The sequence below is a fragment of the Salminus brasiliensis genome, chromosome 3 (genome assembly GCF_030463535.1).
Source record: "Salminus brasiliensis chromosome 3, fSalBra1.hap2, whole genome shotgun sequence".
In the NCBI taxonomy this organism is placed as follows: Eukaryota; Metazoa; Chordata; class Actinopteri; order Characiformes; family Bryconidae; genus Salminus; species Salminus brasiliensis.
Window position 1 is genome coordinate 8317790 of NC_132880.1, and position 144179 is coordinate 8461968.

Consider the following 144179-nt stretch of genomic DNA (forward strand, 5'->3'; position numbering starts at 1 on the left):
TGAACTCCAGAGGGTTTGCCCCGGGGCTTTAAAAACATAGGGATGTCAATCCGTGCATGTCTAAAGCACTATCACAGGCTGTGAGGATATATATATATATATATATATATATATATGTATATATATATATATATATAAAGAGAAAGGCAGACAGAAATACAGCGAGCGTTTAAATGGTAAATAGTCTAAATGTCTGGCGTTTGAAGAGCAGAGAAATATGCTGAAGCAGATGCTGCTACGGTTCAGATGGAAGCAGTGAGGGGCGGACGCGTGCGGTGTGAAAAACTGTCCGTGTGAAGGAAAGAGAAAAATTATGCGATGGAAAACACTTTCTGTTGACACACAGGTTGACTATCTGACCAAATAGTCTTGACCACTGCCCAGGAGAACCAATAACCAATGCTAATGTTTAAAGGGCCCATATCATGGAACAAAGTGCAATGCAATGTAATGGCACCATTTCGTCCCATCAATACAGTTTCCATACATGTATGAAAACCGAGCTGCAAACAAAAGCCTGTTTTTGAGATCAGTTATTTTTTTGTGATATCACAAAAACCCACGTAACCAACGTAAAGCAGTCATGGCTCGCCTGTTCAAGCTGATGTTTTTCAGCCGATAATGTCAGCCATCAGAACAGAGGTCATGTACATTTACAGTCATATTAAGAGGTTTAGGTGCCTTGCTTATACCGAATGCACTACGCTTTCTGTTGACACACAGGCTGCCATTCTACCACAATAATCTGAATGAATGATAGTCTTTAACCCCTCAAAATGCCTATGGCTTACCAGCAGGCAAAAAGTGTTATTACAAACATCTATTACCGAAGAATATCCCCACCAGTTTGTACAGAAGGTTTATTACTCAGTAACTACAGGGCCTTTTGTAGTGCATAATAAGCCTTGCTGTGTTAAATGGTTAAAGGGCACATATCATGGAAAAATACTAAAGTGTAAATAAAGCAACCACTCTATCAAAACATGCCAATCACCTCAAATAGCCATTTTAATAGCCAATTTCCAAATTCCCTGTTTTTGTGATGTAACCAACACATTACTACTCTCTGTTCAGCCTAAAGCAGTGCAGCCAAGCTAGGGGTTTTCAGGAACACGTTTTTTAGAACAGCCAATGTCTACATATACAGTCATGTGAAAAGGTTTAAGTGTTCCAGTCGGATTTTAGTCCTTTTTTGTTGACAGAGTGTAAATGAGAACAACTATTAAGCCCAAGTGAATGAATGCTAGTGTTTAAAGGGCCCATATCAAAAAGTGCATTTCAGTGTACTGTAAGCACTGTTTCCTCTTTGCACACCTACCATGAAAATTAAGATTATTAGATCATTACGATTGTGAAAATTAAACTTTTATAGTCTCTTTCTGATGGTAGATGCACTACTTTGACACTACTTTGCACTACTTTGACACCCAGAGCTACTTGTAGGTACTGTAATGATGTTTGATGATGGAGACTTTTTTACACATGCCGTGGTCTGCTCTTGAGCTGAACTTTCCAGGGTGTCAGGGTTTTTTTTTTAATCCCTTACCAGACTCTTTATGAAAGCCTCAAATAACTCTTTGGATCTGGCCATGGTGAGATACCACTTCACCAATCAAAATCAAACCAAACTAAATGTCTGAGGTTTAAGTAAGAATCCTCTCTTACCATGTCCTAATTATCTTCAGCTAATGTGCTGCACCTGATGCTAACTTTTTCCCTTGCATTTGTATAAATTACATTTCATTCAGTTGTATATGTTTAGTTATATTACCATCTCTCAATATTGTTCAAATGAAGATTAAATATTCTATTCAGTTCATTTTTTCTATGAATTAATAAGGACAACCCCCCCCCCCTTCAGAGAACACATTTTAATGCACAGTTTTTCTGTTTATTCTAAAATTATAGAAAAATGTAAAAGTTAGAAAATTGTATATAAGCAGAAATTGCCATATTGAGGTTTGTTCCCTCTAGAGAACGTCTTATTATATTTTCAACAATGTCAAATCATGTCGTATGACTGCATTGGCCTTAATAGCAAAGCCTCACTTCTGACCATTTGTGCCATGTAACACCAACACATTTGGTAAAATCATCATTAATAGATTTCAGGGAGAAACATGCACTGAAAATGTCGGACATGCTACACTGAATTGCAGCCGTTCCTTCACTTTAGAGAGAGCAGAGAGAGGACACAAATTGTAAGCAAATACAACAACAAAACGGTGCCGCTCCTTTTGGCTCTTTCTTGACGCGAAGGGAATGTGAAACGTGAGAATGTTGGGGGGGGGAATGGGGTGCTTTATTAGTATGTGAGAAAATGAATGTAAGTGAAGCCAAAGAACGTGGCGAAAAAGGAGTAGGTGTGTGTGTGTGTATATGTGTGTGTCTGTGTGTAGTGTGCTTGTTCTCGGACTTGGGCCTGTCCTCTCTGTGTCCTCTCGCGGCGCCCCAGAGTCACGCATCACTCATCTTGTCACATTGAACTCCAGATGCTCCTACCCAGGAGAACCATCCAGGCCCTCTCATCCCTCTTCATTCCCTGCAACAATTTAGTAATGAAATATTGATTTTTAGTTAGATTCATATTGATGCTATTAGCTTTGCATTGATAAATCACCCCGCCGGTGGTTGGAGCAAGTGTTTGCCATGCCCAGAGCTGGGTGAGATTACAGTCAAGTCATTGATGTGTTAATTTGATGGATATCTTTGATTTCTGTGTCGTTTTTTTTTTCTTCTGCTTCTTCTTCTTCTTCCTCTCCTCCCTCCCTCCTTTCTTCAAACAGTGTTTCATAACAATGTATTAGCAGAAATCTCACAGAGCTGAATTTATGGCACTCCATTTCTTCCAGAGTGCCAATAGCCTCTCTCTCTCTCTCTCTCTCTCTCTCTCTCTCTCTTTCTCTCTCTCTCTCTATCTCTCTCACCCCCTATTTCTTATTTTCTTTCTTCATCTCATTCGGCCCCTCTCTCACTCTCTTTGTGGCCATCTCTCTATTTTTACAGCAAGGTGATATTGTATTTTTCGCGTCTTATCACCCACGCAGTAGCGAATTGTCAGCCCACTAACACACCGATTATTGTCTTAAGAGAGAGGCACTGTACAGAAAGCAAAAAAAAATAAAAAATAAAAAATAAAAAAATCAGTCACAATCTGCTCATGGATAGCTGGTCAATATCCAGTGCAGACAGTATTGACCCTTAGACCACACTTAACCGGAGATTCCATTTACAGTAGATTTAATGAATATGAATGAATGTGTGGAATTGTGTGGGCTTTCATATACGTAGGCTACTTTAAACCACAGTTCAAATGAATCTCGAAAATGAAAATGAACTATGAATAACTAAGAAAATCATATAACTTTCCCTGGGTAATACATTAAGATACTGTTTTGTGGTACAGTAAGACACTTAATGACATCTGTAGTGCTGTATAATACTGCAATAATAGAATACAGGATATTATAATACTATACTATGTTATAATTTTATAGCATACTATGATAGTAGTTTTACCTTTATTACACACTGGAGGTCAACAACTCCTCAATCTCTCAGACGCCTCACACTGATGTTTAGCAGCAGCTGTTTGACTGAGTTTGGAGGGATTGGTTATTTCTTCTTGAGTGAATAAGCACAAAAATATGACTCCATCTGCCAGCAAGGTAATGTAAGATGCCTCACCACTCCAATCCAGTGATGGAGTGGGGCGAGGAGTGAGATAGTTCAGATGATGTTGTGAGCAAAACCAACACAAAATTAAGATGCCGTTGAGAACTTGTGGGACATGTGGAGAAGAAAAGTCAAGCAACTATTGGAGGTCTGTGAAAAGCAGTGAAGAATGTGTTGGAAGCAGTGTATTTAGAATTTGATCAAATATGTGAAAATACTATTTATAAACGCTATTTGTTTTTTTATTCTGTAATGCTGTTGTGGTAAAGTTGAGAAACATGCTTGTTAAGTTTAGAGGTAGGATATTATCCTTATTTGGTAAAGTTTAGAGACACAACATTATGTTGTGTAGTAACGTTTGTAAATAAAATAATATGTGTATAGTATACTTGTATGTAGATGCTTACAAATAATGTAATGACTGATACATTTTTGTGATGAGATAATGATTGTGTAGTAAAATTTAGAAATGAGATATTGCATGTAATAACATTACAATTACAATAACAATAATTATGTTAAGTAAAGTTTACTAAACTTTACTAAACGTTTCTGCTGTATGGTCTGTTTTAAAGTTGAAATAATGCTTATGTAGTAAAGTTTCAAGATAAAACATAATAATTGTGTTATACTGTTTAGAAATAGATCATGCATGTATAGTAAAGTTTCGTTATGTGATAATGCTAGTATTGTAAATTGTACAGATAAGACATTATCTGATAAGACAAGCTTATGCAGTTTAAGTTTATAAATTAGATAATGATTGTATGGTAAAGTTTAGAGATACAATAAACTTGTACAATAAAGTTTGTACAATAAAGTTTAGAAATAAGATAATGCTTGTATAATAAAGGTTGGATATATAACATAATGTTTGCATAGTAAAGTTTAGAGATAAGACATAATGCTTGTGTAGTAAAGTTTAAATGTAAACCATTATACTGGTGTAGTACGAGTTTAGAAATAAGATAATGCTTGTATAGTAAAGGTTAAAGGTACACAATACCACTTGCATTGTAAAGTTTTGTCATTTGTAAATATAAGACATAATGCTTGTGTAAAAAATTCAATGTTAAATAGATAAATAATAAGCTTTGGCTCTACATGGAGAGATAGTTAGATTTTTGATCGTATTTTTGTTTCCTGCAAAATAGCATTTCTGGTTTTCTTTTTCATCCCATGAACCAGTTCATGGCCCTGATTACAGTAGACCTTTTTCATTAAATTACAATTACTGTAGTATGCTCACATCTCTTTATTTTATGGCCGGCATGCAGGAAATGTTATGTTTGCTACGTCATTGCTGCTGTGACATTTTGTTGGAATTAATCAGAAATTATTACAGCGATACATGGGAAAGTGCTCTCTCGTTACATGGGCTTAGGAACAACTGGATGTCCTCGCTCAGTGAGGCTCTTCTCTGTTCCCCTTTGACCCACTCAGGCAACAGCAAGTTCACAGTCTCCCAGGCACCAGTTTATGGGATTGATCCAAACCCAAAATGGCTCCATGTCTGGCATTTTCAAAGCCAGTTTCAAATCCGGTGGCTTCATGCCTGTCCCAACCTAAGAAAGATTAATACATCTATAGTGGATCGTACACCTCATTATGTGGCACCACAGTTCAGAGCTTAAAGTCTTTATACTGATTCACTGACCAGCAAGATGGCATTGGTTCAAGGAAGGGCAGGCCTTTGCGAGATGGTGCCTAGAGTCTGGATGACTGTCATGTTGATGTCAGATACATCTGTGAACTGAGAAAACTGACCGTCTGTATTAAAAGTTAAATAAAACAGCATAACCAATTATTTTTTAAATAAAAAAAAAGTGTAGTGTATTTTTTGTGTGTAGAACACAAAATTGTTGAACCCACTACTAGTTCTATCTTAATATATATTTCTGGTTCATGTAGTGCACAGATAATCCACCAGCTTTAAAAACATGTATCTGATTGTATTTTTTTATTTGGGGTAATGAGTTATTATTTATTTCATTTATGATATAATATTTTATTATTAACATTTATTTCATCATTGTTTTAGGTAATTCATTACATTTCACATTGATATTGCAGAGGTTTCAAAAAACTCCAATATGATACACTTGGCTGTAATAGGTTAAATTAGTAATAGTTATAAGGTAATAGACCATTTCCCCTGCAGTCTTAATAAAGCATCTGTGACATGCTTTGGTCAAAATACCAAATGAAAGAGAGATCCACCAGCTACACAAATTTGTGGATTTAAGTTTATTCTTATTTGTCCCTGTTTGCGCTACTATCATTTACTTCACCTTGAGTTCACTCCTTTAATCTCCTACTACAGTTGCTGTCCACTGCAAGCTCATAAAAGACCAGAAGATGTGTTACCATATTTACAGAGCTTTGCAGTGCTGAAGCGACGCTGTCAGTGTAAAACCTCTCTCCCTAGAAAAGACTGAGTGGCTTGCCTTGCTGTTGTGTTGATATCAGACACAGGCTCTTCATCAGAAGAGTAATAGACCTGTGAAGCTAACCAGGAGGCCCAAGGCTGTTTGTTAGCTCCTAACAAGGTGAGCTGGCTTCCACTGAACAGCACACACCAGCACTGCAAGATTTATTATGGATCTCTGTGTCTGCCGGGCAAGTGCTTCTCAGTATGGAGGGGCCCTGGTGTTATTGGAAACTTTGGACCGTTATTACCCCCAATGTTTCCATGAAATTTCACAGACAGTGGATATGGATGAATGAAGGCACTGACAGATGTGTGTAGGAATAGATAACACTCTAAATCTACAGCACTCAATAAATGAAGCTTTGCTGTCTGAAATTTCATATTTATTCCGAGGCCAAGCAGATGGATATTTTTGGGCGGTGTTCAAATAGGGCTGAATTGAGCTATTAAGGGCCATCAGATAATAAGGGACTACAGCAGTTTCTGTATAATTTCTGCTGCATTTGTAACATATGGCCGATAACCATAAAAAAACAGGCTCTCTATGCTTTCAAACGAACAGTAAATTCAAAGAACATTTATAGTACAAGTGAATGCGTAGGTGCTGAAGCAGACAGTAAATGAGGACAATTTGAGAACAATCAAATGTTGTGGGTTCCTTGAACTTTTTAGAGTTTGCGTATTTATGAATATTTTCCCAATTTTCCTCTTCAATTTGACATAGGCAATTACCCAACCCACTCGTTAGTACTCTCCCCCTATCACATGTGGGGCAGTGGTGGCTCAACGGTTAGAGCTCTGGGCTATTGATGACAGAGCTGTGGGTTTGATACCCAGGCTCGCGCAAGCCCTTGAACAAGGCCCTTCACCCTCTCTGCTCCCCGGGCGCCACAGCTCCCGGCACTTGTGCTCACAGTCACCGTGTGTGTTTCACTAGTATGTAAAAGTGGAGGGCAAATTCCATTGTTGTGCGACACAAATGGTGAATATTTTTGTCTTGTCTTGTCTTAATGCTCCTGACACTGGGAGGCTGAAGGCTGAAGACGATTGACATATGACATATACTTCACACATGTGAAACCAGCCACCACCATATTTTCAAACTGCTGCTGATGCAACAGCACAGGGTTGACAGAAAGTGCCAGGTGCCCAGCTCTGATGCATAAGCTAGTAGACACACTGAAGTGATGTGAGGAGAGACAGAGCCATTTACCCACACGGAGAGAGCAAGGCCAATTGTGCTCTCTTGGGCTTCGGCTGCTGATGGCAGGCAGAATGAGAGCTAGCTTCTTCTTAAAGCTAGTTGAAGACTTGTTGATGTTTGACATGTACTGTAAAGCATTACACAGTTCTCACAAGAGGTCTTGTGCAGCTCCATTATGGTTAAATAAAGCAGTGACTGGTGTTCTGAGCCAGTATGGCATTGACAAAGGTGCAGTTCTCCCTATTACAAGGCAGTGTACCATTACCTTGATTTTAAAGCTGTTATTTTAAGGTACAATTACTACATAATGTTAATTTAATTCCAGTTGACCAACACCAAAGCCAATGATAAAGGAACTGGGCAAAGTGAATAAATGAAAAAACTGATTGCTGTCAACGTAGGGCCTATAATACTGATATGATGTCACATAGTACTTTAATATGTACATCACTGAATGAGGCATTACTGTGTGTAAATAGACATACTGATATTAAGTGTTCAAACAACATGAAGGGCAATATTCATAAGACTACATAATACCTTTCATGACACCAATCTTTTCCTACATGATCATGTATATAGGTCAACAAGCCAGTTTTCTCAACTTTAAGGTCATTTTGCCCCAGAAAATGACATTTATAGCTTGCCATGAATAGCTTATATAGACATTGTGCAGCCCTACAGTAAACTATTAGCTTACATAGCAACAAGAGAAAAGTATAGGCCTAAGGCCCAAGTGCGACTTGGAAGTGAGCAAGCCATCTTCTTCTTCTCCAAGTACAAATTCTCCCTTGTTCTGGGCTCTGATCCCTCGGTCAATACATGCAGCCGGTGTCATCCAGCGGTCATCCTCAGTGCGGGAGGGGCCATTGGTATTGGGTGGTCGGGGTGAGGTGGGGGGACACTTTCAGCGGCGCTAATCGCTGTGCTCACTGTCAATCGCCTGCCAATATTAGCGCCCCGGCCCTCATCCGTCAGCGCAGGCCCTGATGGCTCCCTCGTTAGCGCCGATCACCTGCCCTGAGCCACGGCGCCATCCATCACTCACCCTGCGCCCATTCTTTTGCTGCGAGGGCCTAATAGCCACCGCTCGATTGTCTTCTTTTACCCAGAGCGCTATGAAGGTAGCTGAGCGGAGGGGTGACAGAGAGATAGAGAGAGAGAGAGAGAGAGAGAGAGAGAGAGAGAGAGGAAATAGAGGAGGGAGAGTGGGCATGCGAGAGGGTGACGGGCAGAAGCTCAAACATTTCAGGCACGCCGCGCTGGAGTAATGAGCCATGGCGGCTGGATCTACCTGCACTTGCTTTGATAAAGGCGAGTTGACGCGCTGGGGCCACATGTATGTGGCCTAGACACATGTCCATCCATCACAGGGGTGCACTGGAGAAGAGAGGAAAATGACGGAGAATGTGGAGAGAGAATGGAGCAGCCTAGAGGGAAGGCAATGGTGTGAAAACGACAGCTAGTCTCATAGTCATCATCAGGAGCATGTAAGATAGTGGCCTCTGAAATAGGCCACAGGAGGCCAGAAGGCTTCTAATCTCAATTTTCTGACCTTAACAATCTTCCAAATGAATGAAAGATAGCTGTCTGTAGGCTATTCCTCCCAAATGGTCATCTCTACTCCAGTAGGGTTTGGTGTTTCTCCAGCAAACATATCTACTGAACCTGGCAATTAGTATATATTTTGAAGTAGATCCATTTGAGCAGGGAAATTGCCAAACTATGCTAGACTGTGGCCATTTAGGCATGTGGTCCTCTAGACCATGTCTCTCCAAGATAAGAGAGCTGCTATCCTTATGGAAATGTGTATATGGTTTGCGTGCCACCAGTGGTTGTGTACCATTACTGTTCTGCACCAGTTTTGCAGTAATGCACTAAATATTCAGATTTTTTTTTTATGTCAACATGTGAATGTAGACTGTGGGAATTTAACTTAACTGCTAGCATCACAGTCAGAGCCATAAATCATTCACCCTAGACATCTATGACAGGTGCTATAAAAGGTAGGATTATAGCTAATTATAGAATAGCCACAGTGATTCATACTAAGTAATATTACATAATTATTACTGCTAAATGATAATAGGGAACTGTACAGTTTACTACCAAGTAATACATAGCCTTACTTGTTTTTTAACACTGAAATTTGACTACTATGTTGAGTTTTCAGTAAAATCTGTACAATTATAATTTCTAGGATAAGTGATTTTTTTTTACTGGTTTTGAAAGCTACAGTGAAGAAGGTTAGTTGCCACTTGAAAAATCCTCAAATCCCTACAAAAGTCTCTATGGGAAATTTTATTTGGTAACTGCACCCACCCTTCACCCCTAAAGCTGCAACCAGGCTACTCCTTGTAAAAGGTAGGATTATAGCTTATATAGAAAAGCCATAGTGATTCCTACTGCATTGTATTACATAATTAATACACTCTACATAATAATAGGTAACTGTACAGCTTACTACGAAGCAGTAAGTAGGTTTACTTTTAGAACAGCCTGCAATTTGACTCCAAGACTTTTAGTTTTCAGTAGAGAAATCTCTAGACTTACAATTCCTAGTAAAACTGAGGAAACTGGTTTCTCACTGGTGTTGGAAGCTATGGTAAAGAGGGTTAGTTGCCACTTGACCAAATCCCTACATCAGTTCCTATGGGACTTAATATTTCCTAGCAGCACCCATCCTGCAACAGGTCTAAAATCCTGGCTAGTTGTTGTAAAAGGTAGGATTAAGGTAGGATAATAGCTTATATAGAATAAGCACAGTGATTCCTACTACACTGTATTACTTAAACAACACACTCTTAATGTTAGTAAGTAACTGTATAGTTTACTTACTTTTAGAACAGCCTGAAATGTGACTCAAAGACGTTCAGTAAAGAAATCTGTAGACTTACAATTGCTAGTAAAAGCGAGGTTAACAGGTTAGATGCCACTTGACCAAATCCCTACAACAATCTCTATGGGACTTATATATAATATTTCCTAGCAGCTCCAACCCTTCACCCCCAAAGCTGCAACCAGGCCTAGAATCCTGGCTTCTCCATGTAATGTAAATGTTCTAAACCAATAAACCTCGAACCATTTAAGAACCTTTATTCATAAGAGAGAACAACAGCTAGGCCCAGAGCTGCATCAGGCTGGTGCAGTGCAATACTGTTTCGTTCCAGGAGTGCAGTGGTTGTGTTTGCTGGACGACAGCTCTTGCTCACCAGCCCCAAGATGATTAATTCAAACTTAACAGCAGAGTAGACACTAATATTCATCACCTCACCCGCATAGCGCCGGAACTTAGCCACTCCAGTTTGTCCACGCACACACCAGACTGTGCTCCAACACAGCTGGCAGACAGAAGTGAAGTGAAAGGAAATGAAATGCCAGACGTTGCGAGGTGGGTTTAGCATTACCTTTAGCTGTGTTTGTATATGTGTAAGCTTCTGTTTTGTTCTGCTTTCTAATTAGCATGAATGCTAGCACGTTGCCTTTAGTGACCTACGCTTTTCAGTCTATTCAGCTTCTCTGTTGCACAGCTTTGTTTTCCATTGTGTCATTTAGTTACTGCATCGGAAGCATGGGCCGTTTGAATCCCTGCTGCTGAATGAAGGGATTAGTTCACATCTAAATTTTACCTTTTATAAATTAGTATCTTTTATTGTGTGATCAAGCTCGCCTCTGTAGCGGCAAATAAGACTTTAACATGCAGACCCATGTGTTGCTATAGAAATCCATTATAGCAACACAATCCTTCTGCTCAGCCGACAGAGAAAGGGCCTATTTGCTCCTATTGTTCTTTGCATTGTTGTTAGCTTTCTGTTCAAACAAAGGAGACAGTTTACGCTGTAAATGATCTATTCACTGATGCTTCCACTCATAACTCTTCTCGTAAACACTCCTTTATGCCGGGGAATGCTCTCATATGTTCACAGACAAAGCCAAATCCACAGAAAAATAACTCAAGAAATATGCATTTGCAGAAAGCCCCCCCCTCGCTTTTTGTCACTGGGGAACAAGAGTTTACAAGCACCCCAACATGGCGGCCTCGGGTATGATTACAAACAAAAGTGCTGACTTCATTTTCACGTTGCCTTTCTCTCAGTAGCCAGACGATCTCATCAGCAGTGTTTCTCTTCAGCATCTGTTATGGATATGATGGCCACCTGTCCCGCAGTCCCTCGAGATGTGGAGACAGGACAGACAATTTACACATGTAAAATGCCAGAATATGGTGTTGTCACCAAAGTCCTCCTCCTGTTGTTCGCAAGAGAGCCGCAAAACCTTTGTGGTGGAGGCAGGGCTTTGCTGATTGCACACAAGTACTTATTTCATTGCTAGCTGTAAGATGTCTACCGCTACTTTTTCATGCATATTTATGTCTTGCTGTAGCACTTGTTCAGTGTTACAGTATATTTTGTCTGTACTGCTTGTTTACTAATTGACTACATTTTATTGCTATTTGTCACAGAGTAAACTTTACTGATTGTCCACTATTTTACAGTATCTTTTTACAGTATTTATTTCATATTTAACTCTCATATTTAACTCTATAAACTATTGTTTATTTATTATCTTATAGTACATGTTCATGAGTATTTAATATTAAACTCTACTGTTTGTTTAGTATCTTACAGTACCTTTTTTATGAGTATTTAATATTAAACTCTACTGTTTGTTTAGTATCTTACAGTACTTTTTTATGAGTATTTAATATTAAACTCTACTGTTTGTTTAGTATCTTACAGTACCTTTTTTATGAGTATTTCATAGTAAACTCTACTGTTTGTTTACTATTTTACAGTACCATTTCATGATAATTTCATAGTAAACTCTATTATACATAAACTATTATACATTTCATGAGCATTTTATAGTCAACTCTACTGTTTGTTTAGTATTTTACAGTGCCTTTTGTATTGTTATTGCATAATAAGCTGTCCTGTTTGTTTACTATTTACAGTATTTCTGTTTCAATGTATTTCATAGTTAACATTATTGCTTGTTCACTATTTTACAGTATCTTTTCATGGGTATTTAACAGTATAGCTTCAGTTTTTTAGTTTATGACTGGCTTAATTACTGTATTACTTTTTAAAAGTAGTTACTCCATGAAATGCTGTACCTGTTATTAGTATTTTATTATTATGTATAAAACTTGTTTAAGTCTTAAGCCCCCTTTTAAAGTATTTCTTGCATAGCATACTTCACTGTAACAAGCAGTTTGTTAGTTCAATTTTTTTTTTACTTTGTATACTTTTTATACTTTGTTGGAACAAAACCAGTCCAATTGCTTGTTATCAGATAATATATATATATTTTAGGCTTTTACAATGTTTATCTCTTGAGTAGTTTCATGTTTCATTTCATTCTATAATCACATTTATTTATTTTTATTTATTTCTAAATGTTTGTACATTTATAACTAACTATGGAACTGGTTCAGTGTTTTGTTTGTTTTTTATGTGACAAGTAATGTAAATGAAACCTTTCTGAAATTGTAGCAAAATTCTTTTTTTTATATTTGTTGATTTCTTTAGTTATTCTGTTTGAAATTAAACCATACATGTATGAAAAATGTAATGGTTAAACATATGACAATAGCTTGTATATTTTGCTAAGTTGTTGCAGTATCTTTTCATACATATAGATAAAAACCTTTAGTAAGTATTTATTTAATAGCTAACTATAACGGCTAATTGTTCAACTCTAATAGCTACAGTTATCTTTACAGCTGCTCATTTTTTTCCTATTGAAGAGAGAACTAAGGAAGACTGGAACAGAAGAGATTTTTGCCTACTTGTTCCTTACCAGTCAAAAACAGCTACATTTCTCTCTGGCTGTCAGAGTCACACTGTAAATCACAGACAAAGAGAACATCACACTGTAGGTGGGTTTGAACCCTCGCCATTTTTTAAAGCACGCCCTGGATGTGGTTAAACATATCTGTAAAATGTCTGATTTTGTGTAAAGTGTTCCCCTGGGCATGAGAGGAAAAAAATCAATTCTCCTCTCTGTTAAATCTCCCCCTTTCCGCATTTTCTGTTCGGTGATTTGTTTTAATGTTGGCAGCTTTGACAAGCTGAAGAAGGTGAAAATGCCAGATGATGTAGAATACAGTGGGCACTTTTTCAAATACGCTCTCACATATTCCTCTCACCTTGAGTGCATGAGGGTGTATTTTTTCAAATGGCCTTTTTTTTGGCTTGTTTGTTTGATGCCTATTGATATTGCCAATAAGAAATCATCAGATAATGTATTACTGCTACAAAGCACTACTCATTCATTCAAAGCTACAAACAAATGTATTATTGAAAGAGAGAAAACCAGCCATTCAGGACAGCTTTTCGTTAGGAAAAAATAATAACGGCATTGAATGCAAGCGTTAACTTTTTATTTAGGAAAGTAGAAGTTAGCATACAATATATTTTCAGCTTTTCAACTTCAGATACTATTTTGAAGGTTACTGGCATACCAACAACGTTTTATTCAATTCCAAAGACTGGAAAGTAGACTACAATACAGAGGGTTCCAAAAGGTTTTTATTTATTTATTTATTTACACCTGGAAACAACAGAAAAAATTTCCAGTCAGCACCAACTGAAGTCACTGGGCCAGTTTTGAAGTCACTGGGCCAGTTTTTGACTTAAAATGGCTCATAAAAAGATGCTGTTTATGTCATTTACATTTCTGCCCATATGTGAAAAGCAGGAGATCAGACCACACATGTCCTTTTACCACTCTTAAGTCTTAAATTACATAAAATATTTCTTCAAATTTGTCTTCTTTTTACCTCCACCATAAGTCACTTCCATTGAAGTCTCTTCCACTGAAGCTGGTGTTCAGACGGCTTTCATTTGGATCTGATCTGCTCATCAAAGACTTTCATGCAAACTTACAGCATCATTGCAGATTGAATGGGGAAGTAGCTCAGTGGTGGAGTGCCTGCTTCACATTAATGAAGATCCTGGGTTCAATCTTCAGAAAACATGTATCTCCAAAATTGGGACTTAACTGGAGAAGGCAGAAGTATGATTAATGTAAAATAAGAGTTTATTTCAAGTCATTTAAATAATTTGCATTGGTCAGATTTTTTACACTGTGTATAGAGCAGCTACAGGGTTCTAACAATGAAGAAAACTAAAAACAGAGATAAGTGGTCTTTATTGGACAGCAGCAAAATGTGGTGATGTTATGGGAGGAGTTGTGGCTCTGTGGTGAGAGCACTTGGTTGTTGATCACAAGGTTGTGGGTTCAATACCCAAGACAGCTAAGCTGCCACTAAGTAGAGCTTTCAAGGCCGTCACTGTCCACTTGCAGCATCATTGCAGCTTGAATGGGGACGTAGCTCAGTGGTGGAGCGCATGCTTCACATTTATGAGGATCCTGGGTTCAATCTTTAGCATCTCAAATTGTTGCTGTCCAATAAAAAAACATGTATCTCCAAAATTGGGACTTTACAGGTGGATGGAGGTCAATGTAAAATAAAAGTTTATTACAAGTAATTTAGAGCATTTCTATTGGTCCATTCTTCTAGAATTATTTAGGCAGTGTACAGAGCAGCAACAGGGTTCAAACCATGGAGAAAACTGAAAACGGACACAAATGGAGATACATGGTTTCCATTGGACAGCAGCGAACAATAAGGAACAGAAGCTTTTTCACTAGGGGTCTCTGATATTTGAACCCCACTGTTTCATTTCCCTCTATGGCAGCTACACATTTGCTCATTTGGACCCAGCTGTCACATACAGCTTATGTACTATCACTCTGCCAAAAAAAGGGGGCCATTTAACTCACGGAAATAGTTGCAGCGTGACAACTAAACATAGGTGTTCGTCTTAAGGCTAAGCGCGAGAGGCGTTCGAGGGGTTTAAGTACCTGTTGATACGCGCAAAAGAAGGACGTGTTAATAGATACTGTTATGTGCAGAGAGGAGTGTGTGGCGTGTTGGCGTTCGGTGAGGCAGATTGCTGTCTGGCTCACCGTAAGGCGGCAATAAAGAGTTAATGACATGCTGTGCCTGCCTCACGCCTCCTCTGCCTCGGCTCGCTATTGTAAAGGCCTCCGCTACACAAAAGCCGCCAAGAGGGATAAGCAGACAGAGACGACGTGGCTGCCAATGAGCAGGAAATGAAACAAAGAGAGGGGGGACGGCCTGATAGCAGTGATTATTACCCAAAATATAATATAAAGATGACAGAGAGCACGAGAGGGAGGAGGGCGGCCATGCCACCCACTTAGCCCTGGCATAATGAAAATGAGAAAGGTGTGAACACAAGCAGCCCATTTACATGACAGTGGATATGCGTGTTGAACATCCTAAATGAACCACTGAACTCTCCGCCTCACCCAGGGTCTCAGCGTAACCATGAGGGGTGGCCGACACCGTTGGTTTTTGCTTTCCATCCAAGGCTAATATCTCAATACTAATCACTGGACACTGGAGCAGTGAATGATGTATAGAAACACAGCAATCACTAAAGTGTTATTATTCCATGTGCTCTACACTTCAGTTTGGCCTCCTGTATTACATGCACTACATATTTTCATACCTTCTACAAAACAGAGGTGTTCATATTTCATACTGATCCACTGTACTATGAATTTTCATAAGAACTACATGTTGCCACCAATAATTCCACATAGCACAGTGTATGTATATTTGTTAAGAGACAGTTAGGGAGTTGCAGGGAAGGAGGTGAGGCTGGGGAAGGTAAGGGTGAAAGAAAGCAGGTGAGGAGACACTGGTGGAGGTGGGGTGGAAGTCAGGGCAGAGAAGAGGAGGTGAGGCCAGAGTGGTGAAAAGTGATGAAAGTGAAGGGGAGGAGGTGCGGGTAGACGGAGGTAAAGGTAAATGGGAAGAAGTCAGGAGTGGAAGGGTTGGTGGAAGTAGGTGAGGAAGAAGGTAAAGGTGGAGGAGAGGGGGTAGGGGTGGAGGGGAGGAGAAGAAGGCTGAGGGGAAGAGGAGATGGCTGAGGGGTGGATTGTTGTCAGGATTGTTGAGGCTGAGGGAAGGAGGTGAGAAGGTAAAGGTGGATGGATGGAGGGAAGGTGGTAAGGGTGGAGGGAAAGCTAAAAGTGAAGGCAAGGAGCTTATAGTACAGGTGGAGAAGGTGAGAGCTAAGGAGAGGCAGAGATAAGCTGAGGGTGGAAGAACAAGGTGAAGGCATAGCGGAGGAGGTGAGGATGGGGAAGAGAGTAAAGACCCCAGTATGTGCTTACAAAGCTAAGCATCGGTTTTTCCTCAGCTAACATTATTAACAACATCGTATCTCACCTCAGCTGAGCTGATACTGCATGATTAATTCACTAAAAATGTATACTTTTTTATTTTATGAAATCTATATTCGTGGAGTTGTGAGTTTCCACCGTGCTGTAGCCCTGTACTAGCTCTACCCTCCTCCAGTGTGCAGAAGTCTTCAGCAGGCTTCAGTAGACGTCTAAGCTTTCTTTTTGGGACTAAAAAGATAAGGAACTCTTAAGCTGTAGGCTTTCCAGTACCCAATATCGAGTATAGAGCTCAGACATCCCACAGTGCCTTATAGAGATTGGAAATGCTAACAGCTAATGTTTATATACACCTTTGTATTGTTCTGATTCCCGTTTAGCATTAACGCTAGCATAGTGCATTGAGAGACCTGTACCTTCCTCAGAACACAGGCATCATCAAGATATTTGATTACTGCGTATCTCTTTATCTATTTTCTACTGTTTTCCAGATACTGTGCAAGATAAGTGGACCGATAAATGGACTGATCAGCTTTACATACTGAAACTGCCCTCCAGAACATAAACATATAAGCCCAGAAAGCCTTTTTTCATTCTTTGGATCCATGCCAGCGAGACACACTTTAGCTACACCTCTTAAAAAGCCAGTTAGTCCGGCAGTAAAGTGTATACAAGCTCTCTGCACTCCCATATAACACGGAATGGCAACACATCTGGCTGATCAATGTGCTTTTGATTCATGAGCATATTTTTCAAATTAACCGGCCAGTGCCGTTAATATCCCCACAACAGATGTGTAACAAGGCCGCAACTCACGGCCGATAGTTGATGTGTCTGAGTTATGGAGATATTACCATGCATTAGCAGCTCTCACTCTACCAAACAAATGAAATCCTCAGTAAGTTGACTTTAAATCAATAATTTTCAATCGGTAGGCGGACGAGTTTTGGGTCGAGCCGAAACAACGTCCTGGTCACTGCAGCAGTTGTATAAATCTTGGAGGTTATGCCTTCGACATGGCTGATGGTACCGTCAGTGGAAGAGACTGCTGCAAAAATGAACCCGGGTGCCATTAAGGGAACATATTACAATATTTTCCCCAACAACAGAACAAGTAAAGTGAAAACATTAGGGATTGACCTGAAAACACAATTTACACATCGTAAAAAAGGAATTGCACTGGGTTTTTTGTTGTTGTTTCAAATTCATTTCTGTATAATTACATGGTCGAGTTGTTAGCTGGTTTGATGCAAAGTGTTCAATTTCAGAGAAACTCTGAAGGTGAGCTATCGGTCTCTAAAAGTATTTTTCTAAATCCTTTCATAGTGGTGGGCTACATGTAGGGTGCTGTAGGGTAATAGAGCGTCCAAAGAAAACCTTTGTAACTATTATGCCATCATTAATAGGCAGAATGTGTAAATACAGGTCCTGTCTACATCTACACTTTAAAAAATAGAGGTGCTTTAAAACGTTCTTTAATCGATGCCATAGAAGAACCACTTTTGGTTCCATAAAGAACCATTTCTGTAATAGATTTCGATTAGATTGATTGATGTAATAGATTTAGATTGATAACATTGTTTGAGTATTTTAAAGGTTCTTCACATTCACCCATCACCTCTATGACAAACATAATTCTTTTATGGCATTATCCAAAGAACCATCTGCATATATATTTCAAAATCGTAGAGTTTTCTCTGCGTTTCAGCCTCCTGTCCTCATGAACACAGTGTTGTAGGTCATTGAAAACAGAGGGTTTTGAAAACATTCTCCAGGGTAGAGATTTTTGACAATGTGTTTTAACCCCTTAACACAGCAAAGCCTAGTCCACACTAAGGTGTATTAGTCAGTAACTACAGGGACTCCTTTACAAACTGGTGGGGCTATTCTTTGGTAATAGAGGTTTGTAACAACACTTTGACATCACAGTGTTCACTTGGTTGGGTTTCCTTTTTCATTACATTACAGAAGGTTCCGAGCTCACATTTGGGGAAAAAAGCTACAAAAAGCTCCACTTCTATACCTGATCTGGAGGGTGCGGGTGCTTCAGAGACAGTGGCTGCACTGCGGTAGTGGTTTAGGATAGTAAATAAATGGTTAGATTCGGGTATTGACTTCTTAAAAATACTGTGGAAGTTGCCTTTAAATCTGGCACTCTGGTAATGGGACATTATCAAATGAGTTTAATGCATTAAATGGGTTTAAAAAAAACAAAAAGTTGGGCTCTTTTGTGGGGCAAAACTAGCCTACAGCTCAGCATACTCTGCTGTTGCACCACAACTTGGTTGTATTTTAGCAACATGCCCTGCACGCAATCAACAGTGGTCTAAACACATAGATGTTTACTATACTCAAATCAATATTTTTTCCTTGAAATGATTTCAAACCTGAAATCTGCGGGTGCTCCCCCCATTTCCCACATCCTGGACATCCTGGGCCATTTCTGTAGAATGGTTGAGGTCCATCCATCCATCGTGAAATGTAAAGGAATGTCAAATAATGTATAAAAACACAGTTACAGATTTTGACACGATAACGACAGTCTATCTTTAGTTCCTAAAGTGATAAAAATGGCAAAATACCTAGGTTCTTGTTTCGTCTTCCTCAATGAAACATTACGGCTCTATTTTAGTGCGGACTTCCTCCCGATCCTGTCATATGCAGACCCTCTCCCCTCAGCCTGACCCCCTTGTGCACGGTGTTCTATTATCTTTTAATATGATAGGCAGATTCTATTTCCTGTCCATCAATCAGCCACTTAAAATGTGCTGTAGTAGAGATTATGATGAGCAAATTACACATATGAGGGATCTCAGCCTCAGAATGGTTATGAGAGCCGTTAAGAGTATAATTAACCTTGTGTTAAGTGGCATTTGCTAATGATTAATGCACAGTATTAAAAGGTAGATTGTTTTCCACAATGAATATCTCCAACTCGCCTGGTTTAAAGGGATAGTTCGACATCTAAAAGATCCTTCTTTGTACTCAAGCAAAGTCATATGAATACAATACAGTCCTTTTCTGCATGCAGGATGATGGTGTTTAGCACGGTACATGAATGCACGTCTGCATAAATAGAAAAAGGAATACGATGTGTTGTTTATTTTATTGATTTTAGCTTTCTGCTATTAACAACTTTATAATATAACCGTATAAGTATAATACATTTAATATTTTCATGTTGCAGCATATTTATTGTTATTATTGTCAACCCTTCGGTATCGTGCCCTCCCCCGGGGCGATTCCAAGCTGCCGTCCACATGCCCAAATAAGGACTTCCACCTCATTTTCGTTCATGTGTTTGGTTCACTTGTATCAGTTCATGATTCAGTTCATTTGGTTCATGTGTTTCACCTGGGACTGGGGGTACTTAAGGAGCCTCAACACCATGGTTCAATGCCGAGAATTGTATCCTTCGAGAGGTTCCCCATTCAACTGAAGGTGTGTTACGGTCAGCTTCGGCTCGGTATGCACGATTCAGGAGCTGGTCACCCTGCTAACCACGTTCTTAGCGAGGCTCGCTCACTCACTGTCAGGATTCCCACATTCCAGCAAGGCGACCTGCACTCGCAGCAGCACGCTGCCATTTCAGGTTAGGTCGGCCCTGCCGTTTTGTCTAGCTGCTGGTTCCCCAGCTCTCCTTGTCTTGTTATTGAGCGCTGGTCTAGTGCCTGATCAGCTCAGCTGTGTTTCGGTTTTGTTCACGTTATTCCCCTCTCATTGCTGCTCATGTTTTTCATACTCTTGGTGTTTGTTTGAAACTTATGTTTGTTTGTTTGAATAAACCCCCTTGCATTATATTCCGTCTCTGCTCATCCCTTTGTGTCTGGTCTAGCACGCTATGACAGTTATTAAAGTTTTAGACTGAAGATTTACACAAATCTGTGCATGCAAAGTTGTCTAGCTTAAATGAAAATAGTCACACATTCCTCCAAACTGCAGTACATATCAGGGTTGGGCAATTCTGGTCCTGCAGGGTCGGGTTCCTGCACAGTTTTGGGCTTTCCCTGCTTAAGTACACCTGATTCCACTCACTTGTCAATTGCCAGGTTTAGTAGTAGGTCTGTTAGAGCAGGGAAATCAGCACACTATGCTGGGCTCCAGCCCCCACTCTCCACCACTGGTATATTATGCTGTAGACTTCTCCATCCATCTATCCTTCTTCTTATACTCTATGTCCTGGTCAGTGTAGTGGTGGATCTGAAACCTACACATAAGCCTACTCAGAATTATTGGGCACAAGGCAGAGAATACCCCCTAGACAGATGCTGCAGAACCATAAAAGTCTTGTTTCATAAATGTTAAATTACATGCAATAATGTAAAAAGTGCCAAATCAGTGGTTTTACTAAGCTCCCAAACTGAATGGAATTAATATATGAATAAAATCATCAGACTGCAAGAAAAACATGAAATGATTATGTTGATGACCAGATATGAATCTTCTTAACCTTACAAATTGGGGTTCTTCAGGGGTTCTTTATTAAGGGCAATAGTTTGATATAGAACAATGACAACTCAAAGAACCATGTCAGTGTTTTAATGGTTACGTGATTATTAAAATACAGGAAAACTCTTCTTTAAATATATTTTGAAAAGTTTGCAGACACTCCTTCTACTAAATGCATTCAGCTACTTTAAGTTGCACATATTGCTGAAACACACAAATACACACACATAGCTTTTATAGTCCCTGTAAAGAACAACTGCCAATAGAATAGGACTCTTAAGCAGATAGGTGTGGGCTAGAGGGGTATAAAGCCTCCCAGCATTGAGCTGTGGAGCAGTGGAACTGTGTTCACTGGAATGATGGTTGGTGCTCCATCCAATACTTTTGGGATGAGGTGAGGTGGTGATCATCCAACTTCCTGACCTCACTAACGCTCTTGACATTGAATGCAGTCAAATCCTCCCAGCAATGCTCCTCCAAAATCTAGTAGAAAGCATTTCCTGGACAGTAGAGACAGTTACTCCAACCAGAGAAGGATAAACCCTTTTTAATGCCCTTGGTTTGGGAAGGAACAATGGATGTGTCTCAATGACTTATTGTCCATATACTGTATATTTAAGTGTGTATTAGTTATGGACGTAGGGTCATCTACAAAGCATCTAGAGGGGACCATCAACATAGAGTGTTACCAAACAGATTAGCAACTTCCAAGTTGTCACTGGTTATTCATGAATGTGTAAAATGTGATGTTTCTGATTCTGAAACACATTTATTTTCAACAATGTTGTGAAAAATAATGCAAAGAAATCCATGGCCAGACTTTTCTGGTAGATCATCCAGGGGTTTGGTCAAGCATTCACAAGCAGTTCCTTCATTTCTGAGCAGTTTACATTGGATTGGGTGTGTGAGTGTGTTTATCTGTGAGCGAGAGGGTTTGTGTTGTCATGTCACGTCTGCCCGACAGGAGCATGTTAGGATTCTTTCTGTCTTCGACTTTGTAGCAACTGCAAGTGAGGCCCTGGCCCCCCTCGCTATTCCTTTATTTCTGCCTTCCTCTGTCTTTCACTCAGTGTGTGTGTATGCATGTGTGTGTGTCTGTGTGTATGTGTGTCTGAGGCCCTGTTCTCTCAGCCAGCCTTTCACAGAGCGAGACGCCTGTCATTCTAATCAGCCTGCTGCCCATCTCCTCTACCACCGGCTGGCTGAGTCACAGCGATTGAGAGAGAAAGAGAAAAGAGAGAGAGAGAGAGAGAGAGAGAGAGAGAGATAAGAGTGCTCTCTGCCAAGTAGCATATGCCCCTGTAACGGTCTGTACTTCACGAGCCCTGTAGCAAACGAGCGATGGCCTTCTCAGCTGTCCCTGGCTGGCAGGCCAGCTATGATCCGTGTCTGTTAAACCCACATCTGACTTACACTGTCAGAGAGCCTGGTGCTGACGCCCCTGAACTGCTCTGATGCTCAGCAGATCGGACATGGCAGCGGTAGCACTGCTCGGCCGAGCTCGGGAGACGCTGGAAGACATGGGCACTGTCCCGTTACAGCTAAATTAGCCTTAGCAGAGGACGATAGCTAATTGTAAGTGCTTTGCAGGTTCATACAAAATAAGTATCTGTGACCTAACCCTCACCCTGGTCCTAAACATCACCCCAACTCTAACCTCAACCCAAAATTCAAACCTAACCTTTATCCTGGTTCTAACCCTCATCTTAACCTTAACATCAACTCAAAATTCAAACCTAAGCCTCATTCTGGTTCTAAACCTCATCCTAACCTTGACCTCAGCTCAAAATTCAAACCTAACCCTCACCCTGGTCCTGAACCTCACCCTAACCTTGACCTCAACTCAAAATTCAAACCTAACCCTCATCCTGGTCCTAAACCTCACCCTAACCTTGACCTCAACCTCAACTCAAAATCCAAACCTAACCCTCACCCTGGTCCTGAACCTCACCCTAACCTTGACCTCAACCTCAACTCAAAATCCAAACCTAACCCTCATCCTAGTCCTGAACCTCACCTTAACTCTAACCTCAGCCCAAAATCCAAACCTAACCCTCACCCTGGTTCTAAACCTCACCCTAACCTTAACATCAACTCCAAATTCAAATCTAAGCCTCATCCTGGTCCTAACCCTAACCTTAACCTCAACTCCAAACCTAACCCCTTATCCTGGTCCTAAACATTACCCTAAGCACAACCTCAGCCCAAGCCTAACCCTAACCCTCAAGCTGAAACCTCAAAACCTCATCCTAACCTTAACCTTGACCTCAACCTGAAATCCAAACCTAATCCTCACCCTAGTTCTAAACCTCACCCTAACTCCAACCTCAACTCAAAATCTAAACCTAATCCTTATCCTGGTCCTAAACCCTAACCCTAACCCTAACAGTGTTGAGTTTCAGCAGACTGTTTGTTAAAATGTGAACATTGCTGTATAGGCAACAGGAGGCTGTAGTGAATAGAGTAGACCAAGATAGATGAACAATGGGACACTGGATAATAATGGATGCCTGGGTTCAATAGATATCAGTGTGACAATGTTGGAATGCAACCTTGTATCTGGACAATTAATAGACAATTATGAAATTTTGGACTATCTGTACTAGAATATTTGCCACAAAATTGTCACATAACATAAAGGGAGACTGGCTTCTCCAACATGTATTAAGAAGGTGACAAAACTGAAGATACAAGGTGTGCTCTGACAGTGACAAATGACACCCTAATTACAGTATTATAATGGACGTAAATGATAACCCTGCCTGTAGTGAATACGCAGGTGCAATCTGATAGCACTGGTCCATCCTAGCAGACATAAACAATGCTCACAAGACCACAGAACCTCCTGAATTTCCTGAAATTCTTATAGATTACAGGCTGGATTGAAAGGCTATAGCCTGGATGGACACATTGGCCTTAAACAACATCCATGAACAGGTTAAGTAGCAATACTAACACCCTGCTTGGTCATGTATGTTGGATATAGCAGGTTTGGATATAGCATTACAATGAGGTCAGTTGGAACAGGACTGCTGAGGGATCTCAGAAGGCTGTTCAGTTATTATTATAGAGACTCAATGTACATTCAAAACAGAAGTGTGGCAATACAATAATAACATTCAATTAATGTGGAGCTGTATAGTACCTCTATTATGATATTGACATCTGTATTAGATATGGTCATAGTACTGTGTTATAGCATCTACAGTGTGGCTGTAGTACCAAAGTAGGCCCAGATTTACAGAGGTTCAAAAGCATGCATCTGAAACACCTCAACCGGCTTCCCATGGTTAGCATCTGTAGCAGTCTCCAGCATAGGCAATACAAGAAAGGGTGCTATTAAATCACTTTGCTTTTTAACCATTTATGGGATTCCCAATTCTTCACCATATACAGTACTGTACAGAGGTTCTAGGCACCTAAGCACATCATTTACAATCATTTCTCTCAGCAATAAGAGAGCTTTTGCTTGTAAAAACACCAGATCTCATTAGAACAGATGCAGGTAAGGGATCTTCTCAGCTAGTGTGGAGAACAATCCTTGATGCCAGGAGATGTTTCTCCTGGATGCCCCTTAGCCAGCACAGCATGGATGTGTTTAATTCCATCACCAGCTTACCTGATTTAACATTATTAAGGACTGATTTACCAAACCAGGTGCTGGGTGAAAACTATAAATAATACTAGACACCCATTAAGAGAGCTTTGGAGATGTTTTAATGAACATAGTGATGTAAAATTACGGGTTTTTTTTTATGAATAGTATTTGTATATATCCAAACATTTGTATTTTACTGAGCAATTAAACACTCCCTACCAAGATAATTCATATTTTCACATTTTGATATTCTGCCTAAACCCAGTGTATCATGAGCAGCCAGTTACCTTGTTGGTGGATGTTGGAACATAAAAATGCATTTATTAAAACTATGAAGACTGAGGTGTGACATGAGGTGTATATTTATATATAAAATGTATAATACATGCTGCACCCGCTTTTATTTCCAGCACACCCTCAGTGACTTCGCTCTGGATCCAGGCCTGTAGCATTGCATAAACTGCAGAAATTGTCCCAGAGAAATCCTATAAAATTCTTGTTGCATAAATACATACTGGATAAAATATAAAAACCCAACATCTCCTAAGTAAATGCAACTACCTCCCTGGATCAAAGCAAATCCAGTTCAGTATCAACGTCCCCAACACTCAGTGGAAGAATGGCAAGAATTCCTGAATGATACACGGAAGGCTGCAGCAGCAGAGGAGGCCTTGAACACATTCAAATCACCACACTGATCTCAACAAGCACTCAAGAAAATATGACAGATATGACTGTCCTTTTTAGGACACACCACATGTTTATAAAACCTGGACGTAACCTTTCCCTTTCTGCTTGTTAACGAAAGTCGCAGAGCAAGGCTGTTGTCACGGGGGTTGACATAACTGTGTGGAAGTTTCTAGAGGCTGTGTCGTCTCAGCCCCCCTCGGAGGGACGAGCCGCTGAAAAGGTGCCTCTGCTTGCTATGGTGCGCCATCTCCTGGTCGTCCGAGGCACCCTGAACCAGCCAATGGTTCTCACTCAATACAATGCCGCCATTTCTGATGATGGCAATGAAAATACATCAGTATTTAAGCACTGTCACTGTCGCTATTACAGTCACACACATTCGAAAATGTACACATGGCCTATGCGCGCTTCCATGAATTAGAGTTATTTAGATATTCTTTATAGAACCATACAGCATTGGTTCACCGGTAAGCTAGACAGTTGCTAATTACTCTCAGTTGTAGGAGGAAAAATGCAGTAAGTTTTTTGAAGCAGTCCATTTCTCCATGACACCTATTGCCGTAATGAGTTTTTTTAATTCCAGCAGGCCTATTTCAGCTAACACCTATGAAATATTTTAAGAGGGTAATGTTTGTTTCATAAACTTCAGCTTTGCCATTTTACGTACGTCACTGGGGGACTTTTTAATCCACACAAGACAAGCGTGTAAAAACTCCAGAGCGATGATAGTCATTACGGCCTTCTGATGTGGACGGCATTCCTGTGTGCAAATTCACCTTCGTAAAGTCATTCTTGGCTCGTTAAAGCCTCTCCCATTAAGAATAATCCTTCAGCGCTTGGCTTAAGGTATCCGTGCTTTGAGGAGGGGAGAGGCGAGCGTTCGCGGCGCTTTGTCGACTTTATGGTAACACTGGAATATATTAAACCCCGGCGCCCTTCTCCATAACTGTTTCCCGCTGTGAGTAATTAGCATTTCTGGGGTGAAAGATTCCAGCGTGATTGTCAAGTGTAATACAAAAACTCAAATTACTCTGCCTTCTTTTTTCAAAGCTGGGTATTTATCTTACAGCTGACAAAAGTCTGCTCCCTGCTGAGGAGGAATAGAGCAAATAAGTTTTGCGACTGGGTGAGAGAATAGCCTTAACAGTCGAGAGCTAAGGTAGCTCATGCTACGGTTGAGAACGTAAACTAAAAACTGGCCTTTGTTGGAACAACTGATTCTCAATTCAATGACTATTGGAAGAAGGTGGTTTCCCTAGCCTTAATGGTAACAATTAGAGATCACCTGATCTCCTGTTGGGCACCTCAACCCTTTAAAAAGGCTATGGGCTGCCGACAGGCCAAAAATGTGATACTACAAACTTCTATTACCAAGGAATAGCCCCACCAGTTTCTACAGAAGTCCCTGTTGTTACTGTATTTTACACCGTAGCGTGTAATAAGCCTTTCTCAGGTCACCTGGAGCATTACGTTGCCTAAAAATACCACTACTAACCATTAGACGCCACTACGAAACCACCAGGAACCAACAGGCAACCTTGAGCGGCTTCTATAATTTCTATTTACTCTCAGCAGGGCTGTAAGAGAACGCAAAATCCTTATTGTCAAGGCGAGCTGCTTCCCTCTAGTTACCCATCCGCTTTGGCCCTTTTATGCGATTAGCATAAAATATGCACAGCGCTACGTGTGACTCTTAAATTTGTTGTGCGTTTAGGGAGCTTTCCTCTCTTCATTTGTCTATTACGAATTTAATGCGAGCTAAAAGGCCTGATCAGAAATTCCACTCCACTTGGTCTGGGATACTTTCCCCATCCCAGGTGCCAATAAAGAAGACCATGCCAATAAAGAAGTCCCCCAAGAAAATTACACCAGAGTTTAAACCTTCAGGCTAATAGCATTGGCACAGACACATTGCCAATATACATTTAGCACCTTCAGGTCTGGATGGGCCAAAGGTGGTCGGCCAGAGTCGTGTCCCTCTTAAAGGTGTCTGGTTGGAAGATTAGGTTGTCCATCATCATTGGGCCTGACCATTTCCCATGAGTGTGCGGGAAACCGAACAGTTGTTGCTATCGAAGGCAAGGTGATTGAATTGTCCTTGCGCTGCTCCGACTTTGAGAACATCCCTTGCGATGTTGTGAGGACACAGTGCGCGCTGTAGATGTTCTCCTTGAGGCTAAAAAAGTCTCAACTGACCAGAAAATAAGATCAAATGTCATGCTGGAGGAATCACAATTTGTGATCGATGAAAGCACTCGAGAAGTTTGTCTCGTTAGGCCAATTTGTTGAACCATTCGAGGATATTGGGTTTAGGATTGTGTTGCCTTTGATTGAAGGGATATCCTCGCCCTGCTCTAATGGAATTGTGGGCCAAGGTGCAACTCTGCTGAAGGCTCAGCTACAACTGCCACGATGTTAACTTAAGAGAACGCGAGCGTGCATGTAGCTCAGCTAAAGAATACAAATCTATCGCTTATGTTTGAAGATGCTCTAGAAATAGCTCTCCTTGCTAATCCTCTCTCGCGCTAGCAGAAAGAGCTCTGGTTGTTCCTTAGAATGTCTGACTGATACCCTAGGCTCCATGTTACCGGATTTACTTTTAACACTTCTTTAAACGTCCTGTTTCTTATTGTTCCGTAGTTTTTTTTTCCTTCTTCTTCTTCTCCAGTCATTGTCCAAAACAGACTCCAGTGGCATTGCAAGCGACGGAAGGATTTCTGCCAAAGCGTAGCATTAGTTTAAGCTGGGTAGGATCCTGCCTGCCACATGCTTTAGTTAAGTATCAGTACAAAAAAAAATGTAAGAAAGGAAGAAAGAAAGAAAATTAATGTGAAGGGGGGAATGTATGAAATGTCATTAATGTTAATGCTAATCACTTTTTGCCTATTAAGCACAAATTAGTGTAGGCGATGTTAAATGTCACTGGATGTCCTGGGAACCATTTGCACTTTTAAGAGCAGGGGCCAAGCGAATAGCTTCTGATTAGCATACTTTAGATCCTCCTAATTCTCTACTATGCCGATATGAGTCACAAGTCATGGCGGGCCATAAAGCCCAGACAGTGAAGACTAAAAGACTGCTAGATGTCTACCAGGACACAAGGCATTTTGTTTGACTTTGAGAGTCCTATTGTTTGTTGTCTGTATGATTTATTTATTTAAATATCCATTTATTTTTATTACATTTTATAGGTGTAATCAGTTTTGATATATGAGGAAATCAATGTTAAAAATGTCTGGTTTTGCAGTGACAGACGAAACAGCTACTGTTAAATTCCTGTAATTACAGTAATATTACAGTTACTCACTTTGTAAATTGTGTCTCTTTTCAATATTATGTTTCCATGTTTTGAGAAGTGTCCCAACATTGAATTTTAATTACACATTTCCTTAACATAATTGATTTATTCCTGTCCTGGTGTTTTAATAATAAAAAATAAAAGAATTTTAATTTTTATATGTGAACAGCTTACACAGATCATTATGAGAACATTCAAAGTTTTTAAAAGGTTCCAGGAAGGTTCGCTTATAACGTTACAGAAATAACATTCTAGGGACGTCCTGAAAATGTGCTGTAATAATGTTATTGGAACATTTTTTTACAGAAACTTCCCAGTTAGATAAACACTAATGTTATAGAAACATTGATAGTTTCCAACAAAATATTAAATACTGGACTGTTAAATACATTGATACATTAACCGACACATGATCACACTGATAGATAATATTGAACAAATTAATGTGACGTTAGGCTTAATATTAATATTAAATATAAAAAATAAAGAATTAGAGCATTTATTTCAACATAGAACAGAATACTTTCTGAATTTACACTGATCAGAAAAATGTTTAAATGATGAACCTTCATTCCGTTCTTTTTAAAGTATGCCTACCAAATGTGAAAATCTCATATTTAGCTGTGAGAAAAAAAAGGTTAAGAATTACTAGAACATTAAATAACTTGATAGATTGAATGTTATAAAAATCAAGTGACAACATTCTGAAAATGTAACCAAACACTGTTAGCTTGGGTAGCGTTTTTTTTTTTTGTTTGTTTGTTTTTTTAAGTTTCCAAACAGCATTAGCCATTCAGCAATTTAATTACACTAACTAGCTGTTAGATCAGACCATAAGGAAAATGACGCTAACTGTGGTTCTCTCATTCTAAACACAATACAGAAAGAACAGCCTTGTCTAACAGTCCTGTTTGTCTTAAAGAGTAACTAAGCAAGTGAGATTCAGTTTTAATAAATAAGTAGTAATCCTCTTACTGTTTACAGTAAAAAAGTAATTGTTATTATTTATTTAAACATAATGGCTCTAATAACATACTTACAATCCATGTAATAACAATATAACTACAGGTGATGTATTCCTTGTTGGGACAGTTTATGTGAGTACACATGTATTAACATTAGTTTTGACTCAACTGTATTTCAATCGCTGTAACTGCATATTCACTCATATGTGCCTATACATGTGTAATAACAATAGAGTAATTTCATTTATTCCTTAATACATCAGTTATGTCGCTATCATGATGCTTTTGAGTCAAAATCTGAAATTGTTAAAGATATACTTGTGTACAAATGCAAAGTGTTGGGATATTAACTGGTCTCACTTTATATAACTGTCTCTAATAATTGTGCAGTTGCACATTCACTAATCCATGTAATAACAATGTAACTACTGGTGTCGTAATCACTGTTATATTTTGATTACAGTAGTACAGCTTGTGTGAGTACACATGTATCAACATTAGTTTTAGTCTCACAAATGTATTTTTAATGACTGTAAAAGTAGATTTACTCATATGTGCTTATACATGTGTAATAACAAGAGGGTGATGTTATTTATTATTTATTGCATCAGTTTGTTTAAAGCTATTGAGATGATTTTGAGTCAAAACAGAAGTCAGTAAACATAGGCCGATTCAGATGTACAGTGTTGGGATATTAACTGATCCCACTTTATATTAAGTGTCTCAAATAACTGTGTAGTTGCACATTAAGTAATCCATATAATAAGAGTGTAATTACCGGTGATGTCATCACTGTTATAACCAGATTACAGTAGCACAGTTTTTACATGTGTAATTACACATGTATCAACATTAGTTTTGACTTCGAATTAGTTTTGAACTGTATCTCAGTAGCTGTAGCAGCATAGTAACAGCATATTCGCTAATATGTGCTTATACATGTGTAATAACATGAGGGTAGTGGGATGTATTTTGAATGAAGAATGATGTTTAAAGCTATTGAGATGCTCTTGGGTCAAAACTGAAGCTGTACTACTGTAACACACCTGTAACCATGAAGATGTTCCCAGTAGTTACATTGTTATTACATGGATTGTTAACGAGATGCTTAGTGTAAAGTGGGACCAGTAAATATCCCAACCCTGGGAACTGGACAGAAATACTGACTGTATAGCTGGTGTAAATCTGCATCACATTTTATGAGTTCATCATCTTTTGATTAAGGTTACAAATAACTTAATGTTTTCCGTATCCAAAGCCAATACAATCTGTGCGTCAGTTTCAGAAACGAGAGGCTCCTCTCCATTCTCTTGGCTGCCGGCCTCATATTTGACAGCAGGCCTGTGAGGTGAAGTGAAGTGAGTGTGTGCGTGTCCCTGATGACTGCGTTCGCTCTCTCAGCTGTTTGGGTGTAAATAATCGTTGATATGCATAAACAGCTCTCTCCATTCATTACTGTCAGCGTAGTGAGAGGCCTGCAGGCAGAGGTCGTCCGCCAGGGGTCCGCTCTCCGCTCTCAACCCCGCGGTACCCGTCACTCCAACCTGCTCCGCTGACGCCCTAAACCCTCCATTAGCAAGGCTCCAGGTCGCGACCTCTCTGTGGCATTTGCAATTCCAGATCGTTTGATTAGCGGCGTATTTACATATTTCAGCCGCGGAAGCTGTTGGGGTGTCGGGAACACTTGAAGTGTTGTAAATTCCTTTGGCCTTTTTGTCGGCACGGCGATCAGGGCCTGGTGTGTGTTCCGTACTTTCCTCCACTCTCCTTCAACAGCAGCGACAGTGTCCTTAGCTACTTCTGACAACTCCCCAGATCTGCTCTGACCTCTATCCTCGTGACGTAGATGGGAGAGAACTGGTGTCCAGTGGAGTGGATCAAACTCCCTCCGAATGGGTTGATGGGTGGTCTCACCCTTTAGACCTCAGCCTATTAAAAAAAATGAGAACTGAACGCTTGAACCAAGTTGACTTGGTGAAGCTTAGCCCTTTCTTTGGAAGGACAAGGAATGTTAACAGCTAGCTAGCGAGCATAATTCAGTAATATTCAGTGTGCTTGTTTAACAAAGTGAAGTCCCAGGGCATGTGTTTAGCTTTCAAAGACCTGTGTATAACCATCTACACTATATATACCAAAAGTATTGGGACACCTGCTCATTCATTGTTCTACTTTCCAGGGAAGAAGGCTTTCTTCTAGATTTTGAAGAATTAAGCGACGAGCTTTAGGATGTGAGGTCAGGATGTTGGATGATCACCACCCCACGTCATCCTCAACTTATCCCAAAAGTATTGGGCGAAGCATCATCATTCCAGAAAACACAGTTCCACTGCCTGGTGCCAATAGTTTATGTTTATCTGCTTCAGAGAATACTGTTTTTTTTTACAGTACTTCTCTACAGGGACTAGACACGCTGTGTGTGCATTTGCACAACTGTGTCAGTAATGAGTGCAACCTAAACTTAGCCAAAGTAGCTATATATATGTGTGTGTGTGTGTGTGTGTGAACATTTCAGAACTTTCTAACAAATCAAAACTCTATTTATTATAAATATAATATAAACATAAATTAAACCTAGAGATGTAAAGAGTAATGAGAAATTGTCTGTTTATTACACTTTAAACTAGCAAAAAATGAATGGAGACAAAAATATCAAAAATAGCATCTTTATATCTATATATGGGCAGTGGTGGCTCAGCGGTTAGAGCGCCGGGCTATCGATAACAGGGTTGTGGGTTTGATTTGGCCCTTGAGCAAGGCCCTTTACCCTCTCTGCTCCCCGGCCGCTGGAGTTGGCTGCCCACCGCTCTGGTTGTGTGTGTACTCACTGCCCCTAGTTCACTAGTGTGTGTGTTCGCTACCACAGATGGGTTAAATGCGGAGGACACGTTTCGCTGTGCAGTGTACACTGTACAGTGACAAATATGTGCACCTTTACCTTATTTTTATGCAAGTAAATATATTCTTCTTGGACAGTGCACTACAAGGTGGTGTGTTGACTAATAGGCACTGGCTGTAACACAAAGATAACCTTGTATAATAGTTGGGAGTTTTATTGTAAAACTAATTTAGTTGGATGTTTTCAGGAATACTTGAAAACTTTAATAGTTAAAAAAAACCTTATATATAAAAACTTATAAAAGTTAATAATGCCGCAAGCATCAATACAAGGAGTCCAAGCACTTATCAGCACTTTTAGGGCTTATGCACCCTTGGTGCAACAACTGGAATTTTTATTTTCTCACTTTCCATTGACATACACCCTCCAAACTAAAAGATTTAGACTACTTAAACAAAATGTCATTATGAGTGTCTGTACTAAATTTGGTCTTAATTTGGCTATGCATCATTGAGTTGTTGCCAACCAAGCCAAAAAAACTGACACTGCAGCTACACTGTGTACAGAAATCCTTATTCCTTATTAAGAGCCTTATTTGCTAATAGAATCCAACAAAAGGCTGAAAGTTTTCTCAATTAAGGTAATTGACTGGAGATACGTCCATTGACTAGTTTGAAAAGTATGGATTGCAAATATTAAGTAACTGTAAAGAAATAGTAGACATTATCTAGTTATCAGGCTTTTAGAGAAGAAACTACAGCACCACCATCAGGGCACCGCGATTGCCCTGAGTAGCAGAAGCCATTGCCTTTTGACCAGGTTTAAGGTTCTTTTTTAGCAGAGAAGACGAAGAAGGTGTAAAAGAAGCAAAAGAAAAACAGGGTTCCAGTGCCCTTAAAAACAGGTAGGACCATGACTGAGTGGCATGAGAGAAAGAAAAATCCTCTTTTTGCTATTTCTGACTCGATGGTTCACATTCTTGTGGGTTAGGAACGTTCAGCACTGTTTTTTAAAAGGTTCCAGGATGGTAAGCCTGTAATGTTACAGAAATAATGTTCCAGGAATATGTGACATAATATGGTTTAGCATCACGATGTTACTCAAACGTTTGTTACTCAACATTCCCAGTTAGACCAACTAACTTTCTCAACATTACAAATGCAATAAATAAAATACAATACAATAAAAACACTGATAAAACTAATAATAATCAAACTGCTAAATCATTTTTAATGAATGAACTTGTCCAGCCGGGCAAATGCGCATTTAGCCAAAAGCTTGACGTGAATAAACCATGTTCCACATAAACATCAGATTAAGACTGTACATACAAACGGAATCACAAAAGACAACAATGTACAGAAGCCACTATTTTTATGATCTATGTAGTGCACTACACAGGCGGTAGGGAGCCATATGAGATTCTAAGTAGCAGCCAAAGCCAATTGGTGCTCAGCTGTGCTTTATTAGCAAAAATGCAAATTCTCGTCTGACCATTCTATTAGGGCAGCATGGCCAGAAATCAAATATGCACCCCATCTTGGACCAGATACGAAAGTGGCTCAGATCTGATTAGAAGAGCTCCAGTTTGTGTTTCAATGCAGACATGAAAAAATAAGATCTGAAAACATCAGCTGTGGGTCACCACAAATCAGGTTTGTGAAATCTTAACCTGGTAATGTGAATGTATCTAGGAATCTGATATGTAGCCCATCCTGGACCACATGTAAAAGTGGCTCAGATCTGATTACAAGAGCTGTGGTTTGTACATCTTACAATCTGGTGATGTGAACATAGCCTTGCATTGACTGTACTGTATTTCATTATAATAATAAAGGTATATAGTAATAAAGTAAAGTTACTCAAATATGTTCCTCACCCTGTACCTTTTGATCTGTGCAACAATTTTGCTACACAACTTTGTCCTATCAGTTCCCGTTCCGGGTTCTACTGTGGGCAATACAGCAGCGATTCCTGCGGAGGCCGCTTTACAAGAACTCCTCATTTGAAGAACTAGTGCACAGGGGTAGTGGTGTAATCCTAAGCTATTTGTCACAGTGCACACATGTAGCGGCAGCTATGCATGCACAAGTGGGGCAGATCAATATTCAGTGCAGTCTCACTGTGAAGGCCTTCACTGTTAATATAACTGAACACGCGTGACATAAAAGGGTCGGGAATAAAGGAGTGGAAGGTCTAAAGCCAGAACAAGCAGTCACAAGCACTGTTTTTAACAGTACCAGGGTGATTACCCTTCCTAAAACAGCCTCTAAGGAACTTCAAAAGTCAGGCACTCTGCATATTGTACAGTGTGTTGTTTGAATGGGGTAATAATGTAGGGTTATACACTGTAACTAAGAATAGGATTGAGCAAGTTTGTTGATTTTTTTAAGAAACTGATACTGTACTCGAATCATTTAAATATGACTAGTTTAAATATATGTTAAAATATGACTTCAACGTAATCTCCATTGGCTGCATAAAATCGCCAATGGCATTTTAGCAATGGGGAGTTTGGAGCCAACATTTACATTTACATTTACGGCATTTAGCTGACGCTCTAATCCAGAGTGACTTACAGGGTTACTTTTATTACATAGGTGGGCCAATAGAGTGTTAGGAGACTTGCCCAAGGACTCTTATTGGTGTAGCGCCGCATAGTCACCCAGACCGGGAATCGAACCCCAGTCTCCAACATGGTGTGATAGCTCAGGGGCAGGTAGTGGTGTTGTCTGTTGCGCCACACCAACATATCTGCTCTTTATGAAAAAGAGGTGCTGTGGACTCAAGCCTTGCCCTCAGAGGCTTAGGATGGAGGCCAAAAAATGCCATTGGCTAATATCACAACAGCACTGCTAACACCATGGTAGTGATGTTAATGCTGCAGTAGTGATGCTGGGCAAGACCAGCAGCCAGTGTGCTAACACTGCGGTAGCAACGCTGGGTGAGGCTGACGGCCGGTGTCATGACACATCCTATCCCCCCGACTGTTCCATTGGTTAAAATCGCTCACGTGATTAAGTGTCCATCTTCACACGGCTGTCATACTTATATGCCAGATTAAAATGTATCGAAAGATATTTACTGATCATTCATACTGATCAAGTTTTTATATTATTAAAGCATTGCTATTTTACTTTATTAATTAAATGTGAATCACATATTTCAGCAAGTTCAGTGATATAATATTGTTGTTGCTACACTGGCATATGAAGCTGATACCATCAAGTAAAGCTAGTTATCGTGCACTAGCTATCCGCTATCGAGCTAACCTTCAAGATCAGCAAGATCAGCAGATAATTGGGATCCAAATATAACAATAAAGTGATGAAAAAAAAAACAACTACCACTAGATAACTAGTAGCATTATAGCTAATAGAGTCAAGGGGTTGGACCAGCTCGGCTGGCTAATGAGTAGCTACATTGACTGGCTAGAGTATCGGGTCTTAAATGGTCCTTCTTTAAGATGACGTCAGAGGGGATAGGATGTGTCACGACACCGGCACAATGCTAATGCCATGCAATCTTGAGTCGACATGCTATCGCTACAGACTTTGACACATATTAATGCAACAGTATGTCTTTGCACCACTTCCCTTTACAATAATATTTTAAGCAAGAAGTTCCAACCTCAGCTTACCTAAGATTACAACTCCTCTCAGCAGCACATGTACTTGCTAGCTTTGTAGTAAAAATCAGGACGAGAAAATGTCTTTTCTAGGCAAACGAGGCATTTCTCCCTCTAAATTGCAGGGTTTTTTTTTTTTGCATACATTATGTCCAAATCTTTGTGGACATCCCTTTATTGCATTGAGCTGTATAGATAATGTTAGAATGGTGTTACTCCATGGATGAGGTGGGATGTTGATAATCCAACATCCTGTCCTTGTTTATGATCTTGTCACTGAATGCAATTAAATCCTCACAGCAATTTTTTGTCCATGTAGTGTACGTCTGATTTTTTGAGAAGTATACTTTGGTCATCAGCTTTGCTTTGTACTTTGTGGGATCGCTTGTTTGTCCTCTATAGACCTTCGACCCAGTGGAAACGTGGCAAGTGGACCTGTTAGATAGCATAATTAAGTACCTCTACTCTAGGTGGTATAAGACTAAGGGGCTAGTTATATATATAAAATATATAATATTATGAAATATAATATATAACATAATATTTAAAATATATAAAATTATGTGTGGACTCACTACGCACTTTGTGAAGAATGCTATGCTAATACTGGAAAGGCTACTTTTTGCTCCTAAAACAGCCTCCATTCTTCATGGCATGGATTCCACAAGGTGATGGAAACCTTCCTTTTGTTTCTGGTCCATGTTGACATGATTGCATCACACGACTTCTGCAGATCAAAACCCTTTCACGCTGCCATTCTCCCATTCTACCACATCCCTGATGCAACACTGAAGAACCCTGAACTCATTGCCATGTTCATGGAATCAGTTTGAGATGACACTTGCTTTGGGTCATGGTGCATTATCATACAGGAAATAGCTCTTATAGAAAGGGTAAACTGTGGCCATGAAGGGATGCACATGGGCAGCAAGAACACTGAAATAGGCTGTGGAATTCAATGATTCAATACAATGATTAATTGGCATTAATAGGTATCCACCACCATCTCCACTAGCCTGGACTGTTTACACAAGTGAGGTTCATGGATTTATGCAGTTGGCCCCAAATTCTGACTCTACCATCAACAAGCCTAAGCAGAACCCAAGATCCATCAGACCAGGCTAAGTTTCTCCAGTCTTTAACTGTCCAGTTTTGGTGAGCCTGTGCTGAGCCACTGCAGCCTCAGCTTTCTGTTCTTGGCTGACAGAAGTGGAACCTGACCTGGTCTTCTGCTGTTGTAGCCCATCAGCCTCAAGGTTGGACGTGTTGTCCCTTCTGAACGTTTCACTTAAGAGAAACAGTGTGATTATCTGGAGTTACTGGAACGTAATCTGTCAGTGTGAACCAGTCTGGCTATTCTCACTTGACTTCAGAACTGATGCTCACTGGGTGCGTTTTCTTTATTGCACCATTTTTAATAAACTCCGATATGCTGAAAATCCCAGAAGGTCAGCAGTTCTAGAAATACTCAAACCAGCCTGTCCGAAAGCAAAAATCTAGCCATGCTCGAAATTAGTGAGTTCACATTTCACCCCATTCTGGTGGCTGATTTTATTTTTCTAAACCTTTAATTTTTTTAATTAAAAAAAAAATAAACTCTGCTACAGTTGAAATATCAGAGGTAAACTTTATTTCGGGAGGTTTAAAACTTAAACAGCGGACAGTGTGTATGAGATGAAATTCATCCAAGGATGGTAACTGACAGTTCTGTGTAATTCTGTTGAATTCTGAAAAGAAATCTGGAGAACAAAACCAAATAAAACTCATACCACAAAAAATCCATACATTCAACTAACTCTACTCAAAAGCACAAAATTAATATAACATAAAAGAGAAAACAATGTTCTATTGTATTTTTTCTTTTAAATCAATCCTTCAACTGATACTAGTTCACTCCTTAAATGAGTTTTAGTATTCCTACGTTTTAGTCTGGCAAATAAACAATGGTCTTGGTTCGTTATTATTATTATTTTTTTTTTACAGGTTTTGAGATAATTTTGGGATGTCTCTTAGATTAACTGTGTCCCACTCTACATCCAACAATGCCTACAGGTTTCGGGAAACCGATGGAGGGCGCACACTATCAGGAATTTCGTCTTTCCGGGTTAAGAACAACCTACTGTGCAGTGTTGCAACCAGGATTCGGGTTTACTTTTAAGGACCACTTAAATAGTGTGGGACCAGAAAAACAAAACAAAAAAAAACATTAGTTCTTACTCTAGGATTCAACATATATTTAATGAAATCAGGAAATTTTAAACCTAAGATAAATGCTCGTTATCGACTGCCGTAAATATATATACGAATGTATTCAAACGTACACAACTGTGTAGAACTAGATAGGTAAATACCTAATTACATTACCCAACATTCATAGAAATATATGGCCATGAGCTTCTTTGCTTTAAGTATTCAACCTCTAAAAATATGGCATTCTAAAGCTTTGTTAAGAGTCCTTATAAAACACGCTACCTCTTAATCTATAGATCTGAATGGAGTCAATAAGCTAAGCATCTCTAATGCAATAATTTAAAGGTGATTCTTAACTGAGAAATCCCAGCTCTGTACATTTATAGCCAAAGTCCTTTAGCAATAACTTGAATATTCAAAAGAAACTCCACCATGGCTTTAAGTCCTAATGTGCCATCAACTTAAATGAGATATTTTTTTTATTCTTTTTGTGGTTTTTGAGGTTTTGGGATACAATACTTAGAAGTAACAGATTTCAAGAAAATAAAAATTAGAGAAAAAACATAAAAACGTCAACTACGCTACATCAAAATCCAAACTGAAAATGCAATATTTTATATTTCCTGACTTTGTTCGTAAGACACCACCACAAAATAGGACAGATCTGCATATCTGCTTTGACCTAATAATAGATTTAGCTTCAGAAACACAGCTAAACGTCTCGAGACGGTCCCCGAGAAGTCTAAGACTAGGGTTAATTAGCTTGAAAAAAAAAAAAAACAACAAAAAAAAAAAACTGGCCCTTCGTTTTTCACGGGACACTGCCCTCGCTGGACTTAGAAACCTTGACATGAAAATTCCTGCCTCTTTTTTTTTTTACATACTGGAGATTGTACACATACCGTAGTCCCTGAACTCATAATACAGAATGTTGTGACATATTACGCTGATAATGCCAAGCGTCTGCCCGAACAAATTCCCTGCATATTATTCCTTACCAGTGCCAAAACCAAATGGCTGCTGGAAAAAAAATGAATGCAGACTTTGGAACTGTATCTAACTGAAGTCCTGAGGAGTAGAACATGGAACACAACACACACACACACACACACACACACACACTCAAACACACAAACACAAGCATACACACAAGCACACAAGCTAAGGCTACCAGTTTCAACTGTCACCCCAGGCATTCGGCAGCAGCATTTCAAGTGTGTAGGGAATCCACCGGCGTTCCTGGGTTTCGGACACAGCTGAGTGACGTGCAGCGCAGACGTTGTCTTCCTCTCAAGTTTGAAGTGAGTTCAGGGTGGGAGCATGTTCTGAACATGTAAATATGCCGTTGCTGTTACGTCTGCAAGGTGGCGGCTTGCCTCATCTGCTTCGGGTGGACCCTCAGGCTGTTGTCCGGGAAAGGTTCAGACTTCAAAACACAGGAAGTAGAACTAAAAAAAACTGAACAAACCTAGGCAACGCTTAAGCGTTGTACGTTCTAAGGAAAGCCGTGTCGTTAAGCAACGCATGTCTTTGAAGAGCTATCTAACAGAGCTTTGGGAGGACACATTCATGAGTAGAGCAGGAGCCTCCTCAGGAGGTCTTAGGAGATCGTTTCTTGGTGGGACGTTCCGGGGCTGGAGGGGTGCTCGGGGTTGTCGGATGGGCCGTGGCGGAGCCTCCTGTCAGGGTACTGGGTGTTGTCAAAGGTGAGCCGGTGCACGGTCTGGACATGGGTCTTCAGGTTGCCTTTCTGGGAGGCGCTGTAGGGACAGTACTGACACCGGAACGGTCTCTCACCTGGAACAAGACACAATGCAAGGGCAGGCCGAGGTCAGCGGGGGGAGAGACACAGTGAGGGAGAGGGAGAGATTGAAGGTGGCTGGTGAGCTGGTTGTCAAAGTGATACTTTTCTTTTTTTGTGTGCGATTGTGGAGAAAACAGAGGCAGGTTGGGAGCGCGGGGAGAGAAGGGGAGGGGAGGTGGAGGGGATGGGATAGGAGGGGCCGTAGCCATGATTGATGGGCTGATGACATGCCATATGGAGACGGTTGACTGTTCCCCCTGAGGGGACGTCAGCCTTTTGTTTTCTGTTTCTGTCAGCTGCTCGTAGAAACACACGAAAACCCACCGACACAAGTAGCGCTGCCTATCTTCTTCCCCTGAGCCGCGGAACGTCATACCGACGGCGGATGTCGAAAGTCTGGGCGCGTGAAGTTTGTAGAGAGAGAAAGAGAGTGAGAGAGAGAGACAGAAAGAGAAAGAGAGAGAGAGAGAGAGACACTAAGGCGAACTTGACAGGCGAACCATACACGTGCCATCTAAGCGTTCTCCCTTACGCCAGTCTCTCTCTCTCTCTCTCTCTCTCACTCTCTCTGCCTCCCTCTCTCTTTCCCGGAGCCTCGGCACAGGTATAATTGTCCGGGTCCCACTTTCGCTGTTTAATTAGACTGATGTACAGCGTCGCCCTCGCGCAATCGCATAAAAATATCCCCCCACACCTGAGCAAAACAAATGAGTCTGCCATTCAATTGCTCCATATTATTATTTTTGAAAAATGAATGAATTATCCACGAGGAAATAATTGTCATTCCGAGAGGCTGGAAAAGGGGGGCATTATCATAAATCACGTCTCGTAAAAAAAAGGGGGAAAAAAAACACGAGACAGACACTATTAATCAAGACTATCTGAGGCTGAGTCTCACTAGCAGCATGATAAGGTCTGAGCCAGAGTGAGCACTTCTCCCAGGGCAGCCGCCCCAGCTCCCCGGGGGAAAATAAAGTGAAATCCCGTCCAAAACACAACCCACTTAATTACATTAAAGGTTATTGTCAGTACATTGTGCCGAGGCTAGGATACATATTTAATCTGACCTTTCCTCTCTGCCTGATTTCGCCCCGGCCGTACCATGCAACACATGCAAAGGGGGTGATTCATTAAAGAAGGCCCCCTCGCTGCGGCAGGGGCACGTCTCTGATTGTTAAGGCCGACGCAGTCCATTTGTCCTCCCGATTGTTCACAGAGCGCTGTTTGGCACGTACGAACTAAAAACCTGCTTAGTTTATATTTATATATTAATTAAGTTCGCTGGGCATAGTTGTGATCATGGCGAGCTCGGGTGATGACCCCACTTACATCACTGCATAACACAGTGGACAAAGATGGTACGAATGAATGAGACCTGTCCAGATGAAAGCACATATGCACATATATGCCTACACACACACATTTAGCCACACACTTCCCAAAACAATCAAACGAAAAATGCAACATACTTGTTAGGGGACTTCTGTAGAGGTTGGACTCCAGTTCCCAGGAGTCCATTGGACTCTAATAACGCTGTGGGAATAAGGCGGCCAGTTAAGAACACAAACATAGAAGAACTAAGTCAGTTGTAAAACTTCCAAAAAAAATTAGACACTTTCACCTAGGCATGTACAGTAATTTGGTGAGTTACTGTGATTTTACCTGTGATTTTAATCCAGTATGAATCTGCAATGTCAATTTCTTTTTTTCAGAAATTTCACCAATTTCCTCCCTAATCAATCCATTGCCAAATCCATCTGAACCGCCACTCTGCTAACGCCAGAGCTAACTGCCAGGTTTGATGCCAATGTTGGCTAGCATCAAACTGAATGATGGGGGAGAGGGAAGGCCATCCTACCCACCCAGAAAGAGCAAGGCTAATTACACTCACTTGGACTCTTAGCCACAGATGACTGCAGACTGCAGTAGACTCTAAGTAATGATGAGTAATATATTTTTGAGGTATCTATAGCCACTCTGCTGTTCGTTGGTTTGGGGTCAACTTTAGGGAAATATCTCCAAAATGGAGCAGTGGAACTGTGTTCTCTGGAATGATGGCGATGCTCCATGCAATACAGGGATGAGATGGGGTGGTGATCATCCATCATCCTGACCTGACTAGCGCTTCTGTCACTAAATGCAGTCAAATCCTCACAGTAATGCTCCAGAATCTGGCAGAAAGACCTAACTGGACAGTAGAGACAGCTACTCCAACAAAAGCAGGATAGGCTCTTATTTTATACCTTGATTTTGGAAGAAACAATGAATAAGCAGGTGTCCCAATACTTATATATACTTATATATATACACTGTGGTATGCACAGTTTTGGGCACCCTGGTCAAAAAAACAACCACTAAATGCTACTGACCCAAAGCAAAACACGATCTTCATGAATGACATCCACCGTTCCTGTTAAACTCCACTTGTTATTTACATCATGAGCTGAGGAAACGTTCTAGCTGAAAATGATCAGGTCTCTACTTATAGCCTTATCCTGCTTTGTTGGCATCAATTACTTTAATGTTCAGAGAGCCAGACAGCTGCCTAATGCTATGCGCGGCTGATGAGGAGTCCTTACAAAGCTTAGTAATTTGCATCCCCTGGCCTTTCCTTAACAATGACTGTGAACAAGCCATATTCCTAACAAGCTAACTAAGGTCTGAGATATGTGAGTTATTGGAGAGCTCAAAGTTCTTGGGGTGCCCAAACTTTTGCATGGTGCTCCTTTCCTTTTTCACCCAAAGATTTTGCTAAAAATGTTGAAACTTTATGCCTTTCGGAACTGATTCATATCTGGGTTTATTTGAGGAAAGTTCGATTTTTGATTGACGTACTTTACCCTACTTTGACTTTACAGAATCCATCAGTTACGCCCCATACATTCAACATTACCAGACCTCCTCTGGTAAAATGAAACCAGCTCAATTAGCTCTAAGGAGTCAATGGTCAGACTGCATTTATATTAATAATCATTACTCGCAGGTTCAACACTATCAGTCTTCTAGTAGGCACCAGCAGAAAACATCATCAGATCTATGCCACTGCTGTGACGTTGTCTTAAGTGAACAGGGTAAGGGTTTAGAAGCAGGGATTCTACACGTAGCAGCCCTTTAAGACTGAGCGCGAGATTCATCCGACATTAGCCTCAGATTAGCATCAGCGGTTAGCGCGGCGGCGGCAGACAGTGAGCTGAAACTACCAATTTAGGCTGACATACAGAGTTAGTGCGTATGCTAATGGAGGCCTGGGGCCCCTGCCCCGTTTCATTTGGACGCTCACGCCGAAAGCGAGCGATCACTGATGACGTTGATTATAACTCCATGCGCGGAGAGAGAGCAGCCTCTCTTTCTGTATAATGCAGCGTTTGGCCTCTGTCACTGGGGGGATCGCGCCGGCCAAGCCCGAGCAACCTTCTCACGTTCTGAGGAAGAACTCCTTAGCCTGCCTGCTCAGCTAAGCGCCTCTTGAGTAACAGTGAAGAGGGGCCGTTTAGCCCAGGTAATTACTGATTGAGCATGACCTTGTTATTTTTTCATGAAAGATGCTGCTTCAGAGTGTATATGCATTTTATTTTACTTTTATTAAAATAAAAATAAATAAATTCAAGCAAAAAAAAAAAAACAACAACTATAAAATGAAAAAAAGGGGAAACATCCTGTTGGTAAAATAAATTTGAAGGGTTCATGCATTTCTGCATGATGTTATTATTTTTTTTAAAATACTTTTTATTTTTATTATTATTATTATTTTTTTTAGTACAATGTACTCCAGGGCTGGGGTCAGAGCAGGGTCAGCCAAACTGTGGCACCCCTGAAGCAAAGAATGTTCAGTGCCTTGAATAAGGGTCTAACGGTGGCAGCTTAGTGTACCTGGGTATCAAACCCACCATCTTATGATCAATAAGGTACTACCACTGCTTTTTAAGGGTAAAACACATGCTGTGCAGTTCTGATACTTTTGTTTTCTGCCATATGAAGTGATTTATGTAATGACCTCTTCTCCTGTTCTGACCGGCTACAGGTGTTTTGCACCTCATGCAAAAATCAGTCTGGACTGAAACTGTATAGAATGTCATATAGCTTGTAACTTTACTACAAATGGGTGTGGCTACCCAACTGTAGACTGAATGGGCTGACTGTATCTCCAAAAAACAGCACATTTACAAGAGAAGGAATTCTTTTTTTTTCCAATTTTCCAATTATTTTTAATAAAATATTCTTGAACATTTGAAGCATTTCTGTCGGCCCATTTATCATGAAATTCTGACACAATGTAAACAACACCTGCCAGATTCACATTACGCCAAAAATGTAAAATGGCAAAAACAGAGATACAAGGTTTTTGCAGGGCAGTGAAAATATGTAAATGTGGTGGGTTTTGTAACGTGAATATGGACTGTATAGACTGAGAATCTAAGCTTGTTTACTATTGTATTATAAAACATATATATGGGCTCTTTAATGCTGAGTGCACTGACTTAACGACATAACGAAATGCCCTCAAATCAAATGCAGCACTTTTTATGAGAAATGTGATGACATATTTAGTATGTTCCGTATCAGACAAGTCTTTCTATATTCGCTAGGCCCAAATATGAAAACTAATAAGAGTATGGAAACGATAAGCGGGTAGGCTTATGCAGTGCCGCCCCAGAACAATGACTTTCCTGTGTGGAAAACTGAAGACTGTAAACTAAAGTTAAGACACAGCAGATGGCGCAGAACTTTGGAACACTTGAGTCTATAAGACCATATGTATTTGAAGCCAAAATGATGTTCTTTTATTTTTTTCTTTATTCATTTCAAGCACAAGCCAACCCTTCGGAGCTCTTGGATGTGGTCATGTCTCTGAGCGTGGATTCTTGCATCCGGACTGCTGTCTACATGCCCTTAAGTCCCGTCCTTTAGTGTTTTTCTTATATTTATATATTTATAATATATATATATTATTTTTTTCAAGAGAGAACTGCTGCCGTGTCGTTCGGAGACTCTTGTTTTCTGCTAAGCTTAATGCCATTATCTCATTACTGACCTTCATGTGGCCTAATTGAAAACGTGTGCGTCCACCATGGGGACGGCTGAGCGTGGCTGGTTGGGCTGGGGCACGGTGACGGACTGTGACACGCTCTCAGTGCGCTTTTGACGGACATCATGTTGGACTGGTAACTGCTGAGCTCATTAGCATGCGCAAATACATCTCCATAAGTGACATCTGATTAATAATGTATACAATTTTTCACAGGTCAGAGTCACACACACAAATGTGTTTGTGGAGACAAAAGAAAAGAAAAAAAAAGAAAAGAAAAAAAGAACAGACTGCCTGGTCCAAGGACAGAGAGATCACTCACACATATATCCAAACACACACACACACATACACACACACAAAACACAAGCTGTTTGGACTGTGTGGGCCTGAGCTTTGCAATGTAGCTGAAACTAAAGGATACTGTCACTGTCATATCTCATAAACCTTTTCTCCAAAATCTCATTGTGTTTATACCGTTTGAAAGTGCCAGCTGTTTTAGTTGTTACACTGCATTGTTATATTGCATGTTATTGATAATGTGGTTACATTGTGTGTAATTGGATGGCATTGTTACATTGTGTGTAATTAGATGGTATTGTTACATTGTGTGTAATTGGATGACATTGTTACATTGTGTGTAATTAGATGACATTGTTACATTGTGTGTAATTGGATGGCATTGTTACATTGTGTGTAACTGGATGACATTGTTACATTGTGTGTAATTGGATGAAATTGTTACATTGTGTGTAATTGGATGACATTGTTACATTGTGTGTAATTAGATGACATTGTTACATTGTGTGTAATTAGATGACATTGTTACATTGTGTGTAATTGGATGACATTGTTACATTGTGTGTAATTGGATGGCATTGTTACATTGTGTGTAATTAGATGGTATTGTTACATTGTGTGTAATTGGATGAAATTGTTACATTGTGTGTAATTGGATGACATTGTTACATTGTGTGTAATTAGATGACATTGTTACATTGAGTGTAGTTAGATGACATTGTTACATTGTGTGTAATTAGATGACATTGTTACATTGTGTGTAAGATGACATTGTTACATTGAGTGTAATTAGATGACATTGTTACATTGTGTGTAATTAGATGACATTGTTACATTGTGTGTAATTAGATGACATTGTTACATTGTGTGTAATTGGATGACATTGTTACATTGTGTGTAATTACATGGCATTGTTACATTGTGTGTAATTGGATGACATTGTTACACTGTGTGTAATTGGATGGCATTGTCACATTGTGTGTAATTAGATGACATTGTTACATTGTGTGTAATTGGATGGCATTGTTACATTGTGTGTAATTGGATGACATTGTTACATTGTGTGTAATTACATGACATTGTTACATTGTGTGTAATTAGATGGCATTGTTACATTGTGTGTAATTAGATGACATTGTTACATTGTGTGTAATTAGATGACATTGTTACATTGTGTGTAATTAGATGGCATTGTTACATTGTGTGTAATTAGAGGACATTGGTACACACTGTATGGAACTGGAAGACGTATGTAACTGGTTGATGTTACATTGGGTGTAATTGGATGACGTTGTTACATTGAGTGTAATTGGATGATATTGTTACATTGGGTGTAACTGGATGACACTGTATGTAGCTGGATGCCATATGTAATTAGATGATGCTATGTTGTATGTAACTGGATTGTGTTGTTACATTGTATGTAATTGGATGACGTTATGTTGTATGTAATTGGGTGATGTTCCACTGTATGTAATTCGATGATGTTACGTTGTTTGTAATTAGATGATGTTATGTTGTATGTAATTAGATGAGATTCCACTGTATGTAATTGGTTGATGTTACATTGTATGTAATTGGATGAGGTTCCACTGTATGTAATTGGTTGATGTTACATTGTATGTAATTGGATGAGGTTCCACTGTATGTAATTGGTTGATGTTACATTGTATGTAATTAGGTGTTGTTCCACTGCATGTAATTGGTTGATGTTACGTTGTTTGTAATTAGATGATGTTACGTTGTATATAATTGGTTCATGTTACATGGTTTGCAATTGGATGATGTTATGTTGTATGTAATTGGATGATGTTATGTTGTATGCAATTGGATGATGTTCCACTGTATGTAATTGGTTGATGTTACATTGTATGTAATTGGATGACGTTATGTCGTATGTAATTGAATGACATTGTGACATTGTATTTAATTGGATGTTGTTATGTTGCATGTAATTGGATGACATCATAATCTGATGTGAAACAGAGTTAGAGAAGTCTAATTCACTTATTCAGTGAGAGTGTTTATGTGTTTCTCCTAAAGTTACTATTTTAACATTAAATATGTATTAGGAATGCTAATAACTTTCTGTGGAAGTCGATGTAAAACGTTTATTCCGAGTGGTTTTGAGGCATTTCTATTGGCCCATTCATCAAGTTTGACACACTGTAAAGATCATTCGCCAGTTTTTTTTCCTGTGCATTCAAATACCGGACGAGTGTACATTTTGGCTTACATTACCATAATATAGCATGACAGATTGGCCCATGTAAAAATAATTCATTATTGACTACATGTGGGCCAAAAATCTGCCTCCATAATAATATATATATTAGCTATGACAGTAACAATATCATTTTGACCTGATTGTCATGCTAGGCTGAAACCCACTGCACTGTGCACCCCTGTATTACTGCATGTCTGTATAAATATTTTACCTGTATGGGACCTCATGTGAGTGCGGTAATGGCTGGGCTGGCTAAAGTTCTTCCCGCACACTGGACACACGTACTCCCCCTGTTGTTGCCCTGACCTCACCATTCCTGCAACACACACACACACACACAACAAGAGAGGGTGAGAGAGAGGACGCAAAGTAAATTTGAAGGGAAAAACATGTATAAAAAACATATGAGAGAGAGAGAAATAGAGAGAGAGAGGCAAACATCATTAGTATGTCTAATGTGTCATTATGTGAGCTACCTTCAGGGCCTGGACGAGGAGCTGTCTGGCTGCATCACGCGGGCCCTCCTGACAGGCTGACGTGTACACAGCCCCACACGGTAGCATAAATTACCGCGAATTAAAAGCCTCGCCCTGTGATGTGCCCTCATCTGCGCTACCGTGTCACATGTGTCAGGTGTGCTACTCTCTCCCTCTCTCTCTCTCTCTCTCCCTCTCTCTCTCTCTCTCTCGCTCTCTATCTCCAGTCTCTCTCTCATTGCCTCTCCTTCACTCTCTCTCTCTCTATCCTCTTCTCTCTCGCTGAGCAGCTGGATGCTCTTTTCCTGCCTGTCGCTCTGGCTCTGTCAAGCCTCATCCGCTCGGGCGATTCGCTAGGACACCCGTGTGGCATTAGACGGGCCCGCCGAGGTAACGGGAACAGGAGTGGAGACTCAGAGAGGCCGGCCTTTTCGCTTCCCCCCTCAGGGCCCAAAAAAAGAGAGAGAAAGAGAGAGAGCAAGAGAGAGAGGGAGAGGGAAAGAGAGAAAGGAAGAGAAGGAGAGAGGTAGAGCGTGCAATGCGAGCCCAAATACTGTCCCCTTGGCTCCTGTCCGTCACCCGACGCCCGGTGGCCCTACCTGCCCTGACCCCGGCGGCCCCGCGTTGTCGTGGCGACGAGCCGTGACTGAGAGTGTTGGTGGCAGAGCGGGTAGCCGGGGCCAGTCTTAGGAGGAAAAAAAAACACACACAACACGAGTCACCGAGTTATTAGCATGCATGAGCTGCGCTAAACAGGAAGAGCGGCGGACGGCGCGGACAAAAGCCGAGCACCGTGTTGGAAAGGTCACTGTATTGTATGTGACTTAAAGGGCTAAAGTGGAGCCTGACGATATCGGGCCGGACAGCTGACAGAGACTTCCTCTGTCTCTCTGCGGTTCAACACCAGAGACCACGGCGGCAGCCCAACAGCGGCCCGGCAAATTGACTTCGAACAGGGGAGCAAGTGGAGTTGGGGGGTGGGGGGGGGGATAGGGGGGAGGTGGATGAGGAAAAAAAAAAAAAGAAAAAAGAAAATAGAGATTCAGTAATCACCATTTTTCAAAGCAGCTGGTGGCTTAATTTGACTCCTCTTGCTCTTTCACTCTCTCTCTCTCTCGCGCGCGCGCGAGCTCTCCCTCTCTATGCTACTTTGCATATTTGCAGCATCCAGGCACTGCGGGCCCTCAGAGATTGCCTGCCATGGCGTTGGAAGCATGTTGTTTAAAGCCAGAAATGCCTCTCAGCGATAGCTGTCTGAAATGTTTTTGCACACTTTGAGAGTTTGCATAAAGATGAAGACATTACTCAATAGTTCCATTAACCTTTCGTGTGCGCGCACGTGCGTGTGTGTGTGTGTGTGTGTGTGTGTGTGTGTAGCTGCATAGCTGTAGAAACTGTGTATGTGCGGAGCTCATGAGTTCATGTTGCATGGGAATACTTCCGCCTCATTTTTTAATTTGAGCTTGGTGGAAATAAATAATTGAGGGATGGTGTCCCGTCTCAACACTGTAAACCTGTAAATCTGTACCCACCCTGGATTAAACCAGTCACAAAACTGCTGTTTATCCGTGACAAGGATGAAAGGATAAAGCAGGGAATTTGACAAAACAATCCGTACATGAGTGACTCTTAGGATTTGATGCCCATTAGTTCCCTAAGACTTATAATAAGCTCCCCTGACACAAAAGACAGTCATCTTTCATGTTTAAGGTGGTAGTAACTTTAGGCACCTGCAGATGGCGCTGCACGAGGATGGTCGGGCTATAAATACATGTGTGGTGTGTGACAGGATTCATAGACTGAGAAGCGAAGTGTCTCGTTCGTTGTGTGGAAAATGGATCTCAAAGCAGGAGTGATTGCATTTGGATGTGCCAAAGGCCATAGTATCAAGTAAGTAGCTGAATTTGCAGGTGAATGCAAGCATATGGTCTTATGGGTCTACCAGCAGCGGCAACAATTCCACTCTACAGGAATGAATCATTCAGCTGTTTTGAACAACAGATCTTTTAGGGAATCAAGCAGATTCCCTTTGAACCAGTTTACCAGGAGGTATTGTTATCTATGGCTGGGTTACATGTTACCCATGTGTCACTGGGTGAAGATACTGAGACAAGCCATAATTTGACTTGAAGTGTAGTAAATGTGTTGGAAATCTTCAAGCTGCTTGATTCATCTATGCAAGGATCCGATGCCCTCTTTATGCAAATGCATGAAGCTGCACCTATTTGTGAACTGTGCATGGCATGAAGCTGCACCTATTTGTGAACTGTGCATGGACTGCAGTCATGATGATAAAGGTGCACGTATTTGTCACTGTACAGTGTGTCCGCTGCATTTAACCCATCTGGTGGTGAACACACACTCACACACACGTGTTAGGGGCAGTGAGTACACACACACACCCAGAGCGGTGGGCAGCCAACTCCAGCGCCCGGGGAGCAGGGCCTTGCTCAAGGGCCCAACAGTGGCAGCTTGCCGAGCCCGGGAATCGAACCCACAACCCTGTTATCGATATCCCGGCGCTCTAACCGCTGAGCCACCACTGCGGCATGTGCGGTTCTATGTATAATGTTGTCATATGTTTTACACTGATCACAGTTATAGTCCAATCACAAGCAGGCAGGTCTGCAGATAAGCAGACAATTATTGCTTCAAAGCCCAAAAGGAAGTCTCTAGATGTAGAAATGACCATATTGAGATTATATTTACACACTCTATATAGTTCTATATAGTTCTGAAAAGAGGTTTATGTCTCTTAATAATAGTAGAACCCATTTTGGTACTATATAGAACCATTTTAAAGGGTTTTTAGAAAAGAAAAGTATTTGGACACCTGCTTGTTTATTGTTTCTTTACTGTCCAGGAAAGGCTTTCTACTAGATTTTAGAGTATCGCTGTGAGGATTTAATTACATCCAGTGACAAGAGGTCAGGATCTTGGAAGCACACCACCCCACCTCACCCCAACTCCCCAACTCATTCCAAAAGTACTGGGTTGAACACCATCATTTCAGTGCACAGCTTAATACGCCTCTAGCCCATGTCTAGCATTAGGCATGGTGCCAATAGGTTCATGTTTAATTGGTCCAAAGAGTCCTATTCTATTGGCAATAATCAATAGAATAGAATAGAATTCGATGTCTTCAAGAATATATAAGAATATTATATTATATTATTTGCTATATCGACCATACCTGACCGAAACCCTACTCCACTTAGACATACCAATGGATTAGCAGCAGTATTCTGTATTCTCTCTCTTACCTGCTTGCTCCATCATGACGTTACTGAAGCCCCAGTGATGGTAAAGGGTGGCCAGGTCATGAGGGCTGCAGCTTTTCAAGAAACTGAAGATGTCCGTAAAAGCCTCCGGACTGTCAGACGTTTGCTGTCTCTTGGATTGGGAGTGAGAAGATGATCCAGCCAGGCCTAGTCTACCCCAAGGGTCATGTCCTGCAGGGGTCTGTGTGTCTTGTGCTTGAGGTTCAGATCGATTGGGGGTCTGCACAGCCTGGGATTTGGGACTCCTCTGCTCTGAGACATTGTGCTTGCTAGACAGCATGAAGCGCAGTCCCTCTTGGGGTAGCAAACTACTTTCCATCACCCTGTTTCCGGTCTTTGGACTTCCGGCCTTTCGGGGACTTGCTGTTGGTCTTGCTGTACTTGTAGAAGTAGCAATGTGTTGGTGGACCTCCATTTTGCTTTTGGTGCTCCTGACCTCATCTATCCGGGACTTGCTGGCCTTGTGTTTAGAGGTATGTGCCGATCCCCCGACCGGCCCAGCCTTGCTTTGTGAGTGGCTGGATTCACAAGTACTGTTTTGAGGCTTGAGTTTCTTTGTCCCTGTGGGCCCGGATTCGGGAGGGCTTGTGCGGAATGTGCGTGTCTGGGGCAGCGGAGGGCAGTCCTTGCCCTCCAGAAACGGAGGTGGTCCAGTGCGCCTCTTGAAATCAAGGATCGACTTGGGTGCCTTGAGGCCATTTTTGGGTGCCCACTTGGGGGCCAGCGTGGCGCTGTCAACTTTATGCGCAATCCTCTGGTGGATCCACAGAACCTCAGGGTACAGCGTAGCATGAGAACAGTATGGGCACTGGTGCCTGACCAGTCTTTTCTGCACTTCACCTTCTTTCGGGTTATCTACTTCCACAGAGAGATTCAACAGACAGGCATCGGCTTTCTCAGAAGTGACATCTTCATGTCCTTTGCTCTTCTCTGCCCCTCTCCCCTCGCTGTTCTTGGAGAGAGTAGTTGTGCTGCTTATTGCCGCCTTTTCCAGGTGGGTAGAGGTGGTGTAGGGCCAGTACGGCTGCTGCAGCAGGGCGTTCCTCAGCCTGGGGAAGCCTTCGTGGCTGGTGGAAGGACTGTTGCTTTGGCTAAACGTGCTGGTTAAGGCCTCACGCCTCTGACCCCAGTCCCTGATAGCTGCGTGTTGGACATGCATGTGGGTCGTCATGGCAGATGGGTCGGAGGTGATGAAGTCACAGTGGTCGCAGGTGTATGGCTTTATGTCTGCAGAAAAAATGCAGAAAAAACAGAGATGAGTATTTACAGATAAAAAAAATACTTAACAATACATACACTTCATACACTTTTAAAATAAAATAAAAATTTAAAATAAATATCCTAAAAAAGGATCATTGGGTGATGCCTTTTGTTTCCATAAAGAACCAAAGCCACCTGTGATTGTGAAAAACCTTTCAAAGGCTTAAGGAATCTTCTCTTGATTAGGAAAAGTTCTTTAAGGAAACAAAAGTGGTTAAAAGTGTCCTAAAGAACCTTGTGTAGCACCTGTTGTTTTAAAAGTAGCCCACCAGAGATCCCAGGTCCACTGGGTAATAGTTTGACTGAAACGCTGAGAACAACACTGGGAAGGTCAGCAATTTCCAGATAACTGCAGTTGAAATAAAACCTCAAGCTACTTCTGTTAAAATCACCCACCACCATGTCTAACAGTAGAGAAAACCCCTGAATGATCTTTTTTGCTTGAAACTGAATGACTTCAACTGAAATTTAATGACTTAAAGTGTCTTAAAGGATCTTGTGTAGCACCTGTAGTTTTAAAAGTAGCCCACCAGAGATGTCCACTGAGTAACAGTTTGACTGAAGCGCTGAGAACAACACTGGGAAGGTCAGCAATTTCCAGATAACTGCAGTTAAAACAAACTTCAAACTTCTGTTAAAATCACCCACCACCATGTTTAACAGTAGAGAAAACCCCTGAATGATCTTTTTTGCTTGAAACTGAATGACTTCAACTGAAATTTAATGTCGCAACAGTAGAGAAAGTGAGACGTTGCTTTTGTTCGTACTTCCATGAAAACTTCACAATAACAGGGTACACAGACCCTGTCTTCGGGTCATTTTTAACCATTTAGGACAAAAGGGGAATGCACAGAAAAAAATAACACTTCTGCACTAGAGACTTCACCAATCTAATGCTTTCATTATGTGGCCAGAAGGTGAGACAAGCCTTTGACCACAAGATGGCAGCACTTCACTGCGGAAAAAACATCTCCTCATGCACCGATGAGGCCTAAGAACTGAAAGCTGAATGCTGTGCTTCCCTTAAGATTGTATTGCCCTTGTTTTTCAGGCATTTGGGGATATTCTTTAGGTACTTTTCCTTTTAGACCCTGTGGTTTTATTTAGTTTGACAGCATTTCTTTGTTATTTCACAGAGAAAAAACATGTGGATTAGATATTTCTACATATTTAGATATAGTTATCAGATTTGTAACAAAATCTTAGGCCTCATTTCACATCAGACAGACAGTCACTTTATTACCTGCTGTTATATGTCACATATGTCCACCGGATACATACTTATTTAGATGCAAATTGCACACAAAAAAGCACTGTAAAGGCAACTATGCTGTAGTGTTGCATTCAAGCAGTCCCTTCAAGCATGTAAGCCACAGAACAGCGGTCGGTGTGAGAACAGTAGCTGCATCCTCCCACACATTCGGCTGGGAGCAGAACATAAGGAAGGCATAAGAGGGAGTAACTGAGCAGGGCCTGGGAACACAGTGTGGACCCACCTTCCCTCATCTGTCAGGGAGATGTTTGTTTACATTCGGGTTGTCTGTGAACCAGCGGTAGCCTTCTCTTACTCGCTCTCTCTCTCTCTTTCTCTCTCTCCGTGCCATCTGGTTTGTATTTGTGGCTTAGAGTGGCCACTGTACGCAGTTTTCTTTCAGCCTCCGAGGTGCTGCTGCTCAGCCAAATCGCAGTGGGAGGTCCTCTCAGAGAAACCATTCACAGGTCTAACCATTATGACCGTTCCCATGCATTAAACACCCCTCTGAAGACTGACCTCAAGCCCTGTGTTAAAGCCTGATTATGACGGGAAAGGACTTGAGCAAATTGAGTTACAGAGAAGGATCATTTGGTGAGCAGGCGTCTGGAAACGTATTCACCCCTAACTTTGTTTGTTGTTTTAACCCCAGACCCCAAAGGCCTATACTTCTGAACCACTTCAGGGGCATTTAGTGCTCAAAATATTTGTTTTTTTGAAATTCGGTGATTTCTTTTGTGTATTCTGGTCAGTTTGTATAGAAATGTGGTTTGATTTTGGAGCTCAGAAAGGCAGTGTTCAGATCAGGCTACTGGAGCTAAGCACTGGAAGCTGGCTGCATCTGAAAAGGCTCACTAAAACAGCCTTTCCCAGATTCTGGGATGAAAAAAAGGGAAGCAGGCACAGTTCAGGAAGTTATGGCAAAATACATGGATGTGTCTGGTGTGGAGTGGCTTTCAACACAAAAAGAAAAAAAGCAAAGATGAAAAAAAGGTTTGGTTATGATCACCACCCCACCTCATCATCTCCAACTCACCTCAAAAGTATTGGATAGGGCACCAACCATCATTCCAGAGAACACAGTTAGTTCCCCTGCTCCACAGCTCCATGATTGGGGGGCTTTATACCCCTCTAGCACTTGCCTGGCATTACCAGTCAAACCAACCAATCGGAGCAGGGCTCTTTTCTTCCTCAAAAGGGTTGTAAAACAGCATCTAAGCATTTTACACTCCAACCAAAGTCACATACGTACTATTTATACCTCAAATAACCACTAACATACCTAATAAACGCATTTCCTGAAACCTTTACATGCCCAAAAGCTTCTACACACTCCTTCTAATTAGTGAGTTGAGCTACTCTGCACCCATTGCTAACACACGTAACCGCCAATAAGGGGTGTAACGATAAAGTCTGTTAAATGCAAAACAGTAGGGTCTTGATAGGATTCACTGTTTGGTTTAGCAACAATACAGAGTACCTAAACATGTGTCTTGTGTTCATATTTTAAGTGTTAATTTTTTGAAATATTAAATCTTGTGTTTTATTACATCCTAGAGGTAATTTCCCCGTAATTCCTTAGAAAAACAGTGCTATTATGAGCAGGAGACAAGTGACAATGTTTGCTTGAATTCATGTGCACTAGAGGCATAACTTCAGGTTTTACAAATGTATACACTATATGGACAAAAGTATTGGGACACTAGATCATTGATTTATTTTATTTTTTTTATCCCAAATAAAGGGTTTAGGGCTGGGCGATATGGTAAAAATACTATATCACCATATGTAAAGACTTTTTTCAAGATATTTTGCAATATTTATCATGATACATGTAATCACAGTCTAATTACATCAGTGGCAACAGATTCATAAAAACTACTAAGTACATTGATTTATACTCAGCATCTGCTGCACTTCATCTAATTAAACCAGTCTAATTACACTGTTTGTAATGAAACCTAAAGTAGATCAGTATTAATTAAGCACTAACAGTATCCTCAATATACTTAGAAAAGCATATTGTGTATCACTATAATACATTTTTATTACGGTATGACAAAATATTGTCATGTTGCCCATTTTTTTTTTAGTTTATCCTGCTTTTATTGGAGTAACTGTCTCTACTGTCCTGCTTTCTATTAGATTTTCGAGTAGCACTGCTGTAAGGATTTGATTGCATTCAGCAACAAGAGTGTTAGTGAGGATGTTGGATGTTGGATGATCACCACCCCACCTCATCATCTCCAACTGATCCCAAAAGTATTGGATAGGGCACCAACCTATCATCATTCCAGAGAACACAGTTAGTTCCCCTGCTCCACAGCTCAATGATTGGGGGGGCTTTATACCCCTCTAGCACTTGCCTGGTCAAACCAGCCAATCAGAGCAGGGCTCTTTTTTCTCAAAAGGGTTGTAAATAGGCTTTAAAAACAGCATCTAAGCATTTAACGCTCCAACCAAAGTCACATACATAGTATTTATACCTTAAATATCCACTAACATACCTAATAAACACATGTCCCAAAACCTTTACATGCCAAAATGATCACTTAGCAAAGTTATGATATTGTTGAAGTGAAAGCAATTTCAGAGTTCTGTTCTTGGGTACTTTTTTGACAAAAAGGCAGTGAAGAAAAGGGAAGAGAGCGGAAAAAAAGGACACGCACACACGAAAAAAAGAAATCTTCAAGGGTTGTCTTCCTGAGACAGGAAATCCTAAAAATAGCATCATGCAAAGAGGGCTTCTGAGCCCACAGTGAAACAAGCAGAAAATCAGACAAATCAGAGGGCTGCTAATGCTCAGCAATAACTGTAAACAGGCCATCCAGCTGCTCGGATTTAAGCCAGGTCGCGGCCTGTTAGCAATATGGCAAAGTAAGATCAGCTGCAGCTGTTTTCATGGGAGTTTGTGCACAAACAGAAGTGGGAAGTAGGACTGAGCACATGAATAAAATAAAATCGGCCTTGTCGCAGCAAATTAAGAAATGTATGCCATAAGCTGAATCCACTGACGTCATCTGAAGTCCCCATTTTTTCAAATTTAACAGACATTTAAGCACCTAATGTGCAGTTAATAACCTGTGATGGTACAAACACCAGTATTCTCTAATGGTACAAAGGTAAGCAGTAAACTGCTGGGGCTGGGGGAAGACCAATTTCCTTTTTTCTGATTTCTAACACACAATTTCTCAACATACTGAAAAAAGACAACATAGTCAATGTGCCATTGCTTTTGCACACACCACATCTAGGCAAATATAAACATAGGCAAATAATTAATTATTATTGTGCATTTTTTAAAGACCAAGAAAGGATCAGAAGCCTGTTCTGCATATGGATTTTTTTTTCAAAAATACAAAATATAAACATAAAATTTCTTTACATCCATATGTAAAAGACAATATGTTACTTTTCCCCCACAAATATTAATTATCCTCACTGTGGTTAGTTTATAGTCTTTTAGTATTTTTTTAGTTTAGTTTTCTTCTACATTCTTTAACATGTAAAACTTTCATGATGAGTTGGTCATTAGAAATTGTTAGAAATTATTTTAAATAACATTTCTTTACATTAACGTGTTAAAGATAAGAATGTTCGATTTATGTTTCTGAAAAATGGCAGAATTGTGTAGTCTGTAGAGGACGTGAGCTTTGAAAATCGTTGCATTTTCGCCCTTTTTTAACTGTTTGACATAATTTGAATCCGCAACATTTCATGATGAGTGGACCAATGGAAATGCATGACAATGACTTTGAATAAATTCTTTTTGCATTGACTTTCACTGAAAGGTTTTAAGAGAGTTTTTTGGAGATTCCCTTTTTTCATTTACCTGTTGGCATAAAAGCAGACTGCATAACTGCACTTTCTACTGCAGTATTTAAACAACATTGGTCATCTGGATTGCACTGTTGACTGATCATAATGTCTAGAACAAGACACTTAACAAAGAAACATATACAGACCATTACAAGTCTTGGTAAAGGAAAGTGTAGGGCTTTCCTTTAGATTAAATTACAAGGAAATAGTAAGTGTGGAGAGTACAGTTTCCTACACCATCAAAAGACTCTTGGAAACTGGAGAAAATCAGAGATGTCTGGTGCAGAAAAGACCGGTTTCAGAGAGTCAACAACTTGATAGGTGACTCACATAACATCTTATAACTCACCTTAATGCAGAGTCTCAGTTTCAACTGTCAAGAGAAGACTAAGATCTGCAGGTCTGAGTCTTTTAGTTGGTCATTGCTAAGATGGCAAAAGAAGAAATGCAGCTATGCAACACTGCCAGTGGACTCTAAAACTGTTGGCTAGTAGTGTACACCATTATGTAACCTAGGCTTTAGAATAAGAAAAATACCAAAATGAATGGCTTTTGGGATGTAGTACAATTTTAACTTGATTTAAGGGGAAAAAAAGTCTGTTCACAGTCTGATCCCTGTTCCTCACCTTTTACTTTGAACCACAGCAGCTCCGGTGTGTCTCTTTCTAGTGGCAGTGCTTTTCTATGGAGGTTATACACTAAAGGCCTTACATGTGCTTTACATAGCTGCATGGCTGTGCAAACAATAGGCTTAAGTCGCCAATCAGAAGGGGTGTCTGCATTCATGCATATATATATACTTACAGACAAAATATATAAAGTAAAAAGTTCCTTAGATCAGATCATACAAGAACAGCAGCAGCAGCAGTGCTATAACTGTATGAGCCACTGCTGCAGTTTCAGCCGTGCTTCAGCATTTCCCCACAAGATGTCTCCCTGCTCCATTATTTAGGGACTGGATCACACAGCCAATGATTAAAGCAAATGTTTTGAAAAGGCTTGCACAGGTAAAGCCTGGGAAAGGTATATTGCATCATAGGGTAGCATTGGTGATGGTTCTTCAGCAACTAGTAACAATATAATTCTTTTGTTTATATGGTCCAAGATTTTTTAACAACATTTCTCTACATTATCTTGTGTTTAAAGATAGGAATGTTTGCCATTTTAGAATAATTTTATTTATTTTTTTTATATATTTTATATATTTTATTCTTATTTTATCATTATTATTTAGTATTTATTTTTTAAATATATATAATTTGAATCTCTCACACTGTTGTCATTTCACACAAACTATATGTCCATTTTTGCAGCTTTTAACTTTTTTGAATAATTGATAATAATTTACATTTCATGATGAATGAACCCATAGAAATGCATAAAAATGACTAATAAAATCTTGCACTGACTTTTACTAAAAGGTTTTTGCATGACAGCGATTATAGATCCATACACAATGATGCTGCTGCTCAGTTTAGCTAGCAAAATCAAACAGAAGGAAATGCCGCTGTACCTCTGTACAGACTGTCTACAGATATTAAGTCTAAGCCTGCCATGTATTATCTATCATAAATCCGTCACCTTAGTGCCATATCTGGTCATCCAGGGAATAAATGCACCAGTGGTGGAGTATATATCCTATGTATATATCCTATTTATTTACACATACATACATCCACTCTCACAGTCCTCCCTTCTGTAGTGTAAACAAGCTTTATCTCCAGCTTTTCCAATTTCTCGTGGCTTTAGACTGCTTACGATACACTTTCTGAATCAATACATACATACAACAAAGCCGCAAGGTCACTGCGATAAAATAAGGCATCAGAAGAAATTCTCTTACCAGTACCTTCAGGTTGTGTTCTCTGACTTTGGTCCTTTAAATCTGCTGTAGAATCCCCAGATTTAGAAAGACTGGGCTGCCTTTTAGCAAAGAGACTCTCTTGCAGCGAAACCCCATTCATGCTGTCTCCCATGCCTCCGTGTCTTATGAGCATGTGTATCACCATCTGTTGCTGAGTTCGAAAGCCTTTTCCACACTCCAAGCACTCTGAGGTCTTGTTCTGGGAATTCTTCCGGCCGTGGCGGGGTGAGGGACGGTACTCAGAATCGCTCAAACTCTCAGCGCTTCCTTCTCCCGTGGATGCCTGCCCGCTGTTTCTCGGCTGGTCAGCATTGTTGCTGGCATTACTTGAACCCTGTGTCCCTGTCCCTCGCCTCTTCTTATTGGGGTTACTTAAGGAGGCATCCAACTGTTTTTTCCGTTTTTCTTGTCTCAGTAGCACATACTCGCCCTTCTCCCTGTCGTAGGCCACGTCGGCATCTGCTAGCCTCTCTTCCCAACCCAAGCCCTTCTCAGAGACCTCCACCACCCTGCCCCTGGTGACCAGCTGCCAAGCCTGGTAACTGCTCACAGGGTCCAACTCTGGGATTCTCTTGCCAAGGCTCCCCTCCGAAAGCTTTTCTGTCTCACCGGCTGCTCTGAGGTTCAGGCACTCTAGGAAGCGTCTCTTGGTAACAGGAGATAAAGGATCTTCACCCTTGTTAACAGGTTGCTCTGCATTGTTGTGGACTCGCTCATGCAGTCGCAGACTCTTGCGGTCATGGAAGAAGTTTCCACACCTGGCGCACAGTTCATACCGGCATACTTCGTTAACCAGCGAAGCTTCGTCCTGTGCCACATCGTTGACGGTAGCAGGCGGCTCAGAGTCACTCTTTGGTTTGGCCTTCGTGCCATGGGTCTTCATGTGGCTGCGCAGGAACCAGGGCTCGCGGAAGCGCCGGCCGCAGATGCGGCAGCCGTGATCAAGCGTGCTCTGGTGCTTCTTCATGTGGGCTTTGAGGAACCAGGCTTGAGTGAATACCTGATCGCACTGGTCGCATGGAAAGTCTCCTTTGCCGAGCTCGTTCTCCTTCTCTGCTTCTTCCATGCTGGGGCCTTCCTCCATGGGGGATTCTTCTTCCACAGGATGGGGCTTGCCGATTCGGCCCTGCAACTGCTCCTCCTGCAAGGCATCGTGGAAGTCCTGCATGTGCTGCTCGAGTTCGGCCTGACTCCGGAGCCTCTTCCTACACAGGGAACATTGCTTGCCTCCCTCGTTGGACGTCCTCTCCTTTTTGACCCCCTTTTTTCTGGCCTTACTGGCTTCCTCGCCATTGACGACCTTATTGCAGGCAGAGGTACTTTCGGTTGGACTGGAGCAACCACCCTGCTCTTCAGGTACCCCTCCTTCCTTATCCCCTTCATCTCCTGCCTCCTCCTCATCGCCCGCTGGGCTCTGACTCACGCCATCCAGCTTGTGGCTACGGATGTGAGCCTTCAGACTGCCTTTCTGGGCTGAGCGATGCTGGCAATGGGGGCACTTGTATGGCTTCTCCCCAGTGTGCTTCCTCATGTGCTGGGACAGGGAGCTTAAGAAGGGGAAAGTCCTGCCACAGAGTTCACAGTTATGGCCTTGACTCTTCTCCTCATCTGCATCGTTACGGGTGGCCTTGGAGAGGGAGTCATTTGTCGTGACTTCTTGCCGCTCGACCTCCATATCAATGCTGAAATGATCCTCTGTGCTGCTATCTGTCACCCAATTTGTTAGATCCTAGTAAATCTGGGTCCACTTTAGTCATATGTCCTGGATCAAAGTTCTCTTCACCAGAAGTGTCATTGGTGACAGATGTCTTGTAGGTACTGTGTCACTTTCCACTTGATTATGGCTGAGGTAGCTTCCGCTATGAATCATTTTACTGACGGGAGACCTCCTTCATTCTGTGACCTGTGGGGAAGTGACGGGAAACAAGAGCAGCATTAGAGGATGAGCCAGCCCAGCAGCTAAATATAAGTTTGTACATATAGATGAGTAAGCATTTCTAATAAAAGTACATAGGGATGGTGCTTATGTGCACTGCTGCTTTTGTGAGCTGAATAGCATGTACGTATATGACTATGTATACAGCCTTTGCAGCATAGTTATGCTGAAACGAACCACCAGAGACCACACCACAGACCTCCTTATATCTGATCTTAACTCAAGCAGCCAGATCAACATTCAGACAGAAGCCAGAGTCACAACACTCAGCAAGCAATATGATTAGAGCCCTGTTGTACTGTAAGTACATATAGGTCGAGTATCTTCTCGATGGGAACACTAGAACACTGTCCATCGTCAGTCAATTGTTTCATTTTCCTCCAAGCTTATCATCTGTGCATTGTAATTGGACATGTACCCTGTGTACTACCCTGGAATCAACTAATATACTATTTAAAGAGAGAGAGAGAGAGAGAGAGAGAGAGAGAGAAAGCAAACATCATTAGTATGTCTAATGTGTAACTTTGTGAGCTACCTTCAGGGCCTGGATGAGGAGCTGTCTGGCTGCATCAGGCAAGCAGTTCTGACAGCCTGATGTGCACAGAGAGACAGACTGAGAGGGCTTCTTGATGCCTCACATCCCTCATAGGGAAACGCGTCTCTTTTCAGAGTGTATTAGAATGAGTCATTTTAACAGCTGGCCTGTGTCTGTTGCGACCCAAACCAGCACCTTGGAAAAATGCTGTTTACAAGCACCTTGATGATCACTGCACCCATTCCGTCAAGGAGGACATGGCATATTTTGAATCTGCAATTACACACCCCGGCCAGGAATCAGGATTTCCTGCCATTTTGTCTCGCTTTCCATCAGTTCCAAACATAGCTTTCTCATTTTCTAGGGAATAGTCTCATACTCTCCAAGCCAAAAACAGAGCTACGAACCTCCCGGGCGGCTAACTGCCTGGCTACACTGTTTGGGTTAAAGACGACCTACGTTTATGAGTGTAATTGCAGTAGCCGTAATTGCAGTTTTATTCAATTGAATAAATACATTTTTATGATGGTCTTTATTATTAAGTTACCTGTTTTTTAACATGCTACTCCTCTCACAGTTTTCAAAACATCGACACCATTATAACTCAAACACATTCGTCTTGATCTCAAATAGGGTGATTGTATTCAGATTTTGGAGAAGTGCAATAGTATTCATACTGTAAGCAGACAAAAAAAATATTGTGGCCAAAACACTCCTATTAAAATGTACTGAAATGTGTCTGTAAACTTATAGCCCAAAAATTACTGGTAATTAAGTTACAAAAATTACAATTTTCAAGCTACAGCCACCAAATTTGACAAATTCATAGAACTAAATATGCCTTTTTATGGTTTATGCTTTGTTGAACTGATCCGGTTTTCGTAAAATGCCACAAATCCCACTTTTTTTTCCCCAAAGAAATGTGATGCAAAAGTTTGCAGACACCGTTCTATTAGCCAAACTTCTGGATGAGCTTTTGGACTAACCATATGTTCGGCAAAATATTTGGCACCTTGCATTTTAGCAAAAAGTTTGTGGACACGGCTCTAATAGCCAATCTTTTGGACCAACCATCTTTGGGGAAATAAATTTGGCACTCCACAATGAAGCCAAAAGTTTGTGGACACGGCTCTAATAGCCAAATGTATTGTATGATCTTTTGGACCAACTATCTTTTGAGAAATAGGTTTGGCACTCCACATTTTAACCAAACGTTGGTGGACACAGCTTTATAAGCTAAATGTACTAAAGGAGCATTTTGACCAACAATCTTTTAAGCAAGTTTGGCACCCAAACACAGCTGAGCTGCAATCACATTTACAGTTTCTGCAGGAATTGAACTCTCTAGTTGTATTTTATGGGGTGTATGGCAGTTGGTGTGTGTAGTGGTTAGTGTATAGTATTTGTGTGATGCACCACTGACCACCTGAATTTCTTATGTGGATTATTAGGCTGAACTTGACCTGACAAGACACCACATTGTGCTCTTATCTCTTATTGTGCTGTTATGCCATATGAATGTGATCACAATCTTAGCAAAAAGGTTCTATATGGTACTGAAAAGATACTTAGAGAAATAGTGGAACCCTGTTTTGGTACTTATATAGACCCATTTTAAATGGTCCTTAAAAGAACAACATACCGTAGGTCTTCATCACAGAAGATCCATTTAACCAAGTGTTCAAATGGTTCTTTGAGTTGGCCTATTTCAACATTTGCTAAAGAACCCTGGAAGAACCCCCTTCTTAAGGTTCATGTTTACTTATACTCTGATCCTTATAAGAAGATACATCTGTGTGTATGTGTGTGTGTGTGAGAGAGAGAGTCTCTTTGTCTTAAGGACAGTGGTGCCAGTCTCATCCCAGACCCAGTTCCCTCTCGTAGTCAGAATGAGCGATGGCCGTCTGCTCACAGACCTAAATTGAGTGTGTGTATGTGTGTGTGTGTGCGCGCGCTCAGGCGTTAAGGGCTGCATTCACTGTGAGCAGAAGAGAAGTCGGTTGGGACGAAGCCTCAGGGCCAACCCTCTCTCTTTCCTAACAATCAATAATCCATTATAAAACAACTGCATTTCACCACACACTCACACAGACACACACACAAACACACATATACATACATACGCACTCACACACACACATATATACACAACTCCACGGACAGAAAAGACAGGCAGAAAAAGTCATATGATTACATAAACTAATGCTGCCTAGTCTAAAGCAGTGAGGGGGTTTGAAGTCAAGTGTCTGGAATACGCTGTCAGAACAGTACGGAAAAAGCCTTTCTGGAAAACTGAATCTTTCCAGTATATCTAAGTGGAGCACGGCCTAAGCAAAAAGGCTTCTGTACAGTACTAATAAGAGGTGTATGTTTCTCAACAATAGCGGAACCCTTTTTGGTACTACATAGAACCATTTTAAAGGGACAAAAGTATTGAGACACCTTCTCATTCATTGTTTCTTCTGAAATCTAGGGTATTAAAACAAAGAGAAGAAGAGGGCTTTCTACAAGATCCTGCTGTGAGGAGACCAGGATGTTGGATAATCACCACCGCACCTCATCCCCAACTCTCGAACTCATCCCAAACATATTGGATGGAGCACCACCATCATTCCAGAGGACACAGTTCTCCACTGCTCCACAGCTCAATGCTGGGGGCTTAAGTTTAATAGCCCTCTAGCCCACGCCTGGTATTAGATATGTTTATCTGCCCCAGATAGCCCTATACAAAAGGCAATATTTACCTACAGGGTCTAGACAAGCTGTGTGTGTGTGAGTGCATTTGCATATCTGTGTCAGCAATGGTTGCAATTTTAAGTAGCTGAAAGTGTTTATTACAAGGAGTGTCCACAAACATTCAAACAAAAACCATATACTGTATAGTAGAACCATATATAGTAGGCCTCCATCACAGAGAAGAACCATTTGACCACCTGTGGTCCAAGTGTCTGGAATACTTAGAACAACAGGGAACGAGCCTTTTTGGAAACGGGAACTTTTTTTTGTACTATGTAGAGCCATTTTAAAGGGTTCTGAGAAGAACCATATATTGAAGACCTCCATCACTGGGAAAAAAAAACAAAAAACATTTGGCCAACTGAAGTCCAGTCAGAACAGCTCGGAAAGAGCCTTTTTAAGGGAAACAGACACTGTATACAAGTGGTGCACATGCTAAGCCAAGCGGCTCTATATAGTATTGAAAAGAGCACGTCTGAAATCAATAGTGGAACCCTTGTTGGTACTATATAGAGCCATTTTAAAGGGTTCCTAAAAGAACCATATATTGTAGACCTCCACTGACCAATTGAAGTCCAGTCAGAACAGCACAGAAAGAGCCTTTATGGAAAACGGTGCACACTCTAAACCCAAAGGTTCTATATAGTATTTTAAAGAGTATGCTCAAATCAATAGTGGAACCCTTGTTGGTACTATATAGAGCCATTTTAAAGGGTTCCTAAAAGAACCATATATTGTAGACCTCCACTGACCAATTGAAGTCCAGTCAGAACAGCACAGAAAGAGCCTTTATGGAAAACGGTGCACACTCTAAACCCAGAGTTTCTATATAGTATTGAAAAGAGTATGCTCAAATCAATAGTGGAACCCTTGTTGGTACTTTATAGAACCATTTTAAAGGGTTCCTAAAAGAACCATATATAGTAGGTACCCATCACAGAGAAGAAGCATTTGACCAACAGTTAAGTGTCTGGAATATTTAAAACAACTGAGAACGAGCCTTTATGGAAAATGGAAACTTACGACCCTTTTTTGTACTATGTAGAGCCATTAGAAAGGGTTCTTAGAAGAACCATATATTGAAGACCTCCATCACCACTGGTACCTGTCTAATGACCATGTTAAAACCAAAATGGACTCTTAACTATTAATATCACCACTATTAACTATCTACACCATGATTATTATATTCTGATTATGATCAGAGCAGTTCAACAGTATAGATGGTTTGGAATTTTGATCAATAATGTATAAATAGTTCTGATCAAAGAAGGACGGGTCGGGTCCCCCTTGTGAGTCTTGGTTCCTCCCAAGGTTTCTTCCTCCAGTTCTGAGGGAGTTTTGTCTTGCCACTGTCGCCGTTGGGGCTCACTGGGGGTCTTTAATCCTTCATGTCTTACGTTATTTCTTCTTTGTCTCTGTCTTTAACTAATTACTAATTATGTAAAGCTGCTTTGTGACGACAACAGTTGTAAAAAGCTATACAAATAAATTTGACTTGACTTGACTTGAAGTCCAGTCAGAACAGCACGGAAAGAGCCTTTTTTAAGGGAAACAGACACTGTATACAAGTGGTGCACACGCTAAGCCAAACGGCTCTTTATAGTATTGAAAAGAGTACGTCTGAAATCAACAGTGGAACCCTTGTTGGTACTTTATAGAGCCATTTTAAAGGGTCCCTACAAGAACCATATATAGTAGGTACCCATCACAGAGAAGAAGCATTTGACCAACAGTTAAGTGTCTGGAATAATCGGTCAGAACATCAGCTATAAGCATGGTGCACACCATAGTGGAACCCTTCTTGGTATTATATAGAGCCATTTAAAGGGTTTATAGAAGAACCATAATTTGTAGGCCTCCAGAGAAAAAAATCGACCAACTGAAGTCCTGTCAGAACAGCATGATAAGAGCCTTTTTAGCAAACGGAAACTTTCCAGTGGACGCTCAGCACTATGTTTCCGTGTTTGTTGTAATGTCCATTTGTTCTGTCCGTGTGCCTTTTATTTATTTTTGACAAACAGTAGTAAATGAAATGATCAGCAGAACCTAAAGATGCTAATCTCTCCCATTCATCATAACATCATGTAGCTGCTGAGTACATGAACAAACAAAACACTGAGTCCCAGTTCCAATGCTACTGGGAGGTTTGGGAGGTGTGTAGAAATACACACACACACACACACACACACACACAAATACACATACACACACATGCAGCACAACAGCAGTGGGGTTATTATTGAAACGTGCTTGTTCTCCGAGGGCTTACCTCAGCTTTGTTGACCTACTTATCCCCAGACAGTTGAGCTCATCTTGGGGCTCTATCAATGCAGGATCAGTGCATTTTTCAAATTGAGCTTCTGTGTGTGCGTATGTGCGTGTGTCTGTGTGTGTGTGTGTGTGTGTGTATGTGTGTGTGTGTGTGTGTGTGTGTGTTTGTGTGTCCTCAACCAAATGCTCTGTTTACCCAGACGCTCGGGGAGAGTTACCCAACTACGAATGTGATGTTCTAGGACAGGCCAGACAACGGAGGAGCAAATTACTGAAGACAAAGCAGATACTGGAGATTTTCCTCCTTGTTGGTGCACTGTGATGTGGGAGGCTGCTCTCGTTTTCTTAATACCTCTAAAATCAACTAGAAATTGCATGATGAACAGTTTCGGTAGTAGCATTTCAATGGCAAAATACATTTTTATTGTAAATAAATTAATATGAAAACAAATAAAATGTGAAACTTCTAAAAATCTATTAAATAGAAATGAAACAGGATAGAATTCAAATGAGGGAAGTGATGGTCTGTTTTAAAGCTGCGGGATAGCTGCAGCCTTATCTACCAACATCTACCAAACGCAAGGAAGAGTTAAGTAGCAGTGCTGACCATTAAACTGACCAGGCAGTGCTGACCATCAAACAACTTCTGAGAGTTCTTTGGCAGCTCAGTCACACTGCACTATGCAGGAATCAGCCATAACATTATAACCACACAGATATTTGTAAAGTCCCCCTTGTGCCACCAGAACAGCTCTGACCCATCTAGGCATGGACTCCAAAAGATTGCTGAAGATGTCCTGTGGTATCTGCCAGCCAGACATTAGCATCAGGTCCTTTAAGCCCTGTAAGTTGTGAGGTGAGGCCTCCATTGGTCACATTAATGAGCCTTGGGCAGCCATGATGTTTTTGCCAGTTCACCAGCTCTCTTTCCTTGGACCACTTTTGGTATATACTGACCACTGCATACCTGGAAACACCGCACAAGACCTGCCTGATGTTTTGGAGATGCTTTGACCAAGTCAGTCATCTAGCCATCACAGTTTGGCTCTTGTCAAAATGGCTCAGACTCTCACACTTAGCTGTTTTTCCTGCGACCAACACATTACCTTCAAAAACTGACTGTTCACTTGCTGCCTAATACGTAGATCGCACCACTATTCTTCACTTTCCCTGTCAGTATTTAGGACACATATAACTTTCTTTGTAAAATGTAATCTTGAGAAATAATGCACTGAAATGTAAATATATTTGAGTATTTGACAATCAAGCAAAAACGAAATTCAAATTATATTTCTGAGCCAATTTGACAGCCATAAAGTGCATTCTGACTAATTCAAAAGACTTCCTCCACTTTTTAAGGTGATACCGCTGGTGTTAAGATGCTTAAAAAAACAATCACAACAATAATTTAAAAAAGATAATTATTCAATTCAATTATTTAATTTAATTATCTCTCAAAAATAGCTGAGAGAAATCGGCAGAATCGTTTTTTGTGTTGAATGACTGAGGTAGACACTCAAAAAAGTAATTAAAAATGACTAATTACTTTTCTCAAACTGTAATAGGATTACTTTTCTTAATACTTCCTGGACAAAAAGGCTCATCTGATTACTGACTCTGTACCAACTGGAAAATATAAGGTAAAAGCTAATCATTCTAATTCTGAAACCCAGGAACTGTTAAAGTGGAGAAGCTTGTGTACTAGAGATGCACCGATCCGATATTAGTATCGGATATCGGTCCAGATATGAACAAAATCAGCTGGATCGGGTATCGGTTAATTAGGCCGATCCATGGAGCCGATCCTTTCACTTTAATTTGTTGGTGTGAGACTGCACTAAATGTTTACATTTTCACAATTTTGATTGCTGATTGTATGTTTGACCAATTTACTTATTTATTCTCAGTTTCAGCTGCTAGATTATATTTTGAATTACTGTTTATGCTAAATATTCCGAATAGTACTAGTAGTAGTAGTTAGTATTACGCTAATAGTACGAAATTTTGGATCTGTAGTTTTCAAAATATAATTCAAATGAAAAACTTAACAACAATTAAATTTAGCAAAGCAAAATTCTTGGTGTAATTGGGATAATTTATATAATTTTATCCAAAACCTTTTTTGGTTTCATATCATTCTTGTGATCTGTACAGAGCAAAATAAAAAGTTGATGACCAAAAAAAAAATAATAATAAAACCCAGAAACTTCAAACAGTCAAACAGTTTGGTTGAAATGGTTGAACCTGTAAATAAAACCTTACAGAGCTGTTTCTGAATGAAATTCTAGTCTGTTCTAGGGGTTCTCCTTTCTTCAGCAAAGGGATCTTTGTCCATCGGAGAGAGGAAACTTCTGGAAAATTGCTGAGGCTGCCACATCAGAGAAGTTACTGAGCTTACAAAGCTAACCAGTAAGTAGTAGTTAGTCTAGTTTTACATAGGGTCTACTTAGATTAGCCCCTTCAAAAGCCAATGTCCCGCCAGCAGGCCGAAAGTGTTATTACATCTAATCTAATATTGGTAAGGAATAGCCCCTGATACTGAGTAATACACCTTACTGTGTTATAAGCCCTGGAGTGTTCAGAAGGGGGTTATGGAGTTACGTTAAGGGCCTAAGAATGTATTTCTTAGCTTCTTCTATAAAGCTACCATTTCAGAGAGAACAAGGTTGTGGAGAGTGGTTACTAAGACTGTATGTAATTAACACTCTATGACGATTCAACTCCCGTTTCAATGACCTCCTCTTTCTAAACATGTAAAACACATTCTGTGCAGCATGCTGTTTCCCCTGGGCTCTCCCATTCCATTTTTGAAACTATCCAGAGGATCTCGAATCCCCTGGCTCACAATCACATTGTGTGTCTCGCACTAGAACTGTCACAATAGCTCATGTCCATACCTCCTCATAGCAGCAGGGGGTAAGGCAGCACCATTGTTGGCGATTGGGGTCTAGCCTATGCTTGGACCATGCCCCGCAACTTGTCTTCACAGCAAAGACAAAGAGGGTCCCCTCACGGTCCTGTCTAAGCTCACTCCTAGCTGGGTCCCCACTGCCCCGCTGCCGTTGGTCAATGGCAGTCTAGATGGGGCCCCGGTGCCACGGAGTTGGGCCTATGTGGACCGTAGCAGGTGGTTGAGGGTAACACTGTCAGGTTAGATTAATGCCCAGTGCGTGTGTTGTTGCTGCTGAGGTGCTTACTAGGGATGGGTGTTCTAACTGTGTTTGCTATTTGAATAGACTAAATATCTACACTTTTTTCTCAATACATATATTTCATTACATGATTACCTAATTCATTACTTAACTACGTCGTAAATGACATTTATACCAAGGTGTAAGCAGTAGATCCTTTAAGTCCTGTAAGTTGTGAGGTGGGGCCTCCATGGATCACGTCAATGAGCCTTGGGCGCCCATGACCCTGTCGCTGGTTCACCGGTTGTCCTTGCTTGGAGCACTTTTTGGTCAGTGCTGACCACTGCATACCAGAAAAACTACCCCACAAGACCTGCCTGATGTTTTGGTGATGCTCTGACCCAGTCAGTCGTCAAGCCATCACAACCTGGCCTTTGTTAAAATGGCTCAAATCCTTATGCTTGCCCATTTTTCCTGCTTCCAACACATCATCTTTAATATAGCTGGCTAATGTATTGTATACTGTCATGAATAAAACTTTATTATTATTATACATTATTTGTTTGCATGATTGTTATTAATGCATTAATTTATTGTCAGTTTTTTCATTGTTTTTTTTTTATCAGCAAAGCTAAGCAGCTACATTTTTATTACAATTTGCAATTCCATTCTTCATTGCTACATTAAAGGAATACATGCATTCAATCAGCCAAGTTAGCTAGGATACTGTTGATGTTAATGCTAACAATGGACTTGTATTAATGACGCTACATTAATGCATAAAAAAAAACATTAGTTATTAAAACAGCATGGCTAGACTTTATTTACACATTTAAGCCCACTGTTCAGCTTTATGGAGATGTATGAATATGACAATATTTTATCGTATCGGGATAAATTTTGTTATTGTGCTACACAATATACTTTTCTGAGCGCACCATGGATATCGTAAGTGCTTAAAGAATAATCAGAAGAAATAATAAAATGTCTTAAATATTGTGACACAGCATTTGTACCATCTCATCCACCCCTATGTTTTAGTGTTAGGGACCATCTATAAATTACCAATTCCTATTATTATTATTATTATTAGTAGTAGTAGCATCTGTATACAGACATCTGGCAAAGCCTCTGAACACATAAGCAGAAATAATAATAATAATAATAATAATCATCATTATCATCATCATCATCAGAAGAAGAAATAATAAAATGTCTTTAAATATTGTGATACAGTATTTGTACCATATCATCCACCCTTATGTTTTAGTGTTAGGGACCATCTATAAATGACCAATTACTATTATTATTATTATTATTATTAGTAGTAGTAGTAGTATCTGTATACAGACATCTGGCAAAGCCTCTGAACACATAAGCAGAAATAATAATAATAATAATAATAATAATAATAATAATAATCATCATCATCATCATCAGAAGAAGAAGAAATAATAAAATGTCTTTAAATATTGTGATACAGTATTTGTACCATATCATCCACCCTTATGTTTTAGTGTTAGGGACCATCTATAAATGACCAATTACTATTATTATTATTATTAGTAGTAGTAGTAGTAGTAGTAGTAGTATCTGTATACTGGCAAAGCCTCTGAACACATCAGCAGAAATAATAATACTATTAATAATAATAATAGTAGCAACACATTTTCTTCTTCTGATTATTATTTTCAGATGGCCCCAAACTCTAAACTAAACCCTGTCCCTGTTTCTGAACTGGAGCTTCTGTGTTGGAGCTAGATTAAAGGAAACAGCTGATTATGCATCTCTTAACAAGAGGGTTTGTAATGGGGGTGCAGTGAGTCGCCACTCACAAACTTGTTTTAAAATGGCAAGCAAAAAGATTCTCGTACTCATTCATACTGATGGGATCATGAGATAACACTTGGAGGGGACAGGAGACAACAGCTGCTATTCAGTTAGCACGCGAAGCCCACTGGTACAGCTTGCACATGGTAAACGGTTCCTTTGTTCACTGCTGTTTGTTACCTCGAGACAGAATGTACAGACCCTAACTTTCAATCTTAATGCTGTTCCTTGCCCCCCTAACCACAAACACACACACACACACACACACACACACCAGAAGACATTTTTGAGTTCTTTTAACTAACACTGATGCTATTGTGCACTACATTGTTTCTGATGCTCTGGAGAAAATTAAGGGATGCATGATCATGCCAGGGTCATGTTACCATTTCCGGTCTTGACAGATGTTACACTGTTTGATGTTACAGCAGGGTTCAAGTAAACCACATCCTGGTTCCTTAGTCCTATCTGTCCCACCTCTGTTCAACAAGGGGGTGGTGGAGAGAAGTGGAGGTTGGGATGTCAAGTTTTTGTACTATTCACTCCCTAGTAGATATTGTCCAAATATTCTAACCAGGTGACAAAACAGCCCATTTTTGTGATGTCATAAAACCCAACCATGCTGTCCATATCGTTGCTGTCCAGTGAAAAACATGTATCTCCATGTTTTTAGTTTTAAACCCTGTAGCTGCTCTGTAGTATAGTTCTGGATGAATAGAACAATTAAAATGTTCAAAATTCCCATAAATAAATTTCCTATTTTACATTAAATTCCAGCCAAAGACCATTTTTGGAGATACATGTTTTTTATTGGACAGCAACGATATGTTGATACGATAAGCCTATTTTGAATTCACAGTTTTTGCGATGTCACAAAAACCAACCATGCTGTCCATATCTGGACATTAAGTTGGACAAACAGCCCATTCTTGTGATGTCATAAAAACCAAATCATGTCCATACATGAACATTAAGTTCACAGATCTCATTTTTGGATTCCAAGTTTTTATGATGTCACAAAACCCAACAATGTTGTCCAAATCTGGAAATTAGATTGGAAAAACAGCCTGTTTTGAGATGTTTTTGTGATGTCATAAAACCCAACTCATTTGCATACTACATATCTTGGCTTGATCAGCCATCATCAGTTTGTCCCATCCATTCTCACTAAAGTTAGAACCAGTGTTCCAACTCAGAGAAGGTGGAGAAGGTACAATGCAGTCCAGCCTATCAGAACAGAGCTCGTTTACATATTGCATATAGCCCTAAAGGAATGGCAACACAGTCAAACAGCCTGTTTAATTCCGAGGGGTTTAACAAGGCTGAAATATGCTTGTTTAAGACGGAACTTGTCATTCTTTTGTGTTTTATGTATCTAAAATAGGAAGTTTGAGGATATGGGTCCTTTAATAACCACTTTCCTATTATCTTTAAAGCGTGAGTAAATTCGTCCAACAATAAGCATTTTATGTTGGACACGTTAACTTCGCACCTGGCTAGTCATTTTGGAGCATTTCTATTGGTCCACACATCAGGAAATTAGGACACAATGTATAGAACAACTGCCAGATTCAGATTATGTTAAAAAGTGAAAAACGGCATGATGCGATGTTTTTTGCATGACAGCCAGAGATGTTCTCTGATTACCGATAATTTTAACTTCGTACAGTTAAACAGTGTTTTATTGGCCGATATGATGGTCAAGTTGTCAAGCATGCTCCACAGTCTCAAACTGAAGAACCTCCAAAAGCTCTTAATTGTGATTGTGAGGTTCCATCCAGCTTTATTAACACACTACAGGCTGTATTAACTATTCATCCAACAATAAGCATTTTATGCCGATTAAGAACACGTTAACTTCGAACCTGACTAGTGCGCCCCCAAGTGGTGGAAAAAGCAGTTCTGCTGCGTCTGTAACGGCGCCTCTACTGATGATGAAGCAGAGAGGATTTCCCCCTCCATTACGTACCGGTATATGGCGACCTTACAAATGTTAGCACTCTCAAAGCTGTTCTGCGATGACGTCTGAAGCAGAAAAGCCTCTGACTGGCTTCTTTAGACCTTGCTTTGATCTTCACTAAGCCCCGCCTCCACGTCCCACATTCGTTTTTTTTTTGTTGTTGTTTTCAAATGAGCTGAGAGGGCGGAGACTCGCTGATATTGAATCTGGATGTAAGCTTATTTACTCTTGTGTTTTATTTATAGGAAAGCAGCAAAGCTGGGGCCTAACGGGAGGACGCTGTTAACGCTAGGCTGAGGAAGTTGGCCGCTTTCCCTCGCTTATGCTCTTTGTTAGTGTTTGGTCTGATGATGGGATGTTTGTGACTCTTACGGTTTCCACGGTAGCTGTTACTCCGGGATACACGCAACCTTCGGCTCGCCCTCTCCCCACCCGTCTTAGCTCTGCACTTCATCTGATACATCTGCAATAGCGACTTTCTCTCTCTCTCTCTCTCTCTCTCTCTCTTTCTCTCGCCCCAGCACCAGCAGTACAGTCTCACTCAGCAAATCCGTTCGAGCTGTCCTAACTCAACCTGCATCTCTAATGCATCCTATACGTCTCCTAACTGAGGGGTTCAATCCTCATAACTCAACGCTAAAACTCTCATCGCTCGCCATATGCTTGAGGACTCCCTCTGCAAAGCTGCAAAGAAGTGTAGAGGATCTACATGTAGCAGCATTTGTGTACAGCCCACTGATAATACACAAACACAACACACACACACACAGATTATCAGTGGAAAGTAGGAAATAACAACACACGCAGGCCCATATCTCTAACATGCAGCCCTAAGCTAGCGCTCCATTCTTTCTCTCTCCCCTCTTTTCTCATGCTGATGAATAGCCATGACCAGTCAGCTGTCCACACGTTTATTCAACCTGACGGCCAGACCAGCTCAGCACAAACGCCCCATGCTCTGGACGCTGCTCCTCTGCTCCGAGCCAGTGTGTGTGTGTGTGTGTGTGTGTGTTTGTGAGAGCTCTCGACCAGTCAGCTCTCCATTAATGTGTATGAGCTCTAAGCCATTGCGGCTGTATGGGCCGTATTTGTGTGACTGTGTGTGTGTGTGTGTGTGTGTATCTTTGTCGTTGTGGATAAGAGAAAGAATGAGCAAGATAAAAAGAAGAGCCACTGCACGTGTGTATGTGTGTGTGTGTGTCAGTGTGTGTGTGGATGTGTGTAAAGGGCTCTGCAGTATCTTATCATTGCTGATCTTATCTTCAAAATGGCAACTTTACAGGAGAAGGAAAAATACGTCTCAACTTTCAATGGAAGTCAATGTAAAAGGATTTTACTCCAAGTCACTTTGGAGCATTTCTATTAGTCCACACATCAGGAAATTAGGACACAATGTATAGAACAACTGCCAGATTCAGATTATGTTAAAAAGTGAAAAACGGCATGATGCGATGTTTTTTGCATGACAGCCAGAGATGTTCTCTGATTACCGATAATTTTAACTTCGTACAGTTAAACAGTGTTTTATTGGCCGATATGATGGTCAAGTTGTCAAGCATGCTCCACAGTCTCAAACTGAAGAACCTCCAAAAGTTCTTAATTGTGATTGTGAGGTTCCATCCAGCTTTATTAACACACTACAGGCTGTATTAACTACCTCAGGGGGGCGCTATACTGCACCTTTAACTGTCTGTTCAAAACAAACTTGAGTTAGTCTTGTTTTATTGCAGTTTTTTGCTCATTGTAGCAGACTCTAACAATCCAAACCGCTAATATTAGTTAACATAGCTGAAGTTTTGCCCAGGTATAAATCAAATTAGTGATAGTCTCATCATTTAAAGCCATGTCGATCCTGACAGTACATTAAGACAATGCTACGTCTGCAGGTAATCACTAAACTAAACTATGGCCTGTTTGCCCCAAGAGTTTGCTATGCTTGGCTAAATAGGAAAACTGTCTGCGAGACCCGGCGAGGTCCAGAATATTGATCCCTGGTGGTTTTAAAAAAACGATGGCATGGGGCTCGCTTCAAGCTGGTGCAGTCCCCAGCGCCTACAAAAGCTATACGCTACTCTACTGCTAAATGTCAAGTAATGTAATTAGTTTCAAGCTTTGTAAAGCCGAGGAAGGAAACATAAAGCAGTGCGAGCACTTGCTGTACTTTCCTCCATGACAAGAAAGTGGAAACGGCTCCTCATTTGCAGCTTCCTCCACAAGGAATTAGCCACACGATGTTTATCGATGTTTAAGAGTCAATGGCCTACCAAAGGAACGTGACGATTATAATTGCATGGCCATATTGGCAATCGGCATCTGAGAATTGTCAAAAGAATGAATGCACCACATTGCTAAAAGAAGACGGCATGGAATTGGGCAAACCCATTTGGAAGAAATTCTCTCGTGAAACAACAAACCAGTGATCAACCATTCAGGGCAAGTGTGAAAGCACCCATAAACCATCAAATCTTCAACAATCTAACCCGTGTGGGAGGGATTTCCCCTTTCCAACCTTGGTTCCGAAAGGTCTTTAGTTCTTCTTTAGGTGTCAATGAAGCTACCTGGCTAATGTAACACCTAATGAAAGCCCATAGCCTGCAGTTAGCACTAGTCCTCAGATTTTCATTCCATGTTTTTTTTAAACTTCAGGATCATGGAGATATTTGTAGTATTTACAACTACTCAAGTAATATTTACAACGTCACATGACGCAGTATGGTTAAGTAACCAAAATCCAACGTCTTGCAAACGTCACATGTCAGTGTCATATTGACGTATAAGATTAGCATCTAGTTGTGGGTTATGTGTTGTTGGTTTTCAGTCATGGTCCTAAGTAACCAAAATTCAACGTCTGTCTAACGTTGGAGCTTGATGTCAACCCAATGTTGATTTTTCACGAGTATATGACTTTGATTTCCAATCAAATATGAACACTTGGAAAAAGTTCATTTCATTTTTAACTAAAATTCAACGCGTTAGCGTTCAACATCTTCCAAACGTTGAATGCTAACGTCATATTGACGTATAAAACCAGCATTTAGTTGTGAGGTATGGTGTCAGAACCCATGTATGCTGAACTTCATAATGTTAACGTCCACTCAATGTGAAACTCTGACGTTTTTAGACGTTCATATGTTGTTGGTTTTGGTTCTAAGTAACCAAAATTCAACGTCTGTCTAATGTTAGAGCTTAATGTCAACCCAATGTTGTTTTTTTGACAAGTATGTGATTTTGATTTCCAACCAAATTTGAACATTGGGTTGACAGCAACCCGAATTTGTTTTTCAACTAAAATACAACGTCTGTCCAACGTTATCGTTCAGCATCTTTCTGATGTCAAATTACCATCTGATGCCTGAGATGACTGTTATATAAGATATACATTAGTGCGCACAAAATTCAGGCCTGGAGGCAGCTGCTACTGTTGTAAGCTATAGGACATACTTTTATCAGTCCTACACCACAGCTGAAACTGCGTAAGTAATTTTTAAACAGATTACAGCATTAAAGCCAAACCCAAAGATAACAGAGAACAACCTCTTGAGTAACTGCTTGAGCTGGTCCAGAGTTAAACCTCAGCCCAGCTGAAGAGGCCCTCCCCAGGATCAGGATGTGAGCGTTAGAGGAGGGAGATTATGCCGCTGCACTGACTTATGCTCCACTGAAGCACATTAACAGATACTCTAAAAGTAGGCCTGCTGGTTCAGGCTCTATTCTCCAGGCAGTTCTAGACCAGTCCTGCCTAAATGCCATGAGGAGGCCTAAGATCAATAACGCAACCTGATCTAAGAATCCTGAATTCAGTTTTAATCTTCTTCACGTGGTGGCTGAGAATCTTGGGCTGGATCTGACCCGGGAACAGCTCTTTGTAAATACAGGCCTTTGGCTGTCCAGTATGGATTATGCAGAGTGCTGTGGAGGAGAGAGAGAGAATATTGCCGGCCAGCGCCACTCCCCAAAGCCTGAGCTGTTACACAACCAATAAGCAAGGATTATTCTATTCGCCGTTCTACGTACACGCTGTCTGATGCATGAGATTTGGGCTTTGCAAATAACCTGGGCTGAGCAGTTCCGACTCTCAGCTTCAGTGGAAATCAAGCATGTGTCTGAGACTGTAATGTTTTAATGTCTGTTATTTGGTCATTACAGGTTTTAGAGTCATTTCAAGTAGGGCTATACTTTATTGATATATTGTTAATTGTTATCACAATGTTGTACTTTCTAATACTGGGCATCATAGAAGGCTACAATATGCAAATAACATTTCAGCTGTGGTAAAATACTTATATACTAATATACACATATGATTACACCAATCACAATTCTGCATTAATGACACAATATATAAAAAGTATTCTTTAAATGTAAATTTAGGCATTAAGGCATTAAGAGTTGAGTGACATGGCACAGGAAGCAGTGTCCAATTTATTTAAATTATATAACAAATAATGGACCTATAGACATTTTTACCATAATAAGTTACCATAATAATAATAATAATAATAATAATAATAATAATTCGAAGAAGAACAAAAATGCTATTCTTTGACATGTAAATATTTTAAATTATTAAATAGATAATTATTATAATATATTCAAACATAATAAAATAATTATATTGTAATCTTTGTCTAATGCAAATTTTACGTATTTTTAATACCATTATTATTCCACAATTTCAAGCCAATAGAACAAGGGTATCATTACAATTAGCCACCCGCGTTTTTGGGTGCTAAACTAGGAAAAAACAACTTCAAGAAGTACTTTGAAAATAACGAATGGATGAGGTTCAAAGTGCAGTCCAAAAGAAACAGGCTGAAACACTCCTTATTTCTTCAGAGCGAATTAGTGGGGCTAAACTACACTACAAAGGATATGCAAATATATGCTTTTTTGTGATCATAAAAACAGTGTCATCTAAAATATTAATTAAAAATGAACTTTACGTGTACATACTATATCAAACTCTTAGATATAAATATACAAACTCGTAGATAAATTATCTTTAACATCGTAATATTTAGAAATTTAAAAAATATATTGCTTATTGCTCTATTCCGACACTATTCTAGCATGTTAGCTGGCGGCTGGCATACTGCCTTTTGGCTAGAGCATCAGACAGAGAAAAAAAAGTTTTAAATACTAAATATTTTGATAATAATTATTTAATAAACTGAAAATGGCATCACTGACATATTACCATAAGGCATTTTCAGATATCCAAGACACTACGTATCGAACGTTGTGAATCACTACACCCATAATTGTGGTCACATGTAGCAATATAATAGAAGCAATAATACTGTTTTGTCCATATTACGCAGACCTAATTCCAAGATTGCGCCAGACTGTGGTTCATAAACTGAAATAAACATCAAATCCTGGGCTTATATCTGGCTAGTAGGAAAGTAGGTTAGCTCGCTGACCGGCAGTCTAATGACTGTCAGTTTTGATTCCAGCTGATACCATCCTGCCCCTGTAATTGGCAAAAGTTGCTTTGAGGAAAATGAGAAGCATGAGGTTTGCCTAGGACCGAAGATGGGCTTACTTAGTGTGAGACTGAGTGTCCATTCGTACTTGGTTGCAAGAGCCACCAGCCATGAGGCTTATGTAATAAAACCTCTGCTGCGTTCCCCATTGATGGCAAGGGATAATGCTGTAACATCGGCATGGCCCCTCCCAGCCATGCATAGACATGTACATACATAATGTAGATTGTTGTTTTTTGACATTACTATAATCATGATATCATTTCTTCTTTTTAAAAAAAGGTAAATAATATACAATTAAAATAAAAATAATAAAATTGCCTAATTTAATATTGTTAAGGTCCTCCTCATGCCACCAAAACAGCTCTGACCCGTGGAGGCATGAACTTCACAAGGCCTCTGAAGGTGTCCTTTGGTTTCTGGCACCAAGTTGATCTTTTAAGTCCTGTCCAGACGGGGCTAGTCTTCACTCCCCACGTGCATCAATGGGCATCTGCCATCACAATTACCAACACATAAACATCGAGAACTGCCTTGCTGGTCACATGCTGGCCAATTCGCATATCTCCCACCCCTTGACAGGTGCCGTTGAGTTGTTTGGCCGCCATGACTAGAGATATGCTTTGTGAGGTGCAAAGGTGGGGCATTCAACCCCAAGAATGCTGTGCCAAATGGTGATGCTGGTAGCATCATGCTTCAGGCTGGATGTTTAGCTGCCAGTGGAACTGATGGACCACCCTAGAATTCTTCAGCATAACAACAAACCATCAGCTGCACGGTTGAAACGTGGACACCGTGCTGTGTATTCCAACAAGACAATGACCTTAGCCACACATAAAAAGGTGGTTTTGGAATGGATAACGCAGGCTAATGTGAAGCTTTAGGAATGGCCTTCCCAAAGACCTGATTTCTACTTTAGGGACCCCCAGACTGTCCAGACTGTCCATATTTTTGCTCTATACTCGAGTGTTGCGAGGTGGGTAGAAGCAAATGTCTACACTGTCCAGGGGCCAGTTTGCAAAACACTGCCTTAAAATGAAATATGCAATCTTCAGGACTCACTTCACTTCATTTCTACCAGTTCTTCACTTCACCAGTCTGGTTTTAATGTAACGGCTGATTGGCGTATTGTTATATGCTGTTTCTACAGACCTACTATAAAACGTATCATTTCCGTATCATTTTCCGTATAGATTTGTTCTTGGCCAGTTTGTTCATCCAGAGGTGTCCCTTAACTGTACGCCCATCTGGAGCCAACACATCTGGACTGAAATATGTACACCGAGTTCTTATGTTCAAGCTTGTTCTCTTTGTTTTGTGGGTAATTGTTGCAAACAAGCGGCAGCTCGCTGATGCTCTGGTTTGGTCGGCGCGGTTTGGGGCAGGGACTATAATCTGGTGGCATTAACTTGCTCTCTAAAAAAAGCTCTCTCAACAGGGATTAGATTATCATGGTAAGGTCAGCTCAGACGCGCTCTCTCTCTCTCTCTCTCTCTCTCTCTCTCTCTCTCGTTCCCTCTCTCTCTCTCTCCCCCCTCTTTTCTCTTACTATCTTTCTCTTACAAGCACACACTAGCAGCATCCATCATGCATACCCTGGACAGAGTTTGTGCAAAACAAAGAGCAGAGAAGGAACCAGTTGTTCTCTTTATTTACAGCCAGCCTCTTCCCAACCCCCTCTCCGGTCTCTATAGAAATGCTCCTGCACTCGACGCCCATATTGATTGCTATATTTACTGGACTCGACCCTGTTTTGTGCTTGTCTCCACTCAGTGTTGGTATGGAGACATACTTTGGACAATTGCGTTTTGGAACAATGCAGTTTGGACAGGAAACTGGAGTCACACCAGGTTAAAATGGAGTTGGGGAACTTGTTGTTGTGATGCCTGTTCATCGACTACCTGCATGTCCCTCCCATTTGTCACTAAGAAACAGATACAGTTGGAACTGCAACTTAAACGATAGGTCTTATATGGATCCAAGCAGAAATAGTTATTACAGATGTCACTACAAGAGTGTTGGAGGAGGGAAATCCCTCTCAATTTGTCAACATTAAAGAGTTCAGATGTAAACAAAGTTGTTTACAATGGTTTGGTGCAAAATGCTTCAGTCTCATAAACTCGGGAGTTGTTCACAGTGATGGTTGTAGGATCCAGATGTCGCAGAAATCGCTGACCACGCAATTGTGGTCAGAAGTAAGTTTTACATTGTCATGGACTGCCAAGGCTGCCATGAAAGTAGCCCCTGCTCCAAAATCTGCAACTTTAAACTCTGTCTGGCCACAATGTCCAGAGTTATGTTTCAAGAGAAGTAAAGGTGAGTCATTCAACCCCAAGAACATCAACCGCATCAACTGTAAAGCATGGTGGTGGTAGTATTATGGCCTGGGGTTGTGTTGCATACCAGAGGAACTGGTACATTGCGCAAGGTGGATGGATAATGAAGAATGAGGACTACCTCAGGATCACCTCAAACCTTCAGCTAGATGGCTGAACAAATGGAGGTTCCCACAGTCAATGGAGCTCCAAAATCAATCAATGGTATTAAAAAAGCGTTTATCCTACTATCCTACTAGTTGGAGTAACTAGATTTTGGTGCTGTGATTGGTGTGAGCATTTGATTGCATTTAGTGACAAGACCATTAGTGAGGTCAGGATGTTGGATAATCACCACCCCACCTCATCCCCAACTCCCCAACCCAACAACTGGATGGAGCACCATCATTCCAGAGAACACAGCTCAATGCTGGGGGGGCTTTAGGCATGGTGCCAATAGGTTCATGTTTATCTACTCCAGAGAATCCTGTTCTATTAGCAATACTTCTCTACAGGGAGTAGGCAAGCTGTGTGCGTATGCATTTGCACATATTGTAAAGTAGCTAAATGCATTCATTAGAGGGGTGTCCACACACATTTGGACAGTTGAGTTTATGTAGAAAAGTCAACAACTAATTAACCAACCAAACTCAGGCATTTCTGCCAAGAAGAGTGGTCAAATATCCAACCAGCATTCTGCCAGAAGCTTATTAATGGCTATCGAAAGCTGTTTTGTTACATTTATACAAATATCGAGTGTGATGTAAGTATATTTTTGAGCCTGTTTGTATTATTTTCACCCATGAAAATTAAAATTATGCATCAAATTCTTGCCTTTCTGCTAATAAAAATCTTATTTTGTGAGTCATTCTTCCCCAGAAAAAAACAATTCAACAGAATCACTGAAAGCCCAATATTACCATGGCATGCATGCAACTTCCAACCACAACTGTAAATTGCCAGATGCCCAAGAAATTGTTTTATAATACTCATAAATAAGGCCTAGGACGGCAAAAAGCACCCAAAAAACTATTTTTCAGCTTTACCACTATTTTCCTATTGATCAAGATAACATAAAAAAACTCAGAAGACACGTTTCCTGGCCATTTTGGATAAACGTCACCCCCTATCAGCACTAGACATCCAAGTTAGCATGTTTCTCCACAATGCACCAGTTCATCAAACCACTCAGACTTTGTAGCAATCAAATTACAGCCAAAAATTTGGAAAACTGGTGGAATTGCCCTTTTATATTCGTATTCACGTTGTGAAGCTGCTATTGCTGGGATAAAGCTGTTAGCAAAAGGAGAGCACACCAGCATTTCTACCGCAGTTTGGGGTTAAGAGCCTTTCTTTAGTCCACCACACCAGCTGTTTATGCTCTTAGATTTGACCCAAATATAGCGGGGGTGATAATGGTGTACACATTGAACACTGAAACTGCAGCAAACAACTCCCCATCCTCTACATGTTCTGGGAGGAGAAAAAAAAAACTTGATTACTACATCTCGTCTTCCAAAAGGTCTGCTGAGGACGCTACCGCACACGCTTTGTATGCAGCAATCCGCTCTTCTGTCTTCAGGGTTTAGTGACCTTGAAGGCAGCCCAAGAGGAACACGCTTCCTCAGTTGCAGACCGCCGTCCTCTGTGAGAAGATCTGTCCTTGGCGAGAGACTTGATCACGGTCATGGAGGCAGGGAGAGGGCCAGCAGCCAGATGCCGTTCTCACGGCCCCGTCCGTATTGTTTCGCTCTCCGTTTATTTATTAATGTCGAGTCACACGGTGGCGTCTCTCGCACTCCAAACACTGTTTATCATAGCAGAACAATGAAGCCAGCTGAGGGAAAACAGTGCAATGATACATGTGCTCCCAATCATAACAAGATGGCATGTCCTTTCGCTCAGGCTAGAGTTACAGAGATGACTTGGGGTGGATTTTAAAAAGGCAAATTTGTTGAGGAACTGGGTTTCCCCCTAGAATCATAGCAAGCATAATGATGAAAAGCAGAGCTCTAGATTCTGGCCTTAGCTTAGGGTGACGAAATGCCATTTTTCCAGTTTCCAGCCCCGGATATGTCCTTTTTTTGGGGTTAAATCAATGTGGTCAGTCGGACGTTACGGGGCTGGAAACTGAAAAGGCAAATTTGTTAAAGAACTGAGTTTATCTATATTATGGATTTTTGTTCAATCATAAAGAGCAGTGTTATTGGTTCTGAGTTTGGCCATAACTTGACCAAATGCCTCTTTTTTGGATATAAAAAATGCATCCGGTCAGGAGTTACAGAGATTACTTGGGGTGGATTGGACTGGGATTCCCCTTAGAATCACAGAAAGGATAATTGTTTAATCATAAAAAAAGTAGAGCTCTCGATTCTAGCTCAGTCAGGAGTTACGGGCATGATTTATGGTGGATATCGAAAAGGCAATTTTGTTAAGAAACTGGGTTTCCCTATATTATAGATTATTGTTGAATCCAACTTTTGTCCAACTTTTGGAAAGTATACCATGTGCTCCGTCAGGAGTTACAGAGATGACTTTAAGATGGATTTTGAAAAGGCAAATTTGTTGAGAAACTGAGTTTTCCTGCAGAATCATGTTAAGAATTGTTGTTTATTCATGAAAAGCGAAGCTGTAGATCTGGGGGTTGGCCTTTAGTTAGGGTGACCAAATGTCTTTCAAATGTTTTTGGAATGTAAAAAAATGCGTCCTGTCAGGAGTTACAGAGTGGGTACCTGGGATTATAGGTTTGGCCATGTCCTCCTTTTGGGATGTGCTTGGTCGGGAGTTACAGAGATGACTTTGAGGTGGAAGTCTAAAAGTTTCAAATCAATAATTAAATCAATCGCACACAATTATAGCCTGCGAGAAACACTGGGAGGACTGAGCAGTGTCCCGTGAGATCAGTGTCCAGTGGATTTTTGTATGGCAACCGACTATTTTTATATATTATTTTTTATATTGGTATGAAAATAAAATACATGTTCTGTAAAAGCCGGTGAATGTAAATCTTTTTCTGTTGTTTTTTTTTTATTATTTAGATTATTCTAGAATTTATTAGTTGTGGTAAATTATGTTTTATTATTAGGTATGTTCATTAACAAAGTTGCATGGTTTTTGAGGTATTCAAATCCCTCCCACCCGCATTCACACACACATTGCCATTGTCCAACTAGCAACGACATCTTACGCCCAAGCGCCCTTTTCTTTATTGAAAACCAAAATATGGTCACCCTATCTACCTTAAGGCATGTACTGCTGCTGTCTCTGATGGTGGAACTGTCTTAGGTTTCCTAAAAGAGCTGGTTTCCTCTAGTGAACCTAGTAAGAAACGGTAATCTAATACCCTTAATGCTATCCCTCTCTCTCTCTCTCTCTCTCTCTCTCTCTCTCTTTCTCTCTGTTCCTGTTTCTGGTCTGTCTCACAAAGGCTCTATCTTTCTAATGCATCACAAGCCGTCTCCCATCTGTTGTGTGTGTGTTTGAGAGTGTGTGTTAATTTTACTATAAAGTCTTTGGCTCTCAGTTAGGACTCTGTGACTTCCTGTTTATGAAGCGAGCAGCGGACTGTGCGACGATGGGTCGGAATTTTGAGCGGGCACTGGAGAGGATGCCTACCGCACATCCTCCAGGGGCGAAGTTTCACTCCTTCAATCTCACCAATAATAATGACACAGGAACAGCAGCGATTGTGGCGTGCTGACATATTGGAGGTTATTAATTAAACGGAACGTCCACAGGCAATTCTGAGCAACAGGCCATTTGAGCGACTGCCTCCCTCGCTTTGTGCTGCCTTTTACAACAAGGCATTTTAAACAGGAGCTGCTGCAGATAAAGAGGATGTTACGACCAAGGACTGAGACACAGTCTTATTATACACCTGTCACTACAGGTTATATGTAGGGAGGCACAAATGTATCAGGACCTTGGTATCCGCACATTTGTATTTGCTGACCTATTTCTTGAACTCCAGAGGTTCTCGCTCTGTTGCTGCACTAAAATATATCAATATATATTTCCTGTAATGCTAATTCAGGTGGATGTAGTCCCAAATTTTGAATTTGTCTAATTTGTGGGCTAATAATTATAACCCTCTGCCTCTGTGTTCGCATGTATCGGAGGAGACATTTGTAAGATCCTTACACTCCTAGTGTTGGGAACATTGCTAGTAGGGGGAGCTACGTATGGGTGGGTTGACTGGCAGTACGAAATTGGTAGAACAATGGAAACATCTGACAAACTAATAAATAAAAAAAAAGTTATGCATTTAGTTAATCAAGAAACATTAGTGCTGACAATTGTTGCTAAGGTCATTTTAAAATAAACAAACAAACTCATTTAGTTTTTCAAAGCACTAATCAAGTTGAAATTAATTCAATTGATCCATTAAAATTGTGTAATTATCCCAAGTCTATCAAGTCCAATAGAACAAATTGGTATGACAACTAGACAAACACTCAAACAAATTTTGCCTGATGGCTGATATGGCATAAATACTGTCACAACTCTTAAAGACTTTCACTATACATATCACAATATTTTAATACACAAATAAAATGTGCTTATGGTACCAAAAATTGCTGTTTCATCGAATTAAACATGACTATTCATGCTCTTCATAATGCAGCATGTAATTGGTAAGTACTGACAATATCCATCATGTGCTCAAGATCATCAATCAATCTTTTTAGTTTCGATAATCACAAAATATCATTATATTGATACTACTACAATTAATATGTCTCCTACATAGTTGTTGTTGGCTGCATAAGCCAATACTCACTGTCTCACCCCAATGATCACTTCGGACTCGGGATTAAACTACCTGCACTTGGCAACACAGTCCAGAGAACTTCATTAGAACTATTAGAAACTATTTAGCACATAATTTATACATTTCAAAATGTAGAAATTCTACATGGAGATTTGTTGGTTTCAATCACACATATAAAAGATGCTTATATGTAAAAACAACAATACTTTGAGGTGGATTATCTTCTATAACTTGTATAACTTATGGCATTGGGCAAATCAATACTAATAAATCAAGTTTAGCAAGCCGTAATTATATATGAGCTATTATACATAAGAAATCAACAGGCTGTAGTAAATTTTGGATAAAGTTGGATCAATAAAACTGTCTTGTTCTGGAATTTAATTGTGTCGATACACTTTCCATTATTCACTTATATTCAATAAATACATTTTTTTTTATTTTGCCATTATAAGGTTCTCTCTGCTGCCCAATTTAGTGGTAACTACCAAAATTAGTCTTGTAACCATGCTGCCCAGCTCAGCAGTGTGTCGTTTTAATGACTTAGCACATGTAGCCATGCCTGTTCACCAAATAAATAAAATAAAATTAGCTTTTCGTTTTATTATAAAAAAAAAACATAGCTTTAAAGGGTTTGCTGAAGATGTAGTAATACTGCCGAGTTATTTAAACTACAGGATGTCTTTTCCAGTTACAAAGAGTGAAAAGCACCAATTACTAATATTACCTTAGCCTTTAGTAATCACTAAAAGCTAAAAGCTGAGTTCAATAAAAAGTTATATAACTAAAAACTAATTAGCTAATATCCCCATTTTTTGAGGCTACTAGTTTACTAGGGAATAAAATACTGGCGTTAACTACTTTAAATAATGAAATAAAAATTTAAATAATCTACAAAGCAGCAGAATAAATTAAATATTGTTACTTAGTGACATTTAAGCGCAAGACACATCAAATAATACAGTCGCAAAGAAGCAGAGGCGCTAATGTTTATGTATACACATTGGCATCGGCCGAAATAAATACTGGGTATGAGTATTTACAAGCCTAATTATGTTAGATTAGGTAAGCAATTATTTAAAGGCAGAACAGAACAATAACTAAGCCTCCTTATAACCAAGCAAATTAGTCCCACTATGTGGGAAGCAATACATTTAAATGGGTCCAACTACAAGGTCCATTTTTACTGTACGAGGAACCAGTAGGTACTCAAACATAATCAAGTAATCTCAACAAGCCCTCATCTTTTGGCACTGACAGTAGGCTTCTAAAAAATTGGGTTGCCTTTGAACAAAGCATGATCAGAAATGGAACACGACGGCCTGTGGCAATGTAGGGGGCCAGCACTTGCAAACGAAGTACCAGAAGCACCAGAAACCCTAGCTGACCACATGTTGAGCCCCCCCCACCCCCACCCCCCCCCACACACACACACACACAAAATGCCTCACAAATAGCAACCACATATGTACGAAAGCCTAGTTACTTTAAAGCACTGCTGTACATACCTTCAAAGCCCTTTGTAGATTGGAAACAAACTGAGCATGGACTGACAGGGACATTTGGGTTGGGTTGGAGACGACCACGATTCCCTCCGGTATCTCGGTGTGCTGAAACCTACAGGGCAGTATCTTTAAGAGATCCTGCACCTCAGGCCCCAAGGGATTTGAGGCCACTCCAGCTGGACGTCTGCTGCCAAAATCAGTGGGATTATGGCATTTAATCTCAGCCTGCCAAAGATGTGAACTAATGCTGCTCATACTCCTTTCCAGGCCAAGGACATCATTCTACAGATGCAGTAGTTGTGGACTAGGTGAAATAGAGGCTAGTGTGCGGCAGGACAGTGGCGGCATTGTGCCTCCTCAAGTTTTCAAGAATGTGAAATGATGAGAACTGAGATGCTGTTAATTCAGAAAACTGCAAATGAGTAGCTTTTTGGTTTTTAGCGATGAGGGCTGAAATCCAGCAAGGGTGAAAGCAAAACACACACAATCCCTACATTCAAACCGGCCTTTGGAACAAGCAAGGGCTTTGATTCTGCCACTGGCAGCAGTTTGTAAAGCAAAGCATATAGTAAGGCCTGAAAGAATACTCAATGGTACTGCACAATGTGGACAAACTGCTTGTGTTTGAGCATATATTTCTAAATAATGTCATTTTTATATAAGGAATACGGCTGATTTAATAATGGACACGGTTATAGACTTGCATTACTTTAAGCAAAATATAACAGATGATTCACAAATACAGAAAACCAGACAACAAAAATGGCACGGCTGATAATTTGCTTTACAGTAATGGTCTCAGTAAAATAAGCACTGTATGCACTTTTAATACTTTTAAAATAACCATTTTTTCTTTTGTGACTACAAAAGAAAAAATATTAATATTACTAATATTACTACTGTTTAATATTTATAGGAATTCTATACCTTTACAAATATGTGTACATGCCAAACACAAATCACAAATCCACGCTAACTGCTAAGAATATACACGTGAAATAACTGTGAGCTAATGCGCTAGTCCTGAGGTAACGCACTAACTGTGAGCTAATGCGCTAGTCCTGTGGTAACAAGCTAACTGCAACTAAAGCACCAGCCCTGAATTACCGCTAAACAGTTAGCATGTTTAGAGGTAACATGCTAAATGCTACTAAAGCACTAGCCCTGAGGTAACGCACTAACTGTGAGCTAATGCGCTAGTCCTGTGGTAACAAGCTAACTGCAACTAAAGCACCAGCCCTGAATTACCGCTAAACAGTTAGCATGTTTAGAGGTAACATGCTAAATGCTACTAAAGCACTAGCCCTGAGGTAACGCACTAACTGTGAGCTAATGCGCTAGTCCTGAGGTAACATGCTAAATGCTACTAAAGCACCAGCCCTGAATTACCGCTAAACAGTTAGCATGTTTAGAGGTAACATGCTAAATGCTACTAAAGCACTAGCCCTGAGGTAACGCACTAACTGTGAGCTAATGCGCTAGTCCTGTGGTAACAAGCTAACTGCAACTAAAGCACCAGCCCTGAATTACCGCTAAACAGTTAGCATGTTTAGAGGTAACATGCTAAATGCTACTAAAGCACTAGCCCTGAGGTAACGCACTAACTGTGAGCTAATGCGCTAGTCCTGTGGTAACAAGCTAACTGCAACTAAAGCACCAGCCCTGAATTACCGCTAAACAGTTAGCATGTTTAGAGGTAACATGCTAAATGCTACTAAAGCACTAGCCCTGAGGTAACGCACTAACTGTGAGCTAATGCGCTAGTCCTGAGGTAACATGCTAAATGCTACTAAAGCACCAGCCCTGAATTACCGCTAAACAGTTAGCATGTTTAGAGGTAACATGCTAAATGCTGCTAAATCACTAGCCCTGAGGTAACGCACTAACTGTGAGCTAATGCGCTAGCCCTGAGGTAACACACTAACTGTGAGCTAATGCGCTAGTCCTGTGGTCACAAGCTAACTGCAACTAAAGCACCAGCCCTGAATTACCGCTAAACAGTTAGCATGTTTAGAGGTAACATGCTAAATGCTACTAAAGCACTAGCCCTGAGGTAACGCACTAACTGTGAGCTAATGCGCTAGTCCTGTGGTCACAAGCTAACTGCAACTAAAAGACCAGCCCTGAATTACCGCTAAACAGTTAGCATGTTTAGAGGTAACATGCTAAATGCTACTAAAGCACTAGTCCTGAGGTAACGCACTAACTGTGAGCTAATGCGCTAGTCCTGTGGTAACATGCTAAATGCTACTAAAGCACCAGCCCTGAATTACCGCTAAACAGTTAGCATGTTTAGAGGTAACATGCTAAATGCTACTCAAGCACTAGCCCTGAGGTAACGCACTAACTGTGAGCTAATGCGCTAGTCCTGTGGTAACAAGCTAACCGCAACTAAAGCACCAGCCCTGAATTACCGCTAAACAGTTAGCATGTTTAGAGGTAACATGCTAAATGCTACTAAAGCACTAGCCCTGAATTACCGCTAAACAGTTAGCATGTTTAGAGATAACATGCTAAATGCTGCTAAATCACTAGCCCTGAGGTAACGCACTAACTGTGAGCTAATGCGCTAGCCCTGAGGTAACACACTAACTGTGAGCTAATGCGCTAGTCCTGTGGTCACAAGCTAACTGCAACTAAAGCACCAGCCCTGAATTACCGCTAAACAGTTAGCATGTTTAGAGGTAACATGCTAAATGCTACTAAAGCACTAGCCCTGAGGTAACGCACTAACTGTGAGCTAATGCGCTAGTCCTGTGGTCACAAGCTAACTGCAACTAAAAGACCAGCCCTGAATTACCGCTAAACAGTTAGCATGTTTAGAGGTAACATGCTAAATGCTACTAAAGCACTAGTCCTGAGGTAACGCACTAACTGTGAGCTAATGCGCTAGTCCTGTGGTAACATGCTAAATGCTACTAAAGCACCAGCCCTGAATTACCGCTAAACAGTTAGCATGTTTAGAGGTAACATGCTAAATGCTACTCAAGCACTAGCCCTGAGGTAACGCACTAACTGTGAGCTAATGCGCTAGTCCTGTGGTAACATGCTAAATGCTACTAAAGCACCAGCCCTGAATTACCGCTAAACAGTTAGCATGTTTAGAGGTAACATGCTAAATGCTACTCAAGCACTAGCCCTGAGGTAACGCACTAACTGTGAGCTAATGCGCTAGTCCTGTGGTAACAAGCTAACCGCAACTAAAGCACCAGCCCTGAATTACCGCTAAACAGTTAGCATGTTTAGAGGTAACATGCTAAATGCTACTAAAGCACTAGCCCTGAATTACCGCTAAACAGTTAGCATGTTTAGAGATAACATGCTAAATGCTGCTAAATCACTAGCCCTGAGGTAACGCACTAACTGTGAGCTAATGCGCTAGCCCTGAGGTAACACACTAACTGTGAGCTAATGCGCTAGTCCTGTGGTCACAAGCTAACTGCAACTAAAGCACCAGCCCTGAATTACCGCTAAACAGTAAGCATGTTTAGAGGTAACATGCTAAATGCTACTAAAGCACTAGCCCTGAGGTAACGCACTAACTGTGAGCTAATGCGCTAGTCCTGTGGTCACAAGCTAACTGCAACTAAAAGACCAGCCCTGAATTACCGCTAAACAGTTAGCATGTTTAGAGGTAACATGCTAAATGCTACTAAAGCACTAGTCCTGAGGTAACGCACTAACTGTGAGCTAATGCGCTAGTCCTGTGGTAACATGCTAAATGCTACTAAAGCACCAGCCCTGAATTACCGCTAAACAGTTAGCATGTTTAGAGGTAACATGCTAAATGCTACTAAAGCACCAGCCCTGAATTACCGCTAAACAGTTAGCATGTTTAGAGGTAACATGCTAAATGCTACTCAAGCACTAGCCCTGAGGTAACGCACTAACTGTGAGCTAAAGCGCTAGTCCTGAGGTAACATGCTAAATGCAACTAAAGCACCACCCTGAATTACCACTAAACAGTTAGCATGTTTAGAGGTAACATGCTAAATGCTACTAAAGCACCAGCCCTGAGGTAACGCACTAACTGTGAGCTAATGCGCTAGTCCTGTGGTAACAAGCTAACTGCAACTAAAGCACCAGCCCTGAATTACCGCTAAACAGTTAGCATGTTTAGAGGTAACATGCTAAATGCTACCAAAGCACTAGCCCTGAAGTAACGCACTAACTGTGAGCTAAAGCGCTAGTCCTGAGGTAACATGCTAAATGCAACTAAAGCACCAGCCCTGAATTACCGCTAAACAGTTAGCATGTTTAGAGGTAACATGCTAAATGCTACTAAAGCACTAGCCCTGAGGTAACACACTAACTGTGAGCTAATGCGCTAGTCCTGTGGTAACAAGCTAACTGCAACTAAAGCACCAGCCCTGAATTACCGCTAAACAGTTAGCATGTTTAGAGGTAACATGCTAAATGCTACTAAAGCACCAGCCCTGAATTACCGCTAAACAGTTAGCATGTTTAGAGATAACATGCTAAATGCTACTAAAGCACTAGCCCTGAGGTAACGCACTAACTGTGAGCTAATGCGCTAGTCCTGTGGTAACAAGCTAATTGCAACTAAAGCACCACCCTGAATTACCACTAAACAGTTAGCATGTTTAGAGATAACATGCTAAATGCTACTAAAGCACCAGCCCTGAATTACCGCTAAACAGTTAGCATGTTTAGAGATAACATGCTAAATGCTACTAAAGCACTAGCCCTGAGGTAACGCACTAACTGTGAGCTAATGCGCTAGTCCTGTGGTAACACTAGGGTGCGAGCTGAAACACTAGCCCTCAGGCAACAATCTAACTGTGTGTTAGTGCACTAACTTGCAGGTAGCTGCAACATGCTAGCTCTAAGGAAAAGCACTACATTTAGTTAATTCACTTAGGCCTGAGCTAAGACGCAAGCCAAAAGCAGACTGTATTCTGAATTGAAAGCCTTGTCTCGATCAGATGTTCTAGAATAACATCCCAACAACAAATTATGTGAATAAAACAGGAAACCCACAGAAGCGCTAAGAAATGAGAACTAATCTACTGGCAACTATTCTCAATATCTGAGGACTAGGACATTAACAGAAGCCAGCTGTGCGCACATGGAGAGAAAGCCTGGTTATGCTTCAGCTGATTTACTATGCCTGTACTCCCGAAGGCTAACCCCCCTTACCTTGAGCGATCTGCCTTCGCACAAGGTTCTGTGTTTCAGAAAGCATCATACTTAACATGGGACTTTTGGCCTTGAATGGCGACTTTATTCCCTTTGAATAAAGGAAATCCCTGGAGTTGGGAGCTAATAATAAACTCTGCGTGCTTTCTCACAGGGCCAGATGTTGGGGAGCGCAGATTTGTTGATATTCCACGTCGCCTTTTTACACTGAGGAATGTATTTAGCCCAGCAAGCCCTCGTCTGACCCAAAGTTGTTGGCCTTGAGCTACTGCTTCTTTACAATTTCAACATTCGGAGACTTCTGCGTGTTTATCTGTGCATACACCAAGGTATGCTGAAAATGTGCCGTGAAATAAAGAGATGAGCCGCTGTGCCAGCGTGTTCTTTTGTGGACAAACCAAACTGTGAATAATTGAAGGGAACAAGTCCTTCACATCCCCAAGGCTCCAATTAGTTCACATCCACATGCAATCAGCTCACTGAGCAAGTGACACAGCAACCACACTGGGATCAGGCATTTAGCAGGTTTTCAGGAAGAACGCAGTAAAAAAAAGGGTGTTTTTAATGTGGTGACAGTACTACCTTTAATTTGTCACCAAGGCCATTTTCAACAGTCATATGCACTGGAAACGGGACCTCAACAGGCTTTCTCACGAGCTTGAACAAGCCGCCAACAAATAATTAGTAAGGCAATGGTCAGCTTATTTGGAAGGGTCACTTAAAGGGAAACTCCTGCCGAAATGAAAACTTTGCTCATTGTTTTATGTGTTGTAATCATGCCTACTCGCTTCCTGTCGTGCTTCTGCAGAAACCAACAGAGATGTTTTGGTTCAAAGACGATGGGAAAAAAAAATTCTGATGACATCACTTGAAGGTGAAAGGAACTTCTGAAAAACTATGACTGCTGCTGGACTTTTGGGGGAAGGGCTGTTTAAAAATGCTCCTGCTTTCAGTCAGGGTAGCTGTGAGGATTGGTTGTACCATGAATGCATGGTTGTATTAGCATAATGCATGCTGGGTAATGTAGTGAGAGAACAATGATGAACAGTACCACTAGTATTCTGTCACCGAGGCCATTTTCAACAGGCATGTGCACGAAAAAACAGGCTTCCACAAGGGCTTCCACTCAGTAGCTCTAACAAGCCTCTGACAATTCAGAATAAACACAGCTGTTTGCTTTTAGTGAGGTGATGGTCAGCTTACAAGGAAGGGTCAGCTAAAGGGACACTCCAGACAAAATGAAAACTTTCCTCATTGTTATATCTGGTGTAATCATGCCTAGTCACTTCCTGTCGTGGGTCTGCAGAAGCCTCTAGAAATGCTTTGGTTTAAAGATTAGGTAAAAAGCCCCTTCTGATGCTGGAGGTGGCTATTTTTGGAGGGGGGGGGTAATCGAAATGGTAATACTTGCAGTCTGGAGAGCAGTCAGGAATTGTTTTTTTGCATGGTTGTATTAGCATAATGCATGCTGGGTAATGTAGTGATAGAGCAATGATTATAAGATGTGAAAACAATTAGGAAACTGAATCTCAATGAGACCACAGATGCAGTGTTGCACTACTGGCACAATGTCACACAACTTGCACATAACATATCTAATGCTAGTTTGAGGTCAGAATGCCCCTTTTAACCCTTCGAACCCTTCCCTTCTACACAGGGTACATTAGAAATCTGTAATTTTTCAATATTTTTATGAATTATAGACGGGAACTAATTAATAGGGTATTGCTTTACCCCTTTGTCCAGATGCTGTGTTAGATATTCTCCGATAACGCTATATGTACTGTTGTCATACCATGTTGTTGCGCAATTGCTACAGAGGTGTGAAGATGCTGGCTAAATGCTAAGTGTGGCGGGTAGTCAATCTGATCGAGTCAATAAACTGTGATGGCAGGGTAAGAGCTATTCGGTCTGACTTTGCCATTGCGAGCCAGTTGATCTGGAAGGAACTGTAATGAATGACATCCCCTGTGAAGTCATGTGAAATGGCTCAAGCAGGCCCATACACTCAGAACAGTAGCAACCTGTTTCAGTTGGAATGCTTAACACAGTGCCTACATGTCTACACACTGCCATGCTTTGGTGTGTGACCTACTGCTGTGCCTGGGCTTATCCATCTATCGCTCTCGCTCTGTCTCTCTCTCTCTCTCTCTTTCTCTCTGTGCACCCACTGCTGCCAACTCCTCCAGCGCCAAGCCCACCACCAGTCACTGGCCTGAGCAAGTGCCCAAAACAGCTGATACTAGATCCAACACGAATACACACACACACACACACACACACACACACACATGAAAATCACTGACAGTATTAACTAAATATGTGTAACATGTGCGGGCAATACATGGATATGTGTGAAATATATGAAGGGTTGTTGCAAAACATATGTATAATAAGGCGTGTAATAAGGGCATGGACCATATATACAATATGTTATGCTTATATGATGATTCATTTTGCTGTTATTAGAGAAAGAAAATGTGTTTTAGAGATAAAATAGGTAATGTTAAGTTTTTCTGGGCATTCTGATTTCATACACTGCAGTTCTATGGCAAGTAGTGCGATCACAGTTATCATATTAGTCCTACTAAGAGACAATACTCAGCGCTGAAAAGGTGACAAGTTCACAAATCAATCCCCTGTAGCGAGGCCTGGTGGCGTCATTTCTAGGAAAAAGCTTCATTGATTTTGACAGGAAAAGTCTGGTGCACCCTAAGACTGAAACACTATGGAATTATTCAATTCTTTGAGTTCAACAACTGTAAAGATACTGATACAAAAACAACTGTACAAGTCCAGGTAAAAAAAGTCTTGTTTTCAAAGTCTTGTTATTATTGGACTGTTGAACCAAATCTCTATTTGAGAGCCACGTCTATTATAAATGATAAAGTCTATCCTACAAAAAATTACGCTTCTACTTAATCCATAACGAGACTGGCAACGTGTTCAAATAACACTCAACATGGCATCTGTTAATGGATGCGGTTAAAGTACTGCTATTCAACAAAATGACCCAAACCCCCTCACCAAATATATTATATCTTGTAAAAATAGAACAGCTCGATTTTTATATTTTGGGTTTTATATGTAATATTTTTCAGTTTTGGGTATTTTGGTCTTCCCCCTTTCACAGACATAGAATCTTGGTCTCATATAACTGGAAACCAGTGCAAAGACGGCCGCCAAGTCAACAGGACCCCGAGTGCTAGGCCCTCGATGGTTGCCACTTGAAATGTAATTTGTACACAGTGGCTAAGGTCTACGACAGTCCATAGAATGATCAGTTTGAGACCATTGCCAAATTCTTTTTGATGCTGTTGTAGGCAGCTACACGCCCTGTCTAGCCCCAAATACTATAAACACATAGATCCTCAATATGTAGATACGAAGGAGCTAAAGTTTGTGAGGGGGGCCACACTTGAAGATCCTCCTTTCAATCAAACGTCCTATAAATGTCCATCTATGACTTCAGTTTCCCGTGACGATGGTTTCGCACCCAACCACCATACTATCCCCTCCCTGTTCCTCAGTCTTCTTTCAGTCCACATCTGTTAATGCAGCCTGAGCTAAAAGCAGAAGTTGCCCCCTTACAGTCACACAAGCTCTTCTCAGAACATTAAAGCCACCCGCCTAATACGGTGTAGGCCCCCTTCTTGATGTCAAAGCAGCTCTGTCCCGTCGAGGCATGGCACCAAGACGTAAGCAGCCGATCCTTTAAGTCCGGTACATTGTGAAGTGGGGCCACCATGGAACACACCAATGAGCCTTGGGTGCCCATGACCCTGTAGCTCGTTCCCCTAATCAGTGGCTCTGACCACTGCATACTAGAAACACGCGATAAGACTACTGGAGGTGTTCTGACCCAGTCATCCAGCCATCACAACTTGGATCGTGCCTATGTTTTCCTGCTTCCGGCACGTCAACTTCAAGAACTGACTGTTCACGTGCCGCCATAATAACGGGAGAGTTAATGCCGCTCACGTCACCTGTCAGTGGTTTTAATGTGATGGGTCAAAATAGGCCAAAACAAATGGATTCTGCTGCATACTGGGAACTGCTCAAATAGATATTGACTGCAGCGCTGTAACAGCAAACAGGCTGGCGTAGGAACATATGAATGTCAGAGTGTATTTGTGTTACTTTGAGGCAGCCGGCCTACTTTTTAGGAAAGCAGGCTTGTGTTAGTGTGTGGTTTTAGAAGGCGCTTCCTTTTCAGTCGTTGTGTCATCCACTGTATGCTTCTATATCACTGACCACGCAGCAGCCTTCTCTCAACACTGGCTTAAAATCAATCAGCCAATCATCTGAAATGGTGTGGGAGGGGGTGATGCTTCAAACTGTAAACTGTACAGAAAGTTGAACCTCAAAAACGCAGGCCGATGTGCACTGAAAATATCACATACTAATTTGCTACTAGCCTGAATTAGCATGTCATTTGATTATCTTAATGTCCTGTTAAGTGCACTGTGCTTATCAATGAACAGGCAATCCTGCACATACAGCGTTTGCATACATGTGAGCAGCAGGTAGTGTAGATAGTGTTGGTAGAAAAATGGCAGAAACAGCTTCTCTAAGACAAAGAAAGACCCCCAACCAACACTACCGACACTACCTGCTGCTCATCTATGCAAACGCTCTATACACTGGGTTGCCTGTTCATTGACAAGCACAATGCACTTAACAGGACATAGCAGATAATTAAATAACATGCTAATTTAGGCTACTGGCAAATTAGCATATGCTACAAATTAACACAATAAACCCTAGGCTTATTATTCAGTTATTAATCCTAATGCAGAACACCCTTTACATATTATTTGGTGACCGTTTAATATAGCACATCATGTGGAGTCCCACAGGGTTCTATTTTAGGGTTGGTGAAATTGATGCTAATTGTGGCAGTAATGTATAATTAATTACGAATGAAGAACTGAAGTATGGGCCTTACAATGGCACAGGGTTCAAGGGGGTAACCTAATGGACCAAATTCGACGTCAGAAGTTTAGCTTTTTAAATTCTGCCCTGGAGCTACGAGGCTAATGTAGCTCTTTAGAATGATAAAGTTTTCTAAGTCAATGAGCAAACCGAACTATACGTCAGCACGATTAGAAGCAAACAATGCTAACATCTGCTGTCACCTAAACCGGGCACCTCAACTCTGCAAATTAAATTCTTCACGCAGAGCCCCCTCCCAGCCCCCCCTCGACTTAATACGAGTGATTAAATCATTTTTCCCCCTCCCTCAGCCCTAATTTCACCCGATACAGGGGCTGTGCTCTGAGCCTGGGCGTGCTCGCTATTGATCGTTGGACTGAGCAGATTACCCTAATAGCTGGATTACCACCCACATGTTGGCCACTCGTGGCCCGAGCTGCTCAGCAGTGGTGCCAGCTCCCTGTCAAATGACCAGAGGAACAGTATGGTCAGGACACACTGTTCAAGAAGTAGCGTGCGCTTGTACTGTAGAATTCAACAAAGGCTTGGCGTATTGGACGTATGACCTGCAAGAATGTTCCTCAGAATCTTCTCATTCTAGAAGAACGGGTCTGTGACTGTATTAAGTATTTTGCCAGATTTGGGGCCCAATGCAACACCATTTCATGGGGGCCCAAAAGTTTAATTCTATTTTTTCATAGACTAAATAAGTCATACCATGTTTATCTTTACAGAAAATGAGACGGTGACAGTCTAAGCCCAGTGTTTGTTAGCAAAATTAGCCTAGTTCTAAAATTAAAAAAAGGAAATGTCAGATATCAAGCACGTCTCGGCTGATGGACTGCTACTGGGGGAAAACGATCAATTACTCGCTGACTAGATTTTTTATTTTTTTTCCCGAACCACTCCTTTAAAGTACATACAAGAGGTTTCCTTTGGATGTAGAACCAATCGACCAAGCGAAGCTCCACTTAAGCTTTCAAAAGTTTCTTTTTGTTGCAGAGGGTTTATATAGAACTACTGCTTTTGCTTAGAAAGCCCTTAAAATGCCCTTTTCTTAAAGGTGTACTTTGAAAAAGGACTGTTTAAGATGTTGTTCACACCTAGTCAGTGCTATCTCAGTCAAAGGCAGATGTACAGCAACACAAGGGAATGCTTTGAGGTTCTTTACCGTACAACAGAAAGCCCTTCTGGATTTGTTTGTATAGCAGCGGCTTGCAGATGAGGCGATATTACAGTTGGCTTTGTGTCGTGAGTCGGGATGACATACAGCGAGCTCTTTATCACACGCCAAGTTATTCAAATGACTCTCAAACTGACACAGTAGCCCTATCACTGACATGGTGACTCACTCTCCCTCTCTGTCTTCACTGCCTCTCTCTCACTCTGTGTGTCCATCCCTCTAACTCAATGCAGGTTCTGAAAGCGCTGCACATTAGTTTAATTTCATAAACGGTTACATAACGGCAAATGTAATCAACAGCTGGGTCACCAATACCGTGGAAAGCTCACATCGACACACGAAGCTGTGGTTTGTCATGTCTGAATGGAGACTGATAGTAATAATTGCTAAACAGGCCTAAATTGCTTTAGGATCACAATAGCATTAAAATATTAAAGTTGCCAATGCAAGCCTTTTTTTTCTTTTTCGGTGCATCCAGATGGGGGTGAGGGGGCTGAAAGCCTATTCAGCCAGTGGAAAAAAAGGAATTCCAGTAATCTGCTGCTGATCCCTCACAATGGCACCCTTGTGCCTTTTGTTTTGGTCAGTCACCACTACTACATCCATTCTCAATGACAAAACTAGCAGTGTTAATGGTCCCCTCGCAAGAAGGCCAGGCTGGAGAAGTTGCTGGTTAGGCTAGCTAGCTGTGCACGGGTCAGCACAAGTTCAAGCTGTGAACTATATAGGCCAATATCTCGTACACTGACCAGGCAAGTGAGCTCAACCATCACACAGGCCTAAACCAGCCAAAACGGTCATCTATAGGTGCTGATATGTTCTTATTCTCTGTAGGCGCTCCCTGCCTGACCCAGATCTAGGTTGTAGACAGCTGTCTAAGCTCTCCCTGGTGAACTGCGGCATTGCTGAATAAAACGCCGCTTTGTGTGAGTGTGTGTGTGTGTGTTGTTTTTTTTTTAAGCGCACAGCATTCCCATCCACAGAGAACCTCAAGCTCTTCCTCTGCTCCAAACTGAAGGTCATACAGCTTCCTGTAACTTCACAGTTAATCACACAGCCATGAGCGCTACTTCTATTACCATCGGGTCGCCTGGGCTCCCTCTTCAGATTAAAACCAGAGGCTGCTGAGCTCTCCGACAGATCATGCGCTTCACATGGCAGAGAGAAGTCCCACACTTCTCCACCACAGATGAGCACGGCTGATTGGCCTTCTCGAAAGGTGTGCAGTGGGCGAAGAGACCTCAGTCAGCTGCTATAAACAATGCCTGGCAGCTGTAAATAAAAGGGAAGTCAACCTGAACTCGAGAGCAGCTCCATGCAAATACCCTAACTGCTGTCTGTAATTGAGGAAGCTACATGAAAAGGGGGTTAAGGTTTAGGGTCTCGGCCTTGTTATGCTAGAAAACAAAGAGTAAGAACCACAGAGATTCTGGTGTGATTTCAGTGTGGACGAGGGGGACATATACTATAATATTGTCTACTGATGTTTGTCCCACCATGAAACTGTACCGAGAACTATCAAACATACACTCTTCATAACTACACGTTAGTTATAGGGGTATCCTTCCTGCATAATTTAAACATTTAGACGTAAACAAAGTCAGTCAGGGTGGTCTGGAGTGAAGTGGAAACCTGTCAGCTCTGATTTCTTTACAGTGGTGATGATAGGAGCCAGGAGGTGCAATGTATGTATTCAGTGGAATACAGGTATGTCAGTTACTATCCTAAACCACCAGTGATGCCACACATTTCAACATGTAGTACTGTGGTATATCATGGTAAAACAGTGGTATATCCAGAAATGCATATACTAGAAGTGTTTTTGAGGGTCTACTTTGCCTAACAACATCCCTGCATGTACCCCTCCACCATGAATGGCTTTTTAAAGTAGGTTTAAGGCCAAAAGCTCTTCTCAGAACTACCGTCTCAGACATCAGGCAACATGGATGGAGTTTCCCATCAAAAATCAGAATGACTTTGTCATTATGAAATTATGAAAATATGGTATCCCTTTAAGAGGTTTTAACAGCCTTAACAAGCAACCTCACATTTTTTAAGCACACATTTCAGCTTGTAGCTCCAGCTCACAAAAAAAGTCCTGCTTGTCGAAAACAGGAGCCCCTCATCACAAAGCGGCGTGCATTAAGCCGGTGTGCTGACGCCATCACATCAGCTCCCTGCTCATGCTCCCCTGAGCCCTGATCCAAGCAAGTCCAGCCCCATGATGCAACCCAATCAAGTCACCGGTCAGTGCGCACCATTCATTATCTGTAAGAACTCTTCCACAGCCTTCCAGGTGTGGTAGCACATCATTAGTATGATCACATGAAACCACCATAAGAACATAGCCAGGGCTTGATAGACCTGAAAGGTCTGATGAAAAAGAGAAAGGAAGAGGGGGGGGGGGGGACAATAGCTGGTCTACTCACAGAAAGAAGAAGGAGGAGGAGGAGGGGAGGGGGGGGGGGGACGGTTGGAGAGCGTTAACACTGAAGTGTAGCAAGTGTGAGATTGAGTTTCGCTGTAGGCTGTGTAGTCTTACCGTGGGCGTTTAGTCTTTAGGTGGCCTAGCCTGCGTAAAGACGCACAGATAAAGGACCAGGGCTCATGGAGGAGTTTTAAGAGGCTCCTTTCTCCTGCTCTCCCCGTCTGAACAATGTTATTATTCGCAATATCCCGTGAGTTCCCCTTCCTAACTCCATGCAAACACCTCGTAGCTTCTCCTCCAGCTCCCTGTAGAAGGCTTTCCGTGCGTCGCTAATGGTAAATGCGAGCTGACAGGCGTCTGGGCTTTAGGAGAGGGAGGAAGATAAAAAAAAAAAACTGAACACAACAACACAAAAAAAAAGTAAGGAGCAAAGCCCCGCCCTGGAGTAGTAACAGACTGCAAAGTAGCCTGACAGTGGCTTAGATTTATCAGCCCTGGCCATCAATAGGCCCTTGATGTCTCCTACTAGTGAACTAGCTGTGTGCGATAGAAGAGACACAATAGGCACTGGGTGCTGTTCCTCAGCTATTCACACGCCCGATCAGCGCACTGGATGTGGGGAAAGCAGACAATGCAGGCTTGCACAACCTGAGCTGACATTTCCTATGACCCTCTTCTTGATAAATGCTCTTATCTTCATAAAAGATCAAAAAAAAACAGCACTGTAAACAATGCAAAATCACGCTAAGTTGAACTAAACCACGCGAGTCCGATTATTAGCTCTTTTTAGGGTGTAATTACAACCATAACTCCCAGTAAAATGACCGTAAATGGCTCTGGAGTCGAAGCCACTGACCTAGGATCAGCGCTCATTGGTCCACGCAGTGTAATAACGGTGCCATGGAAACGGCACACGCTGATCCCAAGCCAGCCCTGCTGTTAGGAGAAGTTTGGGACGTAAATACGAGCTTTTCCGATCAGACAAAACAGGATATTACATATTATATTCAGACAGAAACATCAGACGCTTCTAATGAGCGCTAATTAGGGTCGAGGGGACATTTCTGGAAGGGTTTCGGGCTCCATCAAACTCCGTAACTGAAAGTTAGCTAGCGTGTAAACACGGACACGGACGCTACGGTGAACCCGCAGCTCCTTCCGCTAGCTAAGTCCATCCCTACGCCCGGACAACAGTGCCAGGTCCACCGCGGAGCAGCGGCTCAATCGCTGAAGCCACGCGGGGGAAACTTCCTAAAAATAGCGCATCAGGAAGCTGAGGAGGTTACGGCAGAGGCTCTACAGGCGACAAGCGAGCCTTTGTGATTTGGCATTCCCTCAAATCGCCCCGGGAAACTACTTTGCCACATCGCTCCAGCTCGACCCGGCGGCTCGGGGAACGCTCCGGCCACCCGCCTGCCTCCTCCTCAACGGCGCGAGCCACATTCCCATCACCGACCGCCTGCCTGAGGAGGCTACAAAACCGTCGCCAGTGCCCCCCTCCCCTCCTCCTCCTCCTCCTCCTCAACCTCCTCCTCCTCTGCCTCCCTCCCTCCCTCCTTCCTTCCTTTGCTCTCCTCTCAAAGTAGGCAAGAGTGATCCTTCCAGCGAAGATAAGATATGACGGTGGGAATAGGTGCAATCTCCCAAATGTGAAAAGTGCCCTCGCGCAAGCAGAAATTCGGATCGTTAAACTTACCTCAGGCCACGCAAATGACGTAATGAAGTTGCGAGAGCTGGCGCGAGAGAGGCAACGTTAGCCTGACAACAAACGCAAGGTGACACTCACTCCGTGTGCGGAGGGGGAAGAGGAGGAGGAGGAGGAGGAGGAGGAGAGGGAGGAGAGGGAGGAGAGGGAGGAGGAGGAGGAGGAGGGGTGTTATAGGGAAATGGCAAACCGAGCCGCTTCCATCTCCTCCCGAAAGTCCACTAACGGTCCGGCGAATGAAGAAAGCGCAAAAACAAAAAGAGGGGTCGTCTGGAGTGAACTTCCCCGCAGGGGACGCACCGGGAGCCGGGCGATGGTAGCAGCGATCCGCGCTCAGGGCGACACCTGGAGCTGGAATGGTTCCTCCCGCTCGCCGCTACTAGCTATTGTGTGCTCAGCACAAAGTTGTGATGCGGAAAAGTGTGTGTGTGTGTGTGTGTGTGTGTGTGGATGGAAGGGAGAGCAGCGTGTGCAACTCTTGAGCAAACACAGAGAGAGAGAGAGAGAGAGAGAGAGAGAGAGAGAGAGAGAGAGAGATAGAGAGAGAGAGAGAGAAATAAAGAGAGAGAGAGAGAGAGAGGCAGGGAGGGAGAGAGAGATAGAGAGAGAGAGAGAGAGAGAGAGAGAGAGATAGAGAGAGAGAGATAAAGAGAGAGAGAGAGAGAGATAAAGAGAGAGAGAGAGAGAAATAAAGAGAGAGAGAGAGAGAGGCAGGGAGGGAGAGAGAGATAAAGAGAGAGAGAGAGAGAGATAAAGAGAGAGAGAGAGATAAAGAGAGAGAAAGAGAGAGAGAGAGAGATAAAGAGAGAGAGAGAGAGAGGCAGGGAGGGAGAGAGAGACATCACTACTGATGTGGCTGCTGTTGATGCTTCTTCAGACTGAAAGTCTTAAAGGGAAGTTCTAAAGGGAGTAGATCAGGGAGACGCAGGCCACTCAGCATCTGCTCAGACCTCTCTTCCTTACACAGTACAGTATAGGTAGACCTCTTAAGTGTACATAGCAATTACATGGGTCTACACATCATGCCACCCACCCATCCCCATGTAATTATCCCCGTGTAATAATCACGTTCAAAGAGACACACAGGGAAGAATGCAACGTTTTTGTGGATACGTGACTTCAATGTTCACTCGTTGCCGAGCCCGGTATTTTGTGTTGGTGTTGTTTTGTGTAAAACTCACAAAGGAATCACGTTTGCTCTTGTAGGATTGTTGGCGACGTCTTTACGCATCTTGCAGAACTTGCTAGGGCCGTGTTGGAAGTTGGGATCTCTTGTAAATGAATAAGCGGACGGTGGAATGGCTGAATTCACCCTTCCCAGACTCTGGAATCTGCATCTACAACCTTCTCTCTGAAGGCCTAAGAGAGCTCTTTGGATCTTGCCATGGTGGGAGTTTACCACTCACTCCAACAATCAAGAACAATCATAACTATAATTATAATAATAAACCAAAAAAACCCTTTCAACCTTTAATGGAAGTGAATTTTTTAGGACTATTCCTGTTTGTCCGTTCGTCAAAAACTTTGGGAAACTGTAAAGAACATCTGCCAGATTCAAATAATGTCGAAAGGGAAGAAAATCAAGGGCAAAAATGGAGACAATATGCACCGAACAGCCATAACATTAATACCACCTCCTCGGTCCTATACGCATTGTCCGTTATATCAGCTCCACTTATGCTGCATTCTGTCTGAACTGGGTTGTCAGACTGTCAGTCGGATTTTCTACTCGGAAAGTCGGGAGAGCCAACTCACCAAGTTTGAAAAAATCCAAGATGGCCGCACAGCACATCAGTAGTACCCAACACAATCAGTAGCACCATACTATAGTTCATTAGCTCCTCCATCTATTTGTGTCTATTTGTTGTTTTAATCAACTGGTATCGCTTACGGTGCTAACCTGGAATAAAGCTACCAATGCTAACCTGTCACAGCTGGACTGAGAACAGTCCACTAAGCAGAAATATCCAGCAGAAGGTCTAGAGATGACCAACACAAGCTGTGTTGCATCCTACAAGGTGGACCAACTAGGTGTCTAATAGAGTGGACAGTGAGTGGACAGACACAGTGCTCCTATATGTAAGTGGAGCTGATATAACGGACAGTGAGTGTAGAAAGAAAACCCAGAAGAATAAATGAGGTTCATCAGACCAGGCTACGTTTTCCCAGTCTTCAACTGTCCAGTGTTGGTGAGCCTGTGCTGAGCCACTGCAGCCTCAGCTTTCTGTTCTTGGCTGACAGAAGCAGAACCCGATGTGGTCTCCTGTTGTTGTAGCCCATCCAGCCCAAGGTTGGACGTGCTGTGTGTTCTGCTGATTACCACAACTGAACAGAGCAGTTATCTGAGTTACTGTGGCCTTTCTGTCCACTCCAACCAGTCTGGCCATTCTCTATTGACCTCTGCAACTTCCAGTCACTGGGTGTGTTTTCTTTATTACGCCATTCGAGCGACTGCTGTGCTGAAAATGCCGGCAGATGAGCAGTTGCAGAAATACACAAACCAGCCTGTATTGCACTAACAATCATGCCACACTCAAAAGTACTGAGACCCTGAGGATCAGGATTATATCTGGATGAGGCCAAGCCACATAAAAATGCAAGAGGAGGAGATCTGAGACGCATTTGAGCCCACATGTTATTGCAGTGTAAACACATCTGTCTCACCAAGACGCAATCGACAACCAAAACCCCTCCCAGTACAACCAAAACACCAGTAATAGTTGCTGTGCAGTGAGAAGAATTTGGCAATATTGCGTCCCACACAGGAAACGGATCCCAGTCTGACTAACTGGACTGACTAACCCAGTATAAACACATGTGGCTAAAATGTAATCGAGATACAATCCAGATACCAGTCACATGAAGTGACCGGGCGTAAACTTCCCCACGTTCTGAATTCCTTTGTGCATATATATAAACCATTGTGCGTGCTGGACCTGACACTTGCAGCTGCATGGGCTCTTTTTTTCGAATCTCATCCTGCACCTCACTGGTGGTGGAAAGTACAGTGGCTCCTCAGGTTGTGCTCTAAATTACAGGGGTGATTTGATATGTCTCAGGAGCATCGTTATCGAGTCTTAGCAGGGGCTGTGACAGCTGTCGCTGTGGCTGCTGAGGCTGTGCGCCTCGCCCTGACATTAAACAATACTCCAGCGTGGGCCATGTGTCTGAAGCGGCATGCAACCTGACTCCTTGGTCTCCACTTACCTCGCTGACACTCAATTCCACACCATCATTACCACCCCCCCCCATGATTAGCCACCAAAGCACACTGTACTGGCCTAACATTAGGCATTAATCAACCCATCTGCACGAGGGTCCGTCTGCCCATCAGAACCCCTTATGTTTGTCTGGCTCATATGAGTAATCTTTCTTTTATTCTGATAAACGACCCTTATGTTCCAAAAGCCGGAGAGTTCCAGAAGATGTGAGGCATGCTTGGGTTCTGCACATCTAGCACCGGCATTCTTGTCCAGGCCTTGTGTTTTTTGAGATGTACATAGGAGTCTGAACATGAGGTTGATTGATGTTTTTTTGGTGGGGGAGGGGTAGATCTGAACTCTTCCACCCCTCCCTTCCTCGTGAGCACACACAAAAGCTCAGACGAGTGTGTGTGTGTGTGTGTGCCTCTAGTCTGTGACACAGGAGGACCGTGATGAGTACAAATGATTGCAGTATGCTGCTCCAGTAAATACTGACGCTTGTAAAGAAATGTGGTATCTTTTTTATATGTGTGAGGTCTGTATCTATGGGCATACATCAGGTGTTAGTTAAAAGTTATGGATACATTCTTTCTCTATTGAATCCCAATGCATTCGGTACTTCACCTATTCAACAGTAGCTTTCACACTAACCCAAAAACAAAGCGCTCAAAAAGACAAAGACAAAGAAAAGGACAAAGAAAAGTGGTTACTTTGGTATTGGTTTTGATTCATCTATGAAACCCTCTATCAAAACCCCCTACCGGTTCCTAAATGACTTCTCGCCTTAGACGTTGATGATAATTCCAGGAACAACCTCATATTGAACCTTTACAGTATTGGGAGGTTCTTCAAGTACCAAGGTCCCTCACATTTTGAGAAATATGCAGCGAAAGCCTTGTTCCAGGGACCACCAGCGGGCTGAGGAACACAGAACTGCAACATGTGGCCCTCAATAACAACTTACTGTGTAATTCTCTTGGCCCTGTTTTGACTTTGGGGTCTTTCTTATGCTGATGTGGGGAAGAGTGGGGGAAGTAGTCTGAGAATACTCCGCCTTCAGGTCAGAGTTCAGGGGCTCCATAGCTATGTGTAATGTTTTCCTCTTCACCAAACCAAGTCTTCAAGGTTTGGAGGACACACTCCTAGTAAAAGCCGGTGTTACTTTCAGGCTTTGGGCTTGGGTTGTAGTGTGATCTTGGAGTGTAGTGTGTTTTATCATCATATTTAGACATCACGTTGCTCCGGAAGTCCTTACTGATATAACAGCACCTCGGGAGAATACATTGTAGACGGAAAACAACAGTAATTACAATAATTGACTTTATCTGTAAGCATTATTTAAACTAAGCTACACACTAAACTTCCACCAGTGCTTAATAACCTATTTCTTCAAATAGAGATCAATAGATATTGATTTGTCATGTTTAATAAGTTGTATGTTATACTTCAGTATAACAAGTATATCAACAAGTATACTTTGCAGTCTAAACATCATAAATAGTGTCTTGGTGGGGGCTATGCCAACGTGCTTCCTCCCTGTGACCGGACCATTTATTTTTCCAGCCTGTGGCTGCTTAGGCCGACCTGTTGCTGTGACAGCAGAAAGTTGGGAGTATCTGGTCATATGGGGTGGGGGAGGGGTCAGCGGCAGCATTCTGCTCTGAAGACTAATCTAGCCTTAGACACAAAGGGGGGGCTTGAACTGCCGGGACGGGGCGCAACATATTTTTTTCTGGTTTCAACCACAGGTCTGTAGAGTTCGTCTGTTATGCTATTGATTAGCCGTTGGCTGCTGCACTTTGGTGAAATGCAGGTGCTTCAGGGGAATTCCACTCTCCAGTCTAGTTTTTTAGCTCTGGTTTCGCATTAATAAATCTTGTACATACAGATGTACATAGAGTCTTTCAGAGGGGTTTGATGTTAAATGCACCAATCTAGAGAAATGTACTGACTTAGTGGTGGTGATAGGAATCAGACATCCAAAGCATTTGATGCCTCACTGAAATACATCACAGAAAGTGATTAGACCGACTGTTTAATGCCTGAGAAATTGCTTTACCATAGTTATGAGAAAAGGTTTTGACTTAAACACATTTTGTAAATGTCATTCATGGCGGAGAGGTACATGCAGGGTGTTGTGAGGTGACCCAAAGTCCCAAAGTTTACAATATTTATTATTCAAATATTTATTCAATATTTGGTTTTAGGTAGCAAATATACTGCATACATCTGCCACGATGCCTGGTGCCCATCCAAGCCTCTTTTAAAAAATCTGTGGAATTCTTTATTAAAGCAGCATTATGCAGGAATTAGTGTTTCTTGCTACTGGGCTCCCCACTACACTCTGGAAGTGTAATTTGTGCTGTGACCCACTCCTAAAAGACACACTTTACACATGCATTTCTGAACAAGCTGAGAAATTTAGACCCATCACTGAAAGTGGAAAAAAAAATGTGGACTGATGTAGTAGAGTACAGTATTTTTTACACAAATATGACTCGGATCATGCAGCATTATGCAGTTCTTGCGATTGTTGTCCTGCCTGCTTCTCCAAAGTTGCATAGTGAGAATGATAGATACACTATTCAATCTGTTACAAGTCAGTGGAGCATCAAAATGATTCTGAAATAGTTATTTTAAGGTAAAATTCTACATATCGCTGCTTTAATGTAGGCCTAACCTTGTAATTCCAAATACAGCAGTTTATGTTACCTCCACAGTGACAGACTCTCAATATAAGACAGTCATATAAGTTAGGTCAGAGGATTGAAGCATTTCCTGCTTCAACCACCTGTTCAACAGTGGTTCAACAGCTGGAACAAAGGAGTTTAGGTATTATTATTTAGGAATTCCTAACATTCACAGGAAGATGCCCAAATCTAAATGGACTCTTTGGATATTCTGATAAGCAGATATGGTACAATTCATGGTTTGCAGTTTTACAGTAATTCATTAGGCCCGAAAATGTCCCATATATATATTACAGGTTCAAGGAAGTCCACTGATACTATTCCATCAATAATGTATACTGTTATCATTCGTTGTGTCTTATGTGTGTGTGGGTGTCCAACCTGTTTGAGCCATGCATGTAACTACACCAATAATGCTCATAACACTCGGTAACAAAACCGGGCAAAGCTGCACATACTCTTCTGTTGTCAATTACAGAGCAAATTGCATTTGTGTAGTCCCACACCATCCATCAAAGCACTGGTTCTTTCATCTACCGGTGTCTCTTTGTACCTGTAATTCGTTTTGGGACAGGAGATAGACTTCATTAAATCGGTGAAAGAAGAATGCAGAAGGTCATATTTCCTCATTGCGGCTGTTTCAGGAGCCTCGTCTAATAGATTTGTTTTGTCAGGCCTCGCGAAACACGTGAGTCTGCAGTGTTTAAATGTCATTACTCTCGAGCAGAGCCGGCGCCGGATTTAGCCATGTGTGTTCCAAGGGGGCTTTTATGTCCATGCCCTACTGCATCAGTGCTAGCTTTGCTACTTCCCAGCTGTAACGCTAACCTGATGGAGTTGAGCCCTGTTTGTCAGTATGCGAGCCTGGAGGAGAGCTGTTTCTTTATCATCCTTATGGAGTAGCAGATCCATGATAAGGCAAGCATGCTAATGATCATTGCGTTATCCACTTGCTTACTAAATTCTTTTCTTAGAGAAAAGAAACATTTTTCTTTATAGAAAAAGAAACAGGTGATGCTATCAGTTTCTGCTTCTCTTAAGCTTATGCCATATGTTAGCCTTATGGTTGTTATAGATTTCATAAGCTTGATAGCCCATCCTTTGATAGATGGCCTTTGATAGTTATTACTAAATTGATTCCAAACACTTTGTGTACATCTTTTCAATTGAATTATGAATTAATTATTGTTAATCAATTCATATTCATCTACATACCTTGCTAAGCACTTGCGGTTGATTACTATCACTTCCTCATTCTCTTAAGCATGTGCAACATATTTGTAATATTTGTATTACTGTAATGTTCAACACTTCAACACTTGCTTTAAATTCAAAGCTATATGCTAGTTTTATCACTCTTATAGGTTTACAAAACTTAAGTGCAGCATATTGGTGATTATGGCTAATAGAATAACATTAGCATGTTAATTTCCATTGCTTTACTCCACTGTGTTTACTGTCTTGTTTTCACAGGCATGCTAGCCTTATCCTTATTATAGTTTTATAATTTAATTAATTAATTTCATGCACTTTGTTTACATCTTTATAATTAAATCAGACATATTAAAGGCTAGTTTTATCACTCAAATGAGTTCACAAAACTCGTAAAGAGAAGCACCTTGCTGGTCATGGCTGACGAAATAACATTAGCATGCTAATTTCCGTTGCTTTACTCCTCTGTGTTTACCGTTCTTGTTGTTCTGTTTGTTCTTATTGTTCTGTTATTTATTGTGCTGTCTGGTGTCGACCAAAAAACGGATGGGTTCCCCTACTGAGTCTTGGTTCCTCTCAATGTTTCTTCCTCCCAGTGTCTGGGAGTTTTTCCTTGCCATTTTTCATATATATTTTTTACTCGATCCGTGATAGAACACTTTGTGTGCATCTTAGCAACTGAATTATTCATTAATTATTGCTATTTTTCATTACATAATTCACGCCTACTTAATGAACCGAATACCAATGCTTGATTACAATGTATATCACTCTGTTTACAAATATATTAAGTACTTTCCCCCTAGAGATTTCCTAGAGATAGCCTATGTTAAAAAAAAAGTTTGGTAACGATTAGGTAACGCTACCTATGTCTCATTCTCTGCCACTAATAATTTATTAGCCTGACACTGACTTAAGAGCAGATCTTTGGTAATAAGACCTAACAGAGTACAATTAGCATGCTAACTTTCATCACACTGTCTACTCTTAGCTCACCGAATAGTTGTAGTTTGACCATTGCCCAGTAACTGCCCATAGATGTCCCCTCTTATCAGACTTTTTATGCAATTATCAACTCACATGTTAGAATTGAGCATTGTAGCAAAGGATGTTGTGTTAAACACCATATTTACTGTTCGTTTAACCACCTTCAGTGCTAATGCACGCGTATTAAGGTCAGCATTTAGTGAAGTGGGTGGACGACTCCTTATTACTGTTAATGTTGCATTCATCAAGCGTCATATAGGCCACCCCTCACAGAGACACACAAGTAGGAGGAGGAGAATGGAGAGAGGATGGAGGGACAGAGGGAGGGAGGGCTTGTAGGCAGATGGTCCGGCTGGTGTGGAGTCTTGCTCTGGTGGAAATCCCTGAGTACTTAACCCATCCTCCACTGGGAGAGATGTACCATGACAACAACCCACCCCCTGCCTCCACAACTATACTGGTAGCAACAGCAAGAGCAGAGCACACAGTCCTAACTGTTTTGCTTAAACATTTACCACCCACAGCACAGGTACTAAAAATGGGACGAACATATATTTCAGAGATCAGATGGATGCACTGTATATATCATACAGTATCCGACAGGCTCGCCCATGCTTCTATACTGCCAGATAGACAGGTGTTTACACAGATGAGCTGAATGACTGAAACAGTGAAGAGAAACAGAAGTGTAATGTCTAACATTTGGACTTAGCTTGTCTCTCAGTACAGACTCAATGATGCCCTCTGGTGGTCCTACTGAAGCTCTTTATGGCCATTGACTGTAAATGACCTCTAACTCCCTACTAAACTGCTTTTCCATTGAAAGAGGAAAAACATAAAGTACTTCTATACTCAAAAATGGGCTCAAACAGCAATAAAGAACCATTTAAGAATCAGATCAAGGATTTAGGATTCACTCAAGGTGAAGCTACTTAGGCCTACCAATGTTTGGTCAATTTAGAATTTCATGGCAACTCACTTTACAGACTTTCTGTGTTTTTACGTCACAGACTTGATGAAAAAATGACGGCATGGGAGAACTCCCTTATCCTGCTGTAGTATATACATAATATTGTACGATATATATGTATATATATAGGTATAGATGTATATATATACAGTATATATAACAAATAGTTATATGTTAGTACTTACGGTACATACAGTGGTTTCTTTGTACATGTGCATTCATATATACTGTGTGTATTCATGATCTTGTAGCACTTCTAAGAGTAAACTGAACAATCTTCTGGATAAAAAGCAAAAACAGTGTTATCCTTCGTAATTCAAACCATTATGCAAATTCTCTCGTTCTTGGAAAACTACTCTGTAACATCACAAGAGGGCACTCTAGCTTTATAATCTGACCCCACTGACACTCGTCCCTCTTTAATGTTGTGTAGAATATTACCTTATTTTCTTCACAGGTATCCTCAGTGCAGGAGGAGTGCCCATATCTCAGCACAACCCTTTGCTGCATCTCAGCTGAAGTGCGATAAGGTGATGGGGTATAATAGCATGGATTGGTTCAAAGTGCTTCTCACAGCAGCATGAGAAAACCCTTCCAGGAAGACCACCTTCTGGATTTGTGTTGGTATAAAATATCCTAAGCCTAGGAATGTACATCTAGGTCATTGGTCTAGGAATTTGTACAAAAGATGTTTTGATGGAATGTGACGTGTCATGCAATATGATAATATAAATGAAATGAACACACATCAGAAATAGAAGAATATATTTTGCCTTTTGGGAAATGTGTTGGATTTTCTGGAGCATTATTAAAGGTGTTTTGGAAAGCCAGTGTTTTTCTCCCTACAGTTAAGCTGTTTAGATTTTATCGTGCTTACAGGGTGATAAAACCATGACTCAAAGCACATGACTCATAGTCACAGAACATCTGTAATCTGTGTGTTCATATTAATCATAACTGACAAGTGAATAAGCAAAATTTTTTGTTCTGAAGCTTCAAGTACTGCATGCAGAAAAGAATAATGCATTGGTTTATAGAAAGGTAGGAAATCTAATTCTGACTAAATGTGGCTACAATTATTTGTTAATTATTGAAAGGATTTCATTTCAACAAAATATCATATTGTGTTAAAAAAGGTCCAATAATAACCAATACTACTACTACTAATAACCATCTGTGAAAATGTATTCAGTCATAGTTGAGCCATACATACTAATAATGCTCACAACACATGGAAGCCAATACTGTTAGTGCCTTTTTCCCTTCCATTCATTGTTAGCAACTTTAGCATTATTGACTGAGTCATTCCTTTAACGTGAAACCGGTTGAAAATGAAATATTATTTTTAGTTTATTAATGTGAAGCTCAATAGCATGATTCTACATACTAAACAGAATTTATCTCACTATGTCAGATGCTATTTAGAGCTTTAAAAAAATCATCAAATAAACCATTTGTGGAACAGCTTACAACATTATCCACGATTAGGATTGTTCTTGGCCAATACAGGAACTGCCTTTAGTTATTATTTCCAGTATTATTTGAGAATATATATATAAGTAATATGTAATGTTTGTGATTATACAATGTCCAAATGAATTATACTATTATACTATTCAGCTATTTTAAGGTGGACCCATTGCTGACGCAGATATACACAAATCTTTTCTAGTCCCTGTAGAGAAGTATTGCCAATAGAATAAGACTCTCTGAAGTAGATAAACATGAACCTATGGGCAACATGCCTAATTCCAGGTGTGAGCTAGAGGGGTATAAAGCCCCCAGCACTGAGCTGTGGAGCAGTGGAACTGTGTTCTTTGGAATAATGCTTTGGTCTTCATCCAGAATGTTTGGGACGAGTTGGACAATTGAGAATGAGGTGGGGTGGTGATCATCTAACATCCTGACCTTGCTAATGCTCTTGTCACTGAATGCAATCAAATCCTTAGAGCAATGCTCCGAAATCTAGTACAAAGCCTTCCTTTTGAATTGAGGTGTCCAAACACTTTTGTCACACCTTTCCCCCCTTTATTTTTCTGTTCTTTTGAGTTTTTTATTTCATTACATACAATTTTTATTTGTGCAGAAAAAAAACACAGAACCATTTTTCTGCTTTTCTGTTTTTTTTTTTTTTTAGAAATGTCAATTGCCCAATCCATCCCCCTCTGCCACCCCATCAACCTGTGATGTTCCCACAACACTAGGATGGTGAAGACTACCACACGCTTCTTCCACTACATGTGTAGTCAGCCGCCGCCTTTTTTCTGAGTGATGCTAATGCAGCATCACTGGGTAACCAACACGCTCGAAGGAAAGTGCCGGCTCCCCAGCTCTGATATATCAGCTTACAGGCGCCTGTGCCAGCCAATAGAGTAATAGAGCGCCATCTACCCACCCAGAGAGAGCCAGCCCAATTATGCTCTCTCAGGCTCAGGCTGCTGATGGCAAGCAGCAATATACAACAATAATATATATATATATATATATATATATATATATATATATATATATATATATATAAATGATATTGAATATTAAATGAATTAATTAGCTTATTCCTAAACATATATAAAAATATTTTTTTTCATTATTATTATTACTGTTTTTTTTCTTTTATTCTATTTTTCATACAACTGAAGATGAAGGACGAACACACGTAACCTGTATATTAAAGAATCTTTATTTGATGTTACGTAGGAAAGTAAAGTCGTTAAAAGTATTACAGTTCACAATCTGGAACGTTGGCCACTCTAAAATATTCTTTAGCACCATTCGGGATGTATCCAGCGCTGATGGGGAGTGTAACTGACGTTTATTGTATATTCAGCACTTATTCATGAACAGCACATACAGGAATGAGAAACGATGTCTATGAGAAACAGAACGATACACAATATCACAAAATCACAATATCAGGACATGTTATGAACAGGAGAGCCTGCCGTTCACTGGCTTAATTAGATCCACCTCACTCTTTTCCACTTGCCGTTCTTTAATTTCTTCTTTCTCGGATCCTTCTTTCACTTTTCCTCACCTCCCTCACACCTTCGCTACCTTTGAAGCTCTTAGAAACCCAGATTTCTGCCTTTTCCCTGTTGTGTTATGTATTATGCATGCACAAGTTATCACCGATAAATATTTGAGGAGTACTTCAGTAAATATATGAAACATTTATAACATAAACAATACAACAACATTAACCACCGAGCGTCAAAAAACGCAGCTTCCAAGCCACTGATATAAATGGCCATTGTAAGCATTTCACGACATCAGTGCAATCTAAGGGCATTCTGTCTAAGCCTCTACTGGCTTGATTACTGCTTTCTATTTTGGAGACTCACAATTTTAGTAGCTGTTGGAACTAACTTAATAACCACATATTAAGAATGTGCAATACTGAGGGTTATAAATATGAACCCACTTTTAAGTAGCTCAAAACACAGTCCAACATACTCCACACACAAACACACAAACAGAGATCTTAACACGGAGGAAACAAACTGTACACAGCAGGACACTTTACAACACACAGATATCCACAAATATGCTACACTTACATGAACTACCATGCTTCGGGGGCGTCTCTCACAGTAGTACATGGATTAAAGATGACGATGTGACAGGATATGCTGAATAATGCATCAAAGCCAAAGACACTTACTGTAAATATCACATCGAAAAATGACAGACAGAGAATGGAAGCAAGCTTTGATGAAACAGAGACTGCTATCTATTGACTTAGCTGGCGTAGAACAGTTAGGATCAAATCAATATGGCGGCCAAGTCAACTGCTACCCAATATTTAAAAAAAGAACTGGGCACCAATCTGAGGTCCTGACTGCAGTCCGTGGTTTCCGGAGCTTGGCATCACTGCTAGCGTGCTATGCTAATTCCATTGCATTTGTACTGTGGGGAGAAATATTTGCATTCTGACCTAATCACGTTCCTTTTCCAGATATTGGTCAAGAAATGTCGTGCCATTATATTAAATATTTTAAGCCACCCAATCAAACGAATGGTCTAAAGAGTGTCCTGAAACTGAGTAGGGTGAAGATGAAAAGCAAGGAACCTGACAAAAGTCAACTTGACCACTAGAACCTGGCCACGAGACCATTGACCACCCCAACAGCAGTTTTTGGTGCACCTGATGGTTCTCGCAGTCGCCATGTGTTTGCAGATACCAGGATTGTATCTCTTCTATCTATTTGTGTCTGACAAATGGAGGTGGCCAGTATTAGTTTGTTAGGCTTGTAGCAAGGTGTGAGTCAGTAGAGCAGAAACCCTCTGCTTCCTCGTTCGCTTCCTCGTCCGCTTCCTCCTCGTCCTTTCCCGTCTCTTCCGTCTGGCTCTTTCCTGTTTCAGAAGATGGTGCTCCACCGTTTGGGTGGAGAACGGGATCTGCTTTCTCCCTGGAAATGAAGAGAAGCGCAAGGGCATTGAATTATTACTACTTCTAACTGTGGCATTGTCTTGAGAGGCTCTGCACGAGGAGCATGGCTATGCTAAAGAGGAAATAAGAAGTTGTATGAGGTACGAGGACCATATGTTCTGAGAGTGACAAGAAGCCTCCGAGAGTGCTCTGATGGGAGTAGGAGGAACTTGAGTGGGAGAAAGAAGAAATTACATACAGGCATTACTTTCATCATCTGCCGTGCATGAACGATGAGTGGAAGGCTATTTCCGGCCCGTCCAATCTTTAGCTTTAGGACACGCGAGACACAGGTATAGGCACATGCTAATCATCAAATGTGGAATGATTGTCATCAGGAGAGAAGGAATCCATTAGCAGCTGAGGTAGGTCTAGATAGTATGCAATCTCTTAAGTATCTTGCCAGGGTTTTCAAACTGAGCAAACGGGAAGTGATAAGGCTGGCTGAGCCTAAAGATATCGCTCACATATTGCTCATGTGAAATTAGTAATAACACATGCAAATACTTTTGAATAAGTGCGTAATATCAATGTATATATACACTGTATATGCAAAATGATCCCTGCAGCCCTGTAATTAGTGAATTCAGGTACTTTAGGGGTACCCAGTGCTGACACAGGTGCTCTGGAGGTCTTTATGCCTAATGCTAAATATAAGCTAGATAGGTACAAGGCCCCAACATTGGACAGTAAAGCAGTGGAACTGTGCTCTGTAGAGTGATTCAAGTCTCTGCAATATTCTGGCATGGGTTGGAGAAGCATTTGTGATCCAAAAACATCAGACCTTGAACTCACTAATGCTCTGCACAACAGAGCAAACTCCATATTATGAATAAGCAATGATTGGATCTACAGCAATCTTTTGGACATGCAGTGTATTTACATGTGATCAATGTAAATACACTGGCAACACTGACCAGGACAAAGCTGATAAGAAGGTGGATGGATGAGTGGATTTATGGTGCATCCATCCACCACCATTTATACACTAAAATGAAAAGGAATATGGAGTTGATGGTGTTCTGTAGTAAAGAGGCTGAGACACTTCTGAAGTGGCCTGTATCCACCAACTATAAGCTTGAGGCTGCATAATGATGAAATTATGATGAAATCTCGAATGTATAACTGAAACACACAGCAAGTCTACCATTCTTTAAATTCCCTGTTTCTGACATGATGGAAAAGAGAACGTTACCTTGAAGTTCAAAGCTTTAAGGTGAAAAAAAATTGGAAAGCCCTCCAGTATATCAGAAGGATACTTGAGCCCAGTCTTCCTGAATGAGAATTCTTGAAGCATACTCAAATAAATGCTTTTACCAAAGATACAATGCAGACCTTTTTTATCAATAGAAATAAAGGCAAACGATCAAGGAAAGCATTTTCATCACTAGACATCAGTTTGGAAACAAGTTTCCTTTCATTTTATCGCATGCAGTTTGTGCAGAAAGCCATTACCTATCATGGATCACAAACTGTGTCATGCCATATGCGATATTGTTGCTAAGGCTACATGACATTGTAGCTGTCGCTGTTTGTAGCTAGCGCTAAGAAATATCGTGGCTTACTCTAGGAGACATTGTAGCTAACACTAGGTGATATTGTAGCTTGGAGTAGGTAACATTGTTGCTTGTGCTAGGTGACATTGTAGCTAACACTAAATGACATTGTGGCTCATGCTAAGTGACACTGTAGTTAACACCAGGTGACATTGTTGGTCATGCTAGGTGACACTGTTGTTAACAGTAGGTGACATTGTTACTCGTGCTAGGTGACATTGTAGCTAACACTAGGTGACATTGTTGCTTGTGCTAGGTGACACTGTAACTAAAACTAGGTGACATTATGACTCATGCTAGGTGACACTGTAGTTAACACTAGGTGACATTATAGCTAACACTAGGTGACATTGTGGCTCATGCTAGGTGACACTGTAATTAACACTAGGTGACATTGTGGCTCATGCTAGGTGACACTGTAATTAACACTAGGTGACATTGTAGCTAACACTAGGTGACATTGTGGCTCATGCTAGGTGACACTGTAATTAACACTAGGTGACACTGTAGTTAACACTAGGTGACATTGTAGCTAACACTAGGTGACATTGTGGCTCATGCTAGGTAACACTGTAATTAACACTAGGTAACATTGTGGCTCATGCTAGGTGACACTGTAGTTAACACTAGGTGACATTGTTGCTCGTGCTGGCTAACACTATTGTTGCTTGTGCTAGCTAACACTAACATATTGTAGCTAACACTCGGTAATATTGTAGCTTGCACTAATTGATACTGTAGCTTGTACCTTTGTTATCTTTTATTAATTAGTTGTTTTTTAGCAACATTTTCAACTAATATTTAAACTAAAACTCATTTAATATCAGATATTGTCATTATTATTTTTTATTAGTTGTTTGTGATATAAAAGTCTGTGCATTTAAAGATAGTTTAAGAAGATTAAAAAACTAGTCAAATCTTGTGCACATGACAACAAGTGATGCTCATGCAACTAATTAAAAACTGTGTTTACATGTTGAAAAACTTACATAATTGAAATAGTTTGTACATCATTTTAATAAATAAATTATAATGCATGATGTACATATTTGAATCAGCAGCACTTTTAGTTTCAACTTGGGTCATATCCTGAAGAGCATAGTGAGCAAGCTAGAGGCAACATAGGCAAAAAAAAAAAAAGTTCAGTGAAACAGAATAATAAGGAAGCCCCAAACCTCCTTTGTCCTCTAGCTCGCCCTGGGTGTTAAGGCTCAGCGGATAAGAAATAAGTATTATTCTATAAAGAGATTCATGCATCAGATACTGATGCTAGGTGACATTGTAGCTTGCAGACAGTGACAAGGAAAAAGGTAGAGCACTGTAAAACAGAATAATACAGAAGCCTCAGACCTGCCTGTCCTCAGTGGGTAAGAATAGGTGTTGTTCTATTGAAAATATGCGCTCATGAGACGCTGATGCTAGTCAGCATTGCAGCTTGTGGTTGGTGACATGACATTGTGACCCATGCTAGGTGACGTAGGTCATGCTAGGTGACACTGTAACAATCGGTGGGAGACTTTGTAGCTCATGCAAGGTGACATTGTGGCGTTCGGTGGGAGACTCTGAGACTTATCCTAGGTGGCATCTTGGTTCATGCTGGGTGACAATATAGCTATTGCTGGCTGATATTGTAGTTTGCGGTAAATGACATTGTGATTACCACTAGGTGACACTGTAGCTTACAGTAGGCAACATTGTGGCTCATGCTAGGGCACACTATGACTCATGTGACACTGTGGATCGTGATAGACTTGCAATAGGTGACATTGTGATTTCCGCTAGGTGACACCAACTTACATTAGACAACATTATCCTTGACAGCAAAGGGGGGAGGGTGGGTCACTGTTGCCAAACTGACAGCAAATTGGCAGTCCACTAACATTTTGGTCAATGTTTTCTGGGTGGGCCACCAGTGGTATTAGATAAAATTCTAATTTACTTATTTTTTCCTTTAGCTATTGTTTTTTTGTCAAATTGTCAGTTTCAGCTTTGAACTAAATCATTTTATATAAGACCTAGTCATGGTGACTTTTCTCTCAGTTTTATTTATTTATTTATCTTAGTTTATTTTCTAAAATAAAAGTGCATTTAAAATATGAGAATAATAAAAACTAGTTGGATCTTGTACACATGACAGTTATCTGGGTGGTCCGAAGGTGGACCAGCAGTGGCAAACAGTCAATAGGGTGCAATAGTACGCACCCATTATGTATGCACTTGGTGACACTATGGCATGTTATTTTTTCATATATGTTATATATAAATATATATCTAAATTACATCTAAAAAACATGTTAAATAGATATATTTCTTTTATTTGGAAATTATTTCTTTACATTTGAGTCAACTGAAACCAGCAGCCCTCTTTTTTCACTTGGGTCATGTCCTAAACAGCTTAGTGAGCAAGCTAGAGGCAACAGTGGCAAGGACAAACTCTGTGAAACCGAATAGCAAAGGAGCCCCAAACGTTCTCTAGCTCACCCTGGGTGCTAAGGCTCAGTGGATTAAAGAGTAGGTATAATTCTATTAATAGAGTCAAGCATGAGATAGCAAGTTTGCAGTTAAATGCTATCACAATATGTGTCCTTAGGTAATTAAAGAATCACACTAAATGAATCAGAGCATTAAAAGGTTGAATGACATGAACATTTTTAATTTGCTGTGAATGAAGTGAAAGAAGTCAGTGTTAGATGAAGTGTATAGACATACAGCAGTGCAGCAGAGCTCCAGAGCAGATGTTCTGGTTGGCCACTGCAGATGAGATGTGTGTTAGTGATGGAAATGAGAAGATGATAAGGGATGATAAGGAAACAGTGGTGACGCACAGTTCAGTTTAGTGAGAAGAAAAAAAGGTATTAGGCTTAATGAATAAGCATCTCTGGGATTAGGGTCATGCAGGTGGACAAACCGGCAGTAGGCAATGAGCAAGCGGGGTGGGGGGTTGGGAGGACTTATAGGAGTAGAGATCAGCAAAATCGTGTAATGACTGAAGTGTGTTGTTTCATAGCCTGAGCTGAGTAGCATAATCAATACAGGTTTCATTTCAAAACAGCCAGTATTTGTTCATGCCAAGTAAAGCATTGCTCAGATCTCTAGATCGAGAAAACAAAGATTGGCTATCTGGTAGCTTTGGGAATAGGATAAGATTTAATCAATACTTGACTCGAATCAGAACTAGCACGGTAAGAAAATGGAGAAATACAAAGATTGCTTAGAAAAAAGGGATGTGACTTTTGCTGCCATTTGCATGGCCAAACTTTCAAATATTACAAAAACAGTGAATGTAGTAGTATTTCTTGGAAATTTAGTACACATTTAGGTGATGTACAAATACATATATTGGCAGACAACTCTGGGAATGTCTAGGAATGTCCGGAAATCACTGAATATGTCTGTGCAAGTTGCTTGTACATATTGGCAAAGGAATTAAAAGAATTCCACTTATTTAGCAAAAATTCTGTAAATGAAACCATAAGACGGTTGAATGGTTTGGTTTTGGTGAGAGGAACCAGCTGTTCATAGTATTTAATGCAGTCAAGTTAATGTTAATAAGCAAAATCATATTAATTACAATTGGATTCGCCATGATGAGTGATTTCGCAACAGCAGCTTCCGAATAACGTTAGCAAGTGAAACTGGGCATCAAATTCAGGACATATAACACATATCTGTGACTTTACTGTTTAATGTAGCCAGCCTGCTAATCACTACGTTAACTCCTCAGCTAAGAGTTGCTATCACACAAATCATCCCCTCCTTTTATTTGTTTACTGGTCATTCCCATCTGCAGAGTAGGACTATTCTCCATCGCCTGACCATGGATCGCTGTGGCGTTAATATCCTGTGTCTTGACAAGGAAGCAGTTAGACAGTTGTGCCACTGTAGAGGTGTCAACCCATGTACGTTTTTGTGTCCAAGAAAGAACAGAAAGGTAAAATTATGTAGAATTGTGTTTTTATATAGTGTCATTTGACAGCTCTAGGGTGGCACAGTGGTCTAACTGGTTGCCCATCAAGTGTGAGGAGAAGTTCTACTCTCAGGGAGGGCCCAGCGCTCTGTTATCAAAAGTAAGCTCATGTAAGGTCTAATGAGAAGTTCTAACCTGCAGCTGGGAATATACAGTAAACACAGACTTAACCCCTTAGGGCAGAAAGGCTTATTACACATTAAGGTGTATTACTCAGTAACTACAGGGACATCTGTACAAACTGGAGGGGCTATTCTTTGGTCATAGAAGGTACAATACACAATAACGGTGAGCCCTAGGCTGTTTAAAATCTTACCACATATACCACATAACATATTTTCAGCTGCAGCTCATTTGCTAATGTTTTTGAGGCTCAACTCAGTTTGAAGAATTTTGACTTAACTTAAAACTTAAAAATGCTCTGTAATTACTTTATCAGTGCAAATTGGTTTGGTAGTTTTGGATAGCAAATACGATTAGTAACTTAGATATTAATAAGGTTATATTTGTATTCACACCAAATGACCCTAGCTGATGTTTTTAAGTTTAATAACTGGAGTTAACCCTCAAAATCCCCTAAAAAGGGAATCTTTAACAACCTAATTTTTAAACTTTAATGTATATTATTTAATGTAATAATTTATTTCAAACACCATTTCAACTGTAAATAATGTATGGATATATTCTTCAAGAAAGCCTATCAGTCTTTCAGTTATGAGCTTTTAATATCACAGAAACACCTAAAATTGGCTAAAAAGGGCTTTGGGGTAATCCTTTTCAGTGGATTATTATTTAAGATATGGATGATATTTTAGTGTGGAGAAGCTTTTCGCAGTAGAAATCACTTCTTTACCAAGGTGATTCCTAGGACCTAAGCCAAGAACTATTTAGAAACCCTTAGTCTGCATTTTGACCTGGAATGTTTCTAAATGCTCAATCCTCATTTCACACTGCGTGTCAGAAATATGAATATTTGTTGTAAATCAGGAACGTGTCCAGTTCACACCAGATATCATCTCCTTAATGCTGCCATGCAATTAGGACCATTTCAGTTTTCACCCTTCTTGAAAGTGACCTTTTGGAGACCTTTAATTAAACTACAGCACTACATAAGGCTCACCAGGCTGAAGATTCTGGAGAGTGTGTTCTGTTCTCGGCGGCGTCTGTGGGGAGATCTGATACTCTCGGAGCCCCGCGTCGATGGCGAAGCCTACAAAAATATCCTTCATGAACACACACTGATGGCACCAGCCCAGAGCTGGGACGTACATGCACTTATGCAATATGCATAAACTGTTCAAGCGTACACAAAGCGATTTTATTTAATGGTTCATTGTGGCTAATTAAAGAAATGGTTTACTGAAAAATCTAATTTACACATTTCTCTTCTTTCTTCAAACACAGTTGATCAGTCAAGAGCAGTGGGGCGATGAGGTTTGCGTAATACGAGTCAGAATGACATAGACTTCCATTATTTTTTTTTATTACATTAGCCTTGGAGCTCCAGCAAATAATTGCAATATAAGGCACCAAACATGTCCTGACTGATTGACTATGTTTGGGTTAAGGGACAAATGTGCAAATTAGATTTTTCAGAGAACTTTAAATGCCATATTACACCATGTCATTTATTGTATCACATTTGTTTTATTATTAAGAAGTAGCAAACACAAACTTTGTAGCTAACCAGCCTAATGTAAAGAAACTCTGTCTTTCATAACATAAAAAAGATGTTGCAAAGGCTCAGTTTTCTGAGACAAGGTCTCAGACCTTGATTAGCATAAGGCTTAAGGCATGACACCAACTGTAATTAGGAACTATCAGCTAAATCAGTTGTTCAAGCATTATAAATTCGCTGACTCTTCAAACCTTGCACCAACACTCACTAATCATGGTCTCTTCTAAGCAACTGTCTAAAAACCTGAAATTCAAAGTAGCTGATGCCCACAGGGCAGGGGAAGGCTACAACAAGGTAGTTTCTACATTGTGAACTTTTATTAAGAAAGCTATTCAGGGGAATTGTGGAAATCCAAGAAAACTCTTGGACAGAACTGTTTGTATCCTGGTGAAACAGGCAAGTCAAGTCCCCCAGATGACTGCCAAAAACCTGTATGACCATTTAGCTGAGCCAAGAGCGTGGCGCACCGTTCCACTGTGCAGCATTGCATGCACAAACATAATTTTCTTGGAAGAGTCATAAAACAAAACCTTAGCGTGACTTACATCTCAACATGTAAAGTACACTAAAGAGTCTAGAGAAGCCAAATCAGTTTGACAACTGTTGGACTGTGCTGTGTGCTGTGGACTGGCCACCATCAGCAAAAGTACGTTAGGTAAAAAAGGACCTGCATTTCTTGATAAGAACAATCTACCAACTGTAAAGCATGGGGTGGATTTAGCATGTTTTGGGGTTTTGCTGCCACCAGTAGCACTGGCAATATTGCACAAATGAAGAAGAATGGTATCTAAAAATATCAGCAAATCCTGGAAGCCAAAACACACACCAAAGCGGTGTTGCTTTGTTCTGTAAGTTTCTGTAAGGTGCCAAAACTTTGGCCCAGGCATCATTTTGATTTTTAACTTTTTATTTTATTTTATGAAAACAGAGTAACTGTGCATTAGGAGTTGCTATGTTTTCTAAGCTATAGAGGCTGTATTTACTCATTCTTAATTATAAAATATTTTCAATTCTGACATGAAGTAAAGAGGTGTCAATAAGGAATGAAAGGATTACATCTTGACAATCGCAGTTCGTTCATTGACAAAGGAAAGAAACAGCACACAAGAATCCAACTGCCAAGGTTATCACACACATGGTTCAGGAACACAGGCCAAAGGGCTGAGTTAAAGACCGTGAAAGCATGACACAGGCAAAGAATGACACTTCACTATGTCTACTAGGCTATACAGTTTCACAGCTACTACCCTCTAAAGCGTATTACTTATTTCTGATTAAAATTAAGTAAAAAAAGTATGAATTATGGCAGAGTTGGACAATAACGGTCCTGAATGGCAGGATTCCAGCACAGCTTTTTGCTTTTTTTCCTGCTCGAGCACACCTGATTCAGCTCATTTGTTGCCAGGTCTAATAGGTCTGTTAGAGCAGGGAAACCAGCAAACTGTGCTGGAATCCGGCCCACCCTTTTGCCCACCCCTGATTTATGGTTTTATTATTTTTTGGTAAACTGGTTCCTTTATAAAATTGGTTCATTTATAGATTACATAGCTTATATAAGTGTAATGGGTTATATTTATCTGCTCATTCTTTCCTCTGTGCCACACTTACACTTTTGTGCATAACCCCCTAAAGGAACCTGTAGACTGTAAACAGTTCGGGATTATGATACAGGGAGTGCTGGTGAGTAAATGGACCAGAACCAGAGACGAATCCACACACGGATGAAGACAGAGGGAGGGAGGGTGAAGAACTGGAAGATTTAAAACATAGATAATGAGCTCTGTCACTAGATCCCTAGAAGAGAAAACTGCTTTACCGGCTTCGATTCAGAAAAAGGCGTGCTGTCTCAAAGTCATCCAAAAGCACAGAGTCACTCTGGATCAAAGTGTCAGAAAAACAAACTCCATTCAATTCAAAATAGTCCAGCACTGACCCTCACACCACAGCAAGGTTATTCGGACATCAAAGACACTTCAGAATTAGCTAGAATTGATCATGTCAGTTGACTGGCATGCAAAGAAACACCTCCATCACAAAGGGAATCTGTCATGCCCTGCAGTAGGGAATTTGGACTGTGTCCTGACACATCATGGTCTCATAAAGCGCTGCATAGAATTAATTAAGGCCTACCACGTCATCACTCTGAGCAGGCAGAGTACTTATTTGGGTGATTCCACAATTGGGGTGCCACTCAAATGGAACTATTGTTCTATCATATCTCCCTTATGCCGCCAAAACAGCTCTGAAGCATTTAGCCATGGACTCAACACGACTTCTGAAGGTGACCTTAGACACCAAGACATTAGCAGCAGATCATTTGACTCGGTGGATTGCATCAGTGAGCTTCGGGTGCCCATGACCCTGCCACCGGTCCACTGGTTGTCTTTTCTTCTATGACCACTGGTTACAACCCTACAAGACCTGCCTGATATTTTAAGAATGCTCTGACCCAGTCGTCTAGCCATCATAATTTGCTTGCCCAGTTTTCCTGCTTCTAACACATCACCTTCAAGAACTGATGGTTCACTAATATTTAGATCCAACTCTTTAACAAATACCACTGTAACAATTATAATCAATGCCATTCATTGTTAATCCAGTACTCCACTGACCAACATAAGGACAATGGGAAAGACCAAGGAGCTCAGTGCAGATCTAAGAAAGATGATCGTGGATTTACACAAGCCTGAAGCCAACCTCATCAGTTTCAACAACTGTAAGGAAGTACATGTTATTGGGAGATGTAGCCACATTTCCAAGGTCTGGAACAAGACCCATGATGTCCCCCTCAGCTGAGAGGAAATTGTTTTGAATGGTCAGGAACAACCCAAGAACCCCCAGGCACAGACCTGCCATGAACTGGAAGCTGTTGGAACACCAGCGTCACTGTCTACAGCCAAGAAGGTTTTACATTGCAATGGAATAAGAAGCTGCCTGCTGCAAAATTGATAGCTTGAAGCTTTACATAAGTTTGCAGCTGAACCATGTGGACAAAAAAAGCCTTCTAGAGGAAAGTTTTATGGACAGATGAGTCAAAGATTGAGTTGCTTGACCACAATTACTAGAGGTCTATTGTGAGGTGAGGCGTCAACCCCAAGAACACTGCAACAGTAACAACTGGTAAGAAAAGTGGATGGAAGAATAAAGAAGGACTACATCAGAATTCTTTAGCATAACCACAAATCATCAGCTAGATGGTTGAAACGTAGACACAATTGGACGGAATGGCAAGATATGTGGACATATGGCCCATGCCCATAAATCTATAACAATGATGTCCTACAACAAAGTTTAATGTGCAAAAGGATCAAGATATGAATCCAGTAAATAATATAGTTTATTTCCTAATTGCTAGAAAACCTTTCACAAAACGCAAGGCATTCAACTTCAAGAACACTGTGACAGCTGTTAAGCATGGTGGTGGTCACATCATTCACTGAGAAAAGGACAAAAGTCCTGACCTCTCAAAGTCTGAACCTCAACCCTATCAAAAATATGTGAACTATGCTTAAAAATCATATTTTATTCCAGAAAACAAACTTATTTAATTAATCTCTACCAATTCTGCCAAGAACACTGCGAAGGTTATTTATCCAACCAGAATTTTGCCAGAAGCTTATTAATGGCTACTTGAAGCATCTGGTCAAGGGCATTAAACCAAATATTGGATAAATTCTGGACTAAGGGGCATTTAACCAATTATGAAGTGTGCTATTCAATCAGGTATGTACAATTGTTACCTTGCCAAAATTAAAACTGACATTATGTTTAATATAGTTTTTGAAAAATATAAAAAGATTTCAGTTGTATCCCACAATCTACACATTTACAAAGAGAAAATATATTTCTGTCATTCTGTTTTATTATTGTAATTGATTTAGTCATAAAGGCAATTTGAAATCATAGACTAATAAGTAAATTACTAAACCTTAACTGAACTTACTCAATGACCATATGCCAGTAAATCGTCATCTGTATACTTTGAATTATATGTTAAATTCAATGATATCTGAGATACTGTCAACAAAGAGTCATTTAAATATATTAATGAGATTTTGTTGATTGAGGTGGGTTAACATAATTTTGTTATTAATTCATGTAACTAATACAAATTTGTTACAAGTGCTAAATGGCACCCCAATTGTGGAATTGCCTATTTGAAAAATCACATTTGGATATTCCAGCAATATTATTTGAATAATATTTGTTTTGATTGTTAATTTGAAAAGTGGGCCTTTTGAGAAGTACCAATTCAACATTTCCAATGGCATTTCTTAAACAAACAGGAATCTTCACAAGCTGAACCTAATAAAGAGCAGTGAACGATCTTACGTATCAAGTAGACAAGAGCATCAAAAGGACAGAGAAAACACAATGGCTGCAATTACTAATCAGTTATTTCACAAGGGGGAAGAAAAGAGGGCTGTTAAGGAAGAGGACATTTCTATTAGAAGCAAGACAAAGAGGAGCAGGCAAAGGCTGCTTGCTGAAGCCACAGACATCTGTCTATAGTGATAACTGCAAATGCAAACATGGCTAAATTAGAGCTGGGTAACATACCAGGCCCAAGAGTTCCCTCCACTGCACATGGAAAAGAAACAAAACAAAACAAGCTATTAAGTTCTGGCATGTAAAACATGTTATATGCTGTCTGTTATATGATGTCTGCCTTGCTGAAATGATAAAATCCAAAAATTATAAGAAGTTCTGAAGCATTGGAAATCTGGAAGTTTGTAGATCACCAGAGAAGAATTTTTAGAAGTTGTTGGAAGTGATTTAGTTGTGAAGCAAGACATCATGAAAAAATGAGAACATTCATAACAAATAAAGAAGTTGTTGAAGAAAACAACAAAAATGCAATTTACATAACAAGCTACTTCCGTAGAGATAGCTGCGGTAGCTAGCTCCGTAAAATATATAAGTAGCTACATATGTTTTTGACAATGCCCACACTATCATTCACAACTTTTTACATATTGCACAAACTGTCTGGACAACATATAGTTTTTTAAAATGCTTTACTCACAATATATTTTAAAAAATCCAAAAAGTTAGATTTAGATTGTAAATTGTGATGATATACAGTGATTATCTGTTCATTGTCATTTCTTTAACCCTTAGAGCCCCAAGCCATTCTCGGATGCATTTTTCTTTATTATTTTTTATGTTGAAAGTGAACATGTTCCTGACTTTAATTTGTGTTGCATGATTGCAAAATTTGCAGAACCTAAACTAGATTCTTGATATATCTACACATCTCTTAGATCCAGTGTAAGACACTTTTTAATGATAGAAATTAAAAAAAAGAAAAATAAACTCAATTTCATTAAACATGAACATGTCAAAGATGAGAATCTTCTCAAACACACCATGTATAAAACGCCAACATGTCACATGAAGGTTAGTGGAAATAAGTGAAGACTACACATGTGAAAAGGTTAAAAAGTTAAAAAAGTGTATCTACTTAAATCATGTAATTTGTGCTTTTTGTAATTGCCTGTAGGGGATGCTAAACTTATAAGGTTATAAGGCAGTTAAGAAACTGCAGTGTCCTTCCCATTAGCTGATAGCAAGATCATTAATAAAGTGAAACAAGATTTCATTTGCTTATTCCAGTAGGAGACATACAAACCAAAAACCAATTGAAATGTACAGAATTAAATGAAGCCAATGAAGACTTAAATGAAAACAATGAAGCCAAGACTATTGAAGGTTAGTTTTAAGTAGAGAAACCATTAAGCACTGGGATTTTAGGACAAATCTCAGGAGTCTAATAGCTTTAACCAAATCTCTCTATGGGAAATGATAGACATTTGCTGAACATTTAAAAAAAAAAAACTGGACAATGAGGTTTCTGGTTACCTTTTGGGGATCTAAGGGCTAAAATGAACCTTATTTAAATGTGATGCATTCTGACTTTGTATACAGTGTTAAAACACTCAATGAACTTGATCATTGCTTATCATTGTGGAGACATCATGTGTTGTTGAAAAGTCACAACTTTTAAGTAGTAGTGTACATTAATGTGCATCTGTTTTCAAATTTTGACGCAATGTGGATCTGGCAGTCAAAATAATGAATACCAATAGAAATGCTCCACAATGACTTGAAATACAGTCATTTAACACTGTCTTCAATTGAAAGCTTTTCCTCCTGTACTAAAGTTGCCATTTTGGAGATACAAGGTTTTTGCATGATAGAGACGGTATGTAACTAAGCATTGTCTGCAGTGAAAATGTGGAATTAAACTGGAAGTATCCTTCATAAAGCAAATAAGCCTGCATAAATATTGAATTGTTTTTGTAAAGCTTTGTTGCTATTTTTTACTTTCTTATGTTTTTCTTAGGTAATAAATGTCAAAATAAACCACTAGTTTAAATAATTTATGAGCATCCTCTCACAGGAGCATGCACCAAATGAGACCAAATTAGGTTTTGTGAGATTTATGCAAATACTGACATTTATACACAACAAATAACAACTTCTGTGTTGGTGGCATGGGGTTAAGTATTGAAAAAAACATTTTCAAAGGTGGGTCAAATACAACACAACTCAATGTGGATGGAAAAAAAGACACTTACCCTCGACTTAGGACGAGGAGAGGACACCTGTGGGTGACAAAATTACATTTTAATAAACGCCTTTGGTCAAAGTATACGACTTTTAGAAGTAAAGCAAACTTTTAGGACACTTTCATTCAAAGGTTTCTGCTTACACCTGCAAACAACCTTTATTACTGAAGAAAGTCAGCAAGTGTCAGCAAGTCTTTTTCTAATAAACAGTTTGATTCTGCTTAATTCTTTATTAGGCTTTTTAGAAAGTAGCAATAATGAGAAATGTTTGCTTGTCATAAAAAGGTTCTATGAGTAGTGCCACAGCAGAACCAATTTTGGTTCAATAAAGAACCATGTTTGTAATAGAGGTCTGTGAGAGTGAAAAACCTTTAAACCTTTACACACCTTTACACACCTTTACACACCTTTACAATACATGAATAAATATTGAATATGAAATAAAATATCTGCATAAAAGGTATAACTACAAGAGGCTCTGTCAAACATGCCAAATGTACTTTTGATTACACAGTGAATGAGCTCATATTAAAAATATCTAATGTAAAATCTAATGCTCAAAACATCTATACTGTGTTTTTGGTTAAAACTTATAAGGGTTTGGACTCTGGTTTCACTGGTTTCACTGCATGGCTTAGTTGTAACACTGTTAAAATTCCATCCATCAAGTGGAAGCTGTATTTTTGTCCGCCTTGCTCTTATCATGAGTTAGTAATATGCTTGAAAATATAATCACATAGGGGATTTAATTAGAAGTAAATTTCGTGAAATACATGAAGTTATATGTAAAAGTTTGGGCACCCCTATTCAATTACATTTGAATCATTTTCTAGTTTAAAATAAATACAAATCCACATCTGAATGTACTGTTACTTTTTTTTGCTGAATTTAATATACTGCAAAATAAAATAAAACAGAAAATGTGGCATGTACAAAGGTTATGGCATATGTTATATGACATGTTGTTTTCCTATATGTTCAATTCAGCAAATACATAAAGAAATGTGCTCTTTTGAAAAAGCTATATTGTTTCCCATATTTTTGCTTAGAAATCTCAGTAATAAACTAATGATGAAAAAGGTTTCTTTTAATGCAGAAAAACTGATTGCTTTCAAAATTCACAATAATGATGACCAAAAAGCATGTTCAACTTGAAACCGTGGAACAACATAAAACTACATCTGTGTTATGACACAGCTACAGTCAATCTAATGTCCAAAGATATTGATTTTAACAGGGCAATTCATTTATCAAGGTGCATAAACTCACACCCCACAGTCCAAAAAGGCATTATGTAAAGCATCTGCATAGCAAAGAGAAGCATGGAGAAATGAAGTAAGTGTGTGTAATCTCTGTCTGACAGAGAAACAAGCCTGTACTATTGTAAAATGTGTAAACATGGACTGCATGTCTGACATGACGACAGCTTTGGACTGCGAACTTGGACTGCGAATGGCTGACACACTCTACACACAATGTGTTGTAGAGGAGTTCACTGCCCAACAAAAGGAATAGTTGAGTAATCGTGATGAGGTTTTTCGGAGGTCTTTCATAGTGCTTCGTTTTGAAATCTAAGAAATAAATAGCAAAAGCAGCTACAGCTTCACATCAAATCTAAAAACCTCAAAATCGGTTTCAATGTGCTTTTAGGAACGCTATGCAGCAGCGTGGAGAGGTTGTCAAAAGCAAGAAAGGCACGTCTGAAACTCAAAAGCATCTGCAGCTTAACCTCGGTGTGAAAAGCCCTTTTTTCATTACCTGAAAGTCAATTAAACCTCATATATCAGTTTCTTTTGGAATTACCATAGTGCTACTACTTGTACTACAATTTGACATCTGTACTTACAAAGCTCCTGAAGAAGTGCAGGACAGGGTTCACATCTCCACGGCGTCGGGTGGAGGAATGCAGGGGCCTTTGGGGTGAGGAGGACAGGTGACCCCGGAATGAGCCCTGCAAAAACAACAACATACAAGTGTTTGTTCCAGACTAGAAACCAAACACTACATGTATATTCACAGAACATTTCATATGTATTTTAATGTTTGTTTATAATAAATATTCACTTTTTTCTCAGATGAGTGCTATATTCAAAATACCACAAGGTACCTCTTTACCAAAGATTAGATGTAGAATGAATATTAACTAGTATTATTTCTTTTTTTTATCTAAAAAAATATGCAGTTGGAATAGCATAGTGGATAACATATACACTGCTGCCCTCCACATGGTGGACTGGAGCTTAATTCCATTTCTGGGCAAGCACACCATACCCTACCAATAAGACACCAGGCAAGACTCACTGTGCTCCACTTATCTACCTCTAGCACAAGTAAATTGCACATTACTCTGGGTAAGAGCATCAGCCACAAATGACAAATCTATTCTAAGATTTTCCACACTAGAACAGAATGAAACTTCATTTATGTATATATGAAGATCTCAACAATCAGATAGTGATTTGTGAAATAGGATAGTTAAAACACTGATAAATGTAGCTGTAACACTGATAGATAGGGGTAAAACATGATAGCTTTTCATTATAAAGAATGATCAATTATTAAGCAATTATTAAAAATTTTCACATGTGAATTGTTTTGCATATGATGCATCTGTCATCTCAGCTTAGAATTGGCATCTGAGAGTACATCAGAGAGATATTACACATGGCTGAATGAGCATTAAGAATTTATCAATAAAAATGTGTACTTTTGTGTAAATCCAGTGTATTATTACTATAATATAACACTATAATGCTATATAATACTATAACACTATAATATCTTTACCAAGAATGATCAAAAACGAGCAAGAATCTGTTATTGAATTATTTAAAAACTCAAATGTGAATTGTTTCATGAGATGCAACCATGTTTTCAGCCTAAAATGGGCATCCAGACTACATCAGAAAGTTATTACACATGAATGAGAGCATTTTTTAAATTTTTCAGTACATTTTACATACTATAATATACCACACTATTATGTTTTTAAAAAAATGGATTGATTGATATTTTGTGCATGGTCTTCATACAGTCTCAAATGTTAGAACACTGAAACTGGAAATATTTAGTTTAGCATTCTAAGAATTGGACAACTTGCTAAATTAAGTAAATATGTTTGTGTTATTTATTCTTAACTACTGATATCAGCAGAATTTCTAGCGACTGCTGTGATTTTCTGTTTCCAACAATGGAAAGACACAAAATTCCAATATTCTTCTTTCATTTCAATAGTTTTTATGCTGAAACCCTACTTTAGGGTACAGGTTGTACAGTGGAGCGTCCCACACCTCATGCATAGTTCTTTTAAGTACATAATCCTCAACAAATATGCATCACTCACTATTATTCTAAAGCAAAAACAGCTTTTTACAAGTCATGTAGAAAAAATAACCTTGGATCTCCAAAATATCAGTTTTAGTGAAGGAGAAGAAAACTTTAACTTTCAATGGAAGTAATTTTGGACCAATTAAAAAAACCAAACTGCTGCCAGTTTCAAAAGAGCTTAAAAAGTGATAAACTGCAAAAATGAGAATCAAGGCATGCACACATGTATGAAGAAGATTACCCTAAAAGACTAATAATCAGTGTCCTTCACTTTTGCATTGCAGATCATGCTGTCATGTAACCATCATTGCTCACCTTGCCCCTCTTCTTCTTATCCCCTCCAAAGAACTTGCCGATCTGATCCAGGATACCAGGGGACCTCTTCCTCCGGCCCAGTCCAAAGGGGCTCTGTCCTGAGGTGCTTGCAGTAGCCATTCTGGGTGTTGATCTTCTGAGCCTGGGTCAGCAGTCTGGATGGCCCTCCAACGTCCTTCTCAACTCAATCCAATCTCCGCTCTGACGTTGCCCCACTGAGCTTCTGGATAGTCTTCGGCGCTTCTAAGGACGATGGGCCAGCCTTTGAAGGTGTGGTCCCCACTGACCCGGGCCATCATGGGAGATGAGGTGGGTCTGTCATAGCGTCAGTGGCCCTGGATTGGTGCCAGGCATTCTTCAGAGCCTGTGTACCCGTGGAGTCAGTCACTGCCCTGCTCTCTGTGAAAGGAGCTCCCATTGTTCTCTTCCACATCTGCCCTGGTCTGGCTTAGGCACAACAAGGCCTATCTATGAGAGAGCAGCAGCTCAATGCAAAACAGCCTTTGGCACAATCAAACTATTGTCACAATGCTTCATATCTTTTTTACAAATAATTGTAAAAAAATAATTTCTGATTTCGCAATCTGGAAGCACCTGTTTCTCTTCCTGTTAAAACTTGATTAAAGGGGTTCATGAAACCAGGAATGGCAATCAAGGGCTTTTCGGTGACACGATGTAAAAATCTAAGACAATAGCAGCGGTCTTCCAAGGACACTGAACATCTTGTCATTGCTTCGTATATTTCGGATGAGAAAATGTCATCCTTGACCGTCTTTGTTTGTGTGGCTCAGGCTAAGCCTTTTATATTCCCTATATCCATAGATTATGAGTATATTTTATATTTATGAGTATATCAGTATATTTTTACAGAGAATTTATGAAGTCATCAACATGTTATAAAGACCTCCACCATTCTGTCATGGTGAAAGCTGTGCCGCTGAAAAATACATAGCATTAGATTTGCATTTAAGGTAACTTTCACAGAATTGGGAGTCTTGCCTAAGCTTTCGCATTGGTGCAGCATGGTGTGCTTGCCCAGCCAGGAAACTGATCTCCAGTCAACAATGGGAACAAGTATTAGCATGCTTATATTTCTCAATAGCAGCACAAAAGTATTCTTTGAGTGTTACCATAGAAAGCTTTATGTGTATGTTCCATTAAGAAACAACTTTGGCATTTACAAAAACTGGTTCCCCGATCAACCATTTATTGAAAGGTTATTTAGGGAGTCAAAAATGGTTCGTCATTTCTAAGAGTGTGTACTTTTATGCTGTCTCAAAAAAAAAAAAAAAAAAAAAAACTGGATCTGCATTTCTGTCTTTACAAATTAAGGGTTTCATTTTGACGCTACATGACAGCAGTGTCTGGAAAATTTGGAAATGGAGGATTTTAGGGCTTAAACAGAAAAAAATGATTGAATTATAATACGCTTGATTTAATAGTTGATATTAATATGTTCAAATACTATCTAGAATGAAATCAAAATCATAGATTGTTAGGGTGCCTTTATTTTTTACTATAAACTTTTTATTTATTAAGAGAAGATGAGCAGTGAGACACAAAAGGACATTAGATAATAATGTTGCATTGATCCAAATTATATTATAAATGAAAGAGAATTATGTAAAAACATAATTGCACTAAATATAAAAATATTACAATAATAAAAAATGGAAGATGTCTGTCACAAGAGGTTTGTAATATAATTGATAATTTCCTACCAATGGTTGGTATGATTAGTGTTTCTCCCTGATGCTCCCTGGAGTTTAGTGCAAGATGAATTGTGCATCGCAATGGACGACATTTTGAAAATCCAAGTGTGAAATAGAGGAAGAGTTGGAATAGAGGGGTTAAACCAAAACTGAAGACTATTTTTTGCAGCTGTAAGAGTAGCAAGAAAACATCTGCTCTTTTAAATGGAGAGCCTCAATGAAGAGTCATCATTTAGAGGAAACAGGGATGTGAGGATATAGGGATGTATATCATGCAATCGAAGAACCACTTTTGGTTCCATAAAGAACCATGTTTGTCATAGAGATGTGTGCATGTGAAGAACCTTTAAAAAACCTTTAAAAGCACTTTCTCTTAATGTAAAGGTTCTTTATCAATTTAAAGGCCACACCTCTTGTACAATTATGATTCTTTATGAAACCAAAAGATGGTCTTTTATTGCACCTTTTGCAGCACCTTTAAGATTACCCTAGACCATGGCAGGTGTAGCAGGACAATACCAAAACTGCATTGTTATGGCATAAATGGCAGTAAATAGCATTGTATTTGATATTTGAGGGAATGGTGTTAGGGTGCATATTTAAGAATTTGAGTTTTTTCCCTTAAATAAACCCAATCAAAAAACTAAACAAAAGTTTGCAATAGTTCTTGGCTTCAACATACTGTTCTAGAAGATACCTTCGTTCAGTTTAGAACCACATAGTGTAAAGGCTTTTTAAAATGCTCAGACTTATTCATCCTATTTACAACCCCATTTTTTGTGCCCTAGAAGAAAGGGGTTCTTCTAAGTTATCACTCCAAAAAGCCCCAAATAAAAGGTCAACAAAGAGTCTTATAGAGCTACAGTTTTGGTGGTTCCCTAAAGAACTATGTTTGAAAAGGATATTTGTAAATATAAAGAAACTTTACACAATGCAAGACTGTAGTTTATTCTATTGAGACTATGCATCTAGAACACATTTATAGCTAGAACATTTTAAGCAACATTTTTAAGCAAACGACAAACAACATTTTAATAGGCTATACAGTGAGACATTTCTGAAGATCAATGAAATGGATACACCACTCCTTGTTTACTCAAAGCCATGTGGCCCACAGTGAGCCAAAGCCTTCTCCCTCTCGTTTTATAGCCCTCTCCTTGGCTCTATAAATGGAGCACGACATGCTGTTTGTTCTTTTGTCATGCCTACAGAAGCTCATCTGTTGGCCGAAGGGCTTGCTATCTCTATATCGCCCACAGACGCTTCCAAGATAGGGAGCAGGAATGCAGGGAGTGGGTAGCTCGCATTGCAAGTCCCCTTGTACGCTGAAGACGGCAGGCTTTGTCGCCCAGCGAGGGGTGAAAGGGACAAAGGGAGAAACAATACCAGCCATGGAGTTGAGCTTGTGGGACACAAACACAGGAGATGGACCAAAACCACGAGAAGCATGTGGACCATGACCACAACGCCCACGGAGCAGTTGAAAATGCTTTCACGAGACTCTGTGAGCTCTGGACCCCAGCATGAACCACCTTAGGGAAAGATCTTGTCTTGTTTCAGAGATATTGAATCACAAATGTGGTAAAAGTCCAGGAGCAGCTTTCATGCAAGGTATTCTTTCTTAAATACTCTTAAAAAAGAAGGTGGAAATGGTTCCTTTGGAGCGATGCTGTGGATGAGCCATGTGCTGGTTCCCTGAGGAACTTTTCAATGAATGGTTCTCCAAAGACTTATTTATTTGTAAATAACATGCAGAACAATTTTCTATAGGATTCTACAGCAATGTAAGTTAGCTTTTTATTAGCTTATTTCAGATTACATCCTGGAATCCTGAAAACATACATCCAAATCAGGACCCATCCAGGAACTTTTCATTTTAGGAGTGTATAGGAAGGTGACCAGTAACCAATACTATATTTGTCTGTTCCACTGAAATCTTATAAACTTGGAGTTGCAATAAAAGTATTCAAAATCACCTGCTTTCCTAATGTACACTGACATAACAGTTGCTGACACTGATCATATCTGTTAATTAGGCACATATCTGCACAAGCCATTATAGAAAACTAATAAATAAATAAAATACTAATATTGTATGTAGAGTAAACATTCTTGTGAAATCTCCATACAGATCCTCAGTGTCAAACCATAGGCATGATATTGTTGTAACTTAAGACAAATAGCGGCATTATTCTTATGTCCAGCACGGCAAGATGCTGCCAAGTGTTGATGGAATCACTGGCTGGTCATCACAGGGGAATTAGCATTGCCTTGTTTACCAGCCAGAGGGGGCAATAAGGACAGGCCTCTTGCACACTGAGATCAGACACCACAACAGCAAAGTGTCTCTACAGAGATTCTGACTCTTGTGTGTGTTACTGATTGCTTATGGAGACTGGAAGCCAATTTATATGCATTTTATAACAGAACACATCAGTGCCAAAGTATTATTGTAGAAGAATCTTGTTCAAAATGATGGCAACCTCTGTAAGCAATGTAATGAGACTGACAACATGTATTCCAAAAAATTCTATTAGAATTGATGTAATGCTTTTATTTAGTCGCACATTCTTAAAAATAAAGGTTTCTGAATGGTTCACATGCATAGTTCTAAAAAGTTTAACACTCTACAATTTTAGGGTGAAGAAATTTAAGGAGCACCATGCAAAGGTTTGGGCCTCACCCCAAGAGATCCAAGCTCTGAGATAACTAATGTAGCATGTAAGGGTTATAGCTGGTTCATAAACATTGGTAGGAAAGGGCAGGTAATGCAAATGCAAGCTTTTATAAATATTTGGAGTCCTCAAACCTTGTCCCAACAAAAGGTGTTGGGCTCTTCTAAGCAGCTCCACAAAGCAGTGTTTAGGTACACGTTTCCTTAGTTCATAATGTAAAGAAATAGCAGTTAACAGAAAGGGAGGGTCCAAAAATTAGGACATTCTGAGAGACTTATTGTAGGATTGCTTGGAAGGCTAATCAAACCCCCTGTTTGACTGCAAAGAGGTCTTCAGGAAGACTGATCAGCCCACAAAATGCTGGTGCACAGTTTTGCTGTGCAGCACCTACACAAATACGACCTACTTGGAAGGGTCATCAGAAGAAAACATTTCCTGCATCTTTACCACAAAATTCAGTATTCAGCTTCAGAAGTATTCAAAGGAACATCTGAGTCTGATGCATTTTAGAAAGATGTCCTGTGGGCTACTGAAGTTAAAATAGATTATTTGGCCACAGTTATATAAGGTATATTTGGAGAAAAAAGTGTGCAGAATTTCATGAAAAGAACAGCTCTCCAACTGTTAAGCATGGGGGTGGATCGATCATGCTTTGGGATTGTGAATCTCACAGAACTAAAAGCCTTTTGTAAGGAAGAAAGGGTGAAAATTCCCCACACAAAATTGAAAGACTCTCAGCTGCTACATAAAGACTTGCCAAAGGGGGGCCTAAATGTTTTTGAAACTGTAAAAGATGGAGATTAAAAAGTCATCTTTATTAAAGCAAATATTAAAGCAATGTGTCGACTTTTACTATTATTTTTGGAAATCAGATAATTATTTACTTGTTAGCTATTCACAATATTCACAGAAATTTGGGTAAAGGGTACCCACACTTTTGCATGCCACATGTTTATCCAAGGTACATTATATGTCTAAATGTTTATGTATGTAAATTTTATGGACGCCCCTTCTAATCAATGTATTCAGCTAAGTTGCACCCATTGCTAACACATGCAAAATCACACACATACAGTTGTCTAGTCCCTGTAGAGAAATGTTGCCAATAGAATAGGACTCTCTGGAGCAGATAAACATGGCCCCTATTGGCACCATGCCTAATGCCAGACATGGGCTGGAGGAGTATAAAGCCCCCCAGCACTGAGCTTAGGAGCCATGGAACTATGTTGTCTAGGATGATGAATGGTGCTTGGGATTTTGGGAGTTGGGGGTGAGGTAGGGTGATGTACGTTCAACACCCTTTCTTATTGCTGAATGCAATCAAATCCTCACAGCAATGCTTTCTTTTTTTATATTTTTAATTTGGGAAGAAACAATGTAAGAGCAGGTATTCCAGTTATTTTGTCCCGATAGCATAATTTTACAGTGCTAATGCCAACAAGCATTAGTTCTCATAGCATTTCCTGCAGATTGACAGAGGCAGCCTTTATGACAAGTAACACTTGCTGGAATAAGCCATTGTTTGCTACTATGGGCCACACCCGTGGAAGCTGGAATAAAGAGGCGAACTAGGAAGGCTGGAGGGCTGACTGAGTGGAGTCAGCTGGAGTTCAGGATGGCTGTGAGGTAGGTGCATGATGATCAGGTGCAAAGTTGTACATCACAGATGTGAGGTGAGATCTCCTAACATTTAGTAATGATGTAACTCCACTAAATGTTCATGTGGGCTTATGTCAGCTGTCCAGAATGAATTGGGTAGGTGTCACATAGTCTCATGTAAGCTGCTGTTGACTGAAGTGTTATCAAAAAGGCAAATATCAGTATTTCTTTAAACATTAGGGAGATTGCTCACACACACACACACAATTTTTTTGTTTTGTAACTCATTTTTGTTAGTATATTTTGTGTATTTGATCTCATTTAAAAGGCTGGCTCCAAGTGACTGAGTGGCCTAATGCACTGCCACTGTGGCCTGGGGGTCACGAGTTCGAATTCCAAAACTTGCCGCTTTGCCATCAGCGGCCCAAGTCTGAGAGAGCACAATTGTCCGTCACTCTTAAGCAATGTTGGCTTGCACAGGCTTCTGTTAGCTAATGCTGTGGAGCTGGGGATCCAACGCTTTCCTCCAAGTGTGTCGGCTACCCGGCAATGCTGCATGGTCGGTAGTTCAAAAAAGGGCGGTGGCTTTGCAATGTTGCGAGCATTGCTAGTGCTAGGGTGAGCTATGAACAGGTGAGTTAATTGGCAGCAGGGGTGTCAAGTAACGAAGGACAAATACTTTGTTACCTTACTTCTATACTTTACTGGAGTAATTATTTTTCAGCCTACTTTTTACTTCTACTCCTTACACTGTCATGCAATTATCTGTACTTTCTACTTTTCTTACATTTTAAAAATAGCCTCATTATTCCTATTTTATCTTGGTTTGTTTTCATTTCAGCTTGTCATATTTCCAAAAAAAAAAAAAAAAACCTATCCAGAAAAATCACGCCATTCAGAAAGTGTGAATTTGATTGTGGTTCCATTCTGAAACCCTATTGGTTTGTAAGTGATCCATCGCACCCGCACGACATAGCAGACGTATGTAGCCTAGTATGAAGATGTCTGTGGCAGAGTTTCTAAGGAACTCGAGTTAAATGTCCCAACTAAGCACCAGATTCACATTTTAATAAAGCTTATTGATAACATTCCTCTGAAGGTTGATTTTTTGCACCATTGCAATACTCTACTAAATTAACTACTTATCGTATTTTCTCTCCGTGGAACACACATTAATGCTCAGTAGTGCACATAGATGCTCCTTTAAAATATCTGATATTACTAAAATGCATTCATTTTCTATGGGTAGATCTGCAGCTGAAACAGGTAATTTAGTGCATCCCAACATTTTTCAACATGATCATTTTAATATAACATCATAGTCATTATGGCTTTTAGAAATGTTTTTGGGAGGTAGGGTAGAAACCAATACTTTTATACTTTTCCTTGAGTAAAAAGCTTAAGTTGATACTTCAACTTCTATGGAAGTCTTTTTAAACCCTAGTATCAACACTTCTACCTGAGTAATGAATGTGAATACTTTTCACACCTTTGATTGGCAGTAAAATCGACAAAAAAATAAACAAATCGAGAAACTTGTCTTGTCCATACAATTGCAACAACTATTGAATGCCCATAACATTTTTGATCACATCAGCATGCACCAGCAAGAAGGGCATAATAAAATTTTGCAATAATTTAATAATGTTTCTTTGCCTCCTCCAACCACTTCCACCTATTACTGAGTGAAATCATCCCGCTGGCTTTAAGAATGTATGCTCTTTAAAAAAAAAAAAAAATGAATGTAATATCAACTGAAATTAAAACTGAAAATGTCCCATTGAACTAACCTCCTTTTCTACAGTCTGAAGTCGGCAGTATGAAACCTGGGTGTGACCTTTGTGTTCTTTCTTTCTTTCAGTTGCGTCATCCCATTCGGTCACCACAGTGATGTCCTCTTTGCCCAATTAGAAACCCCGAAACTTCATACTGCAGTAACCCATGAAGCTACAGACAATGTAACATATGTCAGAAGATAACATGTTTGTCTATAGGATGTCTACAGGCCACAGAGATCTGCAGGGGCCGTGACCTTTGTGAAAAAAACCAAAGCGGGTCTCTGAATGCTGCCTAAGAGCGTGGGCACAATGAAGCCATTGTGGAATCATTCATACTGTCTTGTTTGTTGCTGTGCATTTTAAAGCCCCTCTCGGAAGATCGTAGTGGGAATCATTAGCACAAATACCTCAAAGTTTAAAATACTTTTGTTAACAAATATGCTATGATGAGTCCTGCAAACACTCAAAAGAGCCCCACCCACCTATTTTTTTGTTCTAGGTTTTGTGTTTCTGAATGCTAGTGGTCTTCCAGATCTACCATCTCACATTTATTTTTTTTATTTATTTATTTTTCCAAAATACAGCCATATATAAGACATCTAATCAAGTTCGGTCTGACTTTATGGCATGTGGTATCTTGGCAGCTTTCATCTCCTCTGTGATCCAAACATTTTCTTTCATGAGAACTCAAGCTGAATCTGTGTGTGTGTAGGGGGGTAGAGGACCACTATATAACATAACAAGCCAAACTGCAGTTCGCTAAACCAATTTCTATTTGACTGTCTGACATCCTTGGGTCCTGAAGGTCTCCCCTGAGCATTAATCAGATTTCATCGAGAGAGAGACACACAGCCGCAGAGAAGGTTCTTCTGTGTGTTCAAACATAAATCCTTTTGATTAAATAAGAGCCAGGCCCAATTCTGAGATTAACCCTATAGGTAGTGTTGTATAAGCAAAATAAGACACAACCTCTTCATTAGTATCATTAGAATATGCTAATGAAAGGTGACTGGTAAACCATTTAATTTTAAATGAGGACACTAGTGTTTATCTCAAATGTAAAGTCATTAGACAAAGACAAAGGTGGTTCTCTGGAGTAACATTATAGAAAAGCTATGTTTTGGTTCCATATAGAACTTTTCTATAGATGATTTATTTCTGTAGAAGTCTGTTCTACTAATTTACCAAAAATAAATAAAAATAATAAATTAGATTTAATTATATATATATATATATATATATATATATATATATATATAATGTTGAAAGTGTAAATAGAATCCACATAATGTAATAAATACTGACAATTATTTTTGAACATTTATATATAAGTGGGTAGAAAAACTTGTTTGAGTGCACAAGAATTAAATATTTTTTGATATATTATATATTTTAGATTTTTTTCATACTGTACAAGAACCATTTTGTTTGTTTTTAGAAGTGTAAAAGAACCATTAAGAAATGTTTAATTTTAAGAGTTTACAAGGACTGTTAAAGCATCATTAGGTACGATGATTGGTATTTCTTACTCCTAGGGTCCCCCTGCAGTCAGGAAGTGGAATTTGCTCTTTGAGTCATCTCTAACGCACAGGCTTTACACATGCTTTTCTGGACAAGTTGACATTCATTGCATTTAGCTTAAGCTCTTATCCAGAGTTATTTACAAGGTTACTCGTATTACAGGATCGGGACAGTGTAGTGTTAGAAGTCTTGCCCAAGGACTACTGGTGCAGCACAGCATAGTCACCCAGACCAAGAATCAAACCCCAGTCTCCCATATGGTGTGGGAGTAGCAATGATAGTTGAGAGATTCAGAACCATCTTTGAAAGGGAAGAAGCCTGTAGAGTGACTGAAGAGTAATATTACAAGATTTTATATTTATATTTGGCATTTATATTTATTACAGTGTTGTATTTATTATAGTATTATTTATTAACACTTTAGTGTACACCCTGTACATCTGCACTTCTGGACACTACTGACACTTTACTTAAATATAAAACCAATTAATGCACATATTTATTCAGTATTATCACCTATCTGCTGATACCCACTCCTCCTGCACATTATTCATTCCTTATTCCTTATAACTGCACTGCCATTCATCTCTGGTTGGTTCAAAT

General features: G+C 40.3%; 2 protein-coding genes across 6 annotated transcripts; both read right to left on the bottom strand.

Moving 5' to 3' along the window:
* Window positions 1-37603: 37603 nt before the first annotated feature.
* Window positions 37604-103664, bottom strand: znf516 (zinc finger protein 516). Of its 5 annotated transcripts, XM_072675358.1 has the most exons (6): window positions 103377-103664; window positions 59475-61398; window positions 51283-52527; window positions 47755-47859; window positions 41460-41523; window positions 39899-39983 (listed from the first exon to the last, which is right to left on the bottom strand). In XM_072675358.1, the coding sequence occupies exons 2-6, from the start codon at window positions 61168-61170 to the stop codon at window positions 39980-39982; spliced, it is 3114 nt and encodes a 1037-aa protein (XP_072531459.1). In that variant the 5' UTR covers window positions 61171-61398; window positions 103377-103664; the 3' UTR covers window positions 39899-39979. The 5 variants fall into 5 exon arrangements, with proteins under 5 accessions (XP_072531458.1, XP_072531455.1, XP_072531456.1 ...); XM_072675357.1 differs by lacking the exon at window positions 41460-41523 and having other exon boundaries at window positions 37604-39983; window positions 59481-61398; XM_072675354.1 differs by lacking the exon at window positions 41460-41523 and having other exon boundaries at window positions 37604-39983.
* An 11445-nt stretch (window positions 103665-115109) lies between these two features.
* Window positions 115110-134585, bottom strand: mbpa (myelin basic protein a). Its single transcript, XM_072675361.1, has 6 exons — window positions 134292-134585; window positions 132496-132600; window positions 130659-130685; window positions 128638-128658; window positions 123520-123609; window positions 115110-116856 (listed from the first exon to the last, which is right to left on the bottom strand). Exons 1-6 carry the CDS (start codon window positions 134409-134411, stop codon window positions 116806-116808), a joined length of 414 nt encoding a protein of 137 aa, XP_072531462.1. The 5' UTR covers window positions 134412-134585; the 3' UTR covers window positions 115110-116805.
* Window positions 134586-144179: the final 9594 nt, after the last annotated feature.

What these genes read in the sequence shown, in the direction of transcription:
- znf516 (XM_072675354.1), bottom strand. Translation starts at nt 61,170, where the DNA reads ATGGAGGTCGAGCGGCAAGAAGTCACGACAAATGACTCCCTCTCCAAG. An exon ending in CGTCATGATGGAGCAAGCAG is followed by an intron (nt 47,860 to 51,282) that starts GTAAGAGAGAGA and finishes TGTGTGTTGCAG; the next exon opens with GAATGGTGAGGTCAGGGCAA. An exon ending in TCACATGAGGTCCCATACAG is followed by an intron (nt 39,984 to 47,754) that starts GTAAAATATTTA and finishes GTCTTGTTCCAG; the next exon opens with GTGAGAGACCGTTCCGGTGT.
- mbpa (XM_072675361.1), bottom strand. Translation starts at nt 134,411, where the DNA reads ATGGCTACTGCAAGCACCTCAGGACAGAGCCCCTTTGGACTGGGCCGG. An exon ending in TGCACTTCTTCAGGAGCTTT is followed by an intron (nt 130,686 to 132,495) that starts GTAAGTACAGAT and finishes TGTCACCCACAG; the next exon opens with GTGTCCTCTCCTCGTCCTAA. An exon ending in CTCCTCGTCCTAAGTCGAGG is followed by an intron (nt 128,659 to 130,658) that starts GTAAGTGTCTTT and finishes TTCCATGTGCAG; the next exon opens with TGGAGGGAACTCTTGGGCCT.